We start from the raw sequence: 144179 nt of genomic DNA on the forward strand, positions 1-144179 counted from the left end.
TACTTCTAAAAGAAAAATGTAGTTCTAATTCATAATTTGAACAAATATAGAGAAAAATTATGGATGAGTATCTTTTATGTAAATTTATGCAAAAATATCAACTAAAATGTGCAAAAACATAAATGGGACATGGAAAAATCAATTATGACCAAGGAGGATTATATTCCTGTTGCTACAAAGTATATCAAAGTCACATATCAAGAGTTTCATTATGCTGGCCCAATTGGTTAGATTGAATTGAGGGCAGTTAGATTCTGAGGTCAGATTACATCTCTCTCCAATGCCCTTGTGTGGGAAGGGTTTTCCAATCTTTCTTTCTAAAGTTGTATAACCTTATAACTTTGCTGTTTACTTTTTTTGCTAGTCTTTCATTAAACTACTCCCATTTCTCTTCCCTCCCACCCCACTATCTACTTCTCCCACATCCACTCCATTCAGAAGGATCTGCTGTTTATTGATAAAAGACCTGGCAAAAGACACAGCCATGTGAAAGAACATCCAAACCAGGAGTAGATTAAAAGTGGTATTGGCAAAGATTTAGTGAGTTCAAATACATTTAACGCATTTACTTATGGAATGCAATTGGGTTTGGTTTTTCATTGGTTTTTCAAATCAGAGGGAAAGCTCCCTCTTCTTCCCTCTTCCTCATCTCACATCATTCAGACATCTTGCTCCATGCCTTTATTCTTGTCTCATAGATAGTAATGACTCTTCTCCTAATCAAAGCAAACACCTCTATGTATCAATGTATCATTTTAAATTACATTAAATGATACATTAAAAATGTATCATTTTAAAAAGAAAATAAAATTTTATTTTATTTTCAGCTCTGAATTCTGTCCTTTGCATTTCCTCCACTGAGAAATCAAGACAAAACCTGTCACAATAATATATAGTTGAACAAAACAAATTACATATAACTCTGATCTCACAGCCTCCCATCTTCTTCAACAGAGTCCTCCATTCTCTTCTCCACTGTCTCTAATCTTTGACCTTCCTATGAATTATCTCCCTCCTTGCTACTTGAAAACACATTCACATCCTTAAAAAACAAAACAAACAAAACCTTCATTTGATCCTACCATTCCCCAAAACAATTGCCTTTTTTTCTTCTTCTCGACTAAACTCCTTGAGTTTAGGTGTCTACATTAGGTGTTTCCACTTCTTGACAGGATTTGGACAGTTTTAGAGAGAATGTAATTTGTAATGTAAGTTTTGAGCATTTGAGTCTCTTTGTCAGCAAGATGGATTGATGCCTAGTTTGTTTAAAGGACATACAGACATTAATCGATTAAAATCTAGAGAAATGTGAAGAAACAATTTAAAATATACCAAAAAAGATAATGGCTCATACAAAAGACTTCAGAGAACTGAAACATAATGACGTGTCTGATAATTTGAATACAAATGCAAAGCATGATTTAAAAAACAAAACCAAAACAAAACAAAACAAAAAAAACCTATCAATTTGATAGAAGCAATTTGGAGAGTTGTGGCTTTTCAAGTAAAAGGTGAATTGCTGAGTCAGGAGGCATTTTTATAAGCCGTAAATTACAAGAGCAACAACTGGAGAGCTACAAGAAAAAAAAAAAAAAAAAAAAATCTAAGAGTTGAAGACACAGCAAAGGGGCGGGGCTGAAAAAGCTGCGGCCGTTGAGCCCATCAGCTAATAGAAGGGTTTCATCAGAGTTGATTCCTGATTGGTAGGAGAGAAAATTGACTTCATTGGCCAAGAGCTCCAGCCCCGGCTATTGCCCTTCAGGGGCATCTAGCGGGAAAGAATGTGAAGCTTTTCATAAACCATCAGAGGCTTAAACGAGAGAAGTCGAGAGGGCTTTCTAACTGTTTCTGTAGGTACCCTGTTGAGCCGGTGCTGTGCTGCTGTGAGCTCCGTTCTGATGGGACAATGTAACATCTCAGAGGGTGAATCAGTACCTGAATGGTTTGTATAGCCCAGAAATTGTAAGTTTGATCAACTTGACATCTCTCTAGCTTAATATGTTCATATTAAAAAGACTTCTTAAATTCCCTTTGAAGAGTGATGGCTAACTGATATATGTCCTAATAGAAAAGAGAATAATAGGGATCAACAATCCAACAAGGAGCAGAAAAACAGATTGATGGGGTGCAGAGATACCTGAATAGACCAATAACATTGAAACCTGCAGCCAAGAGGTGTGAGTAACTCTGAAGACATAAGTTTGGGATAGCCCCCTTTTTGTTTCTTTGCCACATTGATGTGTGTGCCCACTGTAGCTATTAAGTTCATTAGTTTCATGTGATCTAGATGTATATGCATGTTGTGATGTAGTTTATCATGTATCCATTTGCTTTAATATATTAGTAACTTTGGCTATATTTAAGATTCCAAAGTATCATTATAGTGAATCACATGTATGTACATATCATGTACTGTGTGAAGAACTGATATGTAGAGACCAGATCACATTGTATGGGGATCCAAGAGTTAGAAAACTAGGAAAAGTATTTCCTCTCTAAAGGTAACCGAAAAGCCAAAATCCAGAGAAGTAGGGTCATTTGGTGAAGTGAAGACATACATATTTTCCTCTTATATTGCCGGGGCTATGGATGACATTTAACTCCTCAAGTCTCCTGGGATAACATTAGAAAGTCCATTGTATCAGACCTTGATACAGGTATATAGGTGGTGCAATGAATAGAACATGGCCTTCAATTGGGAGACATGAGTTCAAATGTGACCTCAGATACTTGACTGTGGACAAGTCACTTACCATTTTTTCAGTTTTCTCATCTATTGAATGGGGATAGCAATAAGCAACTACTTCACAGGGTTGTTGTGAGGACTATTTGAAAACACTAAGCATAGTAGCTTGCTTTGAATTAAGCACTTCTTTCTTTCTTCCATTTTCTGTATTGCATTACAGGAGCAAATTATGGGAGGTATTAACTCTGGGAGCTTTTCTTAAGGGTGTCCTCTGCATTAGCAAGGACCCAGTGGATTAATTTTTTTTAAATCTAGGGATTTATTGGATCCTTAGTGTGATAAGAATCCATTAGAGAGAAAAGTTTATTGCTTTATTCCTCTCTTGTGCATATAATATAAACATTCTGGCTCTTGCCAACTGCCAGTCTAATACAATATGGAGGAAGAACAAATGGAGGATGGAAACATGATGTCTTTCTACAAAGAAACTTTTTTGAAGGTGAAAAGAGAAGAAAAATGGATAGCAGCCATCCTGATCTGCTAAATGCCAAGATAGATGGGCTAGTCTGATGTAGATGTCTTTAAGCATCAAACCTTTTCAGCAAAACTGGAGCTTCAAGGATAGATAAATATTTCACTCTTAGAGACAGATGGTTGAACCAAACATAGTATGTAAATATCATGGACTGTGTGGATGCATTTGTGAAGGGCACACATGATTGTATGGCTGCCGAGAGGTAGAATATGAGTATTTGGCTTTACCATATGTTATATAATACTGCAAAATCATTCTTACTAGATTCCTTGGGTCTGTTTCTTCATCTATAAGATGAGGATAACATATCCTTTAAATTCCTTCCAGTTTTCAATCCATGATCCTATGAACTTAGGATATTCGTGACTAGGTACTAATTGCCATAATTCCATGGAAGAGGGCATATTGCTTTTTTGGAATTTTCCTGCCTTGAGGATTGGACATAAGATTAAATAGAATGCACAGTCTATGCTACATGTAAGTAATACTCGTGATAGTAATAACCTTTTGGATTTGGGTTTTTTCTTTCTTTTTTTGCTCTTTTTATTAAATTTTTCTAAAGTAACAATCTTGGTAAGTCAATTCACTGAGACAAATCTAAAAAGAATGGAAGTGGAGTTACTGGTAGGTCTTAAAAGTTTGTAATTTGATGGATGAATGAATTCAATAAATGCAAATTTTGCTTACTACGTTACAAATATATAAAAAAAGAAAGGCAGACCCTGCTTTCAAGGAGCTCATACTCTAATTGGGAAAGACACTACATAAAAGTTCATTTGCTGGTGCAAGGGGAAGAACCAGAAATCCAAAGGGTTCACTTTCAGGTTGGATGTCAAGGTCTTGAGGCCTGACATAAGTAAGTATAATGAAAGTTAGAAAAGTCTATAGCATATAGAAGCAATGGTAAGACCTTGAGGATCTTAGAAGTCATTGGCAAGGAAAACATTAAGATCTGGTAATATACTATCTTATTGGAAGGAATAGAATTGAACCCCCAGGCAGATCCTATTTATAAACATCAGAATCCTGGGAAGAAAAAGAAAAAGAATGAGCATTTATATAGCATCTGCTATGATTCAAGAAGTGCCTTTTTAAATAAATATTACAAATATATTTATTGTTCCTTACAAAATCCCTGGAAGGTAGATGCTATTATTATCTGCATTTTACATATTAGAAAAATGAGACAAACAGAAATTAAATGACTTTCCCAGACTCACGTGACTAGTAAGTATGTGAGGCAGAATTTGAATTCAAGATTCCTAACTCAAGGCCCAGCATTCTATCTACTGCATCATCAGCTATCCCCAATACTCTATATCCTAGAGGATACAGTAATGCAAGTAAAATAAGCAAATGATGCCATGGTGCTTCCTCATGGTAGATGATCATTATATAAATTTATGTATCTATTTTGTATGATATTCAATTATGAATATAGTTTTTTCCCTTATTGATTTATTTGTCATTTTCTAGGCCTATGATTTCATTGGTGCAATGTACTCTGTGAGGAAGCTCAATGAATATAAATCAGCAACTTTCTAATTTTTAGAAGGTCATTTGGTAAAGCATTGAGACATTAAATGATTTGCCTCGTATCCCACAATTAGTATTTGTCATCAAAGGAACTTGAACCTAGATTTACCTGATTTAGAGACTCTCTTCTCCATAATGCCATGCTGCCTCTCTTTTCCTACCATACTATACTATGCCAAGTCCATCTTTGTAGCTCCACTCAGTGCCTAGCATGGTGATTTTGAATACAATAACTTTTGTTAACTGAATATATCTTCTTTCCAGAAGTCCCATACTTCTGCTTATTTTAGGATTAAGGAGTTTTAGAACCAAGACATCCTTTGATATCATGAATGACGTTCAGTTCTTGAATTTTACAGATAAGGAAACAGGTTGATCGAGATGAAAGAAGTTATATCTGCAAATTAAAATAAATGAATTAAGATTTAAATCTGGATTCTTTGATTCTAGGTCCAAGACTACTTCCTCAGGCAACATTTTTATGTACTTTTTCTCTGGACTGAGATGACAGGGTAGGGAATTGAAGGAGGGGAGCCACTTTCTTCCTCACAATTATTTAGAGCTTGATTTGACCCTTCTGTATGTCAAGCTTTAGGTTTGGCGCTATAAGTCCCATGGTCAAGGCAAGAACCAGGTCAGTTTTTTAAAAAGGAAGGAAAGAAGAAAGGAAAAGAGGAATGGAGGGAGGGAGGAAGAATGTTGTTATATATTTAATAGAAATCACAAGCTATAAATAATAGATTTGCAGTGTCATGAGCAGTCATTTTTTTATATTATACTATTATAGAAAAACTTGTTTTATTTTATAAATAAAACAATTTAAAAAGAAAAGTATTAATTGTTTACTAAAAGATGGATCTTAGGTTAGATTCTAAGGATATAAAGATAAAAACAAATATATGCTGCCCTTCAGGAAAGCTTATATTTTAAGGGGAGGGGATGGCAGTATGTAACACAAATAATACTATACATGGTAAATTAAAATTAATGGAGGAAGGTGCTGACATGAATAAGTGGGAATATCTAGGAAGGCTTATTGTAGGTAGTAGCACTTGAGGTGATGTTTGAAGGGAAATAGAAATTTCAAGAGGTAAATCTGAAGAGAGAGGAAGTACTTCAGACATGAGACAAAACCACAGAGATGGGAGATATGAATATCCTATATGCTTAGTAATTAAACCAGTTTTGATGGAATATAGAAGACATGAGAAGTAAATTAAATCAGTCTGAAAATATAGGTTTGGATCATATTATAAAATATTTCAGAAGCCAAACAGAAGTTTATATTTTATTTCAGAGGTAATAGTGAACCACAAAACTTCATGAGGACAGTGACATGGGTCAGGCTTGTACTTTAGGAACATGAGTTTGGAAAGTGTGAAAAGGAGGAAATGAAGAAGGAAAAGATTGGAAACAGAGTAATCAGGATGCTACTTAAATAGTCTAGATGAGAGGTTATGCTGACATGAATTTGAGAAGGATATGAGAATAATATGGGTGGAAAATCTATTACACTTGACAGAATTCTATATTAGAACTAAAGTTCAACAAATTTGAAGATACCAAGGGTGTAGAGCAAAGATAAGAATTCTCTAGAAGTACCAAGAGAAGGAGAAAAGCAATACATGTTGTCAGATGATGTCTATGAGGGCAAGCATTTAACATTTCTTTTATAGAATCACAACATAGGATGTTATGTGTTGCATATGATGTAGATATTTGGTTTGCTGAATCAGGCACCTTTACCACATGAACAATTATTATACATGCATGTATTATGTTTCTGCATGCATCAGATGTGATTGGCATGTAATCCTGTGTGATGCTATGTGTTTTATGTGAGATACATCACCCTTCAGTTTGTAATTTTTTTATTGTTTTAGGTGCCATATTCTCCTTCATGTGTTTGTCCTTGCAATTCTACTGTGGATGATATGTACAGTTCTCTTCCCCATCACAACTTTCCCCATTGCAGTTTTGATATATTGAAGGTTGTTATAAGGTATTGGGGTAGGGGGAGTTTTGCAGAAGCCACAGAGGACACGTGAAAGCCAGCAGATGACCCAGAGCCTATAATCAAATACCCAAATTTCACAATAAGGTACTGTAAATACCCCTAAAAGAAAAAGAAAAAAATCATACTTCTTCTCTGGTATGAAAGAAAGTGAAAAAAATTTATATGAACTTTTCAAAACATAGGGATCACTGCCTCTCAACCTTTATGATATGGAAAGGATAACTGTACTAGGTATGCATATATAACCTGTGTATTTGGAATTTTATAAGTCAACCAACCAATGCTTTTAAATATGTTTACCAATGACTTAGGTCATTGGTAAACCCAGGAAATGTAATTTATAAGAACTGTTAATGTTTTATTCTCAAATGTCCACAAGAGGAGGTTTATCTATGAATGTGGCTCAATATTATGAATCATCACTAACACCAGATGACAAGTGATCCCAGGACTTGAAGAAAATAGATACTAGAGAGAGAGCTGGAAGGAAAGAGAGAAAAAGGAGAGATAGGTTAGCAAAGGGAAGAGTTAACCTGTTTCTTAACCTGTCACTTTATTTGGAGCAGATATAAATCAGATCTTGAAGGCTATAGCAGAAATGATTGTGTAGGACAGAAAACTGGGTGATATTGATTTGGCAAAGAAAAGTAAGCCTGAGATTCTTTGTTCCTGGTAACCTTGCTTTTACCTTCTAGCTAAGTAGCTAATCTGGGAAATCTACTCTGCTCAATAGTGCTGATGTGAACACTTAACTAATACCCAGCTGTTGTTACTTACTGTATGATGCTCCTACTGTGATGTGGAGTCAGATGCTAACACCAGGGTTCCTTCTTTTAGGAAACATGTAGAAAGGAGAAATCCATTTAGAGAATGAAAGGCAAGGATGTTCCTAATTTATCTAACTCTTTGTTGTTTATCTTGTCTTATAGTTCACATAAATGCTTCTTTAAACTGCTATGTCCTCTGATGGTTGATTTGCTTAAAAAAAAACAACAACAACAACAACAACCATATATGAGGGCTTATAATATGTGTTTTTTAAATGAATGTTGACTCAAAATATGCCTGAGTCTCAGGAGGAGCCCACACTTGAGGAAAATCCCAAGTTATTCCTAACTGGATTTCAGATTGTCATTGTTCATTTGAATCTATTACATGTTTTGAGTTTGGCCATACTATGATACTACAGTCCCTTTAGGGCAAGAATTGTCATAGTATTAAATTAGCTACTTAATAAATGCTCTTTGATGACCAAAAATATCTTCTAGCAGTGTGTAACTTAAATTGGAAGGCCTTGAATTGAACCTTGAGCCTGGGATAGCTTTTCTGGGATACTTTTGTGTTAGTTGTGCATACTCAAGTACTACACAACAACCTGAGATAATGCCATCATCAGGGCATACTATAAACTTGGGAGGCAACAGCATGGAGAAGGTAGATAAAACTGAAAAGACATAAAATTTCTGAGAGGCAGAGAAAGGACAGGGGAGAGGAAAGGAGAAAGAGAGAGACAGACACTAACAGAGACAGACAGAAACACACACACAGAGACAAAGACAGCAGAAAGTCAGAGTGAAAGAAAGGGGGGGAAAGGGAGAGGGAGAGGAAGAAAAAGAGGAGAGAGAGGGGGGAAAGAGGAGGAGAGAAAAGGGGGAAAGAGAGGGGGAAGAGAAAGAGAGGGGGAAGAGAAAGAGAGGGAGTAAGAGGGAAGGATAGAAGGAAGGGGAGAGGGAGGAGGAGAGAGAAGGGTACATAGGGAAAGAAGAGCATACATTTTACGTTTAAGTCTTAGGACATGTATACAGTAGCCAGAGAGGAAAAGGAAAAACACATTAAAAAAAAAAAAAAAGTAGTAGCTTAGAAATGTAGGAGGAACAAGATGGTGATATCAAAGAGAAAGCTACCTGCAAAGTACCTAGATTTTTATTTCAGAGTTATTGAAAGGATAGGAAAAGATTTATTAAGATTGAGATTCTGTTAGACCCAGCCATAGGAGAGCCTTTGTTTAGATTATATATGCTAACTCATTGAGTGGGTAGAGCTTTATTTTGATCCCAGTTGATAGAAGACAGATGTGTAGCATCTGTTTCTGTAATAGAGTCTGGCCACTGTTGAAGAACATCTGGCAGTCACTCCTGGCCCCTAACCTCTTCAGAGCAGCACTGTCCAATACCACCAGATAGGATTCATATCTTTCCTTCACTTTTTTCTATCCTATCCTACCCTGTGTTTCACCAGCATAGATAGAGTAGGTTTACTATCTTATGGCTCAGTTGACAATTCTAAATTCTGATGGAAGATTATCTTAACTCAAGGAAAGAAGAAAGAGATTATATTTTTGCATGCATTGTCAATTAGTCAAATGCTATGTCTTGAGTATGGTGTTTATTTTGTGAACTGACTTAAACTATGAGCATGGGCTAATATTTAAATTTCCTTATACATAGTTTGACTCAGGAATTCCCATCTACGGCCCGAGGGCCAGATGCGGCCTGATGAGGATACGGGGTAAAGGCAAAAGGGCTCAGGGGCGGAGACAGAGTGTGAGCTTTTGTTTTTACTATAGTCCGGCCCTCCCACAGTCTGAGGGACAGTGAACTGGCCCCTATTTAAAAAGTTTGAGGACCACTGGCTGTTTGTGTATCAGCTAAAGCTAACAGTATATTGAGGTTAAAGTCTTCTTAAGTCCTTTCTTTTTGGCACCTTATAACAAATTTCATCAGATTAAAAAAAGCAAAAGAAAAAGGTACTATGGATGAACTACTCTGATTTTGTCATGTCTAGAGGCATGTTCCTAGAGTTGGAAAGGACAGGAATGACTTGTGCATTGGCTACACCATATCCAGAAATGAACTTGATAGGGAATCTCAGTTGTTTTTCAGTTGTGACCAAGTCTTCATGACCATTTGGGGTTTACTTGGCAAAGGTACCATAATGGTTTGCCATTTCCTTCTCCAGCTCAGATGAGGAAAATGAGGCAGAGGATTAAGTGATTTACCTAGGGGCATACAACTATAAGTGTTTGAGGCTGATTTTGAACTCAGGTCTTCCTGTCTCCAAGCTTAGCTGTATTCACTGAACTTTCTATCTGTCTCCTAAGCTTGGGGTACCCCACTCTTTTAAGGGATAGTGACTAGGGAAGGTAGTATCTTTTTATTCTGAACCAAATGTACCTTTAGCCAGCAACGTTTAGGGGAGGCAAATAGAGATAATTTTATTTCCATAATCTTTTTTTAGACACTAGAGAAGAGTCTCGTAGGAAGGGTATTTTATCCTATTTTTATCCTATTCCCTTCAAGACAGGATTCAATCTCTAGTTGAGAGGGCTGACCCAGACCTTTAATTATATATATTGATATCTTCCATTGGGACATCTGTCTATATATTTAGACATCTCATGCAGACATATACATTTTATCTGACATCATATACCTTACATTTAAGTTTGCATTTTCTGGAAGTTGCTGGGCAATATGGAACTTCCCAAATAATGTACTGAATCAGAGACTATCTAATCTTTTCACTTTCCAATGAATTAACTTGCTCATAGTCACATAGCTAATAAATGGCAGGTAGAACTTGCATCCAGAACCTCTGATTCCAAATCCATCTCTCTTTCCATTATAGGTGCTAAGAAGTAAACAGTTGTTGGAATTGTTTGTTAAAATCATCTTGAACAATGATTGGAGGAAGGAAATGAGCACTTATTAAGCACTTACTATTGCCAGGTGCTGTGCATTTGCTTTACAAATATTATCTCATTTGATTCCTCAAACAGACTTACAAGATTATTACCCTCATTTTACCACTGAGGAGACTGAGGCAAAGAGAAGGTTCACATAGGAGATCACATAGCTAGTAAGTGTATGTGAGACCAGATTTGAACTCAGTTCTTGCTGACCCTAGGCTCACCCTTTCACCACTTAATTTTACATGTTCACAATGAACTGATGAGTCAGGACTTGAATCAGGATATGAGGCTGAGAGAGGCCCCACAAAAGAGTATACACACACACACACACACACACACACACACACACACACACACACACACACACTCATATTTCAACTCCACAGAGCTTTGAAGAAAAAGGAATATTAAAAACCATCTAGTCAACCCATTCATTTTACAGATGAAGAAACTGAGGCTCAAAGAAGTTACATTAATTTATACAAGGTTATACAGAGTTTAAAGTGCTTATAATTCAAAAATGTTCTCATTTCAGTTGTTAAGATGTATCTATGAAAGCTGCTTATAATAATGTTTTAAAGTCAACTATGAGACTTCTCTAGTCAGTACCATGAAAATTATATATATATAATTATATACATGTATATATATTATGTATATATATATAATGTATATATATGGTTATTTCTCATTTCTCATATGCTCTAATCAGCAATTAGTTGAAAATTAGCCTCCCAAAGAAGACATTTAAAAGCACAGATTGTGGTTGCAATTTAACAGAGATTTAATGCAAATTTCACCCTTTTCATCTGTTTAGCAGATCTTGTATTAGAAGAAAACAAGGAGTGAGTACATTTTAATTTCACCTTATGTAAAATTGTAGGAGCCTGAAAAATATTTGTTATTCCTTACCACCTGATTTGCATTTTGAAGCTCCATATACTTTGTTCCACAGGCACTGCTCAATGATTAGAGAGGTTAATAAAGAAAAACAGCTGTTACAACTCTGAAATTGGCTTGTTAGGGTTATGATTTGAGGATGTTATTTGCACAGAAGAATCCGAATGAAACTCTAGAGACAGAACTGGAGAAAGGAGAAATGAACTATAACTGACATACTTTAAAAATTATTATTTTTTAAATGACAGTTTTATTCGGAAAGATGAAGAAACTGAAAATAAAAAAATAAGATTTTGCTGGTTAATTGGAAGCTCACCAGTTCTTTGTTAGTCTGTTTCTAGGCACAGCATCTAATTCCAGACTCTTCCTTTGCTATTTTGGAATTACCATCGGGATTATTCTTTGGGAAGTATTTTGTGTCTTAACAAGGCGAACGCAGCGCGCGGCACGGTGACAAGAAGCCTTACTCTTGCCTCAGCACATCTCTGTTCAAATCCCACCTCTGATAACTTACTGTATGACCTTGGGTAAATGAACTAAGCATTGAATACACTCAAGATGAAGGATCCACAGGACTCAAAGTTCAAAAGCAGTACAACAAATGATTATTTTCATACCACATAACATTACTCTTTGAAGAATATTTAATAATATGAAATTAATCAGTATTTTGACTTTATTAATTTCATTTCAAGAAACTTATATTTGGGGAAATTTTTATTTTTTTCTCTTACCCAAAGTGGGTGGTTTTTACTAAATTCCAGGCAATTTTCCCAATTGAGTTAAGCTATACTTTAACTTTGACATTTCAAGTCAGTCATTTACTCATTGTAGCTTGTGTTATTAGATGACAGAGAGAAAAAAAAAAAAAAAAAAGACAAAATGATCTCTCTACCTTACTCAGAGGCTTACGTGTCATAGCCCAGATTGCAAGAAACTTGGTCAATAGCATTTTTATCACAATTTATTTTTACTGCCAAGATTTGCATTAGGACTGCTATTAGATCCTGTTTCTAAGTTGAGTAGATCTAGTTTATCACCAAGTCCAGGGTCCTCCCCTCAGGCACAAACATCTCCTTTGGCTACGATTAGGTGATTTATGAGATTTTTTTTTTTTTTTTTCGGTTTACCCCAAATCCACCAAATTTGCTTCTTGGTATCTAAGAGACTAGATTTATCTTCAAAGAGCAACTGTGCTGAATGAATCAAAGAAAAAAAATGGAGGTGACTGGATCGTTTACCCGGAAAAACCCCGCAAGTTTGAACCTCCAAGTCTACAAATTGTGGGACCCATTAATTGAATGATGCCGTGTTTTTATGTTGGAGGGGGAGGGGGAGGTGGGGGGGAGGAAGGATGCCTAATTATTTAATTTTTCTAGTGCTGGCGTTCCCAACCTGTGAACTTATTATATTATATAATATATGATATTTATTGTTATAAATAATATATATGTTATTATATTTATAAAAATTTATTTTATAAAAATATTTTAAGTATTTTTGATTGTTTTTGCAATCCCTATGTATTTTATTTTATGCACTCAAAAACATTCCGTCAAAAAGTTCTGGGACATTAAAAAAAAGTTAAGAACTCATGGTTTGGGGAATGAGCATCTTCAAAGTGTTAGCAGCACCTCCGCCCAGAAAACGCAGATCATAACTGCCTAGAGATTAATCTCAGGACCCAGCACCTGGGCCATAGGAAAAGGCAAAAGTCTCTTCGGGAGTGCGCCTGCGTGAAAACAAAGGTTCCCTGCCGCATGCTCCCCAGCAACCCCACCGCAAAGTCGAGCTGGGAAAACGTCACAAACTAGGAACCCAGCCAACTTTAAAAAAAAAAAAGGGGGGGGGGAGAAGGAGAGGTACTGCGCGCGCTGCAGAGCACGGGGCGGAGACGTTTCCTTCCTATCGGAGGTTGGCAGGGAAGTCGCTAGGCGTCATTTCCGGCTTCCTCTCTGGCTGCCATCTTGCTATCCCGCGTGTGTTCCCCTATCTTTGGCTCTTCTACCTGCGACCCCGCGAGTAACACCCCCGGTCATCTGCGCAGCTCCGTTTCCGTTCCGGCAAGGTACAAAAAGGCGCGGGGCCGGGGTCTGGGCGGACGGTGGTCCCCGGGAGAGCTCCCGGAAGCGAGGGCTCAGGGAGAGCGGGGAGGGAGGAAGTGAAGCAGGGAAGGGAGCCGGGGAGTCGGGCAGGCCGAGCGACCGAGCGGGGCGAGGCCGCCCCAGCACGGCTGGGCCATGTTCTCCCATCCCATGGCTCAGGGCGCGGCGGGAGGAGACCCGGAGCCGCAGGTGACGCGCAGCCTCCTCCTCCTGCGCCGGCGGAATCTAGGGCGCCCGCCGGCTTCGGGCCGCCAGGGTCGGGCTTGGGCCTCGGCAGACTCCCAGGAGAGATGGCTGCGGGCCTTTGGCCGCGCGGGGCCGGGGGGAAGGCGAGGCCGGCGGCCGGCCCGCACGAGGGCTCAGGCCCGAGAGAGAGCGAGGCCTCGGGGAGAGCGAGGCCGGCCTTCCCTCGGAGCGGGGGTGGGGTGGCAGCTGGAGCTCGGTGGCCCGAAGGCCGCACTAAGTCGGGGAGAGGTCACGCTGACGCCTTTTTCTGCTTTTACAGATGAAAGAAACGATTATGAACCAAGAGAAACTTGCCAAGCTGCAGGCCCAAGTGCGCATTGGTGGGAAAGTAAGTTTTCTCCAGTGTTACTACTTGGCCCAAAAAGCCAAGGCTTTAGTGGTGCTTCTGCTTTCTTTAATGAACTTTTTGCTGGTAATTTTTTATTTTAACTTTATTACGGGTCCCTGCAGAGTCCGAATCTAAATGTGATAGCGGGGAAGCACGTTTCCCAGGCTTCCTCGTCACTCCCCGACTGGTCGGGAACATGCTGCCTGCCTTATAATCCACAGGCCCCTGATAAATGTTTGCGAACTGGTGGACCCATGTTCTACTCCTTATTCTCTAATTCTAAATATCTAATGTGTTTACTAAGAGCTTTCTCACCTCCCCACCCTGGAAACTTGTGACAGACACCGAACCTTCTCATACCCAAACTTCTTTTCCTTCACCACCGGGCAGAGACCTGGATATTTAATAACTTAATAAATGTTTGCTGAAAGTCAGGAGAGGGCTATACCAGATGAGACATAGTAGCTGTGTATTTGGGAAGAGGCAAGGAGAAGCAAAAGGAAAATAGAAAACTCATTCTGGCAGAGAAAAAAACACAAATCACTCCCTAGGGAGGTTAAACTTTATTGTTTTGACTTGAGTTATGCAGACACTCCTACATTTTTTAAAGTTCACATGTAATGAAAATTCGAAATTGGGCTGTGTAATTTTCTCAATTCTTTGATCTGGTGGTCACTATAGGTATTCCAGTAAACCCAACAACTATTTCTGTGCTTGCTGCTCCTGTCATCCACAAGCCATCATTTGGAGCGCATTTTAAAACTTAAATTATTTTGGACAGCTAAGGCTCAGTGACTAGAACCTGAAGTCAGGAAGGAACTAGGTCTTACTGACCCCTGCAAGCTTTGTGACCTTGTCAGTGATTTTAAGGCCAAATTAACTGAGCAGTTGTTAACATGTATAATTAATAGCAATGCCTTACACCTGTAAGGTCCAGCTAAAATCCACATCTATGTGTGTATTCTTTGTGTAAAAATAGAAATGAGACTTGACAAGTGAACTTTTTAAAGATTGACAGGTTTTATTCTCACAAAAATCCTTTAGTTCTCTAAACTAGTTATAGTTCCCAAAGTAAGAATCATAATAATAGTTTTTATTTGTGCATTTCTGGTACATTTTTGAGATAACATTTTGAGATGTTTTGTAAGTTGAATTTGGTCCAGGATAATTGCTTTTTTCTTGGGAAAAAATTTTCTTCCCTTTATTTTGCATCTTAAATACAGGTATATGATGGAATTTATAACCATTCCTGAAAGCATAACTTCTTACCTGTTTTTGTTCATTATATCTTGGAAAATTTAGGGGGAGAGGAGGATTAATGGGTGGTTTAAATACTCACTCGGGTCCAAAAATCTCGAGGGGGGGGTTTAAAATGACTGTAGTTTGTTTCCAAACGCAGCAGATGGTTATGTCTTTTACTTTTAAAATTAAATTGAGGATTTTCTTATATAACAATTTCACTGGACAGAAATCTTATCCAATAACTTATTACTATTTAATGATATGTTCTTAATTTGGTATGGCTTTCCAGGTTTTTATGCTATATGCTTTTTTTTTTTTTTTTTTTTTGGGTAAATGCTTAATGCTTTTAAAAATATCAGCAGAGGTAGAGAGAGTCATTGGTCTTAGGACATAGTTTAGAACTTCACTTACTCTTAAGGAATGAGTAGCTAGTTGGACCTTGAATTTAGTGATTTGATCTTAATTCTTGCATGCTGAAACTTGTGTTCCCTAAGGTTAACACCTACATATTAAAGATTGGTTGCATTTTGCACTTTTAGCAATTATTGTAAGCTAGGTGTGGCTTTACATTCTCTGGGAAATTTTTCTTCAGATCTTTTTTTAATGGGACAGAGGTTGGGTGTTCTTATGCCATAGTTCCTTTAATATTTTAAGAATTAAATTTCTTTTGTACCTTTTGATGGATAAAACTATTTAACTGGGGGGGGGGAATGTAATGAGGTAATTGAAAGGTCTTCAATATTGTGGTTTACAGGAATGATTGACATAAGGCATAATCTTGATAATCAATTTTTTTTTTTTAAATGAATATGTTCAATAAATATGGAAATGTGATTTTTTTTCCCAGGCTTTTAGAAAGGTATTGGTCTTTTATTGTGGGGGAAGATGAGATACTAACAGGAGCTAATTTTTGACAGAACTTAAAGATGTTCCAGTCTTTTCCAAAAATATTATAAAACCTAGTATTTTAGGTCACTTTAGTGATGAGTTCAATTTTTTAAAAATTGACTAATAAGGCTTGATTATAGCATTGTATAATGCTGTGAAAAGCTACTTTTGCTCTAAAGAATACATTCTTTATGATCCATTTTGGTTGGAAAGGAAGTCTACTTAAAATGGGATTGCTGGGAATAGTTTACTTAAGCTTTGTGTCCATTGCCAAGTTGAATCTGAGCCATGATTTTGAGCTCTGGTCTATCTGGCTATTTGAGGACTATCTCTTTAGTGGTAGTGCCCTAGGATAAAGTAAGTGTTAGGACTTAGCAGTGACATAACTATCTGTCTGGCAAAGGTTTTCAATTTTGCACTAGGATTCCCTGTCTTAGCTCCTTAATACTTTTGGTTATATGAAAGATCTTCATGTACCTTTTGCTCCTGTACTTGTCTTTTTTTTGCCAGTAAATTAACGTGTCTTTATATAGGACACCCTGAGTGTTAAAACCATATAAATACATTCAACTTCCACCTCTTCTTTATCACTATTTCCTCTAATCCACTTAAGCACACTGATATTTTAAGAGTTCAAAGAAAGATCAGAAAGGGAAAGAGTTCATTTGAAGATGGTCCATGTGATTTGGGGGAGGGGGAGCACTGAGGCAATTGGGGTTAAGTGATTTGCCCAGGGTCACACATCAAGGAAGTGTTAAGTTCTGACGACAGATTTGACTTTAGGCCTAGTTCTCTATCCACTGTGCCAACTAGCTGCCCTTTATGATAATTTCATGAAAGACTTTTTTTCCCTTTTCTAGGGGACTGCTCGGAGAAAGAAGAAGGTGGTTCATAGAACAGCTACAGCAGATGATAAGAAACTTCAGTTTTCCTTAAAGAAACTAGGAGTAAACAATATCTCTGGTATTGAAGAGGTAACTTTGGTGATTTTGACTTGATCTTTTTTTCCTTTAAAAAGATAAAGGAAACACAGATATAGTTTATTATGCATTCTTATTGTTTTATTTAAGGAATGTGAGTTTTAGCCAGTTACATAGAGTAATGGTTTTTGCCCCTAAAATGAGATATAAGGGAAAAAAATTGCTCCACTGGGATTATAGTCCCTTCAGGAGCTATTTAATGAAGAATTGAGATATTAATATATTGACATGGCTTTTTATGGTCTTTTAATTCTAGTCTTGAGTTATTTTTTACCCATTTTGGGGAAGGTGCTGCATTAAGATTTAAATATTTTAATTTGGGAAATGTGAAGATTGCTTTTCTTTTACTACCTTTCAGCAATCATATATATATATATCCCATCTATATGGTTCAGAAACTGTCTTTTTCCTTACAAGTTCTTTACTCTCTCAAAAACTTTGATAAAGAAAATTATGGTGTAATGACTTTCTATCATAGGAGGCATTAGCTATGGAGTAAAATATTGAGCAATAATTTTTCTATGTATTTTCAAATTACAAAATAGGGGAGAGATGAGAATAACAAACAAGAGTTGGGTGCCTAAATTTTGTTTAGTTTTCTTTTTTTTCTTTTTGTAAAATAGAAGTGGGCTTAAACTTCAATGGCTGCTAGGCTTCTCGTGTATTAGCTAATAACTTATATTTGGTGTTCAAACTTGGTGTAACTTTATGGTTACAAAGTACCTTACACATATTATCTTAGTTTCTTTTTGCAACTCTTATGTTCTGACCTTTCCCTTTCCTCCCAGATTTCACTTTTAACTGCTTTTCTGGGATAGCATAAGACCTCCATTCCTCCATCTATCAGAATTTTATATATGGAACTTGAGAGGGGAAAAAAAGCTATTGCCAGCAGTTTCATTCCAATATATTGACAGGCATGTCTATCTAATGTGATTGTTTACTTGAATATATAATAGGCAAAACTGTTGGTAGAGGAAAGTTTCATAAAAAGTAACTTAATACGCCACCTGATTTTAGAGCTAAGTTCATATGTGTGATTTGATTTATAATGTGTTTGGTATTATAAAATGTCAGTGATTAGGATATACACCTATGGGAAATTTTTGTATGTCTCGAAGGTAATGTAGCGTCTGCTGAATTTGTTTTCTGAGTAAAGCTTCCATTTATTAGCTTACCTGCAATACTTAAGCTTAGGGGTTTTGTTTTGTTGGAATAAGATATTTAAAGTTTTAAATTGGGCATCCCTCATTTTTTTTCTTTTAATTTTTTTCACAGGTGAATATGTTTACCAACCAGGGAACAGTGATCCACTTTAACAATCCTAAAGTTCAGGCATCATTGGCAGCAAACACTTTCACTATTACAGGCCATGCTGAGACAAAGCAGCTAACAGAAATGCTCCCCAGCATCTTAAACCAGCTTGGAGCTGACAGTCTGACTAGCTTAAGAAGACTGGCAGAAGCTCTACCCAAACAACGTAAGTTACTCATGTATTGGGAATATGGGTGTGATGAAGAGTTGGGGTTTTTTGTTTTGTTTTTTGTTTTTTTTAATCCCCCCAAAGCATTATAAATGTGCTTTTACTGCAGGGCAGGGACTTGTCATGTTAAAATTTTAGTTGGGAAATAATTTCTGAGTAAGTACTCTTCAAAAAATGAAGTTGCTTCCTGCTTTACTATGCCACAGTTCTACTTTGATAGAATTCTTTTTTCATACTCTTGTTCATTTGGATTTGAAGTAGGTGGAAAAAGTTAAACTCTGGTAGTCATTAACTATGAGTATATTTATTGGTTAATATAGGTGAAATCCCAAGTAATAAATAAATATCACTGTTGTAATTTCTTATAATTATCGATGGACATTACAAATTAACAATTGAGATTTTATCAATTTATCTTGTGCTACTTATTATCAACTAAATGTAGGATACTGCTTGTTTCTGTTATTCACAAGAATTGGGTGAATATCTTGAACTATTTTGTTATGTTATTAGTACTGTGTTTTTTTATTTTAGGAAGATTTGAGAAAGTGTAGGTAACATTTATATTGTGTGTATTGCAGCTGTTGATGGGAAAGCACCACTTGCCACTGGGGAGGATGATGATGATGAAGTTCCAGGTAAAACTGTACTTGTTGAAAATTCTATTGTTTACGTACATTAGAGTAAAAGGCAGTAGGGAGGGGCAGCTAGCTGGTGCAATAGATAGAGCAGCAGCCCTGAAGTCAGGAGAACCTGAGTTCAAATTTGGCTTCAGACACTTAACACTTCATAGCTGTATGACTCTGGTCAATTCAATTAATCCAATTGCCTCCGCCAAAAAAAAAAAAAAAAAAAAAGCAGGTCATTTCTTTAACATTAGCTTGATAAAATTAAGAGCACAGTTTCTGTTAACCCATATACGGCATATCCTTGTGGATTAGTCTGGTTTGTTTACAAGAAAATTAAAATCTTGGTGGAATAAATAGAAAGAATGGTAGTTTCTTTTTAGCAATGCAATAATACATGCATTTCAGTAAATTTCATAAATCAAATAAAATTTTCTCCTTAGCAATATTAGTACTACAAGAGAACTGTTGAATATGTTTTAACATATTTAACATGTATTGGATTACCTGCCATCTAGGGAAGGGAGTGGGAGAAGGAGGGGGAAAGTTTGGAACAGAAGGTTTTATAAGGGTCAATGCTGAAAAATTAGCCATGCATATGTTTTGTAAATAAAAGGCTATAATAATAATTATGAGAGAGAGAACCTTTGAAATGCATGCCCCTAGTGGTCCTGGAACCTAGTTTTAGAGAACTTTGGTTTGGTTTTGTAGGTGATCATTCATTGCTAATATCACAGGTAACTTCAGTGTCTGGAAAATTAAGAAAAAAAAACAACAAAACTTTAAAAATAAACTTGGGTGCCTATTGGATTCTTTCTTCATAGTAACCAATGTATTGCCCAATTACAACTCTTGGAGAGTAATATAGTTTCTTCAGTTGCAATATTTCCACTGTTGGCAATAGGTTATGATGTTTGTGTTTTATGCTTATGCCCAAATTGACTAAATTGATGTGAATAATGCTAAGTTGATTGTAGTTGTACTTTGTATTAAAAGTCCTACTTTGTGTCTAATATGAATGATTTCACCAGATATGCTTTGGAAATTACTCCTTCATAAGATTTAGGGATAAGCTTATAAAAATATTTTCATAACATAATATTTTGGTTTTTTTCCCTCCTAGATCTCGTTGAGAATTTTGATGAAGCTTCTAAGAACGAGGCAAACTGAATTGAGTATCAACTTCTGAAAGTTAAAACTTGAAAGTTATGTGGAGCTGCTATTTTATATCGTGTGACTGCTTTTTTTTCCTTTTTCCTTTCTTTGTTTTTGTTTTTGTTTACGGATCTATAGAATTAGATCTTTGATATTTTGAAGCCCATTGGACATTGCAGCTCTTTTCATTTATTGCTTATACACAATTCATTCTTTGCAGCCTAACTATGCTGAACAAACCTGGAATTAAAGTTTGAAAAAAAGGTTAATAAAATCTTTACCTAGTATACAGTTGACTTGATTTTGTTGGTACTCTAATTTGTATATGAAAGCAACGTAGATTTGGGGGGGTGTTTAAATAATATAACTGGCTATGTTCCTTATATGTTTTGTCAGATTCCCATATATTTTAGCAAAGTTATGAAATATTTTATATGCCTCTAGACTTAAGTTAAATTAAGCTGGTTGGAATGTTTTATGTGAAGAGGAGAGAGAAAAAATGTTGGCTTGAAGTTTGGTAAAGCTATTTTTTTCCTTTTGCCTAATGATTTGAAGCACTTAGAACAAAATAGTTTGTCACATTTATCTCTTACAGCGAATTTATGTATAGAAATAAGAATATAATATGCTCTAATGGAAAAAGAATATAAGCAATTTTTTCTAGAAAAGTCCATAAGAAATCTACTTGTTTCATTTTGTGGCAGAATAATTTTGTCACATTTTGATTGGGTTTCATAAATTAAAGCAGTTATTTGAGGTTTTTAACTCTTCTAGTGGGTGGTTTTTTTTTTTTTTTTTTTTTAAATACATGGTAGCTTTTTAAAAGTTTTTTTTATTATAGCTTTTTATTGACAGAACATATGCATGGTATGCATGGGTAATTTTTCAACATTGATCTTTACAAACACTTCTGTTCCAACTTTTTCCCTTCCCTCCCCTAAATGGCAGATAGTCTCATACATGTTAAAGTATATCTTAAATACAATATATGTGTACATATTTATATAGTTCTCAAGTTGCACAAGAAAAAGCGGATTTAGAAAGGTGAAAACTTGGGAAGAAAAACAAAAATGCAAGCAGTACATACTCCTTTCCCAGTGTTCTTTCACTGGGTCTAGCTGGTTCTGTTCATCAGTGATCAATTGGAACTGAATTGGATCCTCTTATTGCTGAAGATAGTCACTTCCATCAGAATTGAGTCTCATACAGTATTGTTGAAGTGTGTAATGATATCCTAGTTCATGTAAGTCTCTCCATGCCTCTCTGAAATCATCCTGGTGGTCATTTCTTACAGAAATATTCCATAACATTCATATACCATAATTTACTCAGCCATTCTCCAATTGATGGGCATCCATTCAATTTCCAATTTCTAGCCAGTGTGAAAAGGGCTGCCACAAACATTCTTGAACATACAGGTCCCTTTCCCTCCTTTAAGATCTCTCTGGGATATATATGCCCAGTAGTAACACTGCTGGATCAAAGGGTATGCATAGTTTGATAACTTTTGAGCATAGTTCCAAATCGCTCTCCAGAATGGCCAGATGCATTCACAGTATCAGTGTCCCAGTTTTCCCTCGTCTCCTCCAATATTTGTCATCTTTCCCTGTCATCTTAACCAATCTGACAGGTGTATAGTATCTCAGTCACCTTAATTTGTATTTCTGTGATGAATAATGATTTGGAACACCTTAAAAAGATTTTTTAAAAAGTTAATTTATTTTTCCACTTGCAAGTAAAGAGTTTTCATTATTCACTTTTTGTAAAATTTTGCATTTCAAATTTTTCTTCTCAGATGATGCTATTAAAGAAAAGTCAGAACAAAAGATAGAAGAAACTAAAGAAAAAGGTGAAAATAGGATTATTTCAAAGTTTAGTTTTCCATAGTTCTCTCAAGGCTGATGGCATTTTCTGTCAATCTATTCTAATTGTCTTGGATTATAGAGAAGAACTTAGGGTATATCACAGTTAATTATCACATAATCTTGCTGTTAATGTCTACAGTGTTCCCCTGGTTCTGTTTAGCTCAGTTTTTTTTTTTAATTTTAATGATAATTTTAAAATATTTTTCTAATCACTTGTAAAGTTTTTAACATGTATTTTTGTATGATTTTGAATTCAAGCTAAGCACATGCAGGTCCTTGTCCCTTTTTAAAATTATTTCTTTGGAATATAGACCCAATAGTAACACTGCTAGATGCAGTTTTATAGCCCTTTGGGCATAATTCCAAATTGCATTCCAGAATGGCTTGATCAATTCATAACTCCACTAATAATATATTAAAGTCCCAATTTCCCCACGTCGTCTTCAACATTAATCATTATCATTTGTCAGCTAATTTGATAGGTGTGGTGCAGGATCTGTTTTAATTTGCATTTCTCTAATCAATAATTAGAACATTTTTTTTCTTTCGACTATAGATGGCTGTAATTTATTGGAAAAATCTTCACATTCTTTGACCATTTATCAATTGGGCATTCTTATAAATTTGATTCAATTGTCTGTATTTTAGAAATGAGACCCTTATCAGAAATATTGCATTGGGTTAGCTTAAAACATTTCCTTTTTAACTTCAAATAACTAAAAGGAATATTAAAATTTAAGATCTGATTCTATAAGTCTAATAAGAATTTAATGGATAGATACATATATGATCTTTAAGAAAAGTGACACTATTAATTTTGGTAAATTATTCACTGTGGGTAAATCCACCCATTGAATCTTTTTAAGCACAACGTACTAAGTTCCTGAGAAATTTATATCCTTAATGGGAAATCTTTTGTTATGTTTTTTGTTTGTTTGTTTTGTTTTGTTTTGGAGGGGGTGCTTATGTTCTAGCCGAATTAAAAAGTTTAGAAAATGGGGAGATTGTTTTAGAATCTAGGGGACCCACTCCTTTGTTTTCACATGCTTTAAAAGTACAACTGTTCTCTACTATTGCACCATACAGAAATGTGAGTTTTAAAAAATTATTCCTCTATTAGAAGTTTGAAAATTACAACCAATGGGGTTGTGTGGGAAGGAGTTTGTTCCTAAAAATCTAGAAAGATGTTACCAAGGATAAGGTAAAAAATAACTTATCTAAAAGTAGTTTCCCAGTAGTTTTCTGTTATAAGTTTTGTCTGCTTTAGAAAAATATTTGAGCACCTACTGCAAACTGCTACCTATTCTCACCCTTAAAGCAATAATTATCCTAACAAATTTAGCTCCCAAATTAGTAGGTATCCAAATGTCAGATTCTGTAAAACCCAGGATGAGTCTTGTGTCTTTTGCTTTGTGTTGTTTAGTCACATATGTGGAATGCCAGCTTAATTGCAGTCTAAATTTTTTTTTTTATTTTAATTTAAATGAAGTTTCTGACCACTTGTTACTTTCCAACCCCATTTATAAGTAAGCACAAAATTCTTGGCCAATTCTATTTCATAAACTATTACAGGACAATTAGCAACAGATAACTACCCAAATATAGCAATACCCTCATGCTATCCCAGAGTTCTCTAGCATTCTAAGAGCTTTTCTAAATAATTATCCTATTTATCCTTTTTTCAAGGACTGGATAACAATTAAATCTCATCCAAAATACGTGTCTTTAGTAGACCTTTATGAAGTGAGTAGTTATAGGAATTTTAAGACATGGGTAGGTAGTTGGGTATAGATACAGTTTGGAATTAGTGAATGCTTACAATCAACTAGTTAGTTATTTCATGTTCAGTATATTATACCTTATTTGAATTTGCATTCCTATGTATACAATTAATGAATTAAACTAAATTTCTTTAGGTTCCTTTTGTCTTGGAAGAGTTATGAAATTAAGACATTTGATATGCTTCTTCCAAGTAAAAGAATTTCTTTGTGTTTAACTATATATTCTTTTGGGACTGAATTAGCCAGACAGTACTATGGAATTGGATGATCCTTTTACTTGAATTGTGTTAGCAGAAGAAAATTCTTATTAATGATTAAGTATTGGTGCTGGAATCTTACATTTTTCAAATGTTATACTGTATTATATGGCATGGCTGAGAGGCTCCGAAAATGATCTGGTAGTTAAAAACAAGACTCATGTATTTGTGTTTTCATTTTTTAGGAAATCTTTTAAACATAGAATTTTTTTTTTTTTTTTTTTTTTTTTAAAGTCTTGCTGATTTGGAACCAAAGTTTTGGTTTTCTAGAAGTCAGAGATGGGTGGGATTAATCTTTTACACACATGTATTTTCATCACTCCAGTCAGCACAGTCTTGTATGCCATCTTTGCAGCGCACTTTGGGAATGCAGTCACAATCAGCAAAGAAGACTGTATTGCACCTCCAGCCTGAACAGATTGGGCACTGCAAACCTGTAGATAATTAGCTTATTTTAAAATGTTTATCCAGTGTTCAAGTAGATTAAAATCCAAGCTTAAAGACAACTGGAAAAGAAATACCTCGGAGATTTAGGGTGTATTAGTAAAAACTAATAATTGCAGCTGTCTGCCAAATATTACACACTTTTGAGTAAAATAATTTGTGTTGTGAGCAAAAAGCTAAATTAAGGAATATAATTCAACCTAAAAAAGTGTCCTGATTTATTATACAAACAAGGAAAAACCACTATAATTATATTTAATGGACATTGGAAAGAGGAGCAAACAAGTAGTCCTAATTTTTTTGTTTTGTGTGTGGTGTGTTATGTGTTTTGCTAAGGCAATTGGGGTTAAGAAGTTACTTGCCTAGGGGTTACATAACTAGGAAGTGTTGTGTCTGAGGCCAGATTTGGAGTCCCGTCCTGATTTCAGGGCCGGAAAAGCTTTTAATAATCAAAGCAGCTATATTCCACCTATTTCAACTCCCAAGGAAGTGATTTTATAGCTCCACATTTATAAGAATAGAAAGAATTTTCAGGAACTTGAAATGTTTTACCAACACCTATTACTTCATGATGGTCAAGACCAGGATGGAATTGTGTTATTTTTTTTTTTTTCTTTTTTCTTTTTCTTTTTTTTTAAGGCTGGGGTTAAGTGACTTGCCCAGGATCACACAGCTAACAAGTGTTAAGTGTCTGACACCAGATTTGAACTGGGGTCCTCCTGAATTCAAGGCTGGTGCTCTATTCACTGCGCCACCTAGCTGCCCCAGTCATCAGACATTTAATAATCTTTGTAGAGAAGTTTGGGGGAAGGGAGGGAGGAGTGAGAATGGTAATGGTAAAGTCCAAAGTAAAAGAAGATTAGAAGAGGACAGAAACTTTCAGAATTCCTCCTTTTATCTAAAATGATCTTATAAATTGACAGAACTTGGATCCAAGGAGGTTACAATAATTTGCTGAAAATAACTGTTTAGACATGTATACATATATTTAATTTATACTTTAACATATGTAACATGTATTGGTCAACCTGGGGAGGTGGGAAGGAGGGGAAAAATGGGAACAAAAGGCTTGGCAATTGTTAGTGTTGTAAAATTACCCATGCATATATCTTGTAAATAAAAAGCTTTAATAATTAAAAAAAAAAAACCCAATAATTTGCTGAATGTCATGTAAGGATGGGCAAAAGCAAATTTGATCTAGGTCCTCTGAGTCCATAGACACTTTCTACCCATTATACTTGGAATTATAAATTAAGTTCTGGCTTAAAAGGAGGGGAAGGACTCGCTGTTTTCAGCTCACATGTAGCCCTTGTCCTAATCTCTTAACTCTAAAACTGGCTGAACCTGCTCCATGGCTGTATCAGTTTGCTTGGTTCATCTGTTAATTTGCATTGAATTTTGTACAAGAAATGACTGATGAACTTGACAATTTATGAGTGGAAATGTCTAAGGAAAATTTTTAGGGAGTTGAATAGATGGGTGGAGTTCTACTAGCCTTTGACACAGATTAAGCGTCTTCATTTTTACCTGATTCATCTGAACAATCTCCACAATCATTCCTCATATCACAAACTTTGTCTATGTAAGTCCATGACTTCCGGTTAGGACACTTAAATAGTAGGTTTTGAGGTAGACTGCTGGGCATTTGACCTGTTTCAGACAAACATGTTAATTCTAGGGTGTGAAAATTATGTAGTTAGTAGAGATTTAGAGATTATTAGCAGATATATTTCAGTCTAGAGTTTTGTATCATCTCACCACAATATACTGTGGATTCATCTTCTCCATGACTGCAGTCTAGCTTCCTATTACAAAGCAGGGATGGTGGTAAGCAGGTAGTGAGATCATCACACAAAAAGCCAAGCTGCTTTGAAGCTGTTTGACATCGTCGGTATGATGGGCCTAGAGAAGTTGTAAAAAAGCATTGGTATCATCTTTGAGTAACTATGCATCTACTCTATATTATAATCTCAAGTCTGGGAACCCAAAGTTCCACTGCCTTCCTACAGTGTCTGACACACTTCTTGATAATTTTGTGCACAGTGCAAACACACACACACACACACACACACACACACACACACACACACACCTGCTTAGCCACACCTTATCGATCATAGATTTAGAGTTTTGTCCCTTGACAGAACTTGGATCCAAGGTTAAATTTGCTGAATGTCATGTAAGGATGGGCAGAGGCAAACTTGATTTAGGTCCTCTGAGTCCATAGCCACTTTCTACATATTATACTTTGAATTTTTTTTCTCCATCTGTGCACTCAAGGTCTACTGGGGCATATGTTTTTGTTTGTTTTGTTTTGAGCTTATATTTCTCAGTAAAAGGATAGCTTTTGCCTATTATGAGTCTGAACTGGAAGCCTACAGATAGTGTTTGGGTTTTGCTCTTAACTAACTGCCCAAAATATATCTCTTAATATATCTGTTCTTTACCCATCATAAAAGGGATAAAAATACTAAACTTGGAGGAATATTATGAAGATCAAGTACTTTGACACAAGCTATTTTCTAATATTCACAGACTGCTTGCCTTCTTGAGGGCAGTTTGGTGATAATTATATTAGTAATATTCAGATTACCAAGTCCAAGGTTTATAGACATTTGATGAAGATTATCCTCAGTCTTTTACGTTTTGAATCCAGACTCATTTGATATTTAAGGAACAAAGAGCACCACAGCTTAGATCTCATGAACACGAGATACTTATTCCCATTATAGAGCTATGGGCATATTTATCTGGGAATATAAAATTCTCCCAGTATTATTAATACTGTATTGGTATGTGTTTATCACAATGGCCATTGAGTACTTGTTCATTGATCAATTATTTGATTATTAGCAATAGAAATACATATGCTAAAATAGTAAGCTTTGAATCAATTTTCTATACTGTTAAAAATCTGTTCTGTTTTAGGTAGTCTATGTAGCATTAGCTCTCCATGTATAAAGCAACCCACATTCACTAAGGACTGAACTTCAGTGTATACTCATTCATACCTACATAGGACAATAACAGACTCTTTGAATTCTTCTTGAAATGATTATAAGAAAAAAAAATTGCCCAAGCCAAAAGAGTGCTTGAGAAGCAGGCCTAAAAATAGTCTGCAAAGACTGCAGAAAACAGTTCTAAAAATACCAGTGGTTTTACCTGCAACCATGGATTTGCTGACTGAACAAGATACTGTTCATTTTCTGATTAGATGTTGCTGCTTGGTAAGTGAGCAGTCCATAAATATTAGGCTGGAAAGAACTATATTTAATTGCACTTTTTAACTCTGTAATAGTTTATTATATTAATAAATTTGATTGGGTCAATTTCCTAGTATTAAGTTATGAGTATACTGGAATAAATGTGTTCTCATTGAAGATTGAGTAACGTTGAATGTAAATGTGGAGGCTGTTGGTGACAGTGGATAGAATATTAGATTTGAAGTAAAGAAGACCTGAGTTCAAAACTGCACAGAGATTATGTGACTCTAGGTAAGTTGTTTGTGTTTTTCTCAATTTCTTCAATAGTAAAATGGGGATAATAATAATGCCTGCCATCAAATGAGATAATGATTATTAAAAATATCTAGCACAGTGCCTGGCACATAGGAATTATATAAATGCTTATTTCCTTCCCCAGTTGGGGCCAATGGTGGCTGTCTGGGACCATTTTAAAAAATCCACCTTAAGAGATGTTGAGGAAGAAATCTAAGCTAACTCTTCAGATGAATTTTAGCCCTAGGAAGGATTAAGTAATTTGTCTCAAGAAAATGTAACAGTCTCTCTATATCCTATACATTGACATCATATATTTCTTCCTAAGATTTTTGAGTACTTCTCTCCTTAGCCTCAGTATACATATCTTAATTCTTACCTACTCCCTAAAGGGACTAAAAGTTTCGGACAGTCTTTTGTCCTTCTGTAACCCCACTGCTCCACAAACTTGGGTGATCATGCCGTACATATGAGACACATACTTGTAGGTTTCACAGGTATTCCAAAGATAATTGAGAGACTCAGCACAGCTGCAATACTGCCGAGAAAAAGGAAGGCCACGCAGGAAACGAGGAGGCATCTCTTAGTGCAAAGGAGTCGGTTTTCTGTTACACAAACAGAATGACAATCATTAAGCCACTCCAAAGACAGACATTTGGCACAGGATTATTAACAATAGTGAGGAATTTGTGATTGCTCCTCCTATTTAAAGGTGACTGGGTCCTAACTAGAAGTCAGCTCCTCTCCCCTTCCCCTCATCCCAAATTACTTCATGTGCCCTATGATGATCTTACAGGCTTCCTGGAAGATCATTCCTTCTGATGTAGCTTCTCTCTGACTGGTTCCTCTGTACCTCTGGGGAAGCCAGTTAACTACTTTAATTACCAATCCATCATCCCTTCCCTCCCTCCAACCAGTGGGTTAGTTAGGGAATACTCTTGGAGGAAATGACACCCATTCTCACCCAAAAAAAGAAAAACCGCAGTGACTGGACAGACGCGGACAGTAGAGCCAAGTTCACGTTTTGTTTTGCCTGGGTATAAACTCAGTATTGTAGGTCAGCCAAGTTGAGGTGACATCCTGTAATATTTATAGTGTGCTACAGAGCCTTAGGGAGGTGGAGAAGGAGCGAAACCTCTTTTAATAGTTAGTACATGAAATAAATTCAGATGATAAATTTAGGTTTATAAAGGTAATGTATATACTATATGATTAGTGACATTTTGAGATGAATGCAATAAAGCAATATAATAGAATAACTATAATAAATAAGTATCTTAGGATCAAAACCTGCCTCAGTAGTCCTTGTACCTCCTAATTACATGTGAATAGCATCTTCTTGTTGAGTCATTTTAGTCATGCCTGACTCTTCATTAACCCATTTGGTGAGATGGGTTTTTTTGGCAGAAATACTGGAGAGACACATTATTTCCTTCTCTAGTTCACTTGACAGATGAGGAAATTGAGGCAAACAGTGGTTTGCTCAAGGTCATAAAGGAATAAGTGTGAGATTGGGTTTGAACTGAAGATGAGATTCTGCACTATGCCGCCACCTAGCTGCCCTGAGTAGCCTTTAGGAGGTACTTTTATACATGTTTTTGTTTGTTTTTTATTAAAGCTTTTTAATTTTCAAAAAATATGTGTGAATAATTCTTCAATTTTGCAAAAATTTGTATTCCAATTTTTTCCCTTCTCCCATCCCCTCTCCTACATAGCAAGTAATCCAATATATGTTACACATGGTAAAAAAAATATATGTTAAATCCAATATATATACATGTTTGTATAATTCTCTTGCTGCACAAGAAAAATCAAATAAAAAAGGAAAAAAAATGAGAAAGAAAATAAAATTTAAGCAAACAATAACAAAAAGAGCTAGAATGCTATGCTATGGTCCACACTCATTTCCCATAGTTCTCTCTCAGGGTGCAGGTGGCTCTCTTCATCACAAGGTCATTGGAAATGGTCTGAATCACCTCATTGTTGGAAAGAGCCACGTCTATCAGAATTGATCATGTATGATCTGGGAGTGGAGCCTGGACTGGAAACCTGGAAAATCTCAAAATTGGAAAAGGGGCAGCAGAGCTCATCTAATCTAACCCAAAACCGGATGAGTATCTCCTGTATATAGCACACCTGACTGCTGGGCCTGGGATCAGAAAGACTGAAAACAGCAAAAAATAGATATGTCGAGCTTTGTGCTTTGGTCTGTGCATGCTAAGAAAGATACAGATAGTCCCCTGTTCTCACAATGAAAGGGGGGAGAAAATCTGTAAATATCTATGTACAAACAAGCTATATTCAGGATTTTAAAAATTGGAGATAAATATCAGAAGGCTCTAGGTTTTCATGAGGGGGACAGAGGAAAGCTTTCCCTAGAAAGCAGGGCTCCTAAAGGAAGCTAGCACAGGGCTTGACACAGAGAAGGCACTTAAATGCTTAATGATTTATGGCATTTTGGGCTGATTAACTAGGTCTATGATATCTTGTGTTTGATATATACTTAAGGTTTATTGCATACTTTATCTTGTTATTTCAAAACATTCAAATATTCCATTTGATCAGTGAAAGAATTCCACCTAATCATTTGTTCTCTTCACTAATGCATGATTGCCTTAGGGCCTATGAGGCAGTTGTGTCATCTGACTATTGACAACCTCTGTCCCTTCCTCTCTCTCTCTTTTTTTCTCTCTGTATTTTTCTCATTTTCATGTGTATGTTTTTTTCTGCCTCAGTCTCTGTTTGTGGCTCTGTGTGTATCTGTGTCTTTATGTTTCTCTATATGTCTTTGTCTCTTTTCTCTATGTGTTTCTGTCTCTTTATGTCTCTGTGTCTCTGTCTCTGTCTATGTATTTCTCTCTGTCTTTATCTCTCTGTGCCTCTGTCTGTCTTTATCTTTCTATCTGTCTGTCTTTGTGTCTCTCTGTCTGTTTCTCTCCTCTCCTCTTCTCTTTTTTCTTCCTTTCTTTCTACGTGATGTCATCACCTTAAGGAATTCCTCATATTTAAGATATATAAGACATTTACACCATATATTCTTAGAGAGTTGCCTTGGAGGATATAAAATAAACACACCATGGAATAGTGTGTCAATGCATTAGTTTCACTTAACTGTTTTTGTTACAAAGCTGAGGTAGAGGCAGAGATAAATATAGAAATGCTGGTGGGTTTTTTTTTTTGTTTGTTTTTTAAGCACTTTTTAAAAAATTTCCTTTTCAGACATTTGAAATTACTTATTATGGAGCTCTATTTTTAAGCCCTGAAGAGGTTGCATGATAGTAGAGTTTGGTAGATTTGGGAGTTGGGGAGACCTGGGTTCAGATGCTGCTTTTTATACTTACTGTGTGACCACAGGAATTACCTAACAGATCATTAAAGGAAAGATGACACCACTTATGATACCTACCTCATGGAATTGTTTAACACAAGCAAGTTAATGTATAAGCACTATAAAATTTTAAAAAATAAAATAAATCCACACAAATCATTAGAATTTCTATATACTACCAACAAAGCCCAAAAGCAAGAAATAGAAAGAGATACTCCATTTACATTAACCATAGACAATACAAAATATTTGAGAATCTACCTGCTAAAACAAACCCAGGAACTATGTGAACACAATTCTAAAACACTTTCACACAAATAAAGTCAGATCTAAACAATTGGAAAAATATCAATTGCTCATGGGTAGGCTGAGCTAATATAATAAAAATGATAATGCTAACTAAATTAATTTACTTATTCAATGTCATGTCAATCAAACTACCAAGAAATTATCTTATAGAGTTAGAAAAACTAATAAAATTCATCTGAAAGACCAAAAGATTATCAAGGGAATTAATGGGGGAAAAACATAAAGGAAAATAACCTAGCCATATCAGACCTAAAACTATATTATAAAGCAGAAGTCATCAAAATCATTTGGTACTGGCTAAGAAATAAAGTGGTGGATCAGTGGAAGACTCTGATAGTCAATGATTATAGTAATCTAATATTTGATAAACCCAAAGAAAGACTCCAGCTTCTGGGATAAGAACTCACTATTTGATAAAAATTACTGGGAAAATTGGAAACTAACATGGCAGAAACTAGGCATAGACCAAACTCATACCCTATACTGATAAGTTTGAAATGGGTTCATGATTTAAACATAAAGGATGATATTATAAGCAAATTAGGAGCACAAGGGATAGTTTATCTGTCAGATCTTTAGAGAATGGAGGAATTTATAACCAAAAAAGAACTAAAGAACATTATGCCCTACTTATATCACTTTTATTCATATCTTATTCTCCTCTACCCTCAAACTCAGAAAAACAAGTGAATTTGCTATGGAGCATCAAATCTAAAGAATATCTTTAAATCTTCTTCTAAATCTGAATGTAAAGTCATCTGCTTACATGAGGTAATCCCGAATGCCTTTACTTTACTATTCTTTTTCTTTTGGTGTTATTTGTTGGAGATATATATATATATATATATATATATATATATATATATATATATATATATATATATATATATATATATGGGGATCTCATGACTAGTTCTCAACTTTAAGTCCTGGGGGCTGCTGCCTCTGTTTATACAGTTATGCTGGTGCTTGTGAAAGGTCAGTAGAACCTAATATTTAGTTACTACTGTTAACCACTAGCAGGGAAGCCAAAGCATTAAGTCAATGGAAATCCTGCAAATAAATCCCTCTTGGACTTTGCCTCAATATATCAGAGATTCAGATAACATAAATTCCCACAAACATGTAGCAAATCATTGTCATACTATATAACAGGGTTCCCTCAAAGGTGCTGGAAAGACTTAATATCATACTGTTAAAATATATTGAGATCTTCAGTTGAAAAGTCATATGGTATTATTAAAAATAGAAGTCTTAGTTACAGATATCATTTCTACCTAAGTGGTTAGTGTCAGTGAATACAAATTAGCAGATGTGAGAAAATGTCTGTAGATATATCCTGAGGAAATCTTCTCTGTAAGGGCCTGAAAAATGAAGACTGACATAATATTCTTAACATAAATTGTTGGGTTATTTTTATAATCATATTTCAATAAAATTGATTTTCTTTGTAACCCTAAGCATTTTAAAACTATTCTAAGAAGATGTTCTTAGGATTCACTGAATAGCCAAAGGGGCCCAAGACATAAAAAAAGGTTAAGATCTAAAGATATCAATCTTCTGATGCTTAATTCAAGTCCCACTCAATGAAATTCTATGTGTTCCTGGGTCAGAGGCTATTAAAATTTAGGAGAACCATCCCCATGATACAGAAAATCAAAATTCTTTGTATGCTGTGCTTTGGGTGACCCCCTTGGTACTGGATGCTCATGCAAAAATCATTTAACAGATTAAGAACTGTGCTAGGCGCTAGAGATACAAAGAAAAAACCCTATCTTTGCATTTAAGAAGCGTCTACTATGTCCTATAAATAGACAAAACGTAATACTTATAAATATACATACATGTGTATGCATACACATATACACTATAGATATACAAGTATTTATATTATACACCTATACATGTAAACATACATGCAATCTACACATAGCTGTACAAATAAAACACATAAACACATACATACATGTACAATCTAGACATAGACCTTACACATGTATATAGACATGCATTTATACATATAAACATATATATATACATATACTCCACACAGAGAGATATATGCATTCCTATGAGTACTAGATGGTGCAGTGGGTAGAGCATTGGGATCATCTTCCTGAGTTCATATCTGGCCTGAGACACTTATTAACTATGTGACTCTGGGCAAGCCACTTAACCGTGGTTGCCTCAGTTTTCTCATCTGTAAATGAGCTGGAGAAGGAAATGGTAAAATGGAGAAGGAAAGGGGTCACAAAGAGTCAGACATGACTAAAAATTACCAAACAACAAAAATATACATACCTACCACACACACACACACACACACACACACACACACTTCCAGTTAATTTTCAAGGAGGCTTGGGAAACTGGGAAAAGCTTTCTTTAGGAGGCTATGGAAACTGGCAAAATCAGGAAAAGCTTTATTTAGGAGGTGGCTCATGAACTAAACTTTGAAGGAAGCTATGGATTCTAAGTTGTAGGAAGGAAGTTAAAAAGAAAGTTAAAGGAAGTCATCATTTTAAGCTTCTTCTTCTTTTGACAAGGCAATTGGGGTTAAATGATTTGCCCAGGGTAACACAGTATTTGAAAACAGATTTGAACTCAGGTCCTTCTGATCCACTGTACCATCTAGTTGTCCCAGTTTTAAATTTGTATGCATTGCCTCACATCAATATTATACTTGATGTATCTATCTCTCCTTTACCTATCTGAGTTCCTTGTAAGATTTGTATACCTCTGAATAATTTTCCATTTTGATAGTATCCAGCCATTGGCCAGATCCCAACCTCCTAAACCTCCCACTGTCGTATATATTCCTATATATACTATAATCTCCCTAGGCTAGATGCTAGCATAATATTTGACATTTTTCTTATTTTGGTAGCTCTGGATGATTGGCAAGCCAAGTATCTTATCTCAATAACCACAGTAACATTCATGATGTTTGGCAGGATGGTTCTTGTGATTGCTAAGTCTGATCAAAATGTTCCCTCCGACTCTGAATCAGATTCACCTCACATGGAACTCAGAAATTTCTAGAACTCTGTTGGCCTTTATTTCTCTAAGATGGCACTAGGTCATCAATCAAATGAGGACTGCAGTGGCAGAGAACCTAGGGGAAAGCACTTTGTCTGGTGATCCATGCTGACAATAGAGCTAAATCTCCTGGGGCCATTTGGCCTGGTCTAATCTGACTCTGAATAAAAGTAAATTTGTGGCTTGGGTAAAAGATCCCTCTCTTATAAAACTGCCCAAGGCTTGGATCATAGTCGTGCACCTTACTCTGATCAGTTTTCTTGACTTGTTGCTTATAAAATTGTTTATCTTTTCATCCTTTCTGGGGCAAAAGGAGAGTGGATAACTGATGAGGAGCCACTCAAACTTGGAACCAAGTATTGGGTGTGATTGCATCCCCATTGCCAAATTTCTCCATAGGACCAACCATTCAGATATGGCAACGTCCTCTGTACAGGGGTCACTTAGGAGATAGTGAGAAAGCCAGTTCAAGTCCACTGAGGCCAGTAATCTCACCCAATGGACCACCTGTCCAACATCCATTGCCCCCAACTAGTGGTAGTCCATTCACTTCTCCCATTCTATATAGGGATGATAAAGAACTTCAATGCTGGCTTTTTGAGGGACGTATAGTGATTTGTCATCATCCTTTTTGGTTGTTCTACGCAAAATGCTGAGGATACTCTTGGGAAACTACACCATTCTTAAAATGAAATAAAAAGTAAGATAAAAATATTCACTCTAAGAAATTTATTTCAGGATGCTAGATTGCTCTATTAGGCCAAATCAGAGATCTTATTGAGTATCACATCATAGGAATCTCACAGGTATGCTGAGGTAGAAACAGAAAGTCCTCTGATATTGCAAGAATCACTTGGTTTTGAACCTGGAATTAAGTGATGGGTACTTGCTTTTTTTTTTTTTTTTTTTTTTTTCTTTAGCTGTCAGTCAATACGGGCACACATTTTATCCCATTAAAATGCAGCCCTGTTGAGGAGTCAATCTCATTTGTATTTTCCAGAATTTTAAAAGAGAGTCTAAGGTGTCAGTCAGTATGCCAAAATGTTGGTTCTCCTGCCATGTAGTTCATAGGCTAACATTGTCCTCATCATGCTGAGTATTATCAGTTCCAGAGTTAAGATGAAAAGTATGGGGCTGAAGGGGCAGTCTTGCATTCAGGACTCAGAGAAAAACCATCTTCGGAATGGATAGAGGTTTTATTGTCCTGGTAGAGTGACTGTATTACATTAATAGCCTCATCATGCAAGCTGGCCCAGCCAGATGGAACTGTGGGGCACTGAGCCAAATGCATTTGTCGTATCCAACAAAGCCACTCCACAGATTCCCTTTTTATTTTTGGCATCTTCCAAGACAGTCTGTAGCAGGGAATTATGTTACATCAATCAGCAGTTGGCGTGAAGCCCTTCTGATATCTGCTGATGAATCCTTTCTGACTATCCCAGTCCCCTAGTCTTTTTAATTGAACCAAGACATAAGATATTGAGAATAGTTTTATTTAAAGTTATGGGTCTCCAATTGTAGGGGAGATTCCTGTTACCTTTCTTATAGATTAAAATGGTATTAAAAAGCTGCTACTTCTTCAGAAACATAGTTATATGTATGTGACATACTAAAAACAGTAGTTAAATATAGATCAATCTATATTTGGTGCTTAATGCCATCTGGCCCAGTTACTATATTATTGTAATGCCTCAAAAAGAATGAATTGGATCCAAAAGTGGATTTTCTTTGTCAATTGGAATGTTGCAACTTGGTACCAGCAGACATAGAACCCTGGGGGAAATGGCTCTGGGTCCAAATAGCGTTTCTTTAAAATGCTTATATAAAATTGATGTTGGGATCAGATACAATGGAGAGACCTCATTAGTTATTTCTCAAAAAGCATGAGGATGATTAGTCTCTGTAGCTTCTGTCACTGGATAGTTTTTTTTTTCCCCCTCCCTGCAAGAGTTGATGTTTTAAGTTTTAAATTCTTCTGACCAACTTTTACATTTAAAATCCTTCTGCACTTTCTTTTTTTCTTTTTTCTTTTTATTAATTTTATAATTATAATTTTTGACAGTATATATGCATGAATAATTTTTTAGTAACATTATCCCTTGTATTTATGTTTCCAAATTTTCCCCTCCCTCCCTCTACTCCTTCCCCTAGGTGACAGACAATCCCATACATTTTACATGTGTTACAATATAACCTAGATACAATATATGTGTGTAAACCCAATTTTCTTGTTGCACGTTAGGTATTGGATTCCGAAGGTAACCTGGGTAGATAGACAGTAGTGCTAATATTTTACATTCATTTCCCAGTGTTCCTTCTCTGGTGTAGTTGTTTCTGTCCATCATTGATCAGTTGGAAGTGAGTTGGATCTTCTTTATATTGAAGATATCCACTTCCATCCCTTCTGCACTTTCTTAATAAAATCTGATATTCTTATCTGAAATTTCATTTCTATAATTCTTAACATTTATATCCCTCCTTTTTTTTTTTTTTTTTTTTTTTTTTAGAAACTGGAAGATTATAGGTTTCAGGCTCTCTACTATTAAAAATTCAATTATTAGCTCTCCTTTTCAATGGTGTTTCTGCTACTCTCTCAAAAGCTGAGCATTGTAGAATCAATACTTTCTAACTCTGGCTTTAGAGAAGACTTTTGAGAATCCCTTGGACAGCAAGAAGATCAAATCAGTTAATACTTATAGAAATCAATTCAGCCTACTCATTGGAAGGTCAAATGCTGGAGCTGAAATTTAAATACTTTGAACATTTAATGAGAAGACAAGACTCATTGGAAAAGACCTTGAAGGACTGAAAACAAAAGGAATAGAGGGAACAAAGGATGAGATGGACAGATAAGGTCCTGGAAGCAACAAAATGAGTTAGGATAGACTTACTTTGGGAGATAAGGGGAGAAAAGAAGGGCCTGGCACAATATGGTCTATGAGGTCATGAAGAGTTGACATGGCTGAAGAAGTAAACAACTACTACTCAAGTTAAAAATCTCTGAGAAGTATCCCAATGAATAGAGTCACCATTTATTTTATTAGATCTTCTTACTTCCTGAGGGACTCATCCTGAGTTCCTTTCTCTTCCGGTTTATTTCAATTTTCTCTTTCCTTATGACATCCCTGAGAAGATTTATTTATATCATTTATTGCCTTTACAATGTGCAGTATTAAACCAAAAGCTTCTGACCACTGACCCTCCATTCCTGTCTAGGTACTTTTTATAAAACTTTGAGAAGTGGTCATATAACTTTCATTTAAAATCCATGGCTAACAAAAAGCCTATTATGTACATTTTTAAATTAGTCTCTTTCTTGTCTGATGCCATTAGGAGTCAATTTCAGGATAAAATCTAATTCTAATATACTAAAATTATAAGTACCTAATAGAAATCCTATTTTGTCTATGTACTCAGCACTAAACCTTCCCTGCTTACTAGCCCTTAGTCTTCCTTAAAATTATCCCTTCTCCCTGCCAATATACAATCTTTGTCAATGGCTCTGTTCTAACTTTGCATCTAGCCCTAGCTCTATTTCTCCAAAGAAAACCTGTCAAAACCCCAAACCCAAAACATATTTAACGACATAGAGGCAACTAGGTGCTGCAATGAATAGAGCACTAGGCTTGGATCAGGAAGACTCATCTAGCTGTGTGACTCTGGACAAGTCACTTGATCCTGTTTGCCTGTTTTCTCATCTATAAAATGAACTTGGGAAGGAAATGGCAAACCACTTAGTATCTTTGCCAAGAAAATATCAAAATGGAATTATTAAGAGTCAGACAGGCTGAAATATGTGAATAACAGACAAAATATAGTGTAGATGTAGTGGATACTGCTGAGCCTAGAATCATAAGACTCAAGTTCAAATATGGTCTTGGACACTTATTAACTTATTGTCTCTCAGCCTCAATTGTAAAATGTCAACAATTACATCATCTTTCTCTCAAGGTTATGAAAAATGAGATAGTATTTATAAAGTGTTTAGCACAATGATCAATGATTGACATTCAGTAGGTGTTGAATAAATGCTTGTTTCCTTCTATTTTTTCTCTTTCCTTCCTTCCTTCCTTCCTTCCTTCCTTCCTTCCTTCCTTCCTTCCTTCCTTCCTTCCTTCCTTCCTTCCTTCCTTCCTTCCTTCCTTCCTTCCTTCCTTCCTTCCTTCCTTCCTTCCTTCCTTCCTTCCTTCCTTCCTCTCTAATCTTATTCCTACACTGAATTTCAATCTGTTATAATTTGAATAAATAAAAAAATAAAGTTGACAGACTAAAAGATCTGAGTCTATAATTTTGCCCACATTCAACACACAAATACCTTCATCTTCATCAAGATAAAAGGATACTTCTTAAGAATCCAAAGATCTTTAAAAGCAGTGAAAATGAAAACTGAGGGGTAATAAGGATAGGAAGGTAATCACCTCCTGGGACTTCTGCTTAGGTAATAAGAACTGACTGGACTTCAGATCACATGGAACTTCTGAATGCCTGGGATGTGCTGGGAGTTGGATTCCTACATAAGCAGTACAAGTGGCTATTTGTATTAAGTATCATCTCTACTAAATACTTCTAAGTCTTAATTCAGTGCTCCTTCCATCACATCATAGTGAATCAGCAGTTATATGGAGAGATTTACTCCCAATAATACTCACCAAAGCACTTCTTGCCCATGGAGCTGCTATTACCCATATTTAGGTGATAATATGGATGATGGTCCATATTATGTCCTGGGCCCTCTTCTCTCTCAATTCTTTTCTCCTTCTTGGAGATATCAACTTTTCTGGATTCAATTATCATCTCTATAGAGAAGACTCCCAAATCTAAATTTTGTTATTCACTCATGTTCTACTCCTCATGATCCTGTGGACCCTACTGTCCATAGGGTTTTCTTGGCAAGGATAAGGATAAGGAGTGGTTTGCCATTTCCTTCTCTAGTAGATTAAGACAAATGGTGGTTAAGTGACAGAGCTAGTCTATGAGGCAAAATTTGAATTCAGGTCTTCCTGATTCCAGGCCTAGTAATCACCTATCTGCTTTTATAGAGCTAGAACTAATTTCTCCCCTATATCCAAGTTATTATCAATTGCCTCTTTAATATGCCCTCAAGGCATCTCAAAGTCACTATACTAGAATGAAATTCATTTTTTTTCCCCATCACTTTTCCAGCCCACCCATTTATTTTTTTTTTCCAGATCTTGTTATTTCTGTTGAAGGTATTACTATCCTTCCAATCATTGATCTTCATAATCTGTTCTGTGTAGGCTCTTAACCTGGGATCTGTGAACTTTAAATATATCTATTTTTAAATTATGAACTTCTATATACATATATATGTACATATGTGTATAACTTTCAATAGAATTGTTTTCCTTTGTAACCCCATGTATTTTATTTTATTCATTTAAAAGTATTATTTATACGAAAGACTCCATAGATTTTATCAGACTGCCAAAGGGGATACATAGCATAGAAAACCTGTTTTAGGCCCATATTCAGTCATCAAGTTTTATTAATTATACCTGTTCCCACAACTTTCATATTTGAACTCTTCTCTCTATTCACACAACCACCACATCCATCACTTTTCATGTAGATTTTTATAATGACTTCCTAATTTGTCTATTTCAATTCACTCTCCTTACCAACTCTTTTTCTACAAATGTGACAATAAGGTTACCAAGATATGGGTCTGAGGTACCCTACTCATGGTACTTCCATGACTACCCATTACCTACAAAAATAAAGTTTTGCCAGTCATTTAAGGCCTTCCATGATCTGTCTCCAATCTAATTTCCTGGAAATTATTTTACCTTAAAAACTTCGCATTTCAACCAAATTACAATATTAGCATTAGCATTCCCTGAACTTCATATTCTACCTCTTATTCTGTGCATATGCACAAAGTATGTTCTATGATGTGAATTATCATCCCTCATCATCTCTGCCGAAGTTCACTGGCACCCTCCTTTAGAAAAGACTGACGACCCTCAGATGTTAGTACTTCCTTCCTCAGTTTTCTTTGAGCTAGACATATTAGAATACTTAATTGTATGATGAATGAATGAAAAACTACTTACTATGAGTTTGCTTATATATATATGTATACACACACACACACACACACACATATATATATATAATTCTACACTCTTCTCTTCCTACCACTACCCCCCACCCCCCCAATTAAATGGAAGCTTCTTGAGAATAGGGACTTTTTCATTTTTATCTTTGTAAACCTAGTTTCTAGGAGAGTATCTTACACATAGTAGGCACTAAATAATTATAAGAATGTGGATTTAGGAAACATCTACTCTTGAAAGGATGTTCCTTTGAAGTGGAAGCTCAGAAATTTTGAGCGTGTCTACTTTAAAAAAAACGGAAATCTGTGTAAATGGGGGAATTCCCACAAAACATGGAGAGCAGGCATTTAGAGAAAAGGTAGGGGCAAGGATAAAAAGAAAGACATCCAGCAGCATAAGGGGAACATCTATAGCATAGAGACAGAAAGAAAGGACCAAAAGGACCAAACAATATCAGTCATGGATCAGCAATTAATATGAGTTAAGGCTCTGGAATTTCCATTTTCAGAACCAGATATAGCCTATCTTCCTTGCTTCCTGTTCCCTTTTTCTGTCCAAGCTATCTATTTTCCCTCTAGGGAAACTGCAACTCACCTTTGCAAGATTTCTGTCCCTTTTTTTCTAATCAGGTATCATAGGTTTACCTTGGATTCTAATAAATATCATTCTGTCATCTTCAAATTATAGGACAATATTGCTTTTCTTTCACCCTTTTGTTGACTGAGGACTACTCCATTTCTTCTAAGGAATTCTTGCCACTATAGTATATTTAATGATCACCTATATAAAACTCACCCATTCTCATCCATTTAAAGGTCACTGACATCCAAGATGTTAATATTTACTCTTTTCATCTTTTGTTTGACTACATCCAACTTACCTTGGTTCATAGCTCTTATATTCCAGGTTCCTATATATTGAGCTTTACAGTACTGGAACTTTCCTTTTATCACCAGACATATCTGCTGCTGAGCTTCCTTTCAACTTTGGCCCAGCGACTCCATTCTTTCTGTAACTCCTTCTGGTTATTCTCTACTGTGCTCCAGTAATGTGTTGGACACTTTCTAACTGGAGGGGCTCTTTTTCCAATGTCATATTTTAATAATTTAATATTACTATATTATAATAAAATAATAATATAATTTAATAATTGTAATACTGTCCATGGGGCTTTCTTGGCAAAGATATTAGAATGGTTTGCTGTTTCCTTCTCCAGTGGATCTCCTTTTGTCAGAACTCTCCACTATGGCATGCCCATTTTGGATAACCCTCCTTGGCATAGTTCATAATTTCATTAAGCTATGCAAGTCTGTTAGGAAATTTACATTATGTTGTTAATTGACAACCATCAAAAGTATTGATATTTGAGTTAGTAATAAATGAACCTTAATTTATTTGAACTTTTTGAAAATTGTTTTGACAATTTAGAGGTAATTCAGTTATTATGTGGTACAAATATAGACTTTGGGGGTCTTTATCTTAACTCCCCCATATACTAATAAGTCGGGTCCCTAGTGCAAGGCTGGCTATATGTTTCCTCAATGTTCTTGGCACTGAAGGATTAGGTGTCCTTCTAATATGAATATGTTTCTTTCCATGATTACTGGTTAATATCAATCCATCAGTCAGACTTAATCAGAAAGGGGTATATTTTTCTATTTGCTAAGTTAGTGGTTATCCTTCATTTTCAAAGAGGGCCATTGATATCACCCTGGTGATATCTTGACTTGGATGTGGATTAGATTGAAGTGAGGCAGAGTTGCACAAAGTCATCAGGCTCACTCTCTTCCAGAGTTATCAAAGTCCAGTAACAAAAAGGATGCAGTGTCTTTGATGTCTGACGGAGCTCTAAGTTCTCCACAGTGCTTGTGGCACTAGAACAAATTGTTTTCATCTATCCATTACATTGGGGAAAGTCTTCACATACTTGGGGTAGAAGTCCCCCTAACTCAGGGATGGCTTTGAGGTCTGCTGGCTACCCTCAACCTGGGTTAGCCTGTCTTCCAGGACAGTTTTACCAGGATGTAGTTACTGTGCAGACAACAGCTTCTCGGAGTCACAGGTGAGATTTGGATGGTGGATGGATGCCATAAGTGGATGAGAAGCCCTAAAAAGGCTCAGCAAGCCCTCATAGCAGAGGTCCTGGTGCTCCCTGAACATTCCATACATCCTACTAAGATGGAACAGTAAGATCCCTTCAAATATCAGCAACACCACTTTCACCAATACAAAGTTAAGAGGAAAGCAACTTTAGCTTACAATATGTGTGGCAAACACACCTCCTAAAAATCATTTTTCTAGAGTCTTCAACATTTTCCCCTTAGGTATGATATAGTTTCCCTCTTGGCTTCTTTGGGGGCAGCTAAGTGGTACAGTGGAAATAACAGTCAAGTCTGGAGTCAGGAAAACCTGTGTTCAAGCCATCCTCAGAAACTTTCTGTATGTCCCTGGGCAGGTCGCTTAACCACATTTCACTCAATTTCTTCATCTGTAAAATGTGGAAGACAATAGTACCTGCCTCCAGATTTGTTGTGAGGATCAAAGGAGATGATAATTGTTGTTTTTGTTGTTTTGTTCCTCACTCTCCAAGTGGACTATGACATCAGGGAGGGGATGCAGGTGAATTGGATTTAAGTAAGAAAGGCCATGCAAAATTACCTGCCTAAAACTTTCCCCTCCAGAGCCATCTGGGTCCAATGGCCAGATATAGATCAGGAGGACCGGAGATGGCTTATCACAGTGTTTGGTGCACAGTGAGTGCTCCATAAATGTTAGCTATTACAATTTAATGTAGGGCCTTGAATCTGCTTTTCTCATCTTATTCAGTCGGTGCTTGATCAAAGGATGGACAGAAAAGTCCATTTGAAGTTCAGGAGATCTTCCTCTGGCAAGAGGTAAGAACGGGTCAAGGCTAAGTATAAATTATTCTCCTTTCCCCTAAAGTGTTTCCTTTTCAGATGATTATCTTTCTCTGATAGAATTCAAGCTAAAAGGAGCTAAAAAGAGAGAGGAGAGAATGAAGAAGCATGGTTTAAAAGTTTGGAGTCGGGGAGCAGGGCTTTTACAAAATGGAAACCTCCAGGGGATTCTCCAATGGGATAAAGATGCAGGTTTAACATAGGGATGTTCCAAGGTGAGAAAGCTGAGGCAGTAGTTGGATGTTCTAGGTGAAGCTCCAAATACTGAGGAAAGTTCCAGGGTGACACAAAAAGCAGCAGAGAATAATTGAGCTATAGACACAATATTCCCTCCACTCGTGTGTGTGTGTGTGTGTGTGTGTGTGTGTGTGTTTATGTGCATGGCTGGCTGGCTGGGACAAATCACTTAAATTCGATGATCCTCAGTTTCCATATTCTTCCAGGTTGTTACTGCTTCCTCTCACTAGCAATTTTTTCTTTGTTCATACATTTATCTCCTTATTCATTATGTTTTGAAGATACATAAGAAGAATGTAAGCTTCTTGAGAGCACGTTCCTTTCCTTTTTGTGCATTCCAATGTGTTTGTTGAATATTAAAATGAGTTTGCCTGATAATAATGTACATACTTTCCACCTTATAAATTATTATGAACAATATGCTTGAATGTTAATTGTTGCCTCTAGTCTCAACATGAATAGCCAAATTGAAGGGTATAGCACAGACTGAAAAAACTTAAGGAACACTAGTCTAGGCTCTCAGATGCAGATACTGTAAGGGTTTCTTTCTTTCTTTCTTTTTTTTTTTTTTTTTAACCAGATTTGGGTGTGAGAAACAGTTAAACAAATAACATGGGGTGGGGGAGGGCCAAGGTACCAAGCCAATAGCTATGATTAACAATCTCAAATATAATTAAGATGTGAAATCTATGACCTAATTTGATTTGGTAATAGGTTCAATAGTTGCTATAATAGAAAGAACACAGGATTTGAAGTTCAGAAGACCTAGCTTCAAATTCTATCTCTACTACTTATGCCTCGGTTGATCCTTAGCAAATCTATATAGTGAAGGAGTTGCATTTACTCTAAGGTCTCTTACAGATGTAATCTATGGGCATACTCAGGAGCTAATCTAAATACCAACTGGACAGGTCCATAAATTACAGCAATAGGCAGCTTTAGGTCTTCAATCCTTGGGGATTAAGTTGATATTCTTATCCGCAGGGCTTAATTTGCCTTTGGGGGTTTAGTGTTAAGTGATGGAACCATTCTTGTCTAAAATCTCATGCTAGAAATGATATTCTTGTTACTTTTTACAGGGATTTGGCTATTGAGGATGAACATGCAAAGAATTTGGAGAGCGCTCCAACCTGCTCCTCCCCTCCCTCTCACATACCCTTTCCAGAAAAGGGCTTTCAGATTGTGGAAACAGAATCTTTCTGCTGGGGGAAGGGCCAAGGCTGTGATTTAGAATCAACAGTAGGTAAATATTTATCTTTCTGAGCCAGCAAATCAATTGAGGCCATCTTACTGAAACTAAGGAGACACAAATCCAGGTAACTCCAGTGGAAAGATTATCTGACTCTTGTTTTCAGATGTGGTTGCCAGATTGCTATCAGGACTTGTTTATATACTTAACAGATGCTCACCCACAGGTCAGATATGTGAGATGTTTAGATTATAACTGATATCACCAGGGATAATAAAGGACCTTGGATCCTCCCAGGTTTCTTTTTATTTTCTACTAGGTTTGAAAAACTTGGTGATTTTGTTTCCCCCTGAGGGGAATGGAAAGGAGTAAGCCCTTGTTATCTGATCCTCACTCAAAATGAATCCCAATTACAGGGATACCTCACTTTAAACAAACCCAATAAATGGAAATCTGGATTTACAGAGAGTGTGAATGAGGTAGCAATTTTCACCTCATTAAAGTGAGAGACAGTGTAAGGAACTTTCAAAGAGCGTGATCCTCTGGTTTGTGAAATGTTACTTGATTTATAAAAGTTATACCCTCAACTTTAGAATGAAACATCTATACTATGTATGCTCAGGATCCACATTGCAATCCAATTCTACACTTTGTTGTTGTTACTCTTCAATTGTTTCAGGCATGTCCAACTCTTTGTGACCCCGTTAGAGATTTTCATGGCAAAGATACTGGAGTGGTCTGCCATTTACTTCTCCAGCTCATTTTACAGATGAAGAAACTGAGGCAAATGTGGTTAAGTATCCTGGCTCATACAGCTAATAGGTGCCTGAGGCCAAATTTGAATTCAGGAAAATGTGTCTTCCTGATTCCAGGCCTGACACTATTCACTTTCTCACCTGATTACCCTTCACACATAAATACATACATATGCATATACTACACATATATTTGTTGTCTCATGCTCACCATCAGGTATCCTTTATTTAGGGACAAAAATAGTAAATTTGGTTAGCACAATTTGGAGAGGCAACTTTAGGCCAGTTTCTGAGTGCAATTGTCATAGGTATTCACTGCTCTAATACTGGTGCATGTTGTAAGCTCTAACGTAAGCCGAGTTGTGACTCTGAACCTGTACCTGCATATGGTGACTTTTCTTCTTGCAACAGCAAGACCCTAGTGCTACAGACACTAGAGCTGCAAGCATCCTTCAAACCTCAAAAAGGTTTGAACTCTACTCTGATTATAGATTCTTTCCCCTGTTTTCTCTAGACCAGTTTCCCATTCTTTCTTTTCAGAGTTCTTTTAAAAAATTTGATATTTTTATTTCCACCCCCCGTTACATTTAAAACAACTTTTTTGACATTTCTTTTTAAAACTTTGAATTCTAGATTCTTTCCCTTATCCCCACCCCTAGCTCCCATTATGAAAGCATACATGATATTATGCAAAACATTTCCATAAAAGTCATGTTGTGAAAGAAAACATAATCTCCCCCCTCAAAAAAAAACATCAAGAAAGATAAAGGAGAGGAAAAGAGAAAGAGAGAGACAGAGACAGACAGAAACAGAAAGTCAGAGAGAGACAGAGACACACACACAGAGAAAGGAGAGGGGGAGGAGAGAACATTCTGTTCCCTTAAACAGACTAGCAAAAGTACTAACTCCATATGCTTCTCACAGCTACAGAACCAGAGGAAGATCCCAGGGGATCTTATTTCAGATACTAATAAGAATGAGCATTTACATAGCACATTAAGGTTAACAAAGTTCTTTACAAGTATCATTACAAATCCTTACAACAATTTTGTGAAGTAGGAGTTATTATTATTTCTGTTTTACAGATGAGAAACTGAGTCTGAGAGATTAAGTGATTTGTCCAGGAAGAATTTGAACTCAGGCCTTGCTGATTCCAAGTGCAGTTTTCTCTTCTCTGTACCCATAGGACCTCTCCAGCATCCCATACCTCTACCCAGGCTGCCAAATACTGAAGGCATTCTTTGAGAGAAGACAGAGAAAGAGTAAGAATTTGTTGCCTAAAACAATAAGGACCATGAATATGTTAATGTTAGTATAAAATATTTAGATATCTGGAAAATATATAAAACAAGCTATCATGTTCCATCAACAGATCTAGGAAAAGATTCCCAAAACCATTGAGCTTTATCTAAGTCTTTGGTTTACTCCTGGAGAAAAGATGGGTGTTAGGTTTTTTTGGTTGCCCTCTTCCAATGCTTTCATACCTATTTTATGGTCTCCTGACTTTTGACATTGTATCCACTTTTCACTAAAGCCTGAATGACTGGCTGATGTTTGGTAAGGCCCTTTTATTTATTTTTATGAAACCAGAAATATCACCTGTTTCATGATTCAGATTCACAGGTTTTTCGTTTGCAATGGATAAAGAAGTGAGTCCTTCTCCCTACAAGAAAAGAAATAGCCATGAATATCCTAGTATATGGGAACATCTTTGGGTTAAGAAACAACTGAACAGATGTAAAGACATCTTAACAGAGGTACAATTATCCTAGATTTAGAGGAGGAAGGGACCAGTGAGGTCTGCTAATATAATTTTCTCATTTTACAAGTAAGAAAATTCAAAACTCAGAAAGATTGAATGATTTGCCCAAAATCACAGAGGCAGAAGGAGCTGGAGTGGAGATTCTGGGTCCTGTGGTTCCAAATCCATCACTGTTTCTGGCTGAGCTGAGTGTACATGGCTCGTAAATCAGAAAGGGCCAAGTTTTCATCCACCAGAGTAGAACTAGAAAGAACCATCTAGTCCAACCCCTGGACGTGAGAGATGAGGAAACAAAGATGCCCCTTTGGGACTAAGTGGTTTGCCTAACCTTCCCCAGATAGTAAAGGGCAGAACTGGTTTTCAGCTCTCAATGCAGAACAAGGGTCAACAGGAATAGTGTTGCCAAATTGGAAGGATTCTCTGGAGAGATGAAAGAGCATTGAGAATTTCAAATTAACTAATTGCTTCCAACCTCTCCTGCTCAAGTTCCCTATAATCAGAAGTGGAACTAATGCTCAGAAATCAGGGGTTTGGCTCTAAACAAAAATATAAGGAGCTGGATAACAATGTTTCTAGGGAAAAAAGATGGTGGAAGAGCAGTGTTACAATGGGGAAGAGTGGGTGAAAGGATAAATATTCCAGCAGGAGCAGATTTCTAGCTCAGAATCCCTATTTAGCTCTGACTCAGAGGCTTCCTTGTATAAAAAAGGGAGGCACACACACAGAGAGACAAAGAGACAGAGACAGAAAGAGAGACACAGACAGAGATGGGGGAGAGAGAGAAAAAGAGAGAGAGAGAGAGAGGGAGAGAGAGACAGAGAGACAGAGAGACAGACAGAGAGAGAGAGAGAGAGAGAGAGAGAGAGAGAGAGAGAGAGAGAGAGAGAGACACAGAGAGACAGAGAGAGACAGAGACAGACAGAGAGAGAGAGAGAGAGAGAGAGAGAGAGAGAGAGAAACAGAGAAACAGAGAGAGAGAGACAAAGAGAGACAGAGAGACAGAGACAGAGAGACAGAGAGAGAGACAGACACGCAGGGAACAGAGAGATAGGGATGACAAAAGACAAAAGACAAAAGGCCAAACCATGGCTCTTCACTGGTCTGGGATGGGAAGAGAAGCCTAATCCTGCCTCTGATCTAGGCCATGCCAGCTGGTGCCCTCTGTACTGACAGCAGTAAGCCCTTCAGGGGCTGTCTTGAAACATATTCCTTATTTAGAAAAAGGATAGACTCATGCCCACCATTCACTGTTAACCAGTGGAGGGGTGGGGTGGAGTGGGGAGTGGGGGGTGGGGTGGGGCTAGGCTACGATAGAGAGTAGGAGCCTCAGCCCTGCCTGTCCTTCTGGGAGATTTAGAACATTATTGCTTTAGGGACCTTCTCTTTCTCTAGAAAATTGCCCTTATTCATTTCTAAAATTTTTCTGCCAAAAATAAATAAATAAATAAATAAAATGTTCCTGCCACTAGAAGCCTGCCCAGTGCTTAAGTTTAGGGATAGGAAACCCTTGGAAGGACTGAGAAGCACCTGCACTCAGGTCATGGGGTTGGTTCTGCCATGAAACCAAGGATATTCTCTGAGGGAGTCAGTCCCCTCTAGGAGGCCAAATTTCTACAATCAGGCCGAAAAAATGCTGGGGTTCCTTGCAGGTAGTTCTCAATAGATTAGAGTCCATTGAATACTGTAGAACATCTTGCACATAGTAGGAGCTTGTAAAAACCTAGCTTGTGCCCTGCACATAGTAGGAACTTGTACAACATCTGGTCTGTGTACTGTACTTAATGCATGTCATAAAACAATTTAAGTCACTTGTTGTAACAAAATTTTGGAAAGAATCTGATAATATGGGACATTTATATAGTCTTTGAAGCACATTCACACACATTTTCTTAATTGATTCTCATGAGAATCAATGGATCTCTGGGGCTGGAGACATTACTATTCCTATTTTACAGATGAAAAAACCAGGCTCAATGATTTTAAATTACTGCCCCAAATTTAAGGATCACAGCCTTAAAATGAAAGGGGATTTTGGAAGGCAATTCCCTCATTTTATAGAGAAAGAAAATGAGGTACAAAGAGAGGTTTCCAGGACACACACAATCAGTGGTAATGTTAGGATTCAAACTGGAGTTCTCTGACTCCAAACCTAGCACTCCAACCCTGCATTTACATTGCTTCCTTAGCTGCCAAAGGTGGAAATCGAATCCCAGTTTTGAAGCTCCAGGTTCATTGTACCATCCTGTTTTTTACTGGTAGGGTCTTCTTTGTTAGGGTTTTTTTTTTTTTTTTTCCTGTGAGAATTGAAAGTTTGGGATGATTGTTTCCATTTAAAGAAAAATAAACTGGAGGGTAGGATGGGGGACTGGTGATTAGTGAACCTGCCAATCAACAAATTGAAATGGACCTTGTTATACAAATGTTATGAAGGAAGCAATTCCAGATATAGGATGGAGCTGAGTAATAGATTTTGACATTTTAATTTCTTTGAGCTATTATTTAATTTTTATCACTTAGCTTAAATTTAAAACTTAGTGCTGTTACAAAAGGCCTTGTTGGTACAGAAATGATAGGAAGGTGAATAAGTATCATGAACATTTGCAAGCAGAATGATCAATGGGGATACCAGAACTTTTTAGGAAGGTTGTTTTATTTATTCAGGTGTCAGAGCAATATTGATGGGGATTCTTGGCAAGAAGCTTGAGTATAGTGACATCTTCTGGATAATTCAGATATTACATGCCCTCCTTGGAAAATTAATGTAGTGTCCTATCACCTCATGGTAGCATATGAATTGACTCTTAGCTATTACTGCTATTTCAGTAAACCCGGTGCTACACGGTTGTACACATCAAATGCACACACAGCCCACAGTGTCTCATGAAACAATTGCTATAAGTTATCAGACCTGCAGAGAACATACAGATTAACATGTCTCTGCCCTGAGGAACTTATAGTCTAGGAGGCAATATTTGATAAATTTTAAGTGATCTTTAGGATGGCAAGGTGGCACAGTGAATAGAATGTAGGGCATGGAGGTAGAAGACCTGAATTTCAAATCTAGCCTCAGACACTTAGTTATGTGATCCTGCACAAGTAACTTAATCCCATTTGCCTTAGTTTTCTCATCTGTAAAATGAGCTGAAGAAGGAAATGGCAAATCACTGCAGTGTCTTTGCCAAGAAAACTCCAAAATGGGGTCATGAATAGTTGGATAAGATTGAAAAATGATTGAACATGATCCTTGAAATAAGGTGGTCGTGGAGAGAGCAGCAGAAAGTAACTGTGTCTCCAAGCTCGAATGCTTTTTGTTGACAGTCTCCCTGACAGAGTAAGCTAATATTAGTTCTCTGGTAGGTAGGAGATTTCATAGAGTGATCATGTTACCTGGGCTTGGGGATGAACTCTGTGGGCTGGCATGCTGCATCAGGAAGTGCTCCCAGAACACTTGTCCTAAAGGAAATCCTAGAATAAAATAATGACATGAAAAGCCTTTTTGTTTGTTTGTACAAATGATTACACTTGATATTCAAGGCTGTTGGTTTTCAGAGTCTTTGTCCAAAATAAACCAACAAAGTCAATAATGGAAAGACGTGAGAAAGGGGCATGGCTCTCCAGAAACCCTAATTAAGGAAGGGTTTTTAGTTCCAATTAACATCACTCTGAATGACTAAAGGTGAGATTAGTATCCAGGAATGCTTTACTTTGTTATATAGGCTTAAAATATTTTTATTTTCACAAAGAAAACTCAGCAAGTATGAACAGGCCAGGGAGAAAGGGTGAAAATGAGGTTCTTTCATAACTTGTTATATCGAGAACTGCTAACCAGATGACACGGCATTGGAACATGATTCTCCTGATTTCACTAGGCAGGTGATAGTCATGGAATCATAGATTTAAAGGAGAAAGAGACTTTACAAGTCATCTAGGTCAATTCCTTCATTTTTCAGACAAGGAAACTGAGGATTAGAAGGTTAAGTTGCTTTCCTACAGTCACATAGGTGGTGTCAGAGCCAGGTCAGACACTGCTGGACTGAGCCATTATTGGCTAATAAGTAAATTTTCAGGCAGAACTACAAGCTCCCCTTTAGTTTGGGATTCGTGTCCTGGTTATTCTACTAATCAGTTTAAGATTGGGAGACTGAAACAGAGACTTTTCTGGGGTCCAAGCCATACCTCTGCAGCTTCCTTCTGAAACTGGTCCTTGCTCTGTAGATAACCTGGGATCTGATTTCTTCTTACCCTGGTGCACGATCTCTAGGTAGGGGTCTGCTTCTCAGTCCATCCCCTTTCTGTGACTGGCTACTAAACCACATCACTGTCAGTGGGCACCTATTTCTGCCTCCTATACAAGGTCTCACTCTTCTGTAGGACTCTTCTTGTCTTGGGCTACAATGTTATTCCCACTTTGGTTATTGTACAGGACTGGTGTTGGTTTGGCTGTTTCCAGCCAGACTACAGCTAGAGGACTATGGATCTCTGGGGCTGGAAAAATGATTCTCCACGATTTATTTTCTTAGGTTTCACAATTACAACTTTCTAAATCTGTGGAAGCGTCACAGGGGAGAGCTCAGCTGCAACTCTGCCATCTTGGCTCTAACCTATCATTCTTTCAATCGATTATTTTATGAAATAGTCACTAGTCTTTTCATTATCTTAACCTCTAGTCTATCTATTGTTACTGTTGCCATTATACCCATTGTATCCATCTCATTGTTGTTTGCCTATGACAAACTGTTCAGTATACCAGCACCATGCCAGGAAACGGAATCATTTCCATTTGCATGGTTTTAGGAAGATTCTGAAGATCACTGGACAGGATAAGATAGCAGACACTGAGCAGACATCTTTTTCGAACTAAACTACCAAGCATTCCAACTCCATCGCAGAGAGTCAACTCCATTGGTCTGGCCACCTTATTTGAATGCCAAATAAAAATATTTTATGGAGAACTCACATGCAAGGACACTCTTAAGATCTCTTAAGAAATTTAGAAACAATTGTATAGGGGTAGCTGGGTGGTGCAGTGGATAGAGCACCAGCCTTGAATTCAGGAGGACTGGAGTTCAAATGTGATCTCAGACACTTAACACTTCCTGGCAAGTCACTTAACCCAGACTCAGGGAAAAAAATAGAATCAATTGTATAACATGGGAGACACTGACACAAGACCACCCAGCATGGTGTGCCCACATTAGAGAAGGGACTGTGCTCTATGAGTAAAGCAGAACTGAATTAGCCCAGAAATGTGAGATGCTCAAAGTTAGAGAACTCACCCCAAATGTTCATGCGGACTCTGTGTGTCCGACCTGTGGCAGAGCATTCTGAGCCTGTATTGGTCTGGCCAGCCATGCAGAGTCCGACACACTGTAACTGACTTTAACATAGTGATGTCATCACCAACCAACCTGCTGTCCATAGGGTTTTCTCAGCAAGGGTTCTGGACTAGTTTGTCACTTCCTTCTCCAGTGGATTAAGGCTAAAGGGCTTCAGTGACTTGCTCAGGCTCACATAACTAGTAAGAGTCAGTTCTTCCCGACTCCAGGCCCAGAGTTCTATCCACTGAGTCATCTAATTGTCCTTAGTTTATCTACGTACTCATTTCTTTCTTTTTGTGGGAGTTTTTTTAAATATGTGTGTTGGGGGCAGGGGGAAGGCAATGGGGTTAAGTGACTTGCCCAGGGTCACACAGCTAGGAGGTGTTAAGTGTCTGAGACAGATTTGAACTCGGGTCCTCCTGACTTCAGGGCCGGTGCTCTATCCACTGCGCCATCAAACTGTCCTCTACGTGCTTATTTCTCAGAAGAATTTAAAAGGGAAACGTATCTATGATTTCTCCTAAATATTGCCTTCAGAAATGAGCACAGTAGTCGGACGTGGTCTGATCAGGGCAGAGTTTGTCTAAACTTTCCTTTTCTTATTTTGCATTTTGTGTTTCTTTTAATGTATCTAGGATAGAAAGAATTAGCTCTGGGGAAAGTCATGGGAATTGATGACTCATATTGAGATTGCAGTGCAACTGTCATCTCTCTTCCCCCTCCCTCACAGAAACTGTTGTCTAGCAATGTCTCCTTATAACTAGTAAAAGATCTAGCTGAAGAGCTTATTTATGTAAAGACAGATTGAACAAAGAGTCTTTCTCAATTTCAGACATGTAATGACTTCTGCCTAAACCCAGCCCATAATTCCCTTGTTTGCTGTTCTGTGTCGTACAACACCCAAGAGCTAAACTATTACTCATCTCTGGTGGAAGTTCCAGGCCGTGAGCTGTGTACCAAAGAACTCATTTTGATGGAAAAAATACCACTCTGACCTAGCTCAATCTGACTTCTGCAGATCAAATTTATGATGTAGGAAGCTCCCCGTATGACTAGCCTGAGATGTTAAGTATGCTCTGCTATTAAAAGTGTCAGCTTCCCCTCATTTATTTTCCTATTTCTTTAATAAGGGTTTTTTTGGTTTTGTTTTTGCTACCATACTGCGGCTCTCCTTGCCATGGTGTTCCCCATAGTCCCTGAATTTAGCCCCTCTGTGGCTAACCCTCCTTAATCATGATTGTTTACAAAAATATAGGATTTTATATTCACATATACATCTACATTCACATCTACAGCTAACTCTTAATTAGTGGGAATAATGAATGTCATGAAGTGATCACATTAATGAAATTTGCACTATTCAAAGTAATAATTATATGTAAACTATGAATTGGTTTTAATCCAATGGAAAGATAAATATTTTTAAGTAAAACTTTAATTTATTTAACAATTGTTAACCTAACACAACAGTAAAGGATAAGAAAAATATATTTCTGATTAAAGTTTGTTATAAAATAGCAGCCATAAAAAGCAATTAAAAATAAAATTATTGGTTATTATGCCTGTGTTGATGATATGTTAAAAATGTCAGAATTGTCACTTAAAATATTTTATCAGGGGAAACTGAAGACAACTAGGTGACTCAGTGGATAGCTTGTCAAAGCTGAAGTCAAGAAGACTTCTTGAGTTCAACCTCAGACACTTACTAGCTACGTGATCCTGGGCAAGTCAATTAATTCTGTTTGCCTTGGTTTCCTCATTTGTCAAATGAGCTGGAAAAAGAAATGGCAAACCACTCCAGTGTTTTTGCCAAGAAAACTCCAAATGGGGTCACAAAGAGTTGAACACTACTGAAAAACAACTTGTTAGTGAAGAAACTTTTACTGCAAGTACTGATTGGTTTGCTTGCTTTAAAAATAGATCAAATGTGTATTATTAAAATTACTGGAAAAGCCAGATAACATGGCAGCTAAATATCATGATACTTTGAAGAAAATATTTAAAGAAGATGGGTATCAGTGTGGGTAAAACAAGTTTTTTTTTTTTTTTAATTTAATGTTTGGTTTTTTTTTTGTTTGTTTGTTATATTTTAAGTTCCAAATTGTCTCCTTTTTCTCCTTCTCTACTAGAGCAATCCATCATTTCACCTTCACGTGTGTGTGTGTGCGCGTGTGTGTATGTATGCAGATATAGATATAGAGATAATGAGGAGTTGAGGAAAATACTTAAGTTGTAAGGCTGAGAGATTGAGAGGATAATGTTGACCTCTACAGTACTAGGGAAGGTAAGAGGTGGGGAATATGTTATGAACATAGCAAATTTTTGTTTTTATTATTACAATAAGAAAAAAACAAATAAAAAAGAAAGATAGAAAAGGGAAATAAACAACACAAAACAAAACAGAACAGAACATTGTCATGTAAACAGCAGAATATCAGGGAGGATTCAAAATATGTAACAATAAATTTCTATTTCAAAAAAGCATATGTAATAATAGAAGAAATTATGTTCATGACATATTGAATTTAAAATGTCTATTGGACATCCTTTGGCAGGTAAATGGTTTTGTGGATAGAGCATGGGGCCTAGAGTTAAGAAGAGCGAAGTGCAAATTCGGCTACAGATATTTATTGGCTGTGTGACCTTGAACAAGTCACTTCATTCACTAGAAACCATTCTAGTATTTTTGCTAAGAAGATTCCATGAATAGAATGGTCCACAGGGTCATGAAGAGACAGAAATAAGTGAACAAGACTGAACCTCCAGTTTGAGTTATGAGATTGGGGGTCAGCAGAGACTTTGGGGCAGTATAGGTAGATTTGTGAATCATCAGCATAAATGGTAATAGATGATAAATAAATCCATGATACCTGATAAAAATGACAAATGAAACAGTATAGAAGTTAAGATCCAGGACAGAATTCCAGGAGATGCCTACAACTAAAGGGTATGATCTGGATGAGGATCCAGCAAAAGAGAGGTCAGAAAGGTAAGAGGAGAACCAGGAGAAAGTGGTGTCCTGAAAACAGAGAAGAGAGTATCAAGGAGGAAAAGGGTGATCAGTAGTATCACAGGCTACAGAGAGGTCAAGGAGAATGAGGATTGAGAAAAAGGATTGGATTTCTATAGTAAGAGATCAATAGTAACTTGGGAGAAAATAGTTTTATTTTGGTTGAATGGTGAAGTCAGAAGCTATATTTTAAAGGGTTAAGAAGAGATTAAGAGGAGAGAAGGTGGAGATATCTATTGTAGACAGATTTTTCAGAGTTTAGCCACAAACAACAGAAAATATAAAGGATAATATTTGCTGGGCACAGAAATATCAAGTGTGAATTTTTTTTGAGTATGGAGGAAATATGGGAATGTTTATAGATAGTAGACAAGGAGCATGTCGAAAGAGATAAAAAATAAATTATAGAATGGGAATGGCAAAGAAAACAATCTGTTGGAATAGATGGGATCACTTGTACAGATAGAAGAGTGAGTCTTAAGTAAGGAGCCTCATCAGGTGAGATAGGGCTGCAAGAGGAGAGAGTGGCACTTGAGGTATGGGAGATGAGAGGAGGGGCTTATGGAAAAATGTTCTCTTTTTTTCTATAAAATATGATGAAAACTTCTCAGCTGAGAGAAGGAAGGAGGAAGAGCTATAAGAAGTTGAAAAAGAATGAAAAAGTTTGGAGGAAGAATGAAAAATATTTGGGAGAGCTATCCTGGAATATGGAATAATGAGATGATGAGGTAGGTATAGGAGGACTGCCTAGCAGCCAGAGCCCACTTGAATTGTGTAACGTAAATCTGTAGTGGACCCAATTAGAACAGTTGTATGGTTTTCTTTGCCTTCAATGAGCATCATGTGTGCAACAACAAAAATGGGAAAAGGTGGAAGTGATCCAAGAGTGAGGCTTGTCAAAGCATAATTGGTGAAAAGATAAGAGGGTTCAGGGACTCAAGAGAGGAGGATATGTAGAGTTCAACTCATTCACTAAGAGTAAAACAAAGCATAATGTAGTATAATTATAGTGTCTTATTGCATTATAGGAAATTATGCCTTTAAAGGGATAGATGTATGACCTGATGCTGAGTAAAATGAGAAGAGCCATAAGAATAATTTATATGACTACCACAACATTGTAAAGAAAAACAAGTAGGAAAGATTTTAAAACTTTGATCAATGCAATGGTCAATTACAACTTGTGAAAACTGATAACAAAGCCATCTGCTCCTCTGAATTTACCAGTGAAAAATAAAATGTGAAGTGGATTTCAATAAATACACTTCAATTGTACTGAAGTAGTAGGCATTTGCCCTATTTGCTTCTTCCTCCTGTGACTAATCATATTTTACAGAAGATGAAATGAAGTCTCAGAAAGATTAGTGCCCAGTGGTAACAAGTTGAAGAGAGAAGCTTCTCATTCTGAGCTCATCTCTATTAATTTCATGATACCTCTAGAAGAACTAGTTCAAATATTTGTTGAATTAAATTGAATTCTCTCCTTTCATAGATGAAGAAAATAAGACCTTGAGAGAAGATATTACTTGTATCAGAGTATCAGTGCCAGGATGCCTCTGATCTCACCCCTACTCTGGCTCTCTTTCTTTGGTATCTACAAGATGAATGTATTGTATCTGGATTGGTGCTTTTATCAATTTAGTGAATTTCTAGTAAGAAAACTTCTTTCACTGATGAAGAAATGATGATTGATTAGGATAATGATGATGATGAAGAAATAAAAGAAGGTCTAAAGAAAATGCCCAAACATGATGCTGCCTTTATTTAACTAAAAATGTCATGTTCTCAAAAACATATATCGTTGATGCTGACTAGATTTATGGCTTTTAAATGATGCCTTGTTTGAAAATTAAATAAAGCATCACTCAAAAGTCATAAATCTATTCACCATCAACTATGATAATTATAGAAAGTTAAATCTTTAGACAGTATAATTTACAGAAAGCATACCATAAATAGGTAAAATTTATGTATTTTTAGATTTTTAAAAATCTCATGTATTTGTCTAAAAAAGAAAATGTATTGCAGTTAAAACTTAAAAGGATGCTTTCTAAATAACCAATAGGCAGATCAAAAGACATTTTAAATAGTTTCAAAGATAGGAAATATGATATTACTAAAAAAATTTCTTTGTTGCACCTGTTACTTTTTTAAAAGGCAAAACAGCTTACTCTTTATATAGGCTATCAATATTTTTAAAAATTTTGAGAATATTAAAATACTTAAAATAGAATCACAATATATTTACCCCTTTACTTAGCTCTCCAATCTAGAACTTCTTTCACAGGGAGCAGCTTCATGGTGAATTATGCAGTTCAGTTAATGACTACCCCTTTAAGACACCTGTTAGTTTACCGCCCAAGTGATGAGAGAAGGAGAATTATAAGTAACAATAACACTTAATCTCAGTCTGGCTTCCACCAGACTATAACAGTGACATCCTACCCAACAAAGCTCCTCCTATTGGAGTTTATTATCTCTCAGGTAGGAGTTCCTTATGCTTAGTTGTGTCAACATGTTTGTCCTAGCAACTAGATCTATGATATATTACATATGACATGATATGACATGATATAATAATGTAGTATAATGTAATACAATGAAATACAATAACATAATATCTATGATAATTGTGATATTTGACAATTTTATAACATTTTATTTCAAAAATCCTACATTTCTTTGGTACAGACCATAACCTTCTTTGTGATTTAGCAGAAAGTCCTTGAGAGTTATTGTGATCAAATTATTTACTGCTCCACAGCCAGTTTGAGGATGAGCTTCTCTAATCTTGTTTAATCTTGGGCAATAAATCTTACAATTATAAAGCTTACAACTATTACTATAGTGCCTACTATGCACCAGACACTACACTCAGTGCTAGTGATCCTAAGTTCTAATGGGGGAGATAACAAGGGCATAAAAAGTTTTTATAAGACACATGCAAAGGAAACCTGAGGGGACAGAGAAAGGTCTCCTAAAGAAGATGGCCTTTCAACTGAGTCTTAGAGAAATCCACAATTCTAGAATAAAGGTGGAGGAGGGGGAGTATTCGGGAAATAAGGGACAAAAGTATGAGAGAGGAGAATGAAAGAATGATGCTGTCCTTAACACTAATGGATCTGGAAGTCATCTGCAGAGAGATGATAACAGAATGGCTGTGACCTGATCTCATCAGTATAAAGTAGAAAGTTAGTATAAAGAGAAAAGAGAAGAGGACCCATGAGAGAGTCTTGGGGACTCTCAGAGTTAGTAAACATCACACAAATTAAGATCCAACCAATGGTTGGAAAGAAATGGTTAGTCAGACGGATGGAGAACCAAGAGAGCAGTGTTCCCAAAACCCAGAGTGGGTACAAAGAAGACCATTATCAATAACATTAAAGGCAACAGAGATATCAAGAAAGAGGAGCATTTAGGAAAAAGTCATTGGATTCAACAATTTAAAAATCATTGATAAATTTGGAAAGAAACATTTCAGTTGAGTATTGGGGTCAGAAGCACTCCCCCTAATTATTTGTTCAAGCAATCTTAAATTTTAGTTCCAAATTCTATCCTTCCCTCCTTCCTTGCCCTTCCCTGAGACAAGCAATCTAATATAGGTTATCCATATGCAAGATGTAAAACATGCAGTCAGCTCTTCAAAAGAATTTGAGAAGTGGAGAAGACAGTGTAATAGCTACTGGGAATTATCTACCTAATGAGGATTTTTAAAGAGGGGGAAGAACTGGACATGTTTGTAGACATCAGGAAAGAAGTAAATAGACAGGGGAGAGGTCAGAGATTAGGAAGGAGAATGATAGTGGTGACAATTTGCTCAGGAATATTGGATTGAAGGTGCGTAGACATAGTTTGGTCTTGGAAAGAAGAAAAACCAGTCAACAATGTCAAGGGGATGTGAGATTAGTCAATTACTCAATAAAATTTTATAAAATTTATAAAGCATCTACTTTATGCTACTCATTGCCCAGGGTGGGGGGAGATGGAATGGGTAGTCCTCTGTTCGGCAAGAAGGAAACGTGAATCTGAATAGTGTGCTGAGCACAATGTGATGCTGCTGGATACCTGTCTGTGTAAGGTGTAGAACTAGTAGAGATAGATAAAAAGATATAGAGAAGCCAATTTCTTCACATGATTTCCATTTGCCTCCTTTCACAGAATTTCCCCAGGCCTCCCTCTTGGTTGAGCTAAAATTTTATTTTTTAATTTTTTTATTATAGCTTTTTTATTTACAAGATATATGCATGGGTAATTTTTCAGCATTGACAATTGCAAAACCTTTTATTCCAACTTTTCCCCTCCTTCCCCCCACCCCTTCCCCCTGATGGCAAGTTGACCAATACATGTTAAATATGTATAAGTTAAATACAATATCTGTATACATAGCCATACAATTATTTTGCTATACAAAAAGAATCAGACTTTGAAATAGTATACAAGTAGCCTGTGAAGGAAATAAAAAATGCAGGCAGACAAAAATAGAGGGATTGGGAATTCTATGTAGTGGTTCATAGTTCTTTTGCTGGGTGTAGCTGGTTCAGTTCATTACTGCTCTACTGGAACTGATTTGGTTCATCTCATGTTGAAGATGGCCACGTCTATCAGAATTGATCATCATATAGTATTGTTGTTGAAGTACATAATGATTTCTTGGTCCTGCTCATTTCATTGAGCTGAAATTTTATCTTACTCCTATCTAAAGAGTTCATTCACATTTATGTATTTTTTCTGATATGTTGTAATAACTTCTCTAATTACTATTTGCCATTTTGTGTAATGTATTTTTTAATAATAGCTTTTTATTTTTATCAAATACATGCAAAGATATTTTTCAACATTCACCCTTGCAAAACCTTATGTTCCATATTTTTCTCCCTCCTTCCTCTCCTCCCACTTCCCCTAGACAGGACGTAACTTAATTTAGGCTAAACATATGCAATTCTTCTAAACATATTTCCACATTTATTATGCTATACAAGAAAAATCAAATCAAAAAAGAAAAAAAATGAGGGAAAAAAACAAGCAAGCAAGCAAACAACAACAACAATAACAACAACAAAGATGAAAATACTATCCTGTGATCAATATTCAGTCTCTATAGCTCTCTCTCTGGATGAAGATGGGTCTCCTCTTCACAAGTCTATTGGAATTGGCCTGAATCACCTCATTGTTGAAAAAAGCCAAGTCCATCCCAGCTGATAATCTCATAATTGTTGCTGCTGTGAACAATGTTTTTCTTGGTTCTACTCTATTTAGCATCAGTTCATGTAAGTCTTTCCAGGTTTTCCTGAAATCAGGCTGCTTGTCATTTCTTATAGAACAATAATATCCCATAATATTCATATATCATAATTTTTTTCAGCCATTCTCCAATTGATGGGCATCCACTCAGTTTCCAGTTTCTTGCCATTACAAAAAGGGCTTGCACATGTGGGTCCTTCTTTTTTTTTTTTTTTTTTTTAAATGATCTCTTTGAGATATAGACCTAGTGCAGTGTGTAATGGTCTTTTGTTTAATCAGCAATAGGAATTAAATTTTTAAGTATAAACTGACAGCTACTTCTCAGGAAAATAACTTCTGTCTCCCAGATTTGTCCCCCTAGTAGAGAAATATATGATAGATATGTCTAGTCCAATTCTTTTCTTAGGGAAAGGTAAATCTCAGAGTCATGATCTTTTTTCCTGTTTCTCTCAAAGCACAAATTGCAGTTTCCCTTTGAGAGGAGTAGGTCAGATTCCATTTACAAATTAACACAACTTATGTGATCACACATATCTTTTATGAATTCACATATATACCTCTTACAAATAAGTTGTTGCTGGTCTATCTCTTAGATGCAAGACATTTCCAAGATATGTAGCACCGAACAAAAAGCCTCAAATGAATAGAAACCTGTATATTGTATCTGTAGTATGCTTTAGTGTCTGGAGAGAGACAGTTAAATCATAAATTGAAGTTATGACCAAGCATAATGGCACTTTTGTTATTTGCTTGGTATAAGGCCTGTTAGTAGCTAATGGCCAGCTGAGTAAGAGATAAATCTCTGAACTCCAGGAAGTTTTCTGAGAGTTCAGACAAAACCATGTGAAAGCAATCCCTTATCTCTTAGAAGAATAAGCCTAATGAATCTGTCAAACAACTGTGGGGTGAATCATACCTTCTCCTACCTTCTCTTTTCCTTCCAAACCAATTATGGTACTTAAAGATCCCAGAGTATAGATTTGGGAGCAGAAGTATCTGATAACATCTTTGAACAAGGCATGGTCCTAGGACTCCTGATAAGTAAGGAAAAATGAGAGAATATCTTTTACATGTGTCAGAGAACTGTCAAGAGTCATTGTGAGAATGAGATATAATTTGTAAACCTTAAAGCATTATACAAGTATTAGCTATTAATAATAACTATGATAATGGTAATTATGACATTAAAAAATTATGTCCTTTATTCCCATGGACTTGATCTGCATAGCTGCAATAGTTGTTGGTTTAACTGCACACAGAATTCAGCTTCAGGTGTAATACACTCACAAGTAATAAAAAAATTATTTTCTGCTCAAATGCAAGTATATTTTTACTGTCTTTATTCTTTAGTGGTTGACATCTTAACAACTCTGAAGAAAGAATTTATGAAATATATGCACATATGTATATATATATACATATGTATAACTTTGTATCATCTATTAAGTTTCTCCTTCTTAACTCCTGAATCACATTTTTTTCCCCCTGAGGCTGGGGTTAATAAGGTTAATAAGGAATAATAAAGATAAAAGAAGATTACATGTGTAATTAGAGCAACTCCAATCTGGCTTATATACACAAGTCTTAACACCAATAAAAGTTTTAAAAATAGAGAAAAAGTTACTTTACAACATAATAATTTCATGCAGATGTATAGAAAATTATGTAAAGAATTTATGAAGGATCATGTTATCTACCTGGAGGTCAACCAGGTGGCTAACAGAAGGCAACCTTGAGGCATGGATCCAAGATTTAGTAGAACTCCCTGTCCAGCTCTCGTAAGGTCTTGGTCACCTGCAAAGGCTATCCTTCAATAAATTTCATTTGGCTAAACTCTCTCTTTTCTCTTCCTAGAACAGGACGTTGATTTACCACAAAATTGCTCATTTCTAGAGCTATTTGATGACAAATATAGAAATTAAAGTGGGTAGAATCCCTTTTAAGACAAAATCTTTTGAATTCATAAAAGTAGCACTAATTCACAGATCAAAGAGAACACATTATGTCAAAGCAAAGGCATTTAAGTAAAAGCAAAGCAATATAAATTACAAGGAACGTAGGATTATTCCTAGATCTAAAAATGAGATTTCAGAAGACATATGGCCCAATTCTTTTCTTTTCTTTCTTTCTTTCTTTCTTTCTTTCTTTTTTTTTTTTTTTACTAGATGAGGAAATAGAAGTTAAATAACCAGGTAAACACACAGATAGTACTTTTCAGAAGTAGAATTTCAACCTAGTTTTTCTGTGTCTGAGAATAGGTGCTCTTTCCAGAAAATTGGCATTTCTCTCCCATACATTCCAAGGAACCCTTTCCCATGAATTCATATACTGTCAGTAGGAAAGTACATGAGGTAAGAAAGGTAGCCTGGGGATTCATTCTTGGAACAATGTCTCAGTTACAACTATTGTTTTCCAATGATGTTGTGGCTTGTTTCTTTCTCCATTATAAGTTTCTGTTGATATTTGGTATCTCTGCTGTACAATTATCTACAATTCCCTCCAGGGGGCTGCTCTGCTTTGTTTCTTCACTGACTTCTTTTGATGTTTATTGGGTCCATCTTTTGGTCTTTTTCTGAACTATAGATGCTTTGCATTCTCTTTTTCCAAAAGTGGAGAAGGGACATCTGCTCTTTTAACTCAAAGCTCCAGGAGCTATCTCGATTCTGTAGTGAATCACACAGACAGCTGCTTGCAGTGAGCTAGTAGAAGCTCTAGTTGTCAGGCTCTTCAGTATTTATGCTTCTGCTTGAACTCTGTTATTTGACTTTGGGTGAGCACAAGCAGGACTGTGACTGCTAATTTAGGTTCATGCAAATCAATCCTGGAGCTTAATTTAGCAAGACTGGAGCAAAGGGGGGGGGCATGACATCTGTGCACCTGTAGGCACCCTAATAGCTACTCTCCCACACACATTAACTAAAGCTTTAAATATCTGATGCAATAATATAGCCTACAGCATAGGATGAATTGAAGGCAAATTTTAAACCAAATCAGTAAACTAATGCTACCAAAACCAAATAAAAAAGTTTATCAGTGTAGTCTCTTTCGGTCTAGTGCATCACTGAGTTGACTTTTAGGGAATCTTGCCTGATAAAGGGCTCTAAGCCAAAGCAAAGTAGGGGACAATGCAAAATTTCAGACACTAAATTTCAACTTGATCAAAATTAGAGAAGTCTTTTGGTATAATGACTTAATGAGAACCAGTTCACCTGAGAGACAGTGGAACATCAATTATTGTTTTTGAAGGGATTTTACAGATTATCTTTAAACAAGCAATCAAACCATACAAGAATGTTATTTTTGTTCTTTCATTCCCCAAAACTTTCTCTACATCCCCTCCTTCCTGTTTCTTTTTCTCCAAACATCAAATTCCTTTAAACTATCCTCTCATAAGCCACCATTCTACCTAGACCAACTTTCATTCCAAAAGTCCTGTAAAATCCTTGCTGACTGATGTCCTCATCAGGACTGATAACTAACCAGGAAGGCTGACTCAGTCTTGGCAAGATGTAGTCAGAGCTCATCTGAAAACTCCAGGGTTCCAAGATGTTGACTCATTGCTTGGAAACTTCAGGGTTTATAAACTTCCTGACAGCTTCTGGACATGTAGTGGTGAGCTGCAGAAAGGACTCGGCACATAGTATAGTTGTCCAGTATGTGACAAGTACTTTTTTACAAGTGATCTTTTTTTTAGAGATGATCGAGGCCAGGTTCAATGATCATGTGATAAAGAGAGCCATCTACACCCAGAGAGAGGACCTCGGGAACTGAGTGTGGATCACAATATAGCATTTTCACTCTTTTTGTTGTTTGCTTGCATTTTTTTCCCTATTTGATATGATTTTTCTTGTGCAGCAGGATAATTGTATAAATACACATACATATATTGAATTTAATTAAATGTCAACATATATCGGATTATTTGGCATCTTAGGGGAGAGAATGGGGAAGGGAGGGAAAAATTTGGAACACCAAGTTTTGCAAGGATCAATGTTGAAAAATTATTCATACTTGGTTTGAAACTAAAAAGCTGTAATAAAAAACAAACAAATATCTCATTGAATCCTCATAACACTGGGAGATAAGTGCTTGCTATTACCCCATTGTACATTTGAGAAAACTGAGGGAAATATGGTTAAGTGACTTGCCCAAGTTCACACAACTAATGTATCAGAGGCCAAGTTTGAACTGAAATTTCCCCCTTATATTGCGACCATCACAAGCTCTTAGAGTAAGAAACCTCATCTGTAAAATGGGGATGTTAACACCTCAGAGGGTTGTTGTGACAATATTTTTTTAATAGATTTTTATTGACAAAATATATGCATGGGTAATTTTTCAACATTGACCCTTGCAAACACTTCTGTTCCAACTTTTCCCCTCCTTCCCTCCACCTGTAGATGGCAGATAGTCCCATACATGTTAAATATGTTAAAGTATATGTTAAATACAATATGTGTATACATATTTACACAGTTGTCTTGCTACACAAGAAAAATCAGATTTAGAAAGTAAAGTAACCTGGGAAGAAAAACAAAAATGCAAGCAAACAATAACAGAAATACAATTAATGCTATGTTGTGGTCCACACTCATTTCCCAATGTTCTTTCGCTGGGTGTGGCTGGTTCTGCTCAACACTGATCAATTGGAACTGATATGGATCCTCTCATTGTTGAAGAGAGCCACTTCCATCAGAATTGATCCTCATATAGTATTGTTGTTGAAGTGTATAATGATCTCCTGGTTCTGCTCATTTCACTTAGCATCAGTTCATATAAAAAGTCTCTGAAATCATCCTGCTGGTTGTTTCTTACAGAACAATAATATTCCACAACATTCCCACAATTTACTCAGCCATTATCCAATTGATGGGCATCCATTCAGTTTCCAGTTTCTGGCCACTACAAAAAGGGCTGCCACAAACATTTTTGCACATGTGGGTCCCTTTCCCTTCTTTAAGATCTCTTTGGGATGTAAGCCCAGTAGTAATACTGCTGGATCAAAGAGTATGCAGTTTGATAACTTTTTGAGTATAGTTCCAAATTGCTCTCCAGAATGGTTGGATCCTTTCACAACTCTACCAACAATGCATCAGTGTCCCAGTTTCCTCATATTCCCTCCAATATTTGTGTGACAATAATCATTAAGCGTTTTAGAAATCTTAAAAGCACTATGTGTGAGTTCAGTCCTTTTGGACTTTGTGATCCCATTTGGTGTCTTTTTTTTTTTTTTTTTAAGTTATTTGACATTTCCTTCTCCAGCTCATTTGACAAATGTAAACTGAGCAGCTCTCTATCCACTGTGCCCACCTACCTGCTCCTAAAGTATTCTACATACTTCAGGTGTTATTTTCAAAGTTTTAAATTTGTTTAGCACTTTCCCCCATAGCTGTTTAACTTAAGTGATGAGATTATCATAGCAATAGGGAGAGGTAGATCTTATTAGCTGTTTTAGCACAGGCTAATGACCTAGGTCCTGGACCTAGCTGTCAAGTCAATCTTGCCTACTGCTCTCTTTAATAGATTTGGATGATCTGATTTGCAGTTTCTCTGAGAGAATTGTGATATTTTGCTATTCTTAGAAATTTAAGCTATCTCATTTTTTTTTTTTCCTTAATGGGAATTCTGCCACAGGATCATTATCATGGTATACTGATTTTAGAACACTACTAGATACCTGTATCAACAGATCTTACTGATTTATATATTAATTTCTCCAGAGTTCTACTTTAGTGCCTTCTTGAAAGCATTCCTGTTGAGCATGAGCTCTGGATGCTCCTATTATATTGAACAGACTTTGAGTCAGGATTTGAGAATGGCTAAAGACTGAAATAGCTTTCTGAGAAACCAACCTTGCCTACATGTGGGGAAAGGTGTAGTTTCCCAGTAGGATCGCCATTTAGCTCTTTGGTCCTGTAAAATTAATTAAACAGTACTCAATACTATGCAGGTTTCTTCCACTTCTACAATGATAGTGGTAAAAGAGGAACAAAGCATTACATTTTTTTTAGGCAATATACATTTTAATTGATGATGTTCTTAATGTAAGATCCTTGACCAGTGGCTGATGCAGTGGACTTATTAATGATTTATATTACAAAAGAATTCAAAAGAAGGAAATTGCAATTAAAGGGAAGAAAGACTAGCAAAATCCAAGAAAGGAGTTGTCATAATTGGTTTACTTGTATACCCAAAAACAAGAAGAAATAATCCTTTACTTAGAAATGTGGTTGTCTAATATTGCAGTGTTTGTGATGAATATTTGCAAAAAGAGCACTATGAAAATAATTGTAGCTAACAATGAATGTAGAAGATGAAGAAATAGAAGAATTCTACAAAAAAAATTTGTAAGATGCTTCAAATTAAATTAACACAAAACTTTTAATACTTGTGGACCAGGCTTGAAAGGTTCAAGCTTGGGATTAGATGAAATGAGACACTCATAAGGCTGTTGACAGTTTACAAAAGGTTTACTTGGCCAGCATAGTGAAAATAATCAGCAAGAATACAATATTGATTTAAGGAGAGAAAGCCTACTTTTCCTACAAAAACCTAGTCGAGTGGGTTGATTCTCATGACAGTGGGATATACGAGTCCTTGTGAACTGGCCTTTTTAATGCTTTAATCAAGTGGGCTGCTATACCAATGGTTCAAGCTTTACTGTCCCAAACAAGTCTCAGGGAAGGTCCCCTACCTTTTAGTAAAAAATCAGCCCAGGCTACGTGACATGTTTTTAGAAGAAACTAGACCAGTCTATGTGGCAGAGCCTTAATCAATGTTGCTTTTGCTATGCTCAGTGACTAAAACAAAGTAGGAATAAGTGGGAATGGTAGAAAGTAAATTGGAAAATATGTAGGAAGAAAAACTAAGAAAGGCCAAATACTTGCAGATTACACAGAAACTGCATACTTTTATATTCTGAATACTTTTTCAGAAGGACACTGGGCATGGTGAACTGAATAACATCACAAAAAATAAAATTAATTCTATTTCAAACTTGCTATTGGTGTGAAGGTAATTAGCTATCTCTGTACAGTTAAACCTCTGACTTGGTATCAGAGTATAAATTAGTAAAAACCTAGAGTAAATAATGAGAAAATGATATGGGATTGAAATAATTTTATGCTGAATCATCTAAGGAATTGATAATGAAAAATGAGAACCAGAAAGTACAAATGACATCAACACTGATCATAAGAGTTTTATAGTTTAATTGATGTAAACCAAATGTCATAACAAGGAGACCAAAAAAGCCTAACAAAGCACCTTAGTCATTTACTTGCCAACTGACAAGATATGGTGGTGAGAGGCAAAACCAGGGTAAGAATATAAAGTTGTTTGAAAATTCTTGATAGATGACTATGAGCAGTATCATGTCAAAAACCAGGGGAAAACAATTGATGGTAAAACCAGTTTAAAATTACACTTGAATAGCATTCTGTAAATAATCACCACCTGTGCATTTTAAAAAAATTGCACAACCCAACTTCTTTGTAAAAGAGTCAACTAAGCAAAGATTCCCAAGGGTATTTCAAGACGAAAATGAATGTACAACAAACAAATAGAAGTAAAAAGGAAGATTGCTTTTTCTGGTTTTTACCTGTGAAGTGGGACACCACTACACTTGGTCCCTAACATTACAGTCCCAGATGTGCTTATTTCAGAGATGGCATTGAAGACAACAAAGATGGAATAAACAACTGGATTAGACCAAGAAGACACAGAGGAAAGAGACAGAATTGTAAAGGTGATGTTGAGGGACTGATTTACACAAAGTAACTAATAAAGACAACATAACAAAAGTGCGTGAAAAAAAACCTTACTGACAGACCTTACTGACAGAAAAAAAGAGCAACTTGAAGAATATCAATAATTAATATGTAATATTTACATAGCACTTTTAAGTTTTTCAAACCACTTTACATGGTATATCATTGCATCCCCACAACAACCCTGTGAGGTAGGTGCTGTTATTATCCCCAGCTTTATAGATGAGGAAACTGAGGCTAAGAGAGGGTGATGTGCTCAGGCCAGATCTGAACTCAGATCTTTAGGGCTCCAGGTCCAACACTATACACTGCTTATGTTTTCAACATAAAATATTTTTGAAACTCTTCTGTACACATATCAAGGGCAACCTCAATTAGTTTTTAGAGAAAACAGGCATGCTTTCACCAGACATCTACTGTGGACCACACCTTTACCGTTTTATAACTGATTGAAAGATGCAGAGGATACAAAATTCCACTGTGCTTACTGATTATGAAAACAACATTTGATTAGGTAGAACAAAATTCCATTTTAAAATCTCTTCTAACAAAATACCTTTGATCTAGACATCACAACCACTCAAGATTCCTTGAAAACTGAAATAAGAAATAACATTATTTAATAATTATAATTCAAGGATCACAAACATTGGTGAGACATAAAGCAGGATGCCATAGACTTGCCAAAGATGTTCACGACTGACTTTAAGAAGGAAGATCCAGTTCAAAGTCCTTGTGGATAGTGAGGTGTTCTGGATATTTCTGTTGATGGATGACATTATGCTGGTTGCATCAAATTTTGGAACACAGTGGAGTCTCTTTGAATAGATTCTTAACCATTTAAGCAGAATGTCTATTGCTCATCCAACTTCATGTCATAATTATATAGAATTTGTCCATCTGTATATCTATATGGAACAGAGAGTACAAAGGAGGAGCTAGGCCCAGAATTACACAGGAGGTCTGAGAGCAGGAAATTCAAGAACTGCTGCTTTCAGGAAATTGGAAAGCTCCCAAATTTTCTCCAAAAACAAAGGCTCATGGTTTTTAAGATCAATATGCTAACAATGCTATCTTTAAGGCTATGAGAAATGGAACAGAAGTCTCTATAGAAGCAAAAGTGACATCACACAGAAAGCAATGGAGAGGCATACAGTGGGAGTGGGTAGGTTGCCACTCATAAGCAGTGAGGAAGTATGATGAACAGAAATGAAAGCTGTTACTGGAGAGAAAAGAAGAAGAGCTAGCTACATGGTAAGGGTGACAGAGAGTCTGAGTGCTCCATTGATATGGTTATGATGCCAGGAAAAAACAACTTCAGCACATTGGGTGGAACCCCTGAAATGAACTTGTGGGAGGACGTAAACAAGAGTTACAAAGGGATAGCTGACATGGAAAGATTGCAGTTTACATTACTGGAGTAAGCATCCAGATTGATAAAATCAAAGAAACATTTGAGTATTAGAGAGTATATATTAAATTTGCCTTAATTATATTCAGGTTCATTTAAAACAAGAATGTTTATAAATATTTAAAATCACTAATAGAACAATTTAAACGGAAACCTTAAAGAAATTTCAAAATATCTTAAATTTTTAAGGACAACTATGCAAACAGACAAGTTATTTATAAGTGAACAGCATTCTGTAAACAATCACACTTTGTGCACTTTTAAAAAACTTTAACAATGAAATTTGTTTTCTATGGAAATTCACCCAAATTCCATATAAAGTCAATAGATGAATGCAAGAGAGAGGATTAATTTGAATAAATTTTGAAACTATAAAACTACTACACTTTATATGAAGTCTTAAGTAATGATGTTGACCAGAAAAGTTTACATGCAACACAGTATTAATTTACATTTTTAAATACACAATAAAATAAATTTACAAAGAAAACATCCACACCAAGTTTACTATACACCAGTGAATTACCTAAAGAAGAAAATTTATTAAAATTTACTAAAAATCAGTAAATATTGTGACTGAGGTAAAGTTTAAAAAAGTAAACAAGACTTTGTCATTTATTGGGACTATGAAAAACAAAGCAAATGGTTTTTACAGAACATTTCCTGTTGACTATAAGTCTATTCCTTGATATTTTGTAGCAGCCTCAACAAATGTGCCTCAATAACCTGTTGAACTAAAATAAAGAAACCATCAGGATCACTATAACTGTAAACAAGTTATATCACATTTAGGAAACATGACCTCAGCTCTGAAAACACTGGTTTCTAAGCAATAGGTCTGAAGTAGACCTTGGTAGATAAGGAAACCAGATATTTGAAACCTAATTCTGACACTATGTGGCATAAAAAGTCTGCTGGATTTTTTTTTTGTGTGGGTTTATTACCACAATATTGATCTGTAGGCCATATCCCTAAAATGAAAAGTTTTAAGGGAAAGTTTTTCGGTATTTACTTATATAACTTTCTATTGGTGATAGGTTTTGTATAAGTTAGATTTTCAAGAAAAGAACAACTTATATTCAGAACAACAATATATTTCTTTGCAAAACTGAGATACCCATTCTAACAAAGGTATTAAAAGGAATGATGAAAACAAAATTACAAAATATTTGGTAAATTCAATTTTTGAATGAAACGCTAAAAGCACCTTTTAAATAAGCAGGCACTTATCTGCTAAAAAAAAACTGCTAGAAAAGCTGGAAAAAAGCAATATGAACAGAAAGTGATTTCCAGATTGTGTAGAGATTTATATTTCTTTATATTTATATTTTTCTAAGATTTCTATAAAGATAAAGATATTAATAGTAAATCAAGTCAAGAGTTTATGCCAGAAGAAGGGTGTTTTTGACAAAATCTTCTAGAATACAGGATGTATTCCATACTGGTGGAATGATTTTTAGTGAAAAGTTTGTAAGGTTTAGGTAAATAGGATGAAATGCTAAAATACTTACCACCTCTATAGCCCAAAGCTACAGATAAATCCATAGAATTATATCCAGAATCTGTTTCAATAGTTGGGTCTGCTCCATTTTCTAAACAATAATTAGTGAAAAAGAAAGTTAATGTCATACATGGTAATTTCTCACTAGCTCTGATTTTTATTTGGCTTACCTAGTAGAATTTTTACACATTTCACATGATTTCCATGCACAGCATAAAGTAAAGGTGTTCCCCCATTCTGGGGAAAAAAAAAAGAAATGAAAGAAAAAAAAGTCAATATAGTCATTTGATATTACTCTAGAAAAATCTTACAAAAACTGCTGATGTGAGAAGAGTTGATAAGAATTAGGAAGCTAAAAAGCAATTTAAAATAATTTAAATTATTTTTAACCCATCCTCCAATCCTGAAATAAGATTAATCTGCAAAGATAAATTTTAATGTTTGATAATGGCAATGGTTCTCAGATTAAATAAGTCTATAGCATATAAAATCTTATATTACAATTATTTTTATTGTCATTAATAAATATCACTTTCATAATTCCTTAAAACTTCCAAGAAAGAGAAGAGTGAAATACAAGTTATAAAATATACCCACAATTTGAAAGTTAGAGATGACAGACTGTCTTACCCAACCTACCCAATCATATTCATTAACATCTACTCCACAATCTAGCAGCATTTTGACAATGTCTGTGTATCCTTTACTACAAGCCAATGACAGGGCACTTTCTCGTCCTTTCCCCAAAATCTGTGGATCTGCACCCTAGAAGAAAAAAATTAAAAGAGAAAGTGATTTTTTTTTTCAGTTCCATCAAAACTTAAAGTCCTTATTGTTATCATTATCATTGCTTATTGTTAGTAATAATTAAAAAGGATGACAAACAAGAAAATAAATTTCTTTAGTTTACTGAAGTTAACTATAGTATATGTGCTTTTTTTTTTTTTATTGGCAAGCATTTCACATAGCCCAGTATACCTAGGTTAACTCCAGCTATGTTTTATTTTACTCCTCAACCATTTTCTTGCTAGTCCCAGAGACCTTAACTCTTTTTTTTTCCCCCCTGAGGCTGGGGTTAAGTGACTTGCCTAGGGTCACACAGCTAGGAAGTGGTTAAGTGGCAGATTTGAACTCGGGTCCTCCTGAATTCAGGGCTGGTGCTCTATCCACTGCACCACCTAGCTGCCCCAGTATATGTGCTTTTTGCACTCATAAGAGAATCTTATAAATTTACATTTTTTCCTCTGTACACTTCTTCCTCCTTCCATTTGCCCTTCTAAATCTTACCTATCCTTCAAGATTGTGCTCATCCCACCTTTACCAAGAAACCTTTTCCAAGAAACCTTTTCCAAGAAACCTTTTCCAGTTTATACAAAACTAGCCCTTCTTTTATCTTTGCTATGTTTTTTTATGTAGGGGCAAGAAAAATTTCCTAAAACTAGAGTAAAAGTAGAATAGGTTGCTTTAAGAGCTGGTGAGTTCTCCATTACTGAAGAGCTTCAAGGAGAAGTAGGATGACCACTTGTTGGTGTTGTTATAGAGAGGACTGCTATTCATATAGGTGGCTTAATCAGTGAAATACTAGGATTTTAAAATTTTCATATATTTTAATGTGGTTTCCTTGAATAGACTGTAAGCTCCACTGAGGTAAGGTCCCCCGCATACCTCAAGGACCTTAGCACAGTTTGAGATACATAGTGAACAATACTGATGACTGAATCTTAAAGTTACTAACATAAATTTGTGAAAATTTCCTTACGTTCTGAAGCAAAAACTCTACTACTGCTATTTGCCCATGAGCAGCAGCCCACATTAGAGGAGTAAATCCTTCTTCATCTGTATGGTTGATTACATTTTCTGTTTAAAAGAAAAATAATTTCAGTGTCTAACAATAATTATGCTTTGTTATTTATTCTCTGTTTCATGGATTGAATCAAAAAATGATATAAAAGATATCACTTAGAAAACCATATGATAAGGAAAGATGGTGACCTGGTCATATAATAAAGATCAAAGAGTAAAAAGACAGCTTGTTTGGCCTAGTACTCATGCAATGTTAAAACTTGGAAAAAAGTCTGGATTTGTGTAGATACTCTATGGAGGATTTACTAAATCTAATAATAAAGTGCTTAGTAAGATTTTAAGATATTACATAAATGTCAGTTATCTTGGTTTACTGAAGGACATGGACAATGATCACAGAAGATAAGAAAGCATATAGATGGATTGTCATTTGTACCACTAAAGTAATATATACTATTTGTTATATAAATTCTGACATTCTAAAAGAGTAATTTTAGTATGTAAGTGTGAGGATGTTTATTTTGAGCTCAAATGTGATCTATGAAATCATTTTGAAAACAATTTATTAAAATACATCCAATGTACAACTGACCTTGTTTACATCTGACACTTTATAAATTAAATACTAAATCCTAGACAATCATCTAGAAATAAAATGAGACTATTTTAGTAGGGAAGTCATTTTATTATAGCTTCCATGTTAAATAATTTAATTTTTCCCCTATTCTTGTGATTTACTAAAAGAATACAATATAAATGCATAATAAATAATTTAGAACAGTATACTGGAAACCCAGCTTGAATGTCCCCCCCCCCCACCATTCACCACCCCGCCCTCCAATCTGCTTACCCCCTAATCTGTTAGCTGTGCAGAACTCTACTGATTTTCACCTTCATTTTCGTGGCCTAGCAACATAGAATGTAATAGTAAAGTTAAAGTCCATAATGTCTTTTCTCTAAATCCATGTCATGGATTGAGATCTAGAGTTTTTAATAGGATCAATGGAATTTACCATGTAAAAGCCAATCCTGTCTGAAAGGACCTCTCTCTAATGTACATAGTTGCAAATATTAATTACTCTTAAGTGAATAACATGATTAAATAGACTACTTAGTTATCTCACCTTGTTCAATACGAGTGGCCAAATAGAGCATTTCTCCCTGAGCAGCCAATTGGTGAACAGATAAGGCTGAAACAACAGTATGAAATATGTCACGGGTACATGACAAATATATTTTCTTTCAGATTTAAATTGCTTATTTGTGCAATTTTCCTCCATTTCCCCAACCTAAAAAATTTGCTATACTGCTTATCTATAGAGAGAGTCTGCAATGTAAGATTATTTTGACAACAGATAAATAGCATTATTGAAAAAAGATGAATTAAGACACAATTTAAAGGTATTGGTCTGTAACAATACAAAGTGGCTGCTTTGTGGCTATTGTATGGAATCCATATGGTTTGGTTATTTTATTTCCCCAATATGATCTTATATTACTTTATTTTTAAAGATATTAATAGTTTTTTATTTTTCAAAATACATGCAAAGATAATTTTCAACATTCAGCCTTGCAAAAATTTGTGCTCTAAATTTTTCTCCCTCTATCCCCACCTTCCCCCTCCCCTAGCAAGTAATCCATTTTATATTACTTTATCTCTTGTTTGGATGAATTTAGAATATTTATCATTTGAAATTGATAAATTCAAATCTGTAATCAAAATTACAATAAGAATATTGGAATTATAACAACAGTCACCTTTTGTTAACTGGTTCATGTTTTTCAAGAAATGCATATCTGGTATTCGAAACACTTTATACCTGACCTCCTCTCTAGGTTTTCACAATCCTTCTTTTCCAGACTTCCTTTTAGATATTCATCCAGGCCATCCCCATTAACTTGGTGTCCCAAAGAGGTCTGTCCTAGACTCTTTTTTCTTTTCCCTTTATCTTTACTATTTTACTTGGTGAATTTATCAGCTTCCATGGATTCAATTATCATATCTAGGCTGATGATTCTTAAATCTATTTATCTAGCGTCCACCTCTCTGCCAGCCTTTGGTTTGCATTGCTAACTGCCAGTTGATCATCTAGAACAAGGATATCCTGTAAACAATTTAAACTTAATATGTCCCAAACTTGTTATCTTTCTCCTCAAAGATTCCCTACCTTCCAAAACCTTCTATTACTTGAGGGTTCTACTATCCAGTACCCCAGCTCACATCCTGAGTGTCATCCTCAACTCCTCACTATCTCTCATCTCCCAATTCAATCCTTTTGATTTAACCCTTCTATCACCTTTCACATATGTGCCCTCCTATCCTGACTGTCATCACCTGAGTTCAGGCTCTGAATTAGGGTCTTCCACTTGCACTATTCCAACAAATTGCTGCCTGGTTTCCCTGCCACATGTTTCTCCCCAACACACTCCATCCTTCACGGAGCTGCCAAAGTGATCTTCCTAAAAAACAGATCTGATTATGTTACCACCTCCTCACTCCTTCCCCAATAAACTATCACCTTCACGTTCAAATATATCTGATAATACTTCAAAATTAAATTTGTTAAATTACTTTACTAACAAAGGTAAACATGCCATTGAGAAATACTTACAATTCACCAACAGAGGTGTTGTCGATACCTCATTTCCTCTATGTTTGTTTGTTAAAGTAGTTGACTGTTTTATGGGTGAAAAATGTTTAGTTGTTGAAGGAGTGTAGACATGTCTTACTTGAATCCCAGGAGAAGGGGATGTATGGATATTGCATTCAGCTAAATAAAATAGGTTAAAACAGATGAAAAAAGTTTTTCAACAGAAGTAAACTTGGAATAATAGATATTCAACTAATACTAGTAACCTGATTACTTAAATGGATTAAAAAAAAAAAACTTCAAGTCTATTAAGACTTTGTGTTTTATATACATTTTATTGTCAAAATGTATATTTATTTTTCCAGTCAATCACAATGAGAATTTCATAGACATAGAATTATTTAACTACAAAGGAGTTAAATAATTTCTATTATTTCATGAATTTTCTTTCTTTTTTTTTTGGTCACAATTGTAACTTTTAAATAAGAGAATAGTGAAAGGCAAAATTGATAGTTTTCCTGGAGTTAGAAAGAGCTGGGCTTAAGTCCTGTCTCTGACATATATTTGCTATGTGACTAAATACAAATTGCTTAAATTTCAGTGCCCCAAGTAACCTAAGACTATAAATTATTTATCTGCATTACTGAAAGGAATTTCCATGTTGAGTTTTTCAAAGTGATGAAATCATAAGCCCCAAACAATACAACTATAATAAATATACAAATATAAGTATATAAAATTATATATACAAATCTATTTGGTTACAATCTTTGATTAAATAGAAAATGACTGAGCAGAAATATATACCCACAGTCACCTGACCCCTATACATAACATATCTGCCCCCCCACATTTACAGAAGCTCTAAATGATCTTGCTCTTGACTAGAAAGACTAATTTTTATATTTTTAAATAGTATCAAATGATCAATGGAAAAGTAGATTTGTATTATTCAAGCAGGTTACACAGCACTCTTAACTCAATACAAATTAAATACTTGCAGTCTAGAGTGTATTAGTGTATTTCATTGCAGATAGTATTTACCTCACCTCCCCATTCATATATATTCTTTTATATTATATCTGACCTAAAAAATTTAACATTGGTTTCAGAATAGTACTAGAAAAGAAAATAATGTTAAGAGATGGCCTAATTACACAAGCATGTGTGTAACATATATATGTGCAAGTGCTTGCACACATTTACACAAATGTACACCCACACACAAATAAATATGTATACACATACATACATATAGCATATATGTATGTATGTATGTATTATGTAAAACAAATTTTACAATGGGAATGGAAAAACAAAACAAATGCAGTAACTTATACCATAAATTTCAACCTTTAAATAGGACAGATGCCACCTCGAGGTCGGAGTTAACTTGATCCTGAATATTTTTACTATCCTCTTCATTTAAGGATTTTACAAATCTAGAGCACACGTTCATATCAAATCTATTAGGCAAAATAAATTTCATCCCCATTGCAACACTCTGGGCTGGGCCTTCTTCAGGATTTGAATCCAATGGGTGCTCCGCTTTAACATCTGTCATATCAGTTAAACTATAGCTGTTGCTGTATTCTTCCACAATCAGTTGGGCTCCCACATCCAGATTTGCTGATGAGGCCATGATTTTAATTTTAATAGCAATACTTAAAATGTTTCTTCATGGTTTCTACTTGGTTCAATTTCAAGACTGGATTATTTTCAAGGTCTGTGTATTAGAAAAATCTGCAAATATAAAGAAAAATAACATCTCAACAGTTAAGGTAAGCTTGTTCAATTCAACAAATATTAAGCACATAAATACGAATATCTGAAGTATGTAGAATACGAACAACTTTAACAAAAAACTAAACTCTGAATGTACTATATAGATATGTAAGACTACCACCAAATATTATACAAAGTAGACAAATAACAAAAATATAATTTATTTAATCTCTGACCTGAAATTTCTTATTTTTGGAATACTACAATTAAACAAGTAGCATTATTTTAGCTTATCATTAAAGAAAATAGTACTAATTTACTTGCTTTATACTCAAATTTATTATATATATATATATAATATATATATAAATTTCTAACCAATGTGCACTGACTGTAAATGGCTTAAATTCTTGTCAAAAAGAGAAACAACCATTAATACTTACAATGTAAGAGGAACTTGAGCAGTGGTCAATTTCTATCAGCAATAAAGCTGTCTAAGAATAAATAGGTTCCTATCTCTGTACAAGTCAACATTATGATAACATAAGGAATAAGTACGGCTCCTAAAAATCTAAATCTTTAGAGAAAGAGTTAAGAAACATGATTTGGAACAAGTTTCAGAAAAAGATTGTTTGGAAAGAGAGATCAGGATAATTCATTTCCTTTAGTTAATAAATACCAGTATTCAAAGTGAGTATTCTACAAATAAACACTTAAAATTATTTTAATTTTTTTCCTTTGGTTTGCATTAAAATATTATTCCTCCTGGACTTCCCTCTTGGACTTTAATATATAGTCAATTGAAATGTTTTACTGTAACTAAAATTATATAAAATAGTCAAAACAAAATAAGATAAAATTTCTTATGAAAAGCAGAGGTTAAAAAACCATCTTGCTTAATTTTCATAGTTTAGTACAGGCAAATCCTGTTACAAATTTTGAGGAAGAAGAATTTTATGATGTAGTAAATGTTAAAACTGTATTAAAAAAGAAAAATGACTTTAGAGCAAATGCCATGCAAATCCTAGTTATGGTAACATTATTTTCTCAGGCCAATTTTTGACTGATATTGATTGTAAAGGGGAAAAAATGAGGTAACAGGCCTAGGATGATTTTAGAAAAAAAAAATTAGAATAGCAAATGAAGAAGTGAAACTAATGATTCCAATGAAGAAAACTGATAGGATACCACTAAAGACACATCTCACATCCTATAAATATTGTAAGTCTTGAGGGCAGGGCCTGTCTCATATAACATTTAGTACAGTGGTAGTTTATATTTGTACACAATAGATACTGGCTGGCTAGAAGATCTAGGTTCTAGATCTACCTTGGTAACTATCTCTGATTTAAAGGAAGACATTTAATCTTTTTGAGCTTCTTTTCCTTCATTTGTAAAATGAGAGATTAATTAATTAAAATATCAACTGAAATATAGAGTACTTAAAATCTTCAAAACTGCCTTCCCCCTCTCATTTGATCTTTATAATATCACTATGAGGTACTGACTTCAGTCTGTAGTGGAAGAGATTGAGACTCAATGCAGGACCAGGCTTCAGGAACGGGAACCCAGACACCTCCTAAATCTGCTGTTACATATTCACTATGCTCTCTCTCTCACTTTGCGGGCCTTCCAGTTCTAAAATTCTATGATTCTACTACATGTGAATAGTTGATCAGATAAATTCAGTGGCATACACAGGTGTAGCAAGCAGAGGGCATGTTGGAAAACTTATGGTTACCCTTTACAAATCACCTTGCCACGTGGCTAGTTATTTCATCGTCTTTTGAAACATTTCACTCAAAGATAACCAAAGGTTTCTTAACCGCTAAATTCAATGGTGTTTTCTCAGACTTTATCCTGCTAGTTCTCTCTGTTGCTTCTACCGCAATATCCTTGCTGTATCTTGACTGTCCCTCTGATTTGTCCTTTTCAGTCTCCTTTCCTGAATTAACATCCATTGTCCACTAAATGAAGGTGTCCCCCAAGGCTCCAATCTTGACAATCTTTTGCTTCTTTCTCTATACCTTCTCCCTTAGTGATCTTATCACATCACTTCATATTCAATGAACATTTCTACATAAAAGCCTCTAAAATCAATATCAATCTCTCTCTCTCTCTCTCTCTCTCTCTCTCTCTCTCTCTCTCTCTCTCTCTTTCTCTTTCTCTCTCTCTCTCAATATATTAAGTTCAAATAATATATAATAATATAAATGACAAGTAATAATAATATATTTAGCCATACAAAATGCAGTTCTGGAACTGCTGTCTCTCATTAATGCCTGATGTTTAGTCTCATTGTCATTTTTAAGCACCAAAGAAAGCTCATTTTCTTTCTCGTTAAGTATATTCCCTTTTCAGACTTTCCCTTTTCTGTTGAAGGAACTAATATCCTCCAAATATTGGAATCATTCTTGATTCTTCCCTCTCTCATTTTCCACGTACGATCAAATTTTGAGTCTTACTGATTTGATCTTTGGCACTTCTCACCTTATTTCCTCTCCATTGATAGAACTAACATTCAAAATCTGGCCCTCACTACTTCTCAGCTGGTCAATACAAGACATATTGTAATATGTCTTCCTGCTTAAATTTTCATTCCTCTTCAATCCATTCTCTATAAAGCTCTGAAAATAATTTTCATAAAAACAAATCTGCCTATGTCAATCCCAAGCTAAAAAGCTTTTAGTGGCTCCTTAAAGTCTAGAGGATAAAAAAAATAATAAAAATTAAAAAAAAAAGTCTAGAGGATAAAATACAAACTCCTCTGTGTGCATTTCTACAAAGAATGGTTTGTAACATTTGGCTTCACACAATCTTTCTAGCCTCATTTCACAGTACTCCCCTTTATCCACTCTACATGCCATGGACTACTAGCATTCCTGAGCTTTCTTCCTGTCTCTATATATTCACAGAAGCCACCTTCCATGCCTGCACTGCTTCCATGCTTGGCAAGTCAAATCACCACCATTCCTTACTCACTGATGGAAATAGCCCAGGAACTTGAACCTAAGAGCTCTGTGAATAGCAATGCCCTCCAATGACCTTGTTTCTATCTCTGGCACAGAAGATATCCCTGAGGGGAGAAGTGTCTGTGAGAGAAAGGGGCCTGCCTTTCTTACCATTAGTACTTCTGGGCTTCTTCCTGAGAGTGGCCACACAGTTTAGCCCAATGGTTCTGCTTTCAGCCTTATCCCTGCAACCATCAATCACCCTGTGAAGCAGCCCTGTGGAAGTGCTACTCAGAAATTGCTTCTTTTAAAGGCCCAGAAAAGAAAGTTCTTGCACTCAAAGTCTTTGGTACTTTTAAATAGTTTACTATTAGAAAACTATAAGCTTTTTATCAGTGGAAATGATATTAAAAATGATACATTATCATTTTGTTTGCTCTTGTACTATAAAGTTTAATGGATCTTTCCATCTGACTTGCTGCTAAAACCTCTGTAAATCAACAAGTCAACTATAATTTATTTATTTTATGCCTATTATGCACAAGGCATGATGTGTAAGTATTGCCAAAATACAAAGAAAGGCAAAAAAAAAAAAAAAGTCCTCAAGTTCTCAAGTAATTCACAATCTAATTAAGGAGACTATATACAAACAAGAAATATACAGAATTGAAGATAATCAACAAAGAAAAAATACTCATAGTAAGGAGAATCAGAAAAGATTCTCACAGAACAGAGATGACAAACTCATTGCCTAGCTAGAAGTTTGCAAAAGTCTGGGGATCTAGATTGAAATGTAACTAGGAAATGCTTAATAAAATAAAAATACAATACAGACAATGTTAATTTGTGGTTTTCTAATCAATGTGTGACAGCAAGAATTCTTATATTCTCTTTGGTCTCCACTGAGGTAGGTGAGATTTAGGGGCTGAATCAGGGCAATGGCAGAATTAGAAAAATAAAGGTCATATGGAGAGATGTTATGAAAGTGGCATAGGGACAGGCCTTGGCAAGATATTGGATAGGGTGGGGTGAAAGAAAGTGAGGTGGTGTGGATGAGTGGTACACTAATAAAATAGGGAAGTTAAGAAGAGGGGAGGCCTTAGAGAGAAGGATCATGAAATCAGTTTTGGACATGTTAATTTTAAGTTATCTATAAGACATCCAGTTCCAGATAACCAGTTGGAGATGGAACACTAAAGGTTAGGCCCAGATAATCAAATGTGACAATTATCAGCATAAAAATAGTAATTAAATCTATGGGAGCTGATAATCAAGCAGAGTGCCTAGAATAGCATCCAGTAGACATATATAGTTCGAAGGCATCATCTGAATGAAGATACAGCAAAATATTATGAGTTCTTCAAGAGCCATTAGATTGTGAATTACTTGAGAATGTGAGGACTTTTTTTTGCCTTTCTTTTTATCTCCAGCACTTAGCATCATGCCTGGTGCATAATAGGCATATATAATGAATAACTGTTGACTTATTGATTTATCGATAAGATTTTAGATGCAAGTTTCATTCATTCATTTGTAGTCAATAGACTTTCGCTCAAATCATGGCTCTCCCACTCTTTATATTACCTTGGAGACTATTTTAACTTTTCTGACTTAGTTTTTTATCTGTATATGAGAGTATTAGATTAGATAGTCTCTGAGACCCTTTCAGGTTCTAAATCTGTGATCCTAAGATATACTCTAGAAGAATGATGACCTGTATTAGTAGTACCAATAATTACATGTTTACTGTATCAAATTATATGCTTACTGTATATATATACTGTATATATACTTATATGCTGATTAATATTGCTTACTGTATCAAGTAGTTGATATTTACATAGCACTTCTCTCAGGGAGGTAAGACAAATTACTATTTGCACTTTATGGATGGGGAAACTGCTTTGATCAGATGAAGTGCCAGGTCAGTTACACATGTAATTAACAACTGAAACTTGTACTGATTAAATGCTACAAATAACCATGTAAAAAACAAGAAATCAAAGCGGGGATAGTCTCAGAAGAAAGCCTGGGAATGGCTCACAAAGGGAGACTTGATAGAAGCGAGATGAGGAAGGAGAGTGGTCCAGGAATGGGGGGCATCATTGAAAACACTCTCTGTCACTGGAAGGGAGAAGGTGTAAGAGGCCTGAAGAGAGGACTAGGCAGCTTTCAAAGCTACCTACAGCCTGTGTTCTATTTCCTATCCCTGCAGGTATCACAAAGTGCACAAAGCAGACACTTAAGGCTGGCTAATTGTGCTGCAAAGGGGGCGGGGTCGGTTTGCGGATAAGGCACAGGGATCCAGGGATGGAACCCGGTCCAGAACTGCCTCTGCTTGGGAGCTGCAGGCCCAAGACTCCTGAAGTGGAATGAGCGAGGTTAGGTATTTGGGAGAAGGGAAGAGCGGAAGGGTGTCGGGGATTCGCGGATTGGATGGGGGAGAGGTGAGATGTGGCCTGGGCACTAGTGGATTGGGGGTGGGGAGGATGGCCGAGGAGCTGGAGGGGAGCAGGGCTTGAGGAGGAGGAGGGAGAAAGGGGCTCGAGGTGGGGAAGGAGGGTGGCCCAGGGGCTGGAGGGGGCAGGGGAATGGCAGGGCGAGAGAGAGAACTCGCGTAGGGACGCGCGGGATGGACCGGAGACTAGGAGAGGCCCTGCCTTTCAGGCTCCCTTCCCCACCCTGCTCCGACAGCCCGTTATCTTTCACCTGCCGCCCCATCCCGCCGCCGCCGCCGCCGCCGCCGCCACCGCCGCCTCCTGGGCCAGGTTGTTGCCGATGATGCGTCACTTCCTATTCCTTCCCCGTGTCCCCAGACCTAGGAAAGCGGGTTTCCCATCTTACCTTCCGACCCGACCCGGCACTTTCTCCTTTCCTTTGCTGCGGCTCGCGACTTCGGCCTGAGGCCACTGACTTGGAAGACTTTGGAGGCGGAAGCCGCAAGCAGGTCCCAGCTTCCGCTAGCTGCCGCTCGCCATCCTTCCCCAGCCCGCCCCGCCTCCCCCTCGTCCCTAGGCCCGCCCTCCTCTACGTCAGATGGTAGCGCCGGGTCGCGGTTGATGCATACATTGCGCGACGGACCCGGAAGAGGACCCGGCCGCTAGATGACGACTCGTGGGCCCGGGCCCACGTGAATCCTATGCACTGAAATCTAGTTCGGATGCCTGGTGTTCTCACGAGCCGAAGCAGCGGCCGCGGTCGCCGGAGGACCCAGAGAAGCTCCCTCTGCGCGCAGAAGTGCCGCCGACCCCGGAGGAGGTAAGGGAAGAGGCGGCCAGTGGAAGTGGGGCGTTTGCCCCTCGCTCCCCGCTCCGCGGCCGGTGGCCTGTGTCTCTGCGGGAGCATCCGCGCTGTCTTCGGCCTCGCGGGATGACAGGGCCCTGGGCGGATCCGGGGACGCGATCTGGGGCCGGTGTCCTGCACACGGTTCGTGACCCCGACTGAACTTTTAGAGCTTGGCATACACTGCCTGTGGACGAGCTGGGAGGCCTGCTTGGTTAAGTAAGCAATTAGAGCTCAGGTACTTCAACTTTTGTATGCCCCGGATCATGTTTTTAATGCATAATGAATGGGATTACAAAGGAAAACAATTCTTACCATACATTTCTCAACCTGTATGTGTATATATATGTAAATGTTCTCAAGCTCCCCTCCCCCACTATTTCTTCCCCGAGTTCGCTGATCCCGGGAGGAACCTCTGTCCTGGACTTTTAAAAAAACACGGATGAAGCTCCATCCACTTCCGGCTGCTTCTCCGTTAGGTGATGCAGTTTTTTTTTTTTTAATAATGGAAAATTTCCGCTTGGACTTTAAGCCTCTCCAGGGTTGAACCAAATTTTTTGCAGTTCCCATTGGAGGAGATGTGAGGAGAAAGGATCTAAGCATTTTGTCTTTTAAAGTGCTTATTTACCTTTTTTCCAAAATTCTAAACTGCAAATGAATATTGTAAACAACTTTTTAAGAACACGTTGTCTAAAGTTAATTGTGTAATTCGAGTATTCCATTGATTCATTTTGATCTCATTAGGAAAAATGGGATTTATTCATTAAGTAAATGACATTTGTTCACAAGGTAAATTGGCTTCTTTGGTGCTTTCTGAGTTTATCATCTTTGTCATTTGATTTTTTAAAAATTAAATTTATAATTATAATTTTTTTTGACAGTACATATGCATAGGCAATTTTTTACAGCATTATCCCTTGTACTCCCTTCTGTTCCGAATTTTCCCTCCTTCCCTCCATCCCCTCCCCTAGATTTCAGGCAGTCCCATACATGTTAAATGTGTTATAGTATATACATATAATATATGCCATTTGATTTTACATAACATACTTTATATAACATAACTTACTCAAACGATGCCTCTTTATTATAAAAAAAAAGAAGGAATCAGTGATTGGTACAGGATACAGGAATTAATTTAATGATTCTTGTTCATATAAATTTAGAAGAGAGAAAGTATTTTCTATAATATTCCATTGAACTGGAATGATCTTTTTGATGCCTTTTTTGGATTCATCACATCTGTAATTCTTTAGTATAAGAAGTTCTTACTGAGGAAACTTCCTTCACTAATGCAAATCTATCACTGGTCTACGTTTTAGAGAATTGTTTGTAGACATTAAGAGATTGTGTGATTTCTCCAATATCCCATAGTCAGTATGTATCAGAGGCCCCATTTCTAACCAATTTTCTACTCAGTTCTTTAGGCTTATTCTTAAAATCAAAATTTTAGGAGGCCTCCTAATATATTTTAATGAGATTCTGGAAACCTGTATGACTTAAATAGTCTACTTCAATGCTATTTTTTATCTTGGGCAAATCAGTTTTGGTTCCAGTTACCTCAACTATAAGATGGGGATAAATATAATACCTACCTCATAAGGTTGTTGTGAGGATCAAATGAGAAAATGTACTTTGTAAAGCTTAAAGCAACAGAGAAATGAGTTATTATTGGGTAAAACAAAAACAAAAGCTTTCAAGATGGAATGTTGGTTTTGTTGTGTAGATTATGTTATCTTAATTGCTGACATTTGAATCAATTTTATAGACTATATTGCAAGCTATAAGCAGTTTTTACAAGGTTAGATCATAAATTAAATGCTACCAGAGCCTCTTCAAAGCAGGACAGATAGCTAAATAATCATTTTTTTTAAATTTATTTTATTTTTTGTTATAGCTTTTTATTTACAAGATATATGCAGAGGTAATTTTTCAGCATTGACAATTGCAAAACCTTTTGTTTCAGTTTTTCCCCTCCTTCCCTCTACTCCCTCCCCTAGATGGCAGGCTGACCAATACATGTTACATATGTTAAAGTTTAAGTTACATACAATATATGTATACATATCCATACAGTTATTTTGCTGTACAAAAAGAATCAGACTTTGAAATAGTGTAAAATTAACCTGTGAAGGAAATCAAAAATGTAGGTGGACAAAAATAGAGGGATTGGAAATTCTATGTAGTGGTTCATAGTTATCTCCCAGAGTTCCTTTGCTGGTTCTATTTATTACTGCTCTATTGGAACTGATTTGGTTCATCTCATTCATGTCCCTCAGAATTGCTCATCATATAGTATTGTTGTTGAAATATATAATGATCTCCTGGTCCTGCTCATTTCACTCAGCATCAATTCATGTAAGTCTCTCCAGGCCTTTCTGAAATCATTCTGTCGGTCATTTCTTACAGAACAATAATATTCACATACCACAATTTATTCGGCCATTCTCCAATTGATGGGCATCCACTCAGTCTCCAGTTACTGGTCACTACAAAGAGGGCTGCCACAAACATTCTTGCACATAAAGGTCCCGTTTCCTTCTTTAAGATTTCTTTGAGATATAAGCCCAGTAGTAACACTGCTGGATCAAAGGGTATGCACAGTCTGATAAATTTTTAAGTATAGTTCCAAATCGCTCTCCAGAATGGCTGAATGTTGAATAATCTTTTAAAATATATTTCTGTTTAGCTCCCCCAGTTCTTGATCTGTATTGTTAGATCATTAGTAATCAAATTTTCTGGACCACTTTATTTCAGTCCTTTGAAAAAAGTCTTTACTGAGATGTGATTTAATGTTTATACCCTCTTCCTTCTTAGAGTCAATAGGAGAATGCTCAGATTAACAGCATTTCTGTATCTTTTATAAGATCTCATTTGAAATTTTATGCCTTCTTTACAAATGAATATATATATATATATATATATATATTTTTCTCCCTGTTTACAGAAAAAAAAATCTGCTGCCTCATTGTTCTTTTTGCTTTAGCTGTCAGAAAACAGACTCAAATTTATTTTGAGGAATTGTAATCTTCTGAAATCAGGCATTATAAAATAAATTATAAAATTATAAATTATAAATTATAAAATAAATTTATAAATTTATAAATTATAAAATTATAAAATTTATAATTTAAAATTATAATTTACAAATTATAAAATAAATTTATAAATTTATAAAATAAAATTATAAATTATAAAATTATAAAATAAATTATAAAATAATGATTCCACCTTTGGTTGGTTTCTTAAGTTTAGTACTCAAGTGACTCACTTTATACTGTTTCATTATGTAAGTTGCCCTAAGCTTTTTTGAAAGCAGGAAGATACACATTTTTGGGGGAGGGAGGAAGAGAGAGAGGGAGAGAGTGTTTGTGTCCGTATATAAAAATTATATTTTCTGTTTTTCAGAATCAAGGAGGAGACACTAAAAATATTAAAGGATTATTAACCTTTTTATAGGATAATAGTTCAACTGTAGGGAATAATGGCAGGTTATAAGCCTGTTGTTATTCAGACATTTCCCAAACTTGGTGAGAAAATAACTCAAGATACATTGTATTGGAAAAACTATAAGGTAAGTACCTGAATTAATTGAAAGTAATTTTTCATTTATATTAATTTTTCTACTATACAATTTAATTTTGGTTTGAACTTCTGTACAAAATTAGAATGGTCTAAATAACCTAAAAATTTGAAAACAACTCAAACTAATTTAGCAAATGATTTGAAGATTAGGCTTATAATTTGATTGCCTGCTCTTATTTCTGAATTTTTCTATTGTTTAATAAAATTTTTAGAATCCTATCTCTATGGTTAAATCATAGTCTCTTTACCTTTCCTTATTATAACATAAAAACATATGTGATTTAAAAAAAAATTATTTTTGATCAGCCTTAGTTTTTAGAAATTGTCAGAAATGTTTATAGAATTTAATTCTTAATGCTAAAAGTAAACTAATGTGACATTGTTTTTCATTTAGACTCCTGTTCAGATAAAGGAGTTTGGTGCAGTAACAAAAATAGACTTTTCTCCAGAGCCTCCCTATAATTATGCTGTTACAGCTTCTTCAAGGGTAAGACTTGACATTATTGAGTCTGGTGTTACATGATTTATCTTTAACTTTTAATTTATGTCCTCTGGGGTGAAAAAAATTAATGAAACTCTTGCTGTATCTTTATTATTTGTGATAGGTTCATATTTATGGCCGATATTCCCAAGAACCAATAAAAACCTTTTCCCGCTTTAAGGACACAGCATATTGTGCCACCTATCGACAAGATGGTAGGCTTCTTGTTGCTGGCAGTGAAGATGGTGTCATTCAACTTTTTGATGTGACTGGAAGGGCACCACTCAGACAATTTGATGGTCATTCAAAGTAAGAATTGCATTTAATTTCTATTGGTACATTTTTTCAGTAAAATTCTCTGATCTATCTTCAAAGAAATTGATGGGTACTGTCTTACAGGTTTAGGTGTTGTGTAAAAGCCCCACTGCCATGTTTTGAGGCTAGCCTGTGAGTAAGTTGGACTTTTGAGGAGGTTTTTAGTCAATAGTTTATTTAGTAGTAGATAGAGGATCTCTGTTAGAAGCACACTGTGCCCGATAATTGCTTTTCCTCTTTTCTTGTTTGTATTTTTTTATGTTTTATATTTTATTCAACAAAAATATACTGTGCTTATAGTGTGTTAATCAGTTAGATGCTGAGGGGGGATAGAGTTCAAAAAAGACCTCTTTCCTGCTTTTGTGGAGTTGTTGGTCTATTAGAGAAATCAGATGAAAACACAGATGGCTTAAGCAAAATTCTATGTGAGGTTTAAAGGGAAAAGTCATTAGTTACCATGAAGATCTAGAGTTGCAGGAGAGGATCATGCTTACTGCAGGAATAGCTAGGAATCCATAGACAGAATGTGGACATTGGGAACACAGAATTTTATCTCATTGAATCAGGAAGATTCAAAGAATAGCCCAGCTTTAAGCAGAGAGAAAGAGGAAGAGAGGGTGGTGAGTACCTAATTAGGAAGAGCTTTGAATGCTAAATAAAAAAAAAAGAGCAGATTTTATCATTAGGTAGAATGGAGGAGCAAGTAAAGTGTTTTGGACCATACCTATCTATACACAAGAAAAGTTATTCTAGCAATGGCACAAAGGATAAATTACAGTATGAAGAGTGCTTCGACCTGTTAAGATGCTAACACAGTAATTGAGATAGGTGATTGACTGCTAATGAAACATTTAAGATTAATTTAGTAGAGCCTGAACTGAAGACATTAAATAAGACACAAAATACCTTTTTAAAAAATTAGATCTGTTGAAATTTACAAAGATGCAGAAGTACCTGTTATTTCTTCCTGTTTTGTAAGCTCCCTCCACATTGGAGGTAGATGACAATCCATTTTTTCTCTAAAATATATTTGGTCTTGAGTTGTATGAGGCACATAGAATGTGTCAGCTATAGAACTTGGATTCAGGTCTTGCTGACATCAAGTCCAGCATACTAGACTTTAATTATTCATACTTCCTTTGCCTATGGAAATGTAAGTATATAATTAATGTCCCAAAAGTCCATACTTCTACCCACTGAGAATCTCAAATTTTTCTACGGTGCTTTAACTTTTTTATGTATTTAACTTTTTACAGTGCTTCCTTGGCTTTTTATGTTCTCTTTTATAATAAGTTATTTGTGATTAAATATCTTTCCTCCCTGTTGGTGTGCAAATTTCTTACAATATAAATCTGTATTGTTTCCTTGTACATGAGTTCCTAGAAATTTCCCTAAGTTTGTTGAATTGAGTTAAACTATCAGTTTACAGATATTGATTCATTAATCTCTTGTTCTGTGACCACCTAATCAAATGTGGAAATTTAAAATATCTAAACTGAATTGGGGCATAGAGGCATTTTAAGTCTTCACTTTTGCTCATTTGTCTTCTGATCTTACAGCTTTCTCACCTCCAGGCACCTCCTCTCTTTTTGGTATTTTTAGTAGATACTGCAAATTGACCTTGTTAGAATGTTCCAGAAATAAAAAATTCCTGTTATAATTGCATGTTTTACTATTTCTTCTCTTTCAGAGCTGTTCATATGGTAGATTTTACAGCTGACAAATACCGCCTTCTCTCTGGAGCCGATGATTATACAACTAAGTTATGGGACATCCCAAATGCCACAGAAATTCTGTCCTTTAGTGAGCATACAGATTATGTGAGATGTGGATGTGCTAGCAAACTTAATGCAGATCTCCTTGTAACAGGTATGCTTAATATTTTTCTGAGGTAAATGATTTCACAATGGTGTACTTTTTGCTATTTGGGGGAGGGGGCAATTTTTCCAATTTCATGCTAGAATTAGCTTTGTTTCCTCTCCTTTTTGTGTGTTGTTATTTGCTCTACTTTCCCACCTGCTCTCATATTAATTGTTTTGGAGCCAGTGTGGTACAAAGGACTTCTTTGGACTTTAATTTCTTTATCTGTAAATCAAGGAGATTTATAGATAGATGGCCATTGAGGTTCCTTGTGGCTGAAGATCTACAGTAAACCTATAAGGAAAAGATGATAAGAAAGAAAGAGAGAGAGAGAGAGAGAGAGAGAGAGAGAGAGAGAGAGAGAGAGAGAGAGAGAGAGAGAGAGAGAGAGAGAGAGAGTGTGTGTGTGTGTGTGTGTGTGTGTGTGTGTGTGTGTGTGTTAATTATGTGTTGTGTTGTGTATACACACTGCTTTAAAAATTCTCAAGTTTGCCTTTTCTGTCCCTTGCAAAAGTAAATCAGTGTCATAGCAAGTCTAATTTTATTCTTTTTTTAATTGATATATTTTGTTATGAGATATTAGCTCCTAATAAACAACTCTCTTCCCATAATATGTTGCTGTTAAACATAATGTAGAGGGATAGCCAAGCATTCTTCATGTTATTTTCGATTTTTGTAGTTTATTGATCTTTAATAGAAAGGAGGGATGTGTATTCTAATGCTATAATTTGGGTAGGTTCATTTAAACTTATCAGGCTGTGTGGTTTCCCTAGTAGTTAAAGGTCGAAAGAGATACATTTTTGTTCTGCCTCTAATCTTCGAATCTTTAGCAAATTGACATGGACTATGAAGGCAGGAGCAATAGAAAATGTGTAACATGCATATATGTTGAACATGAGAATTTGAGAGTTGGAGGTAACAGGCAGAATTATCTCATGTAGCTCTTATTGGATAGATGAGGAGGGGAAGACTCAGTGGACAAGAGGCTGGGCCCAGGGACACGTGGGCAGCAAACTTCCTGACTCCAAAGACTCCTTTCCCACTGCACTGCCCATCTTCAGTGTACATTTAATGCTCAGCTGGGGCACACAGAAGTCATTGATGATCCTTCTTACTGTTAACCATGCCTTGGAACTTTATGAATTGAGAATTATTGTTTTTGGTTTTTTGTTTTAAAAAGACAGCCAGTGGGGGTTCTACCTGTCAAGACAAATTCAAGAACTATATCAACACAATTACAAAACACTTCTCACGTATATAAAGTCAGAGCTAAACAATTGGAAAAAATATTAATTGTTCATGGCTAGGCTGAGCTAATAAAATTCTGCCTAAATTGGCCGCTTCATTCAGTGCCAGCCATCAAACTGCCAAAACATTTTTATAGAATTAGAAAAAATAATAACAAGATTCATCTGGAAGTACTTAAAGGTCAAGAATATCACGGAAATTAACGAAAACAAATTACAAAGGGTGATGTGATGGCTTAGTAGTAGCAAACCTAAAACTATATTATAAAGCAGTAGTCAACAAAAACATTTGCTACTAAAAATCAGTGGATTCACATGATTAGATACACATGACACAATAATTAAGGCCTATAGCAATCTAATATTTGATAAAACCCCAAACTCTAGTTTCTGGAATAAGAACTCAAATTTGATAAAAATTGCTAGGAAAACTGGAAAATAATATATCAAAAACTCTGCATAGACCTACATTTTATTTTATTTATTATTATTATAGCTTTTTATTTATAAGATATATGCATGGGTAATTTTTCAACATTGACAATTGCAAAACCTTTTATTCCAATTTTTCCCCTTCCTTCTCCCCACCCTCTTCCCTAGATGGCAGGTAGACCAATACATGTTAAATATGTTAAAGTATATGTTAAATATAATATATGTATACATATCCATAGTTATTTTGCTGCACAAGAAGAATCAGACTTTGAAATAATGTACAATTAACCTATGAAGGAAATAAAAAATGCAAGCGGACAAAAACAGAGGGATTGGAAATGCTATGTAGTGGTTCACACTCATTTTCCAGAGTTCTTTTGCTGGGGTGTAGCTGGTTCTATTCATTATTGAACAAATGGAACTGATTTGGTTCATCTTATTGTTGAAGAGGGCCACATCCATCAGAATTGATCATTTAGTATTGTTGTTGGTCCTGCTCATTTCACTCATCATCAGTCCAGGCTTTTCTGAAATCATCCTGTTGGTCATTTCTTACAGAATAATAATATTCCATAACATTCATATACCATAACTTACTTATTCAGCCATTCTCAAATTGATGGGCATCCACTCAGTTTTTGGACACTTACAAAGAGGGCTGCCACAAACATTCTTGCACATACAGGTCCCTTTCCCTTTTTTAAGATCTCTTTGGGATATAAGCCCAGTAGTAACACTGCTAGATCAAAGGGTATGCACAGTTTGATAATTTTTTGAACATAGTTCCAAATCGCTCTCCAGAATGGCTGGATGTATTCACAGTTCCACCAACAATGATAGACCTTACATTTTATACCCCATACCAAAATAAGGTCAAAATGGATAAATGATTTGGGCACAGAGGATTATACTATAAACAAATTAGGAGAACAAGGAATAATTTATCTATCAAATCTTTGGAGAAGGGAAGAATTTATGACCAAAAGAAGGAACTAGAGAATATTATGAAAGGTAAAATGGACAACTTTGATTATATTAAACTAAAAAGTTTTTGCACGAACAAAATCAACAGAAACAAGGTTAAAAGGAAAGTACAAAGCTGGGGAAAATTTTTTACAGCCAGTATTTCTGATAAAGGCTTTACTTCTAAAATATATAAAGAACTGTGTCAAATTTACAAGAATACAAGTCATTCCCCAATTGATAAATGGTAAAAGGATAGGAACAATCTTCAGATAATTAAATTAAAGCCATCTATAGTCATATGAGAAAATGCTCTAAATCATTATTGATTAGAGAAATAAAAATTAAAACTACTCTGAGATACCACCTCACATCTCTCAGACTGGCTAAGATGACAGAAGATAATGATAAATGTTAGAGGGGATGTGGGAAAACTTGGATACTCATGCATTGTGGGTAGAATTGTGAAATGATCTAACTGGAGAGCAATCTGAAATTATGTTCTAAGGGCTATTAAAAATCTGCATAGTCTATGAGTCTATGAGCTGGCAGTACCACTACTGTGTCTATCCCAAGGAAATCATAACGGAGGGAAAAGAATCCATGTGTGCAAAAATGTTTGTAGCAGCTCTTTTTGTGGTGGCAAAGAATTGGAAAAGGAGTAGATGCTCATCAGTTGCGGAATGGCTGAACAAGTTTTGGTATATGAAGGTAATGGAATATTATCGTTCTGTAAAATATGATGAACAAGCTGATTTTAGAAAGATCTGGAAAGATTTATATGAACTGCTGCTGAATGAAACAAGCAGAACTAGGAATATATTGTACACAATAACAGCAAAAGTCATCTGTCTATGAAAGACTTGGCTTTTTTTGAATGGTTCAGTGATCCAAGGCAATCCCAATAGTCTTTGGACAGAAAATGCCATCAGCATTTAGAAAAATAACTGAGGAGACTAAATGTAAAACAACACATGCTAAGTTTGCTGTTGCTGCTTTTATTTACTCTCTCCTATGGTTTTTCTCTTTTGCCTTGATTTTTCTCTCCCAACATGATTCATAAAGCAATGTGCACTAAAATCAAATAAATAAATTTAAAAAGAAAAAAAAGGCAACCAAATCTATAAAAGCTTAAACTGATGTTTTAGGTTCATATGATCATACCGTGAAAATGTTTGATGCCCGAGTGAAGAAAAGTGTGCTGACTGTGGAGCATGGACAGCCTGTGGAGAGCGTTCTGCTCTTCCCATCTGGAGGTCTTCTAGTATCTGCAGGTATTCTTATTCAACTTTTTTTTTTTTAAGGGATACTATATTGATTCTCATTGTCTACCTTGTATTTCCTTTCTGAATTGCCCTTATTTCATTTGAATAATTTGTATAACTTCATTGATTATCTGAATATATATCTCAAGTTGTTTAAATATTAGGGACAATTCAACAGATGTTAAATAGAAACTAGCCCAATTGTTATTATCTAAAAAAGGGTTATTCTTGACCTTATATTTTGAATTAAATACCTGATTTTTTACACCTAAAACTTCTTAAGAAGACCAGTTATTTTTAAAAAGAAATAGTGCCTCAGCACCCATGTTATCTCAATGCTTTTGTATCTCTCCAGTTCAGAGGGATTGCAGCAGATTTTTGGTCAGAACAAAAGGATTGGCGATCTCCAGCTTGATCACCAAAAAGGAACCTGATAGGCCAGGGAAACTGAGGAAATCCAAGCTTCTGAAGACTTGGGTGTGTTTGCATGGAGTCTTGAGAAGAGTTTTTTTTTTTACTCATTGTCTTTAGTTAATCCAGTTGAACTTTTCAACATGATGATTTTAAAACTTACGGGTCTTTTTCTTTTTGTTGGAAAGTTAGTTCAGTCTTGAAATACTGCAAACTTGAGCACAGTGTGAACATGTAACAGTTGCTTTCTATAAGGTAATTCCTGTTTTTGCTATGGTATAACTAAAGCTTAATGTTAAGCCAACCTACTGCTTAATAATTCACATTTCTATGGAGCTTTTATATTTAATATGGCTTCTTCACAATTACCTAATTAAATAGGAAGTACAAGTAAATTGTTCCTGTGTTGAGAGGATGATTGTTTAGGATTATGATATTAAAAAAAAAAAAAAACAAAAAACTGGAGGCACTTTAGAGATTACCTGATATAGAATACTCTTTCATTTTCACAAGTGAGAAAAATGAAAGCCCAAAGTAATAGTTGTGGTAGTTTCAGAGTGTTCAGATTTCCAGTATTTTTTGGTTATATCATATATCCAGGGTTCTTCCCATGTCCTCCTAAAAAATAGATATCCCTGAATTTTTTCCCTCTCTTCTTTTTGTTGTGCTTCTGTGGAACAAATACTTGAAATTAAAATTTTTTAGAGAAGGTTTCAGGTTGCTTACTGAGAAAAGAGATCCATGTGCAGTCTAGGTCTCCTGTGGTCATAATTCTGATAAAGTATGTTTTGCTTAAGTTAATAATATTTCACAATTGTCATAAAAATATAAAATTTTTATCAACACAAACAGGTCTTACATAATGTATTTTTCTTAAGTTTATGGTTTTCAGAACAAGTTTTAAGTAATTCAAGTAATAAATGGGCTTTGAAATTGAAGGTCAAGAACAGTACTTCCTTGGATAATAACAGTATGAATGATTTGTGTTTCTAAAACACTTTTGTATTTCATATTAATATATATTTGATTCTTATTCCTAGGTGGTCGCTATGTTAAGGTCTGGGACATTCTAAAAGGAGGACAATTGCTAGTATCTCTGAGAAATCATCATAAAACTGTCACGTGCTTATGTTTAAGCAGCTCCGGACAAAGACTACTCTCTGGATCACTAGACAGGTCAGTTGTCTTAATTTGGTCAGAGACTTGGCTTTGTCTTGAATTAAGAAAAATACTATCCAGAGATGAGTATACATGACCTAATTGCTTAATAAAATAGATGTGGTTCTCCCTTCTTCAAGATGGCTATAAAGTAAATTATAGTTCATAATTATTTTTCACTGATTCCCATTCCCCAAAATTTAATTGTTGTGCTGTTTCAATATTTGAATGGTGTCTAGTGCTTTGTAGTTTTCAAAGTACTTTCCTCACAATATTAGGTTTGTTTGGGGAAGTGGTTTCATTTCTACTGCACACATAGGGAGATTGAGATTTAAAGAGGTTAAATGACTTAAACCAAATTACATGTAGTTAGTATGTGAATAGTTTGCTATTTGTATACAAAGTGCTCCAAAAAATCTTATAGCTTTTTAAAAAAAACTTAAAACTTCAAGAAAATTTCTGATAAACTCTGCATAGGAATACAATTAATTTTATGTTTTTCTTTTATGTCCTGAAATTTTGCTGAATTCTTTAAGTGGTTTTTGTTCTCCCTGGCTTTTGTTATTATTTACAAAAAGTATTTTAATATCATAGATAAACCCATTTAATGTATTCTTTGCTAAGATTGCTGTTGTGTATTTATACACATAAGTAAAATCATAGATGAATTATACTGATAATTTAACTTTGGTTTTACACCTTGTTAGATTTTGGCATTAAAATCTTATTCATATGTTCTGGTCTGTGTTTTTAAGATAGATTATATATTATAAAGAGAAACTAAAAGTTCAGGAAAATTCAGATAATTTTAAAAAATCAAAAGAGTATCTTTAGTGGGAACTTAATTTTTGTATCACTCTTTTTTTCTTTCTGCTTTGAAGACACGATCTACTTAACAGGTTGACTGAGAAAGCCCTCTCTGCCCTGTTTCTTTTTCTTTTTTTTTTTTTAATCACTGATTGCTCAGATAAATGAATGGACTAGGCAACCTTGTTTCATTCCTGATTTTATTGGGAATGGTTACAGTTTATCCCCATTACATATGATGCTTATTGATGGTTTTAAATATATGCTCCTGACTATTTTAAGGAAATGTCCATTTATTCCTATACTCTCAAATGTTTTTATTAGGAATGGGTGTTGGATTTTATCAAATACTTTTTCTGCATCTATTGAGATCATGTCTCTTGTTGATTTGGTTATTGAGATAGTCAGTTATGTTAATAGTTTTCCTAATATTGAACCAGCCCTGCATTCCAGGTATAAATACTACTTGGTCATAGTGTATTCTGGGGATGATTTTCTGTAATCTTTTTGCTAATATTTTATTTAAGATTTTATCATCAATATTCATTAGGGAGATTGGTCTATAATTTTCTTTGTCTGTTTTCAACCTAACTGGTTTAGGTATCAGTACCATATCTGTGTTATAAAAGGAATTTGGTAGGACTCCTTCAATTCCTATTTTTTCAAATAGTTTATATAGCATTGGAGTTAATTGTTCTTTAAATGTTTGGTAGAATTCACATGTAAATCCATTGGGTCCTGGGGATTTTTTCTTAGGGATTAATTACTTGTTATATTTGATTATATTTGATTAATAACTTGTTATATTTCTTTTTCTAAGATGAAACTGTTAAAGCAGTTTACTTCTTTCTCTGTTAATCTAGGCAAGCTATATTTTTGAAGGTGTTTTTCCATTTCATTTAAGTTACCGAATTTATTGGCATGAAGTTGGGCAAAGTAACTCCTAATTATTGCTCTAATTTCTTCTTCATTAGTGGCGAGTTCTCCCTTTTCATTTTTAAGACTAACAATTTGATTTTCCTCTTTCCTTTTTTTTTAATCAAATATACTAAGGGTTTATCTATTTTGTTGGTTTTTTTTTTCATAAAACCAACTCTTAGTTTTATTTATTAATTCAATAGTTTTTTTACTTTCATTTTGTTAATCTTTCCCTTTGTATTTAGAATTTCAAGTTTAGTGTTTGACTGGGGATTTTTAATTTGTTCCTTTTTTAAAGTTGCAAACCCAATTCATTGACCTTCTCTTTCTCTATTTTGTGCAAGTAGGCTTCTAGAGATATACAATTTCCCCTTATTACCGCTTTGGCTGCATCCCACACATTTTGGTATGATGTTTCATTATTGTCATTTTCTTGGGTGAAATTATTAATTATGTCTGTGATTTGCTGTTTCATCCAATCATTGTTTAGGATGAAATTAGTTTCCAATTATTTTTTGGTCTATTTTCCCCTGGCTTTTTACTGAATGTAATTTTCATTGCATCGTGATCTGAAAAGGATGCATTTACTATTTCTGCCTTATTGCATTTGATTTTGAGGTTTTTATGTCTTAATATATGGTCAATTTTTGTATAGGTTCCATGATCTGCTGAGAAGAAAGTGTACTCCTTTCTGTCTCCATTTAATTTTCTCCAAAGATCTATCATATCTAACTTTTCTAATATTCTATTTACCTCTTTGACTTCTTTCTTATTTATTTTGTGGTTTGATTTATCTAACTCTGAGAGTGCAAGGTTGAGCTCTCCCCCATGATAGTTTTGCTATCTATTCTTGCAGCTCTCTTAATTTCTCTTTTAAGAAGTTAGATGCTACACCACTTGGTGTATATATGTCTAATATTGATATTGCTTCATTATCTACACTACCCTTTAGCAAGATATAGTTTCCTTCCTTATCTCTTTTAATGAGATAAATTTTTGCTTTTGCTTGATCTGAGATCAGAATGGCTACACCTGCTTTTTTGACTTCACCTGAAGCATAGTAGATTCTGCTCCAACCTTTTACCTTTATTCTGTATGTATTGCTCTGCTTCAAAGTGTGTTTCCTGTAAACAACATATTGTAGGATTCTGGCTTTTAATCCAGTCTGCTACCTGCTTCCACTTTATGGGGGAGTTTACCCCATTCACATTTATGGTTAAAATGACCAGTTCTGTATTATGTGCCATCTTGTTAACCCCTGCTTATGCTTTTCTCCTTTCCTTCCTTCTTACCTCCCTCCTCAGTATTAAACTTGTGAGCACTCACAGCCCTCCCTTTTGTGTCCCTCCCCCCATCTTAGAGTTCCTTCCCTTTTCTTACCCCTTTTCCCTCACAATTTCTGTATTCCCTTCCTCTTAGCTTACTCTTTCCTTTTTCATTTTTCCCCTCTCACTTTTCAACGAGGTGGGAGAAGTTTCTCTATAAATTGAATATACCTAATATTTTTCTCTTTAAGCCAATTCTAATGAGAATATGATACACACTATGTTCGTCCCCTTCCCTTCTTTCCCTCAGATATATGTTTCCTTTGCCCCCACTTTACTCTTTTTCTGGTACAATTTCCTTCCCACCTCTAGTTTCTTTTTTATATTATAACTGTAAAACCAAATTATACATGTGTTCTTTATGTATGTTCATAACAGAAATATAGTTCCCAAGATTTCTTTTTACCTTTTTATGTTTCTCTTGAGTCCTATATTTGGAGATCAAACTTTTTGTTTAGTTCCAGTTTTTTTGTCAGAAATAGATGAAATTCACGTATTTCATTGAATGTCCATCTTCTTCCCTGGGGAAAAAAAATGCTTATTTTGGCTGGGTAAGTTATTCTTGGCTGCATGCCAAGTTCCTTAGTCCTTTGGAATATCAGATTCCAGGCCCTTCGATCCTTTAATGTGGACACTGTTAAATCCTGAGTGATTTTTATTGTGGCTCCTCTATATTTGAATTGTTCTTTTTCTGGCTGCTTGTAATATTTTTTCCTTGGTCTGATAGTTCTGGAATTTAGACACACTATTTCTTGGAGTTTTTATTTTGGGATCTCTTTTAGTAGGTGATCGATGAATTCTTTCATGCCTATTTTACCCTCTGTTTCTATAACATCTGGGCATTTCTCTTTGATAATTTCCTGAAAAATAGTATCCAGGCTCTTTTTTTCATCATAATTTTCAGGAAGTCCAATAATTGTTTGTTTTTTGTTTTATTTTTAATTCTAATGTTCCCTTAAAGTCTTTTTTGAGTTCTATGAATTCTTTTTGGGCAGATAACCATTTAATGTTACTCTTTGGAGTAGGAAAGATTTTTTTTTTTTAACTTCAGTGTCTTTTTCTGGAGATGAACCCATTCCCATAGTAATGTTCTTGTGATTGGGTTCTTTCTCCTTAGCCTGCCCCCCCCCCCTTTTTTTTTTTTTTTGATAGCTTATTATTGATGTAATCACTGATTCCAGTTTTGGGATATGAGGGATGGTTCCTCTGGTTTCAGCTTTCTTCAGTTCTCCCTTATGGCCTGGAAACTGAACCCAAGGCCCCTCCTGTAAATGCCCTCAGGCAGCAGCCACCCTGCCCTGATGCTTCTGAACTCCCCAGGCCTGTGCTGGTTCCTTTTCACCCAGGATCACATCTGGGCAGCACAGCTGAGTCTCTTTATGAGCAGAGGTTCCATCCATCTTCCTGGACTTAGACCCCTAATTCCCCACAGTCTGGGAGTTGAAAATTCTTAAGGCTGGGGTAGAAGTTACTTCCCAGCTAGACCAAGGGCTGTAGGCTTGCTGTTTCAGTAAAACTAGCTGGGAGGTGTTTATGCTTCACCAGAGTTCTTAGGATCTTCTCCCTTTGTCTCAGGAGGACTACTGTTCTGCCCCAGCTCTTAATTATTTTTGCCTTTTCTACTTTTGCCTGGAAGCACAATTTTGTCTTATTTGTGGAGGAAATCTGGAGAGTTTGGCATTTTTTGACCTATTCTATCTTCTCAGAATCCTCTTGTTTTGAGGTAGTTTTTAAAGAATTTGGGAATCTTTCAAAAATTGATCTTAAGTATTTTTACAATTTTGTCTTTTTTTCATGTATTTGACCAAAGTCAGACTCCCTTTTGAAATTCTTTTGAAGTATGTTTGCTTCCTCTCCTGTTACATTAGGTACTGAAGTGAAAAGAGTCCAAATGTGCTTCCATGACTGTTAAGAAAAGTAGATCTCTGTAAAAAGGAACAATTTCAATCGATTTTCTAATTTTCTAGTCCTTTTTTTTATATCTTTAGCTTCCAGGAGATTTGACTGATGTTTCATTATGAAATAGGAAAAAATCCTGGGTTTTCAAAGGTTATCAGCAGAGCAACAAGGTCTAACAAGTTCCTTTCAGGTTAGAAAGTATGGTCTCGGCAGTATAATGTCTACTAGAAGACTTGCTTTTTTAAGTTTGGAGAGGATCCTTGAATTCCTCATGGGTGATGAATTCTTTGGCCATTGCCACCTGTAAAGTAAAGAAAATGACAACATGGCTCTTGGTCCAATGTGATCCCTTTTTTCTGCATTGATAATGACAGTAAAAGGATCACAAAGTAATAAAAATCACAAATTTTCATTCATTTACAGATGGTAACTAATTGGTAGTCTAATGTGAAATGCTTGTCTGGAGGGCATAGTCCTGGAGAAACTGAATCATTAATCTTGACATTCTCAATAGTCACAAGAATGCCAAAAGAGTGGCGAAACTTAGGCAGAAAACACTTGTTTTTGCCAAAACAGAGCATGATGGCAGCCAAGGGTAACATTGGCTTAGGATATAAACTGGACTGTAAAATCTTAGAGTGGGATGGTGGAAAATTATGAGCAACATCATCACGTAAAAGAGCAAGGAGAAGTAGAGGAAAACAAGTTTTATGGAAAGCTTGGTGAATGAGGCTAGAAGAACAAGGCTAACCAGCTGATGAAAATTGAAAAGGTCTGTCAGGATTTCTGTAACACAGTTCTCTCTATCAGAGTCAGTGGTAGAACATTTGAACTCTTAACATCACAATTTTTAGGGTACTGTATGAAGGCATAGAAATACCGCTAAAGAAAATAAAGATGAATAAAATCAAGTATCTATAGAGAACACAGGTTTCTATTGGAGGTGGTACTGTTTTGAGTATAATGGGAAATGAATTTTCAAGACCTCTGAAAGAGATGATACTTTATTTTTAGGAAAAGATTCAGATTTTACTGTCCCAAAAAGCAACTTTAAAAATTTTTTTAATTAAATTTGAGTTCTTATTTTCCTATGCCTGTAATCCCAGTGCCTTTGATGAAAGTATGTAAAAGGAGTGGACAACTTTTGCAGGTGATATGCTATGGCAGAATATACTACAGCAGTTGCAGTATAGCACATGTAAGATCCTATTGTATATTTTGTTGACCATAAAAAATTTCTTTTGATGTTGTGAAACAAAATTTTCTCCTACATGTCTCTGGTGCTTATCTTAAAATCATATAAAACTGGGAAAGAAAAAAAAAAAAAAAACCAGAACAGTATAACCAATCAATTGTAAATATTGAGGCAAGGCATAAAACAGAGCCATGTTTGTTTGACAGAAGTTTTTGCCCTGTGCATGTCTTGGAGGGCATCCAACACAGAATCTCTAAAGAAGAATGATTCCCTGTAGAAGAGGAATGTATTCCTCCTATTTGGGAATAATACTGTTCAGGTTGTATGATTACCAGAACATCGCAGAACCTTCTGAATAAGTACTCTCATTCAAAAACCTTTTCTCTAAATTTCCATGCAAGAAAAAAGTCGATGATGTAGGCCAGTTATCTCTTGGTTCTCCTATATATTTGGATGGGTGTTCTGCAAAAGCTCTACATGTGTCTTGGATACTACATAGAAATATTGGTCTCAGAATCAACTAGGAAATGAGGCCTAAGTGCATATGGGAGATTGCATGTTGTCATTAATGATCTCAAGCTTCCCTCTGAAACAGAAAGCCTTCTTTTTCATACTGTATTCTTCAGTTGCTGCCCTGTGGTTGTAAATGGGGGAACCCGAGAGGAAACAATGGCAGTTAAGCCAAAGGGCAGTGGAATGATGCATGGTGGGTATGAGTAGATGATGCCATCTTGCCAGTGGAGAGTTGGTGTGAGTAATGATGTCAGAAATGTGGTCTGGGCAATAAGAGGCTGGGATAGCTGATGGCCAGCATCACTATGTGCCCTCCTGGGACCCTAACACTGTGAACTCGGGCTACTGCAGTCACGTGCCAGTGAGCCCTGGAAAGTGAGAAGGCACGGGTGGGTGAGTTGTCGTTGGCACTGCTGCAAGGAATCATATCCACATCACTGAGATCCCCTGTTCATTGAGCTGCCTTTCCCTTTGTTCAGATTCACTTCATCTCTTAGACTTTTTTTTGTACTTTTTTTTTTCTTGTTCCTTTGCTTTCTTATCTCTGGTGAAAATTAGAGTGGTCTTTGGACTTTGAACCATGGAACTTTGTTGGCAGATTTTCTTTCTTTTTCTTTTTCTTTTCTTTCTTTCTTTTTTTTTTTTTTAAACAATGTTATCCCTTGTATTCTCTTCTGTTCTGAATTTTTCCCCTCCTTCCCTCCACCCCCTCCCCTAGATGGCAGGCATTCCCATACATATTAAATATGTTATAGTATAACCTAGATACAATGTATATGTGCAGAACTGAATTTTGTTGTTGTTGCAAAGGAAGAATTGTATTCGGAAGGTACAAATAGTCTGGGAAGAAAAACAAAAAAAAAAATGCTCACAGTTCCTTTCCCATTCCCAATATTCCTCATTTCCCAGTGTTCTTTCTCTGGGTGTAGCTGATTCTGTCCATCATTGATCAATTGGAATTGGATTAGCTCTTCTCTATGTTGAAGATATCCACTTCCATCAGAATACATCCTCATACAGTATCATTGTTGAAGTGTACAGTGATCTCCTAGTTCTACTTATTTCACTCAGCATCAGTTCATGTAAGTCTCTCCAGGCCTCTCTAACATCATCCTGTTGGTCATTTCTTACAGAACAATAATATTCCATAACATTCATATACCACAGTTTACCTGTTGGCAGACTTTCGCATCTTTTAGTTTGTGAAATATTCGTGTTTTCAGAGATGTCAGCTTGCCTAATGCATACTTCCAATGATAAATGGATGTCTGGGAACTTTTTTTTCTCTTTTCATCTGGGAAACTGAAAAATGGCTTTTTAAAGGATCATCACTTTTATAGCTTATTAAAGGTTGCCATCTTGAAAGTTTAAAGTCTTAAATATGTAGGTGAGCCTTTTTTGAGGATTGTTCTTGCTAGGAATCCTATACCTTCGTAAAACACATTGATTTTTAGTCCCAGAAAAACTTTTTTATTCTTATTATAGTTTCCATCTTAAATAAACTCCGATAACCCTATTATTTGAAGATTCCTTGTGTTTCAAGCCTTTTGATGTCTCTTATTTTACTATTATCACTCCTTATGTTGTAGCTCCGAGATGGGGTTTGCTGTATTGATGTACTTCTAGCCTTAGTAAATCTACTATAGCAGTTTATAGACCCCATAAGTCTGTGTGTTCCCTTTTTGTAGGCATTTTTTCTATTTAAAATAATAAGTGTAAATTTCCTTGTATTTGTTTGAGTTTTTAGTTGATGCTGAAGTATGGGTATTCAGCATTTGTTAGTTATATCTGTTATTTTATTTTGATATATGAATTGATTTCAAATTTAGATTATAATTTTAGCAAGACAGAGATAGAATCTCTTTTTATTCTTCTATCTGCTCTAGCATCCAGCATATGTATTGTCTATAGCAGGTATGTTGAAAATGAAGGAATGAAAGAATAAACAAATGAATAAAAGCTGTCTGTGAATGTTAATTGGCTGTCTTAAAATGTATTTACTAAAAAATCTACAAATGTACTTTCTTATGAATAGTGAAGGCTTATTTTAATAAATTTTCAGTTTCTTTATCTTATGAAACAAGAGAATTAAACTAGGCAGTCTTGAAGGTCTTTTAGTTTTAGGTCTTATAAAACTGATGATAATTAACTGATGGTAGATTTTGGCCAGTGTTTATCTTCTAATTCCTGTGCTTATATTAAATTTGTTTATTTAGCTGGTGCCTGGATCTTCATTAGGGATTATTCATATTTCATAACAATGTCTTTTGAATTTTATTTTTTAATGCAGGTACATAGCCAACATATTGAAGTGATTTAAGAGGGGTGAATTTTCAGATCCTAGACTCAGTATTCTTTGCATCCTATCTTGTATGTTTGTTGGAGGGGCTTTAGTATGTGCTAGAGGACACGAGCCCTGGAAGGAGCAGTAGGAATCTCCTCAGCCACATAGCTCCAGCTTGCTGTCTTGCATTTTGACACAGAGTTTACTTAGTAATTTCAATTTAGCAATCTCAGTGAAACACAACCTGCAATGGAATTGCCTCCTGTTTTGTTCTGCTAGGTAGCTTATAACCTTAGAAGTATCCTTGCAATCTAGAAACATGCTGAAGCTCTTTGCATCTTTTAAAAAAAAAAGTGAGTTGTGAGAATCAGTGTGGGCTTGGTAGAGAGTTGAATGGAAACAAGTTACCCAGATTTTGATTCTTCTGTTTTTCTGGCAGTTTTCCTGATCAAGACTTTATTTTTCCCCATCTATAAAATGATTGTAGTAATACTGGCATTTCCTAACTTGGACAGTTGTGAAGAAAGTATTCTGTAGATCTTAAACTATGATGCCAGTGTTAGGGTTTTTTGTTTGTTTGTTTTTTGTTTTTTTAGCTAAAAATCAGATAGTCATGCTACTACAGAAGTCATTAAGGATTCTATCCTTTGGAATAGTCACATCTAAAAGTTAATTAAAACCCTATTTTTCATCACCTGCAATTAAACATTTAATAAATTGAGGAGCTCCATGATTAATTTCTTTACAGTTAAAATCACTCTTCATTTCTTTAATTTTTACTACATAGGTTTTTATGCTCATATATTTGTTTTCTTAAACATCATGCATTTTATATTTCCAAGAACAGTTGTAACTAAGTTTCTCTTTTTATTAGGAAGGTGAAAGTGTACAGCACGACTTCCTACAAAGTAGTGCACAGTTTTGATTATGCAGCATCAATTTTAAGCTTGGCATTGGCAGTAAGTATCTGCAGGGCTCCTTTTGGTGTTTCTTTTTAAAAGTTTTTTTGAAGGTGTGTCTTTTTAGACAGATCAGAAGAATAACTTTTGGGGTTTGTAATTTAGTCTGAAGAATTTCCCTCCTTTCTCTTGCCTCCAATGTTTGAGAGTATATAGAATATATTATTTTGGTTTATGTGATAACTTAATATAATGGATGTGAGGCAGCTAGTGAAAGCAGCCTCAGACACCACCTGTGTGACCCTGAGCAAATCACTTAACCTTGTTTGCCTCAGTTTCCCCCCTCTATAAAGAGAGCTGGAGAAGGAAATGGCAAACTACTCTAGTATCTTTTCTAAGAAAGCCCCAAATGAAATGACTCAAAAACAATAATGTAGTAGGTGCCAAGATATAAGAGACAAGAACTAGAAAGAAGAAAAATGTCAAAAAATTTTAAGCATACACGTTGCTTCTGTGCTAGGTACTGGGAATACAAAGACACAAAGTGAAACAGCCCCTTCCCTCATCTTATAGTTTAGTGAAGAGAGATGATATGTATACCTGTTAGTTGTATTGCAGAATAGGTGCAAGGTAATTTTTGGAATCAGGAAACGTCTTCATAAAGAAAGAAATAGTATGGAAGTCTTGAGAAAAGAATTTTTGAACAGCTCCTGTGCCAAGTCAGATAGAGAGTTAATTAAAAGAATTGCTTTAATCCTAAAAGAGAATCTGGTTGAGATAAAGTAAATGTGTCATCCATTCAGTCAGTGTGAGTAAATGACTTTCTCCAGCTCTGTTTGGTAGTACATAAGTAAGAGCTGAAGAGGTGGACAAGGTGAGGCTTTGGTAAGTTACAAGCAGCAGTGGGACAGGAGAATGGGTTTCAGGAGAAGAGTTTCCTCTTAATGTAATAATGTTGAAGTGGTCATCTAAAGGGTTGTAATCAGGAAATGTAGGAGATGGAGTCAGCCAAGAGGTGAGGCCTGAGAAAGTTTTGAGAGCTGGAGAGATTGAAAGTCACTATTAGAACAGAATGATTTTAGAAGAGTTGTCAATAATCATTTTATTAAGAGCTTACTTAATAAGCTGAGAGCTGGAAATACAAATATAAGCAGAAAGAGAAATGTTTCCTGCCTTCAAGGATCTTGCATTCTCATGGGGAAAGATATGGCATAAAATACTAGAAAATGCTCTGAAAGAAGGGAGAGAGAAGGCACGATGGCACAGAGAAACTCCAAAGGATCGTTATAGAGCCCAGAGAGTAATGTAGATGGAACTGACCCCTGAGGTACTTTCCTTAAAATGGGAGGTTCTAGGTTGGTCACAGGGCTGGCATGTCTATCCAGTGTGAAGTCCAGGAGCAGAATGACCTTCCAGGGGGTAGAGGCAGCTGTAAAATAGTCAAGAAGGAATGGAGAGTCAGAAGGGGAGCGTAGGGAGACATGGGAATGATGGGGTGTTATGACTGGATAAAGGAGTTTTGGGTGTTCATGAATGTGGATATGAAATAGTTATGAGAGATAGCAAAATCAAGGGGGTGATCATTCCCAAGTGTAAAAAGTAAGAGTGGGGTAAGAGATTATTTAAGTTGGGTATATTGAGGAACTAGGAAGTTTGGATGAATGTTGCAGTCTCCTAATATTAGAGTGGAAGTTAGGGTATGAGGGAGATGATATTTCTTGAGAACTTCTCAAGACACTGAACTAGCTAATGACCATCAAGAGCTGAATATTTGGATATAGTAAAAACCTCAAAATAGGAGGAGCTCTGCGTGATAGTATAGAGCCTGGGAATAGCCCAATTCTCCTTCTAAGACCAATTTGTTAAGGCTGATGAAAAATTGAATCCAGGACTAGAAAGGATGGCCAGGATCCAGTGTCCTCATCCCCTAAGTGGAGTGTAAAATTCTAAAGAACAAATTGAATTCCTCCAGTACAGAAAATACAACATAAAAATATCTGCTTCCTGTTGATGGTATTTTCTCTTTAACTTAAACACGTTATTTCTCCTCTTTATGGCATTTAGAACCACTGGTTTATTTAGAAATACCTCATAGTATTTCTGTGATCTCAGTCCATTATACTCATCTGTAAAGTGATGGGGTTGTTAATTGCTTGATAAAATCGCCTTTAAGGTGCCTTCCAGGTCCCGATCTGTGATCTTATGATTTTGGAAAGATTGTAGAAAAGTAGAATTACTTCATCAGCTTTTTTTGTAGTCAAGGCCACATAAGAAGAGTCAGTAGTTTGAAGGAGAAGTAAAGATATTTTAAGATTCTTCCAAGAAGTTGTTAACTCTATTCATGTATCTTACACAGTTTTTTAGTGAATCTATATGAATGAATACCATCTATTTACCATGTGTGTTCATCACAAAGGTTATGCTGGTAGTAAAATGAAGTTCTTTTTCTTTTCTACTATCTGGGTTTACATTTTTGCTTATTCTGATCTACTGCCAGACTATCAGAAGCTAGACTATAAGCAGCAGTAAATAACCTTATAAAGCCTATTTAAGATAAAAGGGAGGTATCTGATTGTTACTTAACAGCATTTTTGGTTCACTAGTACTTACCAACATTTAAAAATTAATTTCAGCGTGAAGATGAGACTATAGTTGTAGGAATGACTAATGGAGTGCTAAACGTTAAACATCGGAAACCCGAAGCAAAGAAGGATCCTTTTCCAAGGAGACGAAGACCTGCATATAGAACTTTTGTTAGAGGGAAAAATTACATGAAAAAACAGGTATTTCAGAGAAGAAAAATAGAGTAAATCCTTATTTTCTTTATTTTCAACATAAAATGTACTTCACTGGGGCAACTAGGTAGCACAGTGGAGAGAGCACCAGTCGGGAAGTTAGGAGGATCTGAGTTTAAATCTGGTCTCAGACATTTAACACTGCCTAACTGTGTGACTCTGGGCAAGTCACTTAACTCCAATTGCCTCAGGCTCCCCCTCTCCCCCCCAAAATGTGCTTCATTAAGGAATGGCCAAACCAGTTCCTAAAGAAAGTTATTAGAAAGCATGAGTTCTTTAAAATATAAATAATAATGGGGATTTGATAAGAGGGTAGCACTTTTACAAAGTGTTCTATAAATAAAGAGGATTGATATTTGAAGTAATAATTTCTTTGTAAGTTTATTATGTATATATAGATATGTATACATATATACACATGTATAATTATAACTTCTTGGAATTCACTTTTTGAATATTGATTTAATAAGTTTTCTTCTTTCACATACTTTACCATGTAAGCATAATGGTACTTTTAATGAATATTTACAAGTTCCCTTCCCCTTCCCTGTTTCTGTGGAAAATGATAATGAAAAAAATCACTTACAGAATGAAAAGAAAGGTTTTGATTTTTTTTTTTTCCTCTTTAAAATTTGTCTTTCTAGGATGATGTTTTGATCAGCAGACCATTAAAGACATACTTAAAGACTTATGACAGAGATTTGAAAAGCTTTCAGGTTTCCAAAGCTCTTGACAGAGTATTTCAGGTAAGCAACATTTTTTTCCTCTGTAATTGTTTTATGTTGGGGTACCATTACCAGAATTCAAAAACATAGGAGAAAAGCCTTTTTAAAGCCTCAGGTTTCATAATCTTTAATGACTTTAATCTTGGAGTGTACTGTATTGTCTATTCATATTGACTTTTTTCCATTTTACTTTAGCCCAGATTCAGAGTCAAACAGCCCGAAGTTACAGTTGCTGTCATTCAGGAGTTAAATAGAAGAGGAACACTTTCGAATGCCCTTGCAGGGAGGGATGAGAAACAACTTAGCATTATTCTTAGTTTCTTAATAAGGTATGCTTTGTAGTCCCTAAAACTAGTCTTTTGAAGCTGAAAATCTTATTTCCAATTTATAGAAATTATTAAAAGAGCCATGGTGTAGTAAATAAAGTGCTGGCTTTGAAGCCAGGAAGACCTAAATTCAAGTCCCACTTCTGATTTGTACTGTCTGGATGAACCCTGGGCACCTGTTCGGGACACCTCTGTAACACAGTAAAATGCAAAGAATGTGCCAATTTACATTGGGAAAAGGTGTTTCCTCACCTGGAAGTTCCATATACCAGTGAAATTACAGTTCTAGGTCCCTTTTCCTTTTAGTAAATCACATCTATACTGTATTAAAATTCACACAATGCTTTCTTCACACTGTGAGATTGATAGAAGTACTAATTCTCTTTCCCACCCCCATTAAAGAAATGAGGAAACTGTACTGAAGAGGTTAAACTTTTAATGGCACACAGTCATATAGCTAAAAAGGATCCCAACTAGGCCTCCTAACTTAAAATCCAGTGTGCTTCAAACTTTGATTTTTATAGATTTGGTGTAACAGAAAAGTGAAGACTTCCTAATTCTTAGATCCGGTAAACCAACTTTTTCACTTTGTAGGCATCTGGCTGAGCCAAGATTTGCCCCTGTTCTAATCATTGTTGCTGAAATGGTTATTGGTAAGTTGTAAGGATTTTTTGTGTTGTTTTGTTTTTAAAGTTTAAAGTCTTAAAATTTAAGCATTTCAGTACATATGGTTGTAGAAATGCTAAAATTGAATTTCAAATTTAGTTCATATATGATTGATTAAAAAATCAGATTTAGCAACAATAATTGACAGTTATATAGCACTTTATTAAAAGTGCTTTCATATATTATCTCATCTCATCTCATCCCTTACAAGGGACATGACTGTAAAGGTAGATCATTGTGCAAATTGTTTCTCTCCCTCTAAGTTTATACAAAAAAAAGGACAAAGTAACTATTAAAAAGTAGGAAAACAAGTAGTATTTTGTCATATACTACAGTGCAAATTTTACTATCTATAAAAGTGCATCTTCCCTTATAATAGAAATAAAGTTCTAATGGCTGTTTTTTCCCCCTAGACATTTACCTACCTGTGATTGGACAGTCGTCAGTAATTGATAAACAGTTCTTGGTTCTTCAGGAGCTTGTAGAAAAGGAGATTAGTTACCAAGGACAACTATTAGAAGCTTTGGGGATGATGGACATGCTTTTTGCTACCATGATAAGAAAAGAAAGCACTTCTGTGTTCGACAGTAAACCCAATGGTGTTTCTAGGGAACAGGAACAAGATACAAGCAGCATGCCTGTTTGAAGTTTTGGTTGGTGAACAATACCAACCTTTAAATGAACTTTAGCCTATTCAGTATTGGAAGGGGAACTGTTCAGTGAGTGACTCCCTGTGGATAACTTTGTACAAGAAAGAACTCATCAAAACATTTTCCAAGAGAGACTGAAATAATGATGTTTGGAAAATAAACATCTCCTTAAAATGTGGTTTTTGATGAAGTGATTTTGTTTCTACATTTTGAATATTTTTATAAAATCTTCAGATTGGTGGATGGTTTTACTTATCTGGCTCTTACTATACTGGCCACAGTTCATTAGAATGATCTGAGGTTTTGATTCAGCAAATGTTCTACATCAGAATCTGGGAATAGCATTCAGAGAAGATCATGTTTCTACTAGAAAAGACAAGTTTTCTGGACAATGCCTCCATTCTGATATTAAGACAAGACTTTTTTTCTTTTGTACCAGCAAAACTGATTTCCTACTTTTCCAGCTCTAGAGAGGGCACTTGGCATCCTCAGTGTCCTACCAGACTAGCTGTCCCATTCTCTGAAGCTATTAGCTAATGGTAGAACTGTAGCTTTCCTAAGACACTGGAATCTACACCAGTCTTGCCTCAACATGGAGAGAACAGTTTATACTTTGCCAATACATTTGAATGTATTAACATTCAATACCTAGAAATGATTACATTTGTACTTGAATGTTTCATTAATTTTTCTGGGTAAGGAAATACCATCACCTTCCCTTTATAGTAAGGAAGTCCCGTCATATTTCCAATCTTTTTGGTCCCTGAACCTCACTTTTCTTTCTTTCTTTTCTTTTCTTTTTTTTTTTTTTTTATTTTTTTTTTATTAGTTTTTATTTACCAGATATAGGCATGGGTAATTTTACAACATTGACAATTGCCAAATCTTTTGTTCTAATTTTCCCCCTCCTTCTTTCCCCCCCAAGATGGCAGGTTGACCAATACATGTTAAATATGTTAGAGTACAAATTAAATACAATATATGTATACATGTCCAAACAGTTCTTTTGCTGAACAAAAAGAATTGGACTTTGAAATAGTGTACAAAAATGCAGGTGGACAAAAATAGAAGGATTGGGAATTCTATGTAGTGTGAACTTGACTTTTCTTTAGTCTCAGAAGATAGCCTTTTGATGTTCCTCTTCTGACTACCCTCCAGATACTTGAATGTTATAATTTTACCCCTTGTCTTTTTTTTAAGGGTATGGGAGGGAATTAAATAGTTCTTTTCATACTCAAAGCCTATCTTTTCTTTAACTAGATTTGGATGTAAGTATATGAATGGAATAATATTAGGATGCCATAAGAAATGGTGAAAGAGATTGTCAGGAAAATAGATTTTTAAGAACTGATAAGTAAAGTGAGCAGAACTGGGAAAACGGTTTAATGACCATAATAGAGGGGAAAAAGAAAAAAAAAACTTTGAAAGATTTAAAAACTGATCAGTGACAAATTTAATCCAGAAGATTGAAGATGAGAAATGCTCCTTAATACCTGCTAGAGAAGTGATGAAATTATTCAGAAAGGTACACATTTTGGAATATGGCCAATATGGGAATAAATATTTGTAATTTTGCAGTTATGGGGGTTGGGGCAGAAGGAGGAACAGATTATAATAATTATTATTATTACTATTATTTTTTGCTGAGGCAATTGGGATTAAGTGACTTGCCCAGGGATCACACAGTTAGGAAGTGTTAAGTGTCCGAGGCTAAATTTGAACTCAGGTCCTCCTGACTTCAGGGCTGGTGCTTTTATCAGTAGATAAAGTAGCACCACCTGGCTACTCTTATAATTAATTTTTAAATAGGAAAACAAAATAATGAACTTTTGCTTTCATGGGAAACTTGGACTTGTTAAGGAAGCTTTTAGATTTCCTAAAGATAATTTAGCCCCCTTTTTTCCTTTCGTTTAACTCTGGACTTAGCTCATAGCTATCTTTACTCTGCCTTAAGATTGTAGTTCCAAATTGTCCATTTAAATGCATAATGAAATTTTGTGACTAGACATTCCTTATCCTTTTTGTTTTGTGTGGGTCATCAACCTAATTCTTAAGTGATGATAGATTTCTACTAGGAAGCTCAGTAAAGTGGGGATTGAGGTAATCAAGTAGAATTAACATTTAGAAGACCTCATCATCTATAGGGGCTCCATCTTCAACTTCATCTCTGCATGTGGCAAATAACTTTGGCAAGCAAATATCTTTTTTTCCTAATTTTTTTTTTAATGAAAGCTTTTTATTTTCAAAACATATGTATAATTTTCAACATTCACCCTTGCAAAATGTGTTCCAAATTTTTTTATCCCTCCCTTTCCCTTACCCCCTTCCCTATACAGCAAGTAATCCAATATAAAGCATATATTTTCTTTTATGTCTTATATTTTTATTATCAGAGAAATAACATCATTATTTAGGTTTTATGTTAGCATTGTTATGGTAAGTTTTTCAAGGAATCTCTTTTGACAGGCGAATGGGAAATGTTGAGAAAGTATATTTTGCTCTCATCAACTATTTTTTCATAGTAATAAGCATAGTGGGATATTTAATTTTCTAAAATCATTCAATCAATTGTGACATGGTAAACATGGTCCCTTGTCAGATATCATTTGTAAAAACTTTCCACTTTCTCAATGCTTTCTGGGAATATCCTCAACTTGCATATAAGACTTAGATTGTTAGTTTTTGATCTCTTGATAACTTTTTTTTTTTTTTTTCTTTTGGTCCTTATAAGAATGTCTTCAGATACCTTAAATATGAGTTTCTCTATAAGGATGTCTTCCCAATTGTGTCCTTTTTTTAGTGCCATTTCTAACTTCTTGATAAACTCATTGATTTTTGGCTGCTATAGAAAACAATATTTATATATTTCTTCAATCTTAATTTGTTCTTTTATTTTCATCCTTAAATATAATTTAAATAACTGTGCTTAGTTTGATGTTTTGCCAGACATACCTTTAAACTTGTTTTATCCTCTACTGCTTCTCTTTGCTTTATGAAATGATACTATATATGACTTCCCTTCATAAGATTTTTGCAGACAAATTTCTGTTTTAACCCAGTACTGTCTTTAGTAGCTATCTCCTGTGTAATTAAGTCAAATATTGGCTGACTAAGGTACTAACTGGACTCTCAGTCTTGTGGTGTTAATTTGCTTTGGTTTAACTTCTGGATAAATTTATTGAATTGTTGTCAATTTAATTTCCATTGTCCATTTCCCATTTTGATTGTTAATTACGTGTTTAAATCATTCAAGATTGAGCTGTTTAAATGTATTCCAGTTTTTTTCTCTATTTATTAATTATGATCTTAGCTCTGACAATTTAGATACTTATTTTGTTCTTTATTTGTTACTTGTTATGTTTAATATATATATATATAATGTGTACATATATATGTTATATTTCCTTCTCTGAGCATAAATCAGTGATTAGTGATCTTGGAAAAATATCCATTTCCAACGTTGGTGCTTATCTCATAACTTAAAAAGACTGTGAATTCTGGAGTTGGACATCATTTAGCCAGAGGGAGGGAATTTCCTTAACAGTTTGCCTCTCAAAGAAGACAGCCAGGATCATATTGAAGCTAATGAACTAGATAGAGAAAGCTATCCCCTTGAGATCCTGGAAATCTGAAATTGGATAATGCCAGTTTTGCTTGAATGATATGATAAAGAACCGTGAGCCTTCTTTATTTGATCTTTCTCATCCTTCTGCAACCATGTTTTCCCAGACCAGGCCCCTTTTAAGTAGCTAAGCCTTTGGTAGCTAGAAGGCTGACCTTCAAGTCAGGAAAATTTGGAGGCAAGTTTTGTCTTCGACATATCCTAGGTGTGTGATTGTGGGCAAGTCATTTTTCCACTCTGTAGGTGAATCTCTAGGATGGTAAGTTACAGACTAGTTGATGTTCAGTGGAGAGTTTCTACATTGGGAATTCTGTTATCCCAGTGAAATCTAGGTCTGTAATTTCCTTTCTCCCAGGAATATATCTTAAACACTAAAAATATTTAAGTTTAGGCCTCACTTTGGGAATGATGGGATGTGAAATAAAAAATGATCTTGAAGTGATCTAGTCTAGTTATTTTATTTTACACATGAAGAATTGAACGAACAGAGAGCATAAGAGAGTGACTATAATTGAAATCTATCCCTGTTTCCAAATCTATGGTTCTATTCATATTCATATTCATATTTCACATAAAATCTGAAAAGGGTCTATAAACAGTATCATTTTTTAGTATATACCTGTGGCTGTTTTCCTTTCAGAGATCTTGTTTTCAAGGTAGATTTACCTGAATTCTAGAAGGCTTTTTATTGTGTTTTTTCTTTCTAGTTTTATGTTTTGTAACTCTGTGAAAATGGTACATAATTTTCAGTAAAGGTCTTGCATCATAAATATGTGATTATATAGGGCTTTTCCTGTATAATAGGTTTGTTAAAAAAAAAAAATTGACATGTGAGAAGTAAATGCTCACTGATGCTCTTAAGGGTAAAGAATTAATAGATTCTTAAAAGTTTTTGTTGTCATTTGGTTGTTTCATTTGTGCCCAACTCTTTATGACCCCATTTGAGGTTTTCTTGGCAAAAATATGGGAGTTGTTTGCCATTCATTTCTTTCTCCAACCCATTTTAAGATGATGATACTGAGGCAAACTGCTAATAAATGTCTGAGGTTAAATTTGAACTAGGTGTAGTGAACTAGTGAGAAAATTCCCTCCACCAAAGCTGTTTGCATCTGGTCTGCCCCCTAGAGGCACTGAGAGGCTAGGAGCTTGCTTTACCAAAATGTGTCAAAGTTAGGACTTGCTCAAGTCTTCCAGACTCAAGGCTAACTTTCTAGCTACTGTACTGCTTCTTAGGAAGTGCTATTTTAAAGTATTTATCTAAGTCACTTTCCATTTGACCTAAAATATTTTTGTGCACTCTTAACTGTTCAAAACAAAATAGGAAGCACAGGTAGAATTACAAGTGTAACTTTTTCTCCTCTAAAGGGAGAAAATTTTCTTTTCACAACATGTTTTCTAGAATTTGAGAACCCAAGTGTACACATTTAACTATCTCAGCAGCCAGTTCTAATGGGGACTGTCTGCTGAATAAACACCCCAAACTAAAGGAAATTCCAGGCACCTCACGAAAGATTTTGCTCATTAAATGAATCATCTGATTCATCTTTTTGTATGTGTGAGGCTTGAGTAATTTCTAAGCAATCTGGATGTACAAAAGGAAACAGCTACACAACAGAATTCCTTCAACAATGTTAGATGAATTCCAAGTCTGCTAAGCAAAATATCTATTCTCTTGACAATTGAAGGGAATTTCTCCTACATGTTTAACAGGAAAAAATTGAAGCACGTAGAAACAGGAAAAAAAAAAGTTTGTTTATATTATCTTGTTAACCTTTTTAGATTACATACAACTTAGACATAACAAGCATCTAGTCTTTCTGAATAAGTTCATTCCTTGGTCAGTGGGTTAAGAGATTAATTTTCTGAAATTAAAAAAAATTCAAATCATTTCATACCTTTAATTTGAAAACTGATAAAAATAAATAAAAAATATTTATCTGGAATAGTCTTATGGTAAGTATATAAAGTATAGAAAAGATATCACCTAAAAGATATAGAATGTTGAAAATAAAATAGGTAATCTTGGATTCTGACAGATCCGGCCACACTTGAACTACTATACTTTGGGTGCCATATATTAGGAAGTATAAGGGTCATCTGGACTCCAGATGAATGAGGGGCTGAATCCATCTGCCTTGATGATCTCTAATATTTCAATAGCTAGCATTTATATAGTGCTTTAATATATGCAAAATGCCTTATAAATATCTCATTTTATCCTTGCAATAACCCTGGGAATTAGGTACTATTAGCATCCATATTTTACAGGTTACTGAGACAGACCAGCAGTTAAGTGACTTTCTAGGGAAACTTATCTTGTAAGTGAAACTAATTGTGAACTTGAGTGTTCCTGATTTAAAGTCCTGTGCTGTATCCACTGTGCCATCTGGTTTCTAAGGGAATCTGGAAGTAGGAAAGCCCACATAAAGTGGCATGTATATTTCTGTTAAATGAGTCATATTAGGTCCAATTTATGGATAAAGTCACCTATGAGCTTAGAACCACAAAGCCTTTAGGATTCTAATATTGACAGAATAATTGGCAGCCTTTGCAAGAGAGTAAAGCAGGTTATAGGTTACAAATGTCTCTCAGGCAAGTTATTCTATGGTAGTGCTCCCTGCGTTCTCTCATAGGAGTCTGCCTCATTCCTGATGTCTTTTATTCTTCAACCCAAGATAATGCACAGATCCTTGAATTTGATACCAAAGTGGATGGAGAAGATAATTTGGTTTTATGGAGGGGGTTAGATTCCCTCTGGGGAAAGGGGACTCTTGTTGCTTAATCTGCCTGGGCAGATTTGGGGAGTATCTATCCTCTGGTCACTCCTGGACTAGCCCCTAAATCTCTTTAACCTACCTGTAGGCCAATTCTGCTAAAGCAAGGGTTCTTAACCTGGAGTTCATGAACTTGTGCACTTTTTCCTTTTTTTATGTATTTATTTGAAACAAAAAAGAGAAAATAGAAGAAAAAAACATTGTCATGTGCACAAACAAGAGGATTCAGAATATGAAACAAATTTCCATTTCAAGAAAGCAGACCTGTATTCAAGAACTGTCTATCCTTGTTTCCTCTGCTATGAACTTTTTGCTTTTATTATTTACTTTCCTCCTTTTACCTCTCCCCAGTAGATTCCAGTTAAGAATGGATATATTTATATATACATTTGTGCTTTAAAATTTTCTTGATAACTATCTTGAAAGAATTGATTTCTTTTAGCCTCATGTATTTTATGCATTTAAAAGTATTATTCTGAGAAAGAGCTCATAGATTTCACCAGACTGCCAGAAGTTCTGGCCCCTTAAACACACACGAAAATTAAGCTTTGTTCTAGGGGCTCTTCAAAATGAAGGTGGGAAGGCAAGGAGCAGGGAACTGTCGAGGAAGAAGATGGAGGTTTGTCCGAGGTTGTTCATGACTTATTCACTTCCTTATCATAGTCTCTCTAGATCAACTTAATAGATTTTTTTCCCCCTAAAATCTTGTATTGGTTTATGTGAGACAGACATTCTCTTCCCACCCCTCCTTCTTAAATATAACTCACAGTCTTAGGTTTGCTCCACATTGGGTGGTTTTCTCAGTTTCTTTTGGGGCTCCTGTATTATCCCTAGAAGGAATCCCCGATGCTGCAGCTGCGGAGGAGCAAAAAGACCAGAGGGATGAGTAGCCAGATGGGGGCAATGGGGAGGGGGCAGAGTAGGATAAGCCAGACTGTAAGTCATGTAGTGAAATCTAGTACAGAGGGCTAGTTATAGCAGGCCTTAACTTGTGAAGTTAAAGCGCAAACACATGGCTGGATGACAAGGGTCAGAATTAGGCACAGACTAGGCACAGGAGCAAGATGGAGCTTGACAACGTCATTGTTTTAGAAGATACAAGTTTTGTTGTTGGTTTGATTTTTTTTAATGTTCTTCCAGTCTGGAGCCCAAGCTAGGGTATACATGGGCCTCGGCCCATGGACAAGCTAAAAGGTCTTGAGATGAGAAGCTTGATCAATCGTTCATGTCTGGAACAGGAGTACTAGGAAGGGTAGCGTGAAAAAGTTTGAATACCTTTCTCCAACATTAACTAGAATGGCTTTGTCAAGGACTTTGCTGTTTCTTTACCAGCTAGACCTTACCCTTACCTCTCTCGTCCATGTACACACTAGCTATACGTATAGCCTTGGTTTCAGGAAAACCTACTTTCAAATCCCACCTCTGGCTATATTTCCCTGGGCAGATAATTTGGGCTACTGGATGGTTCAGTTGGTAGAGAACTGGACTTGGAATAAGGAAAATCTTAGAAATCTACCTCAGATACTAGCTGTGAGATCCTGGGCTAATCACTTAGTCTCTGTCTCAGTTTCCTCATCTGTAAAATGGGATTAATAATAGCATCTAACTTGTGGAATTGTTGCAAAGATCCCTGTTATTATTGTAACCTGTTCTCTAGGCAATTAAATACAGTAGGCAATTCTCCCAGACTAAGCTGGAGAGGAAGTGCTGACCTACGTTGGTAGAGAGAGTTCCCTATACCAATATAATAAATTCAGTCTCTAATCCTGTACTGCTCTTAGTTTGGCCTATTCATCTGCTGCTTCTCATTGGCAACATTTCCTTACTCATCCTCTCCTTTATGAACCTGAATATGGGTCAAGTCCCTCTATTCCCTTCTCTTCCCTCCTTCACCCTCATCCCCTTTCTCTGTTTTTTGTTTTTTAAAGACTTTTAAGATGAAGGCATAATGTTCCGAGTAGCTTTCTGGAGGGCCTTCGGACCAGCCTTGGTTTCAGCAGAATAATCACCGCAAAAATAGTCAGGACAAGTCCAAAGTCTCTATTATCTCCTTCACAGTCTTGTCTCCTTCGCCTGGGGCCGGGCTAGCTTTCTGGAGGCCCTTCAGACAGGCCTTGGTCTCAGTGGAGGAATGAAGGAGGCAAGAGAGCCACCAGATCTGGTCCAAGATGGAATGTCTGTGGCCGACTTTGTCCTCAGTTTAAATACCCTATTATAATTACATCAACTTTAGAACTATTACATCACCCTGCTAAGTAAACTAGATAACCATTGTCTCAATTCCACTGAATTAATGTCTTGTAGGATTAAATCAATCATACTGAACTAGAGAACTATTAATCATTTGCTAAAATAGATAACCATTGTCTTATCAGTTCCACTGAGTTAACACCTTTCTCCAGCGTTCTGGCCCATTACACTAAGGTTTTTTTTTTAACTTTTTAAAGTTTTTTGTTTTGTTTTGTTTTGTTTTTGTTTTTAAGTTTAAGACTTAGATCTTGGAGATCCAGAACCTTTTCTGTGTGTTCATTTCTTTCCTTGCCAATCATGGTCATACATGGTCATTCAATTAAAAAAAGACCACTTATGCATGTTTGATTTCTGTGATTGATAGTTGTCATAGTAAGGATATTTGCTCATAAATCATAGTCATTTATTCACAACACAAACTGGAGGGGATATTGCTTAACATTTTCCATATAGTCAGTTTATATCTTATATGCCCCTCCTTATTTACATCTTGTCTCCTTCATCAGAAAGTGAGCTCTTTGATGATAGAGACCATTTTTTGTCTTTCTTTGTATCCCCAGCCCTCAGCAGTGCCTAGAGTCTAGTAGTAAGTGCTTGATATATCACATTCATTTTTATCCTTGTCTAGCTCTATCAGTCTTTGGTCATTTTTCATTGTGACTTCCTTACCCAATTCTGAGTTTTCTTGGCAGAGATACTGGAGTAATTCACCATTTCTTTCTCCAGCTCACTTTACAGATGGGGAAACTGAGGCAAACAGTCAAAAGACTTGTCCAAGGTCACAGCTAGTTGAGTCTGAGGTCAAATTTGAATTCAAGTCCTGATTCCAAGCCTTGTTTCCTATCCATGTGTCACTTAGCTGTTCCATGAATCTCCAAAATGACTTTTGAGAGAGGAAATTATGCATTTTTGTCATAATCTCAACCTGATTAGCCTATTAGATGATTTATTCCTCATCTAGTGACTTATATAAATAATGTGCAATCATCTCCTAAATATTCCCTTTGCCTCTGGTCTCTCTTTTGACCTATTATTTACTCTACTCTTTGGTTCACCTTTCGTAAACACCCTTGTGTTGGGGTAGCTAGATGGCACAGTGGATAGATAGATAACTGGCCCTGGAGTCAGGAGGACCAGAGTTCACATTCAACCTCAGAAACTTAACACTTTCTAGGTTTGACTCTGGGCAAGTCATTTATCCCTAATTGCCTTGCAACCCCCCCCCCCCAAATATATATACATATATATATATAAAACACCTATATAACACCTTTACTTCACCCCCAACCTTTAATAGTTCCATATTGCCTGCCAAAATTGGTTAATATTCAGTGCCTCTAATATCTATACTGGCGTCTTTAATTAAGAAATGCCATTACTTCCCTCTAAGTACCTGACTTAGCCCACACCTTTCCAACTCTGTACCTCTTTTGTTCATTTGTTTCCTCCTAGTACATCTTTAGGTCCTCAACTTTTCCTACTAATCACTCATTGGTTAAGGGCCAGTTGGTGAAATAAACTCTGATCCTGAAATCAGAGACACATGAATTCAAATTTAGTCTCAGATATTTACTAGCTGTGTGACCTTGTATAAATTCCTTAATCTGTGTGCCTCATTTTCCTCATCCAGAGGGTGGAGCTAATAATAGCCCCTACCTCTCAGGGCTGAGTATTGAATAATTTTTAAGTGCCCAGCATCATGCCTGGCTACTTCCTTCATTAAGTCTTCCCTGATAATCCCAGCTACGAATAAATTCTCCCTCCTTTGATTCATTTCTATTATACTTTTTCTGTCTTTATGTCACTAATCCTTTATGTGATGGGATTTACCGAACTTTGAATACATGTTTTATGTCTATCAGATGGGAAACAATGAGAGTGAAACCAATGTTACTGTCTTCCAACCTCTATCAAAAAAATTACCTTATACACACTAGGTACAATTATATTGAAGATTCCTTTATTGGATGGGGTTGCTTCTCAGGAATAAATTCCCCTCTTCCCATCCTGAGATCCCCTAGACTGGTTGAGGGAAAAACAATTGAACATTCAACCTGTATCTCCAGGCCCACCTATATCAAAAGTGCTTAATAAATATTTACAGAGTTGACTTAACAAATATTTATTTATAAAATGGTTTATTTGCATGTCAGCTGAAGTTGGTTGCCATGAATAAGATAATTAGGCAGCTCAAGTAGAAAATGTTCTCCAATACTAGACACACTGCCTTTTATAACTCAAAATTGAAATAGAAATTCAAACCTCATTTTAATAACAAATTTTATTAAGTGTCCATGTCCACAAGGTGGCAGTATATTTACAAGATCTGAGGGCCTTTTTCTTCTTTATTTAATTCTAATTGGTATTCCCTAGTGGTTCCAGGAGCTTTGTTAGCAACTATCTCTGTTATCATTCTTTTTTTTTTTTTTTTAATAGATTTTTATTTACAAGATATGTGCATGGATAATTTTACAACACTGACAATTGCCAAGCCTTTTGTTCCAATTTTTCCCCTCCTCCCCACTCCCTCCCCCAGATGGCAGGTTGACCAATACATATTACATATGTTAAGTATAAATTAAATACAATATATGTATACATATCATTCTTTTAATCAGTGAACATTTATTGAATCACCACCTTGTGGAAGAAGGTCAGTGATAGGCACTGAACATGTATGCAAAAAGTTTTATTATTATAACAATAAATGAACAACATGAAAGCTAAGTAGAAAAAAGATCTTTCTTAAAAGATATTCCATCAACTTCAGAGATATTGAAGTTTCTTTCAGAGAAAGGATTTTATTTTCCTTGATGTTAAGTCATTGCCTATGATTCTCTGTGAGCCCATTTGGGGATTTCTTGGGAAAGATAATTGGAGTGGTTGGCCATTTCCTTCTCCAGCTCATTTTAGAGATGAAGAGTTAAAGCAAGTAGGGTTAAGTGATTTGCCCAAGATCCCACAATTAGGAAGTGTCTCAGGTCACATTTGAACTCAGGCCCTTCTGACTCCAGGACTGCCTTTATCCATTGCATTAAAGTCCAACTTCATTGGGTATTCAAAGTAAATAAACACATAAGGAAAAGAGTTTGGAGATATAAAGCTTGCCATAGAGAAGGATTAGAAGGAGATGAACCATGTAAGAGGAGGCAACAAAGTAGAAAGAACTCAAATAATTTTTTTTTTAACTAAAAATGTTCCTCAAAAGATCAGCTATTCAACATTGTTCAAAGAGACTTGCCTATAATAAATCTCACCCACTAATTTACTATTTATGCCTTTAAGATAGACTGAGTCACCTTTCTAATAATTTCTTTTTTTTTTTCAAGTCTGGACCTTTTAACGTGAAAATTTCTTCCAGTCATTCTCATATGGACTGGACTATTTGTGCCCAATCTGTTGTAGTCTTCCAAGCCTGAACTGATATGATTAGCCTGACATAATGATGTCATTTTGATCCTATTCAAGGATGAAGGACAACAACTTACTCAATACAATTTACAAAAGGGCAACTATAAAAATAAATTATAGCTCATGTACCAACATCATGTGCTGAAGATAAAGTGACAAGAGAAATTCAGTGAAGGACTCAACAAGGCCAGATTAAGTTAACATATATTCTGGTACTTAGTGACTTTAATGCAAAGGTGAGCAAAGGTGGGCGAAGATGAGTATAGGAAGAACTATATGGGAAAATGTGGTTCAGCAAGAAGGAATGAAGCCAAAAACTTGTAGATTGCACGGAAGCTTCATGAATCTAAATCGTGAAAATGTTGGGGAAAGTTTGTAGAAGCTGGATATGGGAAGCACGAAAAAAGAACAAAATGTATTACATTTTAAAAGAAAGGATATGTTATTGATGTGGGGGTGATTCCTGAGTCAGCTGTCTATATAATCAGACCATCAGCTTGTTAGAGTTAAAATCAGAATTTGTGAAAAACAAGAATTTCAATGAGAAAAGTATAAAGCTTATAATTGAAACAACTTAATTCTCTAGTATCTAAACAATTAATTGACAATTAAAATAGGAAATGGACAACAGAAATGACATTGGTAATAACTATCACAATTTTATCTGTAGTTTATTTAGTCACAATAAAGAGACTTGTCTCTCTTGTAGTGCCCAGAAAGAACCTCAGTTAGCAAATATCTCATTGATTAGAGCGTTAGTTGCCAAAGACAACACTGGGTCAATATAAATCTGTCTATAAAAATTTCATGAAGGGAGATTAACGTTTGAACAGTGTCAATCTCATTGAGAAGCAGTGGGGTGATAAAACCTATTCACAGAAAATTTGGCAAGACATCCAACTGATCAAGCCATCCCAGGGGCATTCAAGGATGAAAATGTAAGGAGAACAAACAAGAAGAGTACAGGAGATACATAAAATCTCTTGATTTTTTTTGTCTAACAAGGACAATGGCTCCACTAAACCTATCCTCTATCATTATTGTTCAGGATGTACTTTTTGTTACTGTTCATTGCAATTCATTCTTGAAGAGGATCATGACATCAGGGAGCAGATGCCATGACATGCAAGTGAATTGGATTTAAATGATGGAGGCTATGCAAAGTAACCCACCTTACTTTCCTCCAGAGCCATCTGGGTCCAGGGATGTAGGTCAGGAGGAATGGAGACAGCCCTCGATGCAATGGGAGACCTTGATCTTTTTAAGCTAAGGTCTTTAATGGGTCTCAGTTTGACCATAAGTGACTAAGTACGTGCTTATATAGAAAACAGCACTGAAGATCTTGAAGAGATCAGTGTTGGAGATGATGCAATTGTGAAGAAACGAGATACATTCAGAGCATATAGAAATGAGGAAAAGATGTCAAGGTTGTGGAAAAGATATCAGACCTTATTAAGCTACCGCCTGCCAAAGGAGAGTTACAAAATAAATACCCAACTATCTGCCTATTTTCCTATATTTTTTGTTCAGTCATTTTAGTCAAATCCAACTCTTTATAACCCATTGGGATTTTCTTGGCAAACATACTGGAGTAGTTGGCCATTTCTCCAGCTTATTTTACAGATGAGGAAGTAAGGCAAATAAGGTTCGGTAACTTATCCAGGGTTACACAGCTAGGAAGTGTCTGAGGTCAAATTTGAATACAGGAAGATGAATTTTCTTGACGGAAGAATGGCTGGGTATGTGGAAAGAATGAGGAATGACAGAAGGTACTGATGCCTTTGAGATAGCAAGAGAAAGAGGGAGGTTCCCCAAAATTGGACGGCCCTGTTGGGAAGAATTTTGGGTAGAACATTGCCCATGAGATGAAATATGATGTGAATATGAAGTGAAACTTCAGAGTTATCATGACATATTCATCTTTTAAAACTCAGCTTCCTCCTCTAGAAAGCCTCCTCTCATCTTTAAATCCATGCCCTTATCAACCATGCTCTTTCCCATCTGTACCTTTTATTTATTAATTGAGTGACTAATACCGTGCTTTCTATAGTAGGTATCCCACAGAGAATGAAGCCTGAGAATCCTGGTTGGGAAGCCATACTTTAGCAGACTTAAATTTTATTTCACTTTTTTTGTTAGATAAATCATGTCCCATCTGTCTGCCTTGTGGCTTGATCCCATGGAAATTGTTTGATTTTCAAAGACTCTGAAAACAATCAATTAAGGTTTCCAAAGGGCCATATTCTTCCTGTCTTCCAGTTTATTTTTTTAAACCAGTGACAGCTGAGGACTAGGAATAAAGTATCAATAATTAAAATCTACTGCTTCTTCTGGCACCCCTAAGAAGTCTATAAATAAGCCCAACCCAGTAACTCCACTGGAGTGCCTTCAAAGGGGTTTTTCTTTGACATCCTGACCTCTTGCCCTGCTCTTAAGCTCAAAGACTCAGACCGCTGGTGGCAGGTGGCCCCAGCCACGACCAGACACCTTCATCTCCTCATACTTAAATACAACTGGTTAACCTAGACTCCCCACCTCACCCACCCCCTTATGATTTGGGTTTTTTGCTGCTGTTTCAAGGCTGCTCAGATTTATTGTGGCTGCCTGCCAACTGTGTCCTAGGGACAATCTGGAACTGAGAGAGTTTAGTATACAAGGACTAAACTGCCCAACAATTCCTTGTCAACCTTTACTGCCCATATTTAAAAACAACCTTTTAGCCACTGAACAAACTAAATTGGCTATCACCAACAGGGTTTGATCACTAGTTATTTCACTGGAGATGTGAGAAGAGCAGAAATATTATCACAGTAGCATCAGTAACAGAACCAGCCCTTTCACTTTTCTACTTACACTCAACAATTGGGTACCAATATCCAGAACATCCCACCTCAGGAAATAAGAGATGCACAAGTGCTATTACATCCCTGAGGAAAACATCATTCCTGATATGGCTTGATAAGGGGAGGCTAACTGGAAGGAAACAGCATTTGATCCGAGTCTCAAAAAATGTATAGTTCAAAACTACCTGAGGTTTCCCCCTCTCACTAAGCAATTTAGCTAATAATGACAAAAGATGGGAATAGTTTATGTTTGAGAAGATGTAGAGAGACAAGGCACATAAAATGCCATTGGTAGGGCTGTGAATTGGTCAGCCTTTCTGGAAAACAATTGATATTTGTGCTAAGAAAATCACTAAGATTGCCTTTCAGTTGGGGAATGGCATATGTATTTGAATGTGATGGAATATTATTGTTCTATAAGAAATGATGAGAAGGCTGATTTCAGAAAAGCCTGGAAAGATTTACATGAATTGGCTTTAAGTGAAGTGAGCAGAACCAAGAGAACATATGCTGTAACAAGATTATGTGATGATCAACTGTGATGGGTTTGGCTTTTTACAACAATGAAATGATTTCAGGGCAAGAAAGTGCCATCTACATCCAGAGAGGGAACTATGGAGACTGAATGTGGATCAAAGCATAGTAATACACTTTTTTGTTATTGTTATTTGTTTGCCTATTTTTTCCCTTTCTCATGTTTTTTTTTCTCTTTTGATCTGTTTTTTTGTGTGTGTGCAGAATGATGAATATGGAAATATGTTTAAAAGAATTGCACATTTAAAAGAAATACACATTTAATGTATATCAGATTGTTTGCTGTCTTGGGAAGAAGGAGAGGAAGAAAGGGAGAAAACTTTGGAACATAAGGTTTTGCCAAAGGGAATGTTGAAAACTATCCTTGCTTGTATTTGGAAAAAATAAAATACTACTAAAATAAAAAATAAATTAAAAAAAAGAAAATCATGAAAATTTCCATACACTTCCACTCCCAGGGATCCCATTGCTAGGCTTATACCTTAAGAAAGTCAAAGATAGAAAATTAAGAAAATGTAATAGGAATCAATTTATAAAAGATCAATACTATTGTTTCTGTATATCTAAAGTGCTTGTTTATGTCAAGAAAGCAAAAGGAAGTGAAAACTGAATTGTCACTGAAAACAAGTAACAAGCACATATTAGGGAAGAATTTCTTGGAGTTTAAACATGAGCCCAGATGTGGAAATGATATTAACATATACTTATGAAAAGATACTTGGGAGCTCATGTTCTTTTAAAATAAAGCTTCAAATCCAACATTTGTATTAAGTTCATAGGCAGGTGGTCATCACACCCATTTTGCAAATGGAGAAACTGAAACCATCCATAATAACAAAGGTGGAATTAGAACACTGATCTCTTGACTCTTGGTCTGGTGCTCCTCCTTTGACAGATTCTTGGCTATTTCTGATATTTACAATTTTATATTGCCTAGGAAAAACAGCATGGTATAGCATGGAAAATCAAGGTCGCAGTCAGCAAGACATGGCTTAATATGCAGTTCCTATTCTATACTAGTTGTGTGATGGGGACAAGTTACTTAATTGCTCAATGCCCCAGATGTTTATAATCTGAGATTATAAATTATAATAGGCAACAATGGAGGAAGTTTCCACACCTGGAGTTCTCTATCTACATGAAATAATAGGATTAGCTCCAAATATACTATAAATATGTGTACTATAGTATATCTGAAATAATAGGTTTAGCCCTAACTATACTATGAATATATGTACTACAGTATATTTTAGGTTTCCTTCATTGTTGCCAAAATGTTGGGCTTTGAACTTTATTTTACATATATAAATATATAAAATACACATGTAGCATCTATAGTATATAAAAGTCCAGCCATGTATATAATTTATAATATACATACATATATTGCATTGTACACTTTATACGTATATACATATATAAATATGTATGTATAAAATAAAGTCCAAAATCCAGAATTCTGGCAACAGTGGAAGATGCTCAAAATATACTATAGAGTTCTCTTTCTTCTCTCCTCTCCTCTCTTTTTTCTTCTTCTCTCATTCTCTCTCCACACATACACACACATATATGTATATATATCATATATACATATGTATGTATATATTCCTTCTCTCCTTTTCTCTTTACATGTATGTATTCCCTTCTTGGTTCATATATTTAGAGTTAGAAAGAACCTTGTTTCCCCTGGTAATATCCTTGGTTACAAAAAATACACTATTATTTGGTGTGGGGTGTTTAAAGCTAAACTGGTCAAATAATTTCTGGTCTTTGAAAGACTTCAGGAGTTATAAAATTCAAATGCCTCCAATGATATGATGGCAGAATGTACCTGTAAATGAAATGCTGCTTTTGTTGGACTTTTGCTGGTATGAATGCTATAGCAACTCTCATTTAAACATGAGTCCATCAACCACTGTTCATGTTTGGTGAGCGTTAAAATATATTAACAGGTTCTCTTACTGCCTATCTCAGAAAACAGGTCTTGTTGGTTGTTTGCTAGTTAGAATAAGAGTAATTTGATACTCACTTCAACCAAAGTAGGTTTTTCTGTTCTTAGTTAGGTCATGAGATCCCAATATTGTTTTGAACAAACACTGGTTACTTAGTGGGTGACTCAGGGTGTTGGCAATATATAAAGTCAATGTTTGAGTCACTCAGGTTCATCTTGGAGCATTAGGATTGAAGACAATATTACCCAACAAGTTAAAAAAAATCTTTAAAAATTTTTTTAAAGAATCCTTTTACAATGGATTAATACATTGGTAAATTAGAATTAGGATGGAAAGTGTTTAGAGGTAATTTAATCCCTTCCTTTTATAGAAAAGTAAACTGAGGCTGAAAAGGTTTAGATCATTTGCTTATGATCACCCAGACTGCAATTGGCAGAACTAGGGTAAAATGCTCCAAATTGGGTGGTTTTTCCACCCAATATTATCTGGGTTGGGGTCTCCTTTTAAAGGAGCCAGGATGTGCTTAATGCTGACCACAACTCAGCCCACCCAGGCTGCAGATTACCTTATCTGGTAACAAGATATCAGAGACACTTTATTTAGAATTTAATAGTGGAAGGAACCATCAAGATCATCTATTTCAATTCTTTTATTTTACAGATAAAGAAATTAAGGCTCTAGTGAATTGCCTAAAGTTATACAAGGTTTAGACAATAAAGTCATACAAGACAATTCCATCACAGAGATGGAATTCAAGTCCACCTCTTTTAACTCCTAGTTGGGTGTACTTTCCCCTATCTCAGGGTGATTCCCTAATTCCTGATTTCTGAAAATGATAACATTATCAAAAGGCACAAAAGCTTAACAGCTCTTGAGTTATTAATTTAAAAAAAATCCCTCCAGGAATACTCCATGTGGTTGTTGATCCCACCTAGATTGTGATATAGTGGAAAGATTATTGGGTTTGGAGGCAAAAAAGCTGAGTCGTATCTATATCACTTGCTATCTGATATGATTTTGGTCAAGTCATTGGGTCCATTTGTAAAGACTCTTTGGATCTCATCTGTTAAAGAAGTGGGTTGAACTTAGAGAGTACCTTAGAGCAGTGAAATCAAACTCAAAAATAGAAATGGGGGCCATTAATCCATACATAAAGATCCCTGCAGGTGCCATGTTGATTTGGTTGTGAAAGGTAAGGTTATCTGTGATTTATTACTTCGTTAATTTTTTCCCCAATTATATTTTAGTCAAGAGTGTTTTTGACCCTTGGCATGTTTGACACTTCTGCCTCTCTCAATCAATCAATTGATATTAAGCTAGGCTTTGTCCTAGAGATTGAGCTAAATATTGGGGATTTTAAAAAAAAAAAAAAAAAGTAAGATGTTTTAGGAATTTATACCCAAACAAATTCTATGATGCTATAAACAACTAGGAAGGTTCCATCACTTTTTATGTGTGTGAGAAAATAGAGTTTTGTCGAGTTTCTATTGGGGTAAACTAAATGGTTTGAACTGTGAGCAGACCAAAACTTTAGATCCTGGGTATTCCAAAAAATAGAAGTGATTGCCTGTAAATTTTTTTTTGGTAAGCTTGTCTTTATGGAACACATGCAAGCGTGCCCATCTAGTAGGCAGCTTTAGGTACAAGTAGAGATTGTTGCCAAAATAGTTTGCCATTGTCTTTCTGGATTGTATTTACTTGTGCAAACATTTGTGGGACTCAGAGATTCAGTATTATCATCTTAAACTATCATTCATTTAGTACCCATTCTCACTCATTCTCCCTTCTCCCTCCAGCTATCCAATTGATGACTGAGCCTTGTTGATTTTCCTGTAAAGACCCCTCTATTTACGTTGTTTATTTTAGTTTAGGTTGTTATTACCTTTATCTGGCTGCCATGCTGCCGCTGTGCAGATAGAATGCTGGGCGTGGAGTAAACAAGACTCGTCTCCCTGAGTTTAAATGTGACTTCGGACACTAGTTGTATGACTCTGGATAAGTCACTTCACCCTGTTTGCATCAGGCTTTTTAGCTGTAAAATCAGCTGGAGAAGGAAACGGCCCACCTTTCCAGTTTCTCTAGATCACAAAGAATTGAACATGACTGAACAAGACTGAACAATAACCTCTATTTGGACTATTGCAGCCGTTTACTGATTAGCCTCCTTGCTTCTAGTCTTTCCCCTCTCTAATTCAGCATTCATACATAAATTCTTGCTAAATGTGTGGATCCTAAATATTTTTTTTTCTTTTTAAATAGTATTTTTTCAAATACATGCAGAGACAGTTTCCTGCATTCATCCTTGCAAAACCTTGCGTTTCAAATTTGTTTCCCTGTTTTTCCCCTTCCCCTCCCCAAGGCAGCAAGCAATCTAATATAGGTTAAACATTTGCAATTCTTCTAAACATATTTTCATATTTGTCATGCTGTGCAAAAAAAATCAGATGAAAAGAAAAAGAAAAAATAAACAAGCAAACAAACAACAATAAAGGTCAAAATACTATGTTTTGTGATACCTAAATCTTAAATCTTGGGTCTGATAGAGTCACTGGCTTGCTTAAGAAGCTTCAGAGGTTTCCTGCTGGCTGTAAAATAAAATACAAACTACTGTTAAGCAGCTTCTCTTCAATCTGGGTTCAATCTTGCTTTTAGATTAATTTCATATTCTTCAAATTCATATACTCTATATTCCAACAAACTACCCTACTCACTGTTTTCTGTACAGTACAACTTGTCTCTTGTCATATGCCTTTGCCTAGGATGTCCCAATTCCTGGAATGATATTATTTCCACTTCCTCAAATCCCTAGTTCCTTTCAAGGCTTGGCTTAAGTGCTATTTCCTAAAAATATTTTTTCTGATTCATTCCTGATTGTTACTGCTTCCCACCAAAAATGATTTTTTGTTTATTTAGTATATGTTTTGAATGTACTTTTCTGCATATAGACCAGGTTCTTGTGGGATGTAAACTCTCTGAGGGCAAGCATTATTCCATTTTTTTTTTTTTTTGTCTTTGCATTCCTTGTACCTAGCTCAGTGCTTGTTGCAAAACAGGTACTTAATAAATGTTTGTTTAATTAAATTGGGATTTCCGTGTAAAACATCAGAAATAAAAACAGTGATTATTTAAGACATTGCCCTTCTAAAAAGCTATAAGTCTAGTTGCTGGAGATTGGTGGCCAGGTTCATTTACAAAAACAATGATTGACATCTGAATCCCTAAACAAAAATATTATTGATTTGTGATTTAGGGTCTTCCTTTAATAAAGAAAGCATAGAATGCTAAAACATAAGCAAATGAAACTGACTTTTGAATAAAGATGACAGATGATTCCATCAACAACAATTGAATAGTCAACAAAACTATCTGCTACACAGAAAATGCAAATATTTGGGTCTCTTCTATTTATAAAGCTACATTTTAATAGAAAAAAGTGAATTATCATGGACCATATTTTCCCCTGACTAGTGTATGGTTATATGTAGAGATATACCAGATAAACACATATGTATATACACCTTTCTCTCTGTCTCTTTGTCTTTCTACTTCTCTCTCTCTCCCTCTCTCTCTTTTTCTTTCTTTCTCTCTGTCCTTCTCTCCACATGACCCATATATTTATGTGAGCAATTGTGCGACAGTGGATAAAAGGTCAACTTGTTGTCAAGAAGATAAGGTCAAATATGACACATACTGTACTAATTGTATAAGCATTTCATTTGGCCTTTTATACCTCATGCAACTCTTAAATTTCCACATTGGAAGTTCTTCATGCTGAAAAAAATCAAAGGTCCAGACCAAAATAATAATAATAATTATAACTAGAACTTATATAATGCTTTAAAGTTTGCAAAATACTTTAAAATCATCTCATTTTATCTTTATATTAATTAAGGGAGATAAGTGCTATTATTACTCTAATTTTATAAATTGGGAAACTGAGGCAGGCAGCAGTAAAGTAACTTGCTCAGAGTCATGTAGCTAGAGTCTGAGGCTGGATTCTAACTTAATCTTCCTTATTCCAGGTCCAGAATTCTACCCATTGCACCATCTAGTTACCTCAAACAAAAATAGTGTCTCATTGAAGAATCAGGGTTCTTGAAAGCTATGCCAATGGAATGCACAAGTTGAGGGGTTACATAATAATATTGGGAAAAAACTCAACCAATTCACAGGACCTGGTTTCAAATTCTTACTTTGCTATTTATTGCCTGTGTTACTTTGGGTAAGACACTGAATCTCTGTGGGCCTCAGTTATTAGATCCGTAAAAATAATGGAAGAAGATTAGATAGATGATCTTTATTTTTTTCTAATTCCAGATGGATGATTCTGTGACTTTGGAAGATCCTACTAAGTTGGGAAGGCTTCTAGTCAGGACATAGGGATGGATGGATGTTCATTAAGAGTAGTTACAGCAAAGGAAGAATAGCAATAGATAAATCTTCTGAGAACCAAAGAAGAGTGAATGGCTGTTAATAAGTAGATCTCAACTTAGAAGTCTTTAATGGAATGTCCTTGGCCCTGACTGATTAACTAACACCTTTTATCAGTGATTTGGATGGAAACATAGATGGCATGCTCGTCAAATTTGCAATCAACACAAAACTGGCAGAGATTACTTAACATATTGGATGGCAGAGTCAAGGTCCAAATGCCCCCATCAGGCTAGAACACTGGCCAAATTTAATAACGTGAAATTTAGTAGGGCTAAATTCAAATTCTACTCTGGGGTTCCAAAAATCAGCTTTAGCAGTATAAAATGGGGGAAGTGGGATTAGATAGCAGCAATCCTTCTAAATGAAGATCCCAAGATCTTAGTAGACTTGATGGTATAGTATAGTATAGTAGCCATAAAAGCTAATGCAATCTTAAGCTTCATTAAGAAAAGACAGGACTAGGAAAGTAATACTCTTCCCTGATCAGACTATCCTGGGAATAAATAGTATGGCCAGTTCTTGTTGTCATCTGTTAAACTTTGACAAGCTAAAGAGCATCCAGAAGAGATAGATATGCCATTTAAATGAATGAAAAAGCATTTGACAATATTTAAGTACAGTAATGAGGAATGGTGGAAAGAATTAGTTATGGTTAGTTGGAGAAAAAGTGATCACTGTCTTCAAATGGCTTTAAAAAGAAGACAATTGTTATAAAAGAGGGATGAACTAAGAGCAAGGAATGGAATATCTAAGGAGGAATACTCCAGGTTGATGTGTGGAAAACTGCATCATCATCAGCATCAGCATCAACAATAACATTCATATAAGACCCACTATGTAATAGGCATTGTGCTAAGTTCTTTATAAAATATTTCTTGGACCATCACAACAACTCTGGGGAATAGGTACTATTATTATCTCCCACTTTACAGATGAAGAAACTGAGGCAGACACAGGTTAAGTGATTTGTCCAAAGTCACACAACTAATAAGTATCAGATTTGATTTCGGGTCTTTCTAACTTAGCCCACTAACCCCAGCCACCCTAAGTAAAAAAGGGTTGAATGAGATGTCTTAGAGGTAGTGGGGTCTTCACTAGAAATTTTAAAGGAAGTCTGGATAGCCACTGCACCACCTAGCTGTCTCCCCTGAAATCTTTTCTAAATCTGGGATCCTGGGATGCTTTGGTTTGAAAGCAGACTAAGCTGAGAAGGCACCTCACTCGGTCACCAACCAAATGACAAGTTCTTCAGCCAAGGCAGCCTTAAAAGACTTTCTACTCAGTCCTAAGGATATCATAGTCTGGATGGGTAAAGGGACCACCCATGCTGATGAAATCAAAGATCTTTGAGGTGAGGAAGTCTATTAAATCCATCTTAAAATTGTTGCTGTTTATGCATGCTTGAAATATTCCACTTGAACATTTTTGCTTGGAAAAAAATTCTCTTTCATCTTAAAGATGAAAATCATCAACCTACCTTTTATGGTGCAGAATAAAACTCACTGGATCCATTTGACCAGCATTGTACTACAGGTTGGTTATACTTACCTTGTGGAAGAATAATAAAGTTTGTCTGCTAAGGGAAAAGCAAATATGTGTTTGGTCTGATAAATGTTACTTTCTGCTTTCATCAAGCACCAAGGGATTTGCTTAAAGTTTGCACAATTTGTCATGCAGTTAGTATCAAAGGCAAAACTCAAACCTCAGCTTGTCCAATCTGCCACAAAACTCTTCCTTCTTTAATTCACTTGTTACTGTCTTCTTTTCTCATTATAAGCTCTATTTTGCATAAGAAAATGGCCCCATTTCTGAAAGTTTTCTACAAAAGGATGTTTCAAAGACTTTAACCTGGAGGGAGGAGGCATTTTTAAACCTTTGATTGATCATCTCAGTCATTTCAACAACAGAATTAAATAATACTAAAAATACTGTCTGGGCAAAAACAAATAGAAACTGGACTCTGTAACTAGGGTGTTTTGTGTGATTTGATTTTAAAATATTCACTGACATTTTGAGTGCTATGTTTGATTAATGGGAATCATAAAGGAATATTTAGCACTCAGAAAGCATTGAAGGCAAATAATGCTCTGCATTTCATCTTGCTGGGCTTTTATTCTCTTTAGCTGCACCAAATGGTGATTATAATCACATTAGAAAATTCTGACTGAAGAAGAAAGTTTGTATTTGCCTCCTTATTTTTCTTAGGTTTTTGTTTTAAGGATGAAATAGTTTGGCTGTATCTGCAAGTATACTCTTAGGCTCTCAGATTTGTAAAGAAAGAGAAAAAGAATATTTGTATGTGAAACTCTGGCATCACTGATTGTTGTTGTTCAATCATTTTCAGTTGTGTCCAACTTTTTGTGATCCTATTTGGGGTTTTCTTGGCAAAATTTTTAGAGGGGTTTGCAATTTACTTTTCTAAGCCAAAGCTGACAGAGGTCAGTCAGGTCTCTCAGGGACTTCTATCAGGGGGCTGTGTAGGGAAAAGTAAAAGCTCTTTAGTGTTCTCCTGAGCCTTAGTTACAATGTGAGTGAGAGAAGAGTCACCTGCTTACTCTGTTGACCATCCATGGCCTGGTGGGGGGGTGGGAGGGAACTTAAAACCTGCTCCTTTCCTATCTCCTCCCTCTTCCTTAGTTCAGTTCTCTTCTCAGTTATGGTCAGAAATCTTATCAGTTCTTTTCAGAGTTCTACATTTTTCAACAAACTCTCTACCTTTTTATACCTTCTCTATATTTCCTTCCCTCTTCATCTACTTTATGATCATTGGCCAAATTAGTGTTCTTTGAATGTTACACTCCCTTTCCATGTCTCCCATGCTCCTGTTCTCATTTCTGCCTCCTGGTTTTCTTTGCTTCCTTATAGATTTGACTCGGATCCCACCTTCTGCAGAAGTCCTTTCCTCGTTCCCCCTGCTAATGTCTTCCCCTCTAAAATTGCTTTCCATTATATAATTAGATATTTTCACATTTGTCTTCCCCTCTAAAATATGAGCTCTAAAAAGAGCAGTAACTGTTTTTGCTTCTCTTTGTATCCTTAGTGTCCAGCACACAGCAAGCACTTAACAAATCCTTGTTGGCTGATTCCCTGAATGGGGCAAATAAACTCACTACTTCCTCAAAAAGAAAAACAATTGAATGGAACTGTGGTCGTAGTGGCCAGGACACTTGACACTTAGTAGATGTGTGACCCTGGGCAAGTTAATAAACCCCAGTAGCTTCTCCCACCAAAAAAAAAAATAAAATAAAAATAAAGAATGAAACGGTGGTGAGGAGACTTTCTTAGCTTTCTTCCACCATATCTCACTTTCCTATGCAAATAAGAAGGCTGAGCTGGCTGAAGAAGCCTGAGGGAAAAAAAATGGTGACATTTTTCCTACTTTTCCCCAAAACTTTTCCTCTGGTCTCTCTATACAGTGGAGCATTGAAGTAGAACAGTTGATAAAGCACTGCGCTTAGAATTAGGACTACTTCCTCTTCATGAGTTCAAATCCAGCTTTAGACACCAGCTTTGTGACACTGAAAAAATCACTTAGGTTGTTTACCTCAGTTTTCTCATCTGTAAAATGAGCTGAAGAAGGACATGAAAACTGCTCCAGTGTCTTTGCCAAGAAAATCCCAAATGAGGTCCCAAAGAGTTGGATGTGACTGAAATGTCACACCAACTCTCTACAGTGTCCCAGAGTGGATAGTCCGCCATATTTACAAGATGGTAGTGTTAGTCCAGAGAAACGCACAATTCTACAGTCTCAGGACCATGAGGTGTTCTGCCAGAATTGTTCCAGTGAGATCTGCAGCATTGCCAGTTACTTGCTGAAGCCAGTCCTGGCCATGAATCTCCACATTGTGATCCTCCCCACACATCACTGCTGGTTTTACCCTTATTGGGACTCTAAACATTTCCTGAGCCATTGAAGCCTCCAGGGTTCCTTGTAGTATCTGCAGCTTTCTTTATGCATTGTTGGTATATCACTGAAAGCTTGGAAATATCTCTAGCGGTATTAGAACCAGTTCTAACCAAAAACTGTAAATTTTCAGTGTGAGCATCTTATTGATTATCTAGATTTAAGAAAGTGTGACTAATGCAAATTAAATTTAAAAATGTATAATACATTTTCTCCCTCATAGAACCCAGTTGTTAAGCCTTTCTTAGCACAACTGTATCATACTAAAAACATTGTCTAAATTCAGTGGAAATGCAGTAGAAGGCTCAGGAAATAAAGTCATCACTTGATTAGAGGTCTGGCGACTCTATACTCATCATAATAATAGCTGGCATTTGTACATCAAGTTTTCAAAGTACTTTACATCCACTATCTCACTTGAGTCTTACAATAGCCCTTGTTTTTCTGGGATTTTGTTCTCCTCTTCCCATCACATTCTTTCTCGTGTTATACTTATCTGTTGCACACATTGTGCCTTCCACTACTAGAGTGAATGCTCGTTGAAGATAAAGTTACTTTTTTATTTTTCGTTTTTGAGTATCTAGGGATTAAGTCGAGTGTATTGCAGTGGCAAAATGAATAGAGTTCCGCAGGACCCAACAACTAGGTACTGATCTCAAATATTTGGTAGCTCTGCAATCTTTGGCAAGTCACTTAACCTATTTGCCTCAGTTTCTTTATCTATAAAATTGGGATAATAAAGGATTGTTGTGAGGATCAAATGAGGTAATAATTCTATAGCATTTAGCACAGTGTCTGACACTCAGTGTTATATAAATGTTAATTATTTCTTATTAGTACTATTAATAGTGGTAATAATGGAAGTGGTGTTGATGGTGGTAGAAATAGTAATATCATCAACAATTCACCCTTCATTTTCAAAAGGGACCAATGACATCACAGGTTGATGATTTGTATGTGAACTGGATTTAAATAAGGTGAAGTTGCAAAAAGTCAGAATACTCATTTTCTCTTCTAGAATCATCCAAGTCCACTGATAAGAAAAAAGTCAAGATGAGTGGTGATGACACAGGATGCAGGGGATAACTACAGTGTCTTTGATGCTTGACCAAGTTCTAAACACTCCACAGTACCTGTTTTAGTTACCTTCATGGCCATTGGAACATCCAGCCATCGTACCAGGGGAATTCTTCACACGATTGAGGGAGATACTCCCCTAAACTCACCAATGTGTCCATTGCCCTCAAACTGGTTTAGCCCATCTGCCAAAATGGTTTCACTGGGATGTGGCTACTGTGTAAGCTAGAGCTTCTTGGAGCCACAGCTGACAGCTGGGTGAAGGTAGATACTAAAGGTGCATGAACCTCCCTGAAAAGGGCTCGGCAGTCCTCTCATAAGAGGGACCAGTCCTCCCTGAACACAAGTAGTAGCAGTAGTAAGTAATTGATAAAAATGTTCAACTTGCATTGAGTCATAATGTTCCATGATTTATGAAATAATACTAAGTTCTCCTTTTTAGAGTCCACCCAATCACCGCTCTCTCCAACAAAGTAGGAATCCTGTCAAGTTCATGCCAGTTTTTGGAAGAGTAGATAATTCAGTGCAGCTCAGACGTTGCCACAGGCATTTCTATATTATGCAATGCTTGTGAACTGAATGTGAACTGGATGGCAAAAATTGCCATGGAAAATCCTTCTAAAAAGCTGTAACTTTAAGTCAAAATTCATTTTATTCCAGCGAGCTCTGATTAAGTGGTATTTGCAAGGCACTGAAGAGACAAAATGAAAACAAAAAATAGTTAGGTAGAGATGGTGAAGGATAAGATCTGAAATTAGTTACTCAAAGGATAGTCACGAAAAGATGCCCATCTGAAGATATGAGAATACAGGATGGGAGGATCTTCAGCCAAAAGTCTACACTGTGTCCAAGATCCACAACAAGGGGTTGGAGGTGAGGTCCTTTGTTCTGCCTATCTCTTCATAAAGAATATTACAATTTGAATTATTGTGTTATGTTCTTATTGAATTGCCTACTAGATTATAAGCTACATGAGGGCAGACATTTATTTTTTCATTTTTTAATAAAGACTTTGTATTACCCACAGTGCCTGGATTAGTGCTTTGTATGCAGTCGGTGCTTAATAAATATTTATTGAAGGAAGGAATGATTTATTCATTTGATCAGAGAGCAAAACAGTTGTTACAGAACTGAACCCTATTCTCAAGCTCCAAACTCTTTTTTTTTTCTTCTTTCATTTAATTTTAATTTTATTTTATAATTATAACATTTTTTTGACAGTACATATGCATGGGTAATTTTTTACAACATTATCCCTTGCATTTACTTCTATTCAGATTTTTTCCCTTCCCTCCCCCAACCCCCTCCTCCAGATGGCAAGCAGTCTTATATATGTTAAATATATTACAGTATATTCTAGATACAATATATGTGTGTAGAACCGAATTTTTTGTTGCACAGGAAGAATTGGATTCAGAAGGTAAAAATAACAGTTTACATTTATTTCCCAGTGTTCCTTTTCTGGATGTAGCTGGTTCTGTCCATCATTAATCAATTGGAATTGGATTAGCTCTTCTCTATGTTGAAGATATCCACTTCCATCAGAATACATCCTCGTACAGTATCATTGTTGAAGTGTATAATGATCTCCTGGTTCTGCTCGTTTCACTCAGCATCAGTTGATGTAAGTCTCTCCAAGCCTCTCTGTATTTCTCCTGTTGGTCATTTCTTACAGAGCAATAATATTCCATAACATTCATATACCACAATTTACTCAGCCATTCTCCAATTGATGGGCATCCATTAATTTTCCAGCTTCTAGCCACTATGAAAAGGGCTGCCACAAACATCTTGGCACATACAGGTCCCTTTCCCTTCTTTAGTAGTTCCTTGGGGTATAAGCCCAGTAGTAGTATGGCTGGGTCAAAGGGTATGCACATTTTGACAACTTTTGGGGCATAATTCCAGATTGCTCTCCAGAATGGTTGGATTCTTTCACAACTCCACCAACAATGCATCAGTGTCCCAGTTTTCCCACAGCCCCTCCAACATTCATCGTTATTTGTTCCTGTCATCTTAGCCAATCTGACAGGTGTGTAATGATACCTCAGAGTTGTCTTAATTTGCATTTCTCTGATAAATAGTGATTTGGAACACTCTTTCATATGAGTGGAAATAGTTTTAATTTCATCATCTGAAAATTGTCTCTTCATATCCTTTGACCATTTATCAATTGGAGAATGTCAAGCTCCAAACTCTACTTGCATTTCTTCATTTCTCAGCAGATTTTAGTCACTACTGAGCTAATTGAAGTCATACATATATTACGCTCTCATCTCCTTTTATACCCCTCAAATCTATTTCTTCTTCTATTCTCTCTTCTTTCTCTGTGGTCTTCATAAACTGTGCCTTTTCACTTTTGAGTCTTCTTATACTTTACACTGCTTCCTCCCAACCTCTCCTACCCCATATTCTGAGATCCAATGACACTTGCTTCCTTGCTGTGTTTTTTAAATTCTATTTTGTCTTATGTTCCAAATTCTCCCCCTCCTCTCTTTCCCCTATTGAAGATGCAAGAAAAACAAAACCTGTTTCATATAAATTCCTACATTAGTCAAATATGAAAAACAGATAAAAAGGAAAAAGGAAAGAAAATGTGCTTCAATTTGCACTTTGAGTTCATTGGCTTTTTATTTGGAGATGGATAGCATGTTTTATCTTTAGGTCTTTACAATTGTGGATGATCATTGTATCGATGAGAGTTCCTAATGCTTTCAAAATTCGTTATCTTTACAATATTGCTGCTATAATATAAATTATTTTCCTGGTTCTGATGGGAGCGAACCCTGAAACTTGATTTGGGGTCTCAAACTCTGAAAAATCTGAGAAAGAGCATACTTTTCCAGACAAGCCTTTTCCAAGTTAAGTGTCATCATTCAATTGGAGATCTTAGTCAAATCACTGTCCATTGATCTTTTGGGGTGGCCTGGATCCCCTTCAGGAAATTCCCAAGACTCAGGGGAAAAGCCTTCAAAATTATTTTATTCAGTTGGAAATCTGGTCCTGATATTCCTATTGAGTGGCTTAAAACTCAAAGATAAGTACTCTCTTTTCAACTGGAACTCTGTGCCTGGGGGCATTGACAACATAGAGGGATTCTCTTTCAATTTTCAATGGAAGCCCAAGCCTCAGACTGCCAATAAAAAACAATTTTGAACTCCAAATCTCTGTAGAAGTCCAAAGTAGGATTATGCTTTGCCAAGGGACCTCTTTCTCCTCTTGGTACAGCTGCCTGCCAGAACTCTTGCCTGCTGTGAAGACATTCTCTTCTCAGTGATAACCTTTGTTATTTCTCTGACAGGACCTTGCCACTGAGGAGTCAGTCTTCCTAGCAAAGCTGGCTTCTCAGGGCCAATAAAAATCCCTTTTGACATTGAGACATTTCGGGTTCATGAATTCTTTCACGTTTGACCTATGCACCGATCAGAGGGGATTCTCACATCTCAACTCTCACAATTCTTTGCACTGCCACTAACTGTATTAGTTCTGCTCACTTCATTTTATATCAGTTCCTACAAATCTTCTCAGGTTTCTCTTCCATCCCCTTCATAGTATCTTAGAGCACAATAGTATTCCATCACATTCATATAATACAAACTTGTTCAGCCATTCTTTAACTTATGAGTATTGACTCAATTATCAATTCTTTGATAAAATAAAAAAAAAGAGCAACTATAAATATTTTTCCATATATTGGTCATTTTCCTCTTACCTTGATCTTTTTAGGTTATAAATCTAATAGCAGTATTGTTGAGTCAAAGAGAGTTTAATATTTATTTTTTTTGGGGGGGCAGAGTCCTAAATTGCTTTTTAGAATTGTTGGACTGATTCTCAATGTATAGAGCATGAGCTCTGGAGTCAGGAGTTTGTGAGTTCAAATCTGGCCTCAGACACGTCCTAGTAACTTTGTGTAAATATGATCCTGGGCAAGTCACTTAACTCTAGTTGTCTCCAAAAAAGATGCCTGTTTTTCTACAGCCTCTCCAGCATTTGTGATCTTCCTTTTTTTTTTTTTTTTGCAGCTTAACCAATCTGTTCCTTTTTGCTGTTTCCTTCTTCCATCTCTCAACTCAGGGTATTTTCACTTGCTGTTTCCTCTCCCTGGAATTCTCTCCTTCATCTCTGCCTTCAGGCTTCCTTCAAGTCCCAGCTAAAATCCCATCTTCCATAGGAAACCTTTCTGATTTCTTTAATTCTACTGTATCCCCTCTGAAAGTAGGTGATTATTTTCTGTTTATCCTGTATACCACTGTTTAGTTGTTTGCATTTCTCTCCTGCATTATACTGTGAGTTTCTTGAGACTACCAACTGTCTTTGACCTTCCTTTGTATTCCCAGTGCTCATTCCAGTGTGTGGCATGTAATAGGTGCTTAAAAATTTGTTAACTGACTGTCTTCAGTGGATGATTTGACCACCTTCCTTGCCAATGATAACTTGAGTCTTTAATCCCCTCTTGTCCTGTTTCCTCTGTGACATTATTAATTATTCACAGAACCTCAAAATTAGAAGGGATTCCAGATGTCTGGTTCAAGTCAAATCTAAACAAGATCCCCCAGAGCTGTTAGTCATACTCAACAGATGGTTATCCAGTCTTTGCTTTTAAAAACTCCCATGAGGGAGAATTCACTAGTTCTGATATCTGAAAACCAAATCTAATCCCTCTTGTACATAATAATTATTTAAATACTTAAATACAACCAGCATGTCCTCCCACAACTCTTCCTCACTCCCTGACAAGTGTCCTATAGGCTAAATATCTCCAGTTCTTTTTAACCAATTCTCATGGTACATAATCTTGATGTTCCTCATCATTGTTGCCATCTTCTTATAGCCTAGCTTTTCCATACTCTTTGTAAAATGTGACACCTAGGAGTCAAAAGAATCTAGATATAATTTGACTAGGGCGAAATATAGTGGGTCTACTACTCTAGTAGTTCTGGACATCATGTTTTTCTTAATGGAATCTGAAATTTCAACCCCTTTTTTGAGTTAAATATACATGATTGCATTTCCAGCTTCAAACCCCTCTAGCTACTTGGTATCCCCTCTATGTGATCCAGAATATATTTTCTCCCCCATTAGCTCTTTGAGGATAGGCCTATTTTTCCTTTGTATTTGAATCATCAATGGTTTGCATAAAACTTGTCACATAGTATTTAATGCTTTCATTCATATTTATTCATTAAAATTCACTTACTCACTTAAACCATTAATTTTTTTAGCCATCATTATCTAGTCATGTATTTTTCATCTTGAAACATGAGTAGCTATAGACAACTTTTTAAAAAGTAATTTGGTAACGAGGGAAAGAAGATATGGGATAGCTTCTGAATAGGATAGGAAAGTAAAGGGAAGGCATTTTTATTTATTTTTTAAAAATAATTTTATTTATTTATTTACAAATCATATACATGGGTAATTTTTCCAACATTGACCCTTGCAAAACCTTTTGTTCCAAATTGGGAAGGCATTTTTATGATTGAGGAGAGTTGAGCATATTTATAGGCATACGAGAGGAAGCTAACAGAGACCAAAAAATTGAAGACTTTTCTAGAGGAGTGTTCTTTAAGAAATGGGAGGAGATGGTTTTAGAGGCATTGGTAGATAGAGTCTTTGCCAGGAGTGGAGTAACCTCTACTTCTGAGAGAAAAGGGAAGGAATAGAGACAGTGGGTGATGATATTGAGAAGCTTGGAAAAATGAAGAAGTGTTGAAGCAGCCTTTGTCAGATGGCATTAATTTTCTTGCAATGTTTTTTTCCTTGACCTGGAAGCTCTAGAAGTTGGCAGACATTTTTGGGTGTTTCCAGTTTGGAATTTCTTTCAAAAGAATTCTTTCTATGATCACTTTGCTCTCTGTTTTTTTAAAACATATTATTTTATTTCTCTCCCCCCAATTACATGTCAAGAAAATTTTTAACATTTATTTTTAAAGGATTTTGAATCCAAATTTTTCTCCCTCCCTCTTTCTTCTTCGCTGTTCTGAAGATGGTAGATAGTTTGATATTATTTATAATGTGATATCATGTAAAACATTCTATATTAGTCATAGTTGTGAAAGAAGAAGGAGAAAGAAGGAAAAATGCAAAGAAGAAAAGTTAGTGAAAAAAAATGCTTCTATCTGCATTGAATCCTTCAGTTCTTTATCTGGATATGGATATGGATCATGAATCATTTATA

At 35.8% G+C, this 144179-nt stretch overlaps 4 protein-coding genes across 11 annotated transcripts; 2 read left to right on the plus strand and 2 right to left on the minus strand.

Annotated features, from left to right (window-relative positions):
- The first annotated feature begins 13208 nt into the window (after window positions 1–13208).
- BTF3 (basic transcription factor 3) lies at window positions 13209–20705 on the plus strand. 2 transcript variants are annotated; one of them, XM_074282254.1, is made up of 6 exons: window positions 13209–13433; window positions 13976–14044; window positions 17035–17148; window positions 18433–18634; window positions 19219–19275; window positions 20387–20705. In XM_074282254.1, the coding sequence occupies exons 2-6, from the start codon at window positions 13976–13978 to the stop codon at window positions 20431–20433; spliced, it is 489 nt and encodes a 162-aa protein (XP_074138355.1). In that variant the 5' UTR covers window positions 13209–13433; the 3' UTR covers window positions 20434–20705. The 2 variants fall into 2 exon arrangements, with proteins under 2 accessions (XP_074138355.1, XP_074138354.1); XM_074282253.1 differs by lacking the exon at window positions 13209–13433 and adding an exon at window positions 13451–13659.
- Window positions 20706–24059: 3354 nt separating this feature from the next.
- Window positions 24060–53211, minus strand: LOC141551033 (low-density lipoprotein receptor class A domain-containing protein 1-like). 2 transcript variants are annotated; one of them, XM_074282262.1, is made up of 6 exons: window positions 53153–53211; window positions 51264–51341; window positions 28745–28867; window positions 26524–26667; window positions 26293–26415; window positions 24060–24755 (listed from the first exon to the last, which is right to left on the minus strand). In XM_074282262.1, exons 1-6 carry the CDS (start codon window positions 53163–53165, stop codon window positions 24619–24621), a joined length of 618 nt encoding a protein of 205 aa, XP_074138363.1. In that variant the 5' UTR covers window positions 53166–53211; the 3' UTR covers window positions 24060–24618. The 2 variants fall into 2 exon arrangements, with proteins under 2 accessions (XP_074138363.1, XP_074138364.1); XM_074282263.1 differs by lacking the exon at window positions 26293–26415.
- A 15428-nt stretch (window positions 53212–68639) lies between these two features.
- On the minus strand, window positions 68640–84209 carry ANKRA2 (ankyrin repeat family A member 2). Of its 3 annotated transcripts, XM_074282260.1 has the most exons (9): window positions 84041–84203; window positions 77874–78263; window positions 76542–76700; window positions 75054–75119; window positions 73886–73983; window positions 72766–72891; window positions 72297–72363; window positions 72137–72217; window positions 68640–71359 (listed from the first exon to the last, which is right to left on the minus strand). In XM_074282260.1, the coding sequence occupies exons 2-9, from the start codon at window positions 78160–78162 to the stop codon at window positions 71304–71306; spliced, it is 942 nt and encodes a 313-aa protein (XP_074138361.1). In that variant the 5' UTR covers window positions 78163–78263; window positions 84041–84203; the 3' UTR covers window positions 68640–71303. The 3 variants fall into 3 exon arrangements, with proteins under 3 accessions (XP_074138361.1, XP_074138360.1, XP_074138362.1); XM_074282259.1 differs by having other exon boundaries at window positions 68640–72217; window positions 84041–84209; XM_074282261.1 differs by having other exon boundaries at window positions 68640–72217; window positions 77861–78263; window positions 84041–84176.
- UTP15 (UTP15 small subunit processome component) lies at window positions 84194–111378 on the plus strand. Of its 4 annotated transcripts, XM_074282257.1 has the most exons (14): window positions 84262–84454; window positions 86758–86836; window positions 87887–88052; window positions 88458–88550; window positions 88669–88853; window positions 90550–90728; window positions 94513–94638; window positions 96081–96216; window positions 106014–106098; window positions 108672–108821; window positions 109478–109579; window positions 109754–109887; window positions 110479–110537; window positions 110964–111378. In XM_074282257.1, exons 3-14 carry the CDS (start codon window positions 87963–87965, stop codon window positions 111194–111196), a joined length of 1572 nt encoding a protein of 523 aa, XP_074138358.1. In that variant the 5' UTR covers window positions 84262–84454; window positions 86758–86836; window positions 87887–87962; the 3' UTR covers window positions 111197–111378. The 4 variants fall into 4 exon arrangements, with proteins under 4 accessions (XP_074138356.1, XP_074138358.1, XP_074138357.1 ...); XM_074282255.1 differs by lacking the exon at window positions 86758–86836 and having other exon boundaries at window positions 84194–84454; XM_074282256.1 differs by lacking the exon at window positions 86758–86836 and having other exon boundaries at window positions 84262–84716.
- Window positions 111379–144179: the final 32801 nt, after the last annotated feature.

Source organism: Sminthopsis crassicaudata, chromosome 1 (assembly GCF_048593235.1).
Source record: "Sminthopsis crassicaudata isolate SCR6 chromosome 1, ASM4859323v1, whole genome shotgun sequence".
NCBI lineage: Eukaryota > Metazoa > Chordata > Mammalia > Dasyuromorphia > Dasyuridae > Sminthopsis > Sminthopsis crassicaudata.

Coding starts and splice junctions, on each gene's coding strand:
- BTF3 (XM_074282253.1), top strand. CDS start 13,606: ATGTTCTCCCATCCCATGGCTCAGGGCGCGGCGGGAGGAGACCCGGAG. Junction 18,635..19,218: donor AGAAGCTCTACCCAAACAAC/GTAAGTTACTCA, acceptor TGTGTATTGCAG/CTGTTGATGGGAAAGCACCA. Junction 19,276..20,386: donor TGATGATGATGAAGTTCCAG/GTAAAACTGTAC, acceptor TTTCCCTCCTAG/ATCTCGTTGAGAATTTTGAT.
- LOC141551033 (XM_074282262.1), bottom strand. Junction 28,868..51,263: donor GAGTTCATCCCCAAGCCCAG/GTAACATGATCA, acceptor TTTGTGTAACAG/AAAACCGACTCCTTTGCACT. Junction 26,668..28,744: donor AATACCTGTGAAACCTACAA/GTATGTGTCTCA, acceptor CAACTTCTCTAG/GCCCATCATACCGACGATGT.
- ANKRA2 (XM_074282259.1), bottom strand. CDS start 78,162: ATGGCCTCATCAGCAAATCTGGATGTGGGAGCCCAACTGATTGTGGAA. Junction 76,701..77,873: donor GGCATCTGTCCTATTTAAAG/GTTGAAATTTAT, acceptor TATTTTATTTAG/CTGAATGCAATATCCATACA. Junction 72,364..72,765: donor ATGTTAATGAATATGATTGG/GTAGGTTGGGTA, acceptor TTTTTTCCCCAG/AATGGGGGAACACCTTTACT.
- UTP15 (XM_074282255.1), top strand. CDS start 87,963: ATGGCAGGTTATAAGCCTGTTGTTATTCAGACATTTCCCAAACTTGGT. Junction 109,580..109,753: donor CTCTTGACAGAGTATTTCAG/GTAAGCAACATT, acceptor ATTTTACTTTAG/CCCAGATTCAGAGTCAAACA. Junction 109,888..110,478: donor ATTCTTAGTTTCTTAATAAG/GTATGCTTTGTA, acceptor TTCACTTTGTAG/GCATCTGGCTGAGCCAAGAT.